The sequence below is a fragment of the Haemaphysalis longicornis genome, unplaced genomic scaffold (genome assembly GCF_048455015.1).
Source record: "Haemaphysalis longicornis isolate Haplotype H1 unplaced genomic scaffold, Haemaphysalis longicornis Haplotype H1 scaffold_8, whole genome shotgun sequence".
Lineage (NCBI taxonomy): Eukaryota > Metazoa > Arthropoda > Arachnida > Ixodida > Ixodidae > Haemaphysalis > Haemaphysalis longicornis.
This window is the reverse complement of record NW_027526445.1, coordinates 159,023,546-159,167,724: the sequence shown is the minus strand read 5'-3', so window position 1 is coordinate 159,167,724 and position 144,179 is coordinate 159,023,546. Positions and strand designations below refer to the sequence as shown.

At 48.8% G+C, this 144,179-nt stretch overlaps 1 protein-coding gene across 1 annotated transcript; it reads right to left on the bottom strand.

Annotated features, from left to right (window-relative positions):
• Nucleotides 1-42,248: 42,248 nt before the first annotated feature.
• Nucleotides 42,249-101,653, bottom strand: LOC144149854 (uncharacterized). The gene is made up of 6 exons (XM_077681565.1): nt 101,330-101,653; nt 98,230-98,431; nt 74,202-74,355; nt 67,440-67,561; nt 66,109-66,235; nt 42,249-42,419 (listed from the first exon to the last, which is right to left on the bottom strand). Coding segments are annotated over exons 1-6 (756 nt in total). The 5' UTR covers nt 101,331-101,653; the 3' UTR covers nt 42,249-42,269.
• Nucleotides 101,654-144,179: the final 42,526 nt, after the last annotated feature.

The following is a 144,179-nucleotide window of genomic DNA, read 5'->3' as shown; positions in this document are numbered from 1 at the left end:
ACGGTGTTACAATGGCGATGTCTATGGCAACGAAACGTAATATTTGTTCGAAACTTTTCTTTGTTTAACCCTTAACTTTCGGTCTTCTTGGCAGTGTCAAGGACTGAAGATGAAGACCAGTAAGTCCACCTTCTACATTTGCCGTGTTTACGTATGGAATAGACAACTGGAAATGTTCCAGCAGCGGAGATGTTTAGGCCGATACAAATCAGTTCATCGCACCGAAAAGCCGCAAAGCCTGAAGAGAGAAATGCGATTATGGAGCTCCAGGAATCGTACCCGGAATATTTACGGTGTGAAACAGGTAACCTAACCACTGGGCCACCCCAACGGCCCGAAATGTACGGGGTTAGTGGCAACAGGGACAAATAACATGTGCAGTAAATTAAAAAAGAGAAAAAAAAACAGTTCCCATGGTCGGAATCAAACCTGGGTCCCTCGCGTTTTGAAACCGGCGTCTATTTGATTTATCTATCATCGCGCATTATGGGCGCAGAGTGTTTCCTTTGGGTTCGTAGCGCGGGCGCGGGTCTTAGCGCGTGTTAACACGGTCCATTTAAGGAGCGATGTGAAAACCTGCAGACGAAAAGATTCAAGGCTGCCAGTTATGGAGAATTTTCAGCGGCAAGTTCAGACATAAATGTGAGGTGCTGACATATGCAGCGGAAACTCGGCGCATTACTAAACAACTTGAAGGAAACTTAGGTCGGCTCAACGGGTCATGGAACAAATAATGATCGTAGTAACACATAGAGATAAGAAACCAGCTTGCTGGATCAGACAACAAACTACAGTAGAAGATACTATAGTTCAAATAAAGAAAAACAAATGCATTTGCGCTGGCTACGTAATTAGGCGAAAGCACAATTGTTGATCTACCAGGGTGACCGAGGGGGCGCCTTCAGACGGGTTTAGAAGAATAGATACGCCAACTACTCGCCAACTACTCGGTGAGGGGAATAACTAAGGAAATTTCGATGCCAGCAATAGACCTTTCCGGAAAGTGGAGCGCGCCCCCAACCGGCGGCCGCAAAGCAGCCTGGGAACTGTGAGCGCCGCCGCCGCCGCTGCCGCGCGGCCCGCTCTACACTGTAGCTCCTCCGTTCCAAACCATGCCGTGTGCGACCGCGCCTGTGGACGCAGAACGTGTTGACGGTGCCGCTCGGGCGTTTAACATTATGTGATGTATGTAGAATATCTGCTATCCTGGACACCTGTTTTGATGACTGGATTCTTTTTCACACTTCCGAATTCGTACCATAGCCCGCATTTGTTCAAGAAACTGCTGCATTTTGGGGGATTTCAGTGGGTATACCCCTCCGATTTATGCTATGCCATGTCTGTACCTCTTTAATGTACTGTGCCTAAGAGGTGGCAAGTCTGATCGTACAATACTAAGTTCCTTTTTTGTTTTGTGTAAAAACAGAAATAGAAATGTTTATTTCAGTCGCAAAAAAAAGGCGAGGCAGCCAGTATGATACCATTACAATAAAATACACGTAGACTTCTATTCCGTTAGCAACAAATAACCAATACAGTCTAAAAAGTAAAACTGTTCAGAGGGCACTAATACAAAACATGCATAGCTGCACTTTGATTACTTATCGGGTGAGAAGTGGTTGATGTGTGAAGTTGTTCAGGTAGCACCAAATTTTCCATATCTCGTTTAGCTTGTCAGCCATCCCTTTTGAGAAAACATACCGACGTTCTTCCCTTCTCGAATAACTCTCTCAACGTTTATTTTCAGGTTGGCGATCTGCCTTGTGCGTTTGTCCTCCGCTACTGTCAGTTGACGCCGACCATTTAACATGGGGGGGGGGTCTATTAAATTTAACGCCAAGTTCACGGAGGTCATCTTCAATCAAGAATCCTCGGTCAGCTATAATACTGTCTCCTTCCGGAAGAAGCTTGTACAAGCCACTTTGTTTATATAGCCATCTCCTTGCCCGACAGACTGCACAGCGCCAGGTTTTGCACAACGAAATTTAAACCCATTTGGCGTGATGCGAATGATCCCCTTGGCGGAGTTGTGTCCTTTGTAAAAGCTGTTCGCCTCACTCTGAGTGTTGTAGTCAGAGGGAATATGGGTGAATATTTCTGTACAATCTAAGTACCACTTTGGTAGAACTACCCCAAGTTCTGAAGCTTTCTGGCATAAACGTGTCAGCAGTTCTGCGTGCTGGCCAAATGAGTACTCGGAAGAGCATTTAGTGCAGAAACTTTATCCAGGATACACACATTGCACTTATTGTCCGGACGCTAACAACGAATCGATACGCAAGGTCCTGCTCAAAGAGGCCAACCCACCCGGCAAAGAAAGACAGTTGTTCCTGCATTGAAGGTGCTGGTGGCCTGCCTCCGCATGATTTATCCGCATGATTTCTCTACGTTGCCTGCGGGAGCAAAAGTATTGCTTTATAGTCCTGTCCCGCCCTTGGTAACGAAACTAATAACAAAACAAGCGTTGCTTACTCTGAGGTGGCAGGGGTATCTCGAAAGTGCTGCATATCGCTAGCTCGTTTTGGATGCCTGGAAGCGGGGCGAATGCTTTTAAAAAGGCGACGTTTCGTTCGCTTCGCGGCAGCTACGAAACAAAACAAATAAGACATGCGCTACAAAAAGCATATTTCGCGTTACAATCCTAAGCTTCCCTGTCTTTACCGGAGGACACCTCTCGGAGAAGACCCGGATGGAAAAATAGTCGGCATACGGTCCTTACATCCATTGCGTCCGCTCGTGTTGAAATGGGCTCCACATATCCTGTGATGCTCGGACGGCTCCCACAAAGCGAATCGGGCATGAAAACCTTGGCGATTTATCCGGGGTGCCCATTCCTTTTTAAGTTTCATGTCCTTCGAAAACTTGTGGAATGAAACATGCCGGTCTCGTTGCGTATTGTTGTCACAACCGGGCACACAGCACGTTTGTCCGCCTCCTAGCTTCCTTGGCGCCATATAGTCAGTATCGCGTAAACTACAAACGCTAAAGCAGGTCGTGAACGAATGCAGACTTACACACGCGGAAATGTATCACAAATTACGTGGACACACAATATGGGCTTCTCCGCTTTTTTTTTTTCATTCGGTTCCCCGTTGGCTGTCGGAAGCAAGAGCCGGTCATTTGTTTTTTTGTTTTCTCTGGGAGCTCAACTGTCGCATCTGGCGGTGCAGGTTGTTTTTTATTTGCTTCTGTCGATTAATCTGTTGTTGCCCCGCGGGCGGCCCGAACCTCCAAGACGCTTTTCAACTGGCAGCAGCTCGCTCCAGGCGGGAAGCTAGCAGACCATAAAAAGGATTGACTCGTGCTGTACGGGCAGTTTCAGAGAGATGCGGAATTTTTTTCTAATTTTGGGTTCTTTGGTTTCAAGATGCTTCAACTGATGCACATTATAACTTTGCAAGCACAAAATTTCACTTTATTAAAACTTTAGTCCTTCGACGTGCCAGCTCCACCCGCCGCGCGCGGGCGACCCCGTCGCCGCTCGCCCCACCGCGCGCGCACGCAGTTCCCATGACGCTTTGCGGGGGCCCGCCAGGGGAAGGAGCGGCGCCGCAGTTTCTGGAAAGGTCTATTGACTCGAGCGGTGCGGGACAGGATCGGTTGGGGGTAGATAGGAGAGGCCTTCGTCCTGCAGTGGACCTAGTCATAGAGTTTCATACTAATATATACTAGAGGGAAATCTGGCGCTGCATTCGCTGGCCGCCGTGGGCGGCGCCACTGCAGCTAGCGACGTTCCTCGCCTCCTTGGCTTGGTTAGCCACATGGCTTCTTTTTCGTCTTGAAGCCAAAAGGGGTAACATTGCTTTTTGTTCATCTTTCATGAAGCTTCTAAATAATCCCTGACAAATAAATCTTTCTGGAGCTTTATTTTTATAATAACAGAACAAATTCTATTAATTTTCTGCAGTAATATTGTTGCATTTTTGCAGCCAAAGCCAACTTTTCAGCCTGTTCGTGAGCCATGCCAAGGACAAGTGGAGCGTGCCTTCCCGGTACATGACGGCACGCTCGCTGAAGCGCGGCTTCCCTAGACAGTAGCGCCAGATTTCCCTCTAGTATATATTAGTATGAAACTCTATGGACCTAGTGGCCTGCTGCTGATGGTGATGATGATGTACCAGCCGGGTCTCCGACAAAAGCAGAGGGGCTGCTAGCGCTGCTGTTTCGCCAGCCTTGCTCCGCTGGTGAAAATTGCGCCAATTTGCACCAGTGCAAGAGCGGTTAGTTAAACGTGTGGAAATATCTCACCCCTTGAGTTAATAAATGCGGCGACGTTAGACATCATCGTTAAAACAGCGTATCTCCGGAGTACAGCCAGCGGTATTTTCATATTACTGGCACCTCTTCTCAGTGACGCGCCAAAGCCTTTCAATATACTGCTATTGGTTGCTTGATTGATCAAATTTATAATTTATCGAATATTTTGATACACTGGGTATACTCCATGCAGAAGCGTGGGAATTTTACATGTCATTATACATGTACCAAAAATAAATTTTAAACATTATTACAAATACTCCGTATACATAATGTTAAAGAATGTTTCCTCCAGTAGTCGCGCACTCTGCGTTGCTTTTCCGCTCCCGCACCGGGACCTGTCTCGGGCGGAGGCGGTGAAGCTCAGGCAATTACAGACAGAGACTGTTCTGACGCCGGCGCTCGCGCGGCACGTGTGTCCGGACCTCTACGAGAGTGCTCGGTGCAGTGTGTGTGAACGCGAAACTGCGACCCTGACCCATATCATGTGGGGCTGTGACTGTGCAGTGCGCGACGGTGGGGGGGATGGACAGGACCCACAGGACCCGTACCCACCGGACGTGCGCGAATGCGTGGGCTCTACGGAGCCCCAACAACAGAGGAGGGCCATCCAGCGGCTCGAGGCGGCTCTGGCTCTGCAAAGGCGAAAGGGGGCCCCGCGCCCGCCCGTCCCTCCCGGCACTCCGTCCTCCCATGCGGGAGGTGGGGGTCAGGGGCCGACGGTGGCGGCCGGGAGCGCTCCGAGTAGCTCGAGCGGAGGCCGAGACCAACCGCCTCGGGGTCTAAGCCCGACGCCCTAGGACTTTTGCGACTTAGGGTGATTAGATAGAGGGGACGCGACCGAGCCCTGCGTGGCCGGGAATCGTGTCCTTTGCACGCCGGATGCTTGAATAAAGTTCCATCTCTCTATCTCTCTCTTGGTAGCTTAGCACGTGTATGTATGTATACATATATATATATATATGTATGTGTCTGTGTGTGTGTGTGTATGTATGTATGTATGTATGTATGTATGTATGTATGTATGTATGTATGTATGTATGTATGTATGTATGTATGTATGTGTGCATGTATGTATGTGGTATGTATGTGGGCATATATGCATGTATGCATGTATATACGTATGTATGCATGCATGTATCTATGTATGCATGTACGTATGCGCGCATGCATGTATGTATGTATGTATATGTAGGTATTTTTCAACGGGCCGAAGCTGCACCTGGCGTGTGAGGCGCGGCGTAGTGGAGGGCTGTGCATTAAGTCTGACCACCTGGAGATATTGAACGTATACGTGCGGCGAAATCTCTGCACGCAGAAGTTTTCGCTTTTCGCCTCTATCTGAAAAGCAGCCACTGGGTGCGGGACCGATCCCGCATTCCTGTGCTTAGAACCGCAACGCCTTAGCCACTGCGCCACCACCGCGTGTACTTATATAAGTGCGCCTTTATGTAAGAGACTAAACTTTGTACAGGGTAGCTGCCTCAGTCCAGTGACAGTGTTACAAAACGCAGACTATCCTTCGTCGGAGTAACCGCGCCATCTCGTCCCCGGTGTATGAAGAGATAGGCTCCGAGAGAGGGAAACTGAGTGGGGTAAAGGTGGGGTTCACAAGAAGAAAGCGGAGTGTGAGAGCAGCATCTGCTAAAGAAAACGAAAATAACGGTAGAGAAACGGGGACTTCCCCTCATTTCTGTAGGAATTGCGGCATCATTGCATAATTAAATATCTCGCCTAAAAAGCCGCACACCGGCAAAGTGTCACTCTTGGTAAGTGTGAACCGGAGGGATTCCTAAGTGTCTAAGCTTTTTTCTGCCAGGCCTCAAAGGCGCGGTTTTGATCCCGGTGGCCGTATTTCTGAAGCATACGGTAACCGAAGTCTTCCATGAATGAAGACTTCAAAGCCTGCAATGTCCTTCAAATTATAGAGTGCACCTCATCGCACAGGCGTAGCTTAGGAGCATCATACACGCTAATATTTTTACCCGTCTGTTTTCACGTAAAGAAGCGTGCATCTCGTTATAAGTTATTCCGAGCAAAGGTGAGACAAATCCTTTAGTTCATCTTTGCTTCCTTAAGCTGCCAAAAAAGCGAAAACTAAAATGTTTTGTTTCACTGTGGGCATGCTTCCTTTGTCACGTTCCGCATAAGCGAATATCACTGCCAAGGCCGGGAGCACCGCCGCGGCTGGCGCAATCGTGAGTTTCTTAGGACGAACAAGTTCATGTGTTTTAACACGACAGTGTTTTATGCCGGGGTACACCAACATTACCGACGTCATATCTGTCACAAAACTGACATCACCAGAAAAAGTTCTACTGGAGCGCCGGCGCTAGGATTCGAGCCCATGACCACCCTGGCCGCAACGGGAGGTGTACAATGCTCGACCAACTGAGCAATGAAGCTATGCCCGGAGAGCTGTACGAACGCGCCCTATGTCCTTCTCTCTAACATTTTCATTCAGATGGTGCTGCCGTCTAGGAGAGGTGAAGCGGTGTAGTACGCCCTGACGCGAATGAGCGCCCATTGTTGGCCCCTCGATACGGCAGTGTATTGGCTTCGGGGACATACCGTGGCGCCACCTACGAGTGACGTCACTTGTAGGACGCCGAATCGTGTTGTCGTCTGCTACAGCAGATTTCCCGTGCGTATGCGGAAGCGTGTTTTTTTTCTTTTTTCTTGTGGCCACCGTCTCACCCGCTCGTTGTGGATTTGATGCAAATTACCAAAAAAGTTGTCTGTAAACCAAATAATTCGGGCAACAATCAGCGACTCGCTTGTTGCCGGAGATACCGCCGCGTTTAGGTAGTTGCTACCATCGCGACCCACTGCTCTTACATACGCAGCCAGCTAACGCTAAGTACGATGCAGCTGATTCCGAGAAAAGTACGCTGTTAATTCGCTATTAAATACTTGTGACGGGATATATGCGGGCAAGGAAACACCTTGTAATAGCGACGGAAACGCGTCGCTCACTTATGATCTCACCGCGCGAACTGCTCGTATTGCCTGGTGAATGAATGACTACGTGAGAACGGTGATCAGATTGCTTCGCCGCACATGCTTAAAAGTATTGTTATGGTCTGCAGTTTGGCTTAATCAGTGCATATTTCCCTTACGATGTGTTAATAGCCATGCCCGGATTTGATTAACGATCACTGCCGTAGCCTGTACCCTGCACGGATGATGTTTACTTTTGGCGACAACTTGTCCGCAATGTATGAACGCTATGAACGCGAGTTTTTAACGCCTTCGAGCGGGTTTGTACAAGGCTATATTTAGTTTTCATTAGGTGCTCGGCGTGGTCATTTATAATCGCAGCGCGTTTTGTATGTTTACAGTGAGCCGGCCTTTCTTAAGCATCAATTTCGAAACTCACGACTGCTCACAGAAGGCGAGGCTGCGTACGAGGCGAAACATGTCGTTAATGATTTCGGGTAATGGGACATTTAAAATAGGAGAACCGAGCGTTGGGAGCCCCCAAGGAGCTAGAGGAACCCAAATGCAACACGCGCGTGCGCGACGGGAGGGCCTTCTCCAACAGCTCGCCGCCGGCTTCGGATACACGTAATCGGATGTTGGGAACTTTCGGCTTGGTGTCGTAGCATATATTTCGTCGTCGTTAGAGTTGCGAGTGACAGTCTCTAACAGAACGTTTCACCGCGCTGGAAACTCTGTAAGCGTGGTGATTTCCGTTGAAGCGATCGACGATCAAGATACCTGCACGGCCTCGGCCGATTCTTGCGCGCAAGCATAGCCATTCTTCGACCGCTCGCCGCAACGTGCGTGAACGGGCCGCCGCCACGGAGCCGGCGCTGCCGGGACCGACCTACGCGGCCAGTCGGCGTAAATCGCGGCAGATATTTGAGCATTGCTTTGAAAACTACAGCTGATTACACTAACTATCAGAATTTTTCATCACGCTAACATCCACTTTCACCAATCTGGGACTTGTTTTCCACGACGTGTGTGATTTTAAAAAGCGGCGACAAGTTGTTGCTGCCGCGACCTGCGTCGGTTCGAGCCGCACCGTCGGCCGTGCGGGCAGGCACGGCGGGTGCGTGTGCTTCTGCGAGCAGTTAACGCTTCACGATTTCCTGCTTTATACATTTTTTGCAAACAAGGGAAATCTACAAACTTTACTCGGCGATCGTCGTAGTCCACATTGTTGATCGGGGAAACAAGCCGCTGCTAACGCTTCGGTCGCATACGTAATACACCACCACGCTCATGGTGTTTGCGGATAATCTACCACAGTTGATACGGTTATGAAGTCCCCATGAGGCTGCACTTCAAACGAAGGAAATTAACACGAAAATACTTGTAGAACGCGCTTCCTAAGCGAAATGTCACGCGCTGCAAGCCAACTATACGCAGCAACATAGGAACGGTGATCCTACAAGTGACGTCAAAACGATCGCAGCGCCGGCCTCTCCAGTGGTGGGCCTCGCGGCCAATAGCATCGGGTGCTGTTGTGTTTATCCGCCCGCCGCCTCTACATGTGGAACGCCTCTAAGCTTGTGAAACGCCGCCGCCGCGTTCCGGCCGGACGTCGCTCGCCAAGCACACCCACAAGACTGCTGCCGACCCGCAAATCATGCTCCTTTCGCTGTAGCGAACCGTGACTTCACCAAACGATTCGCTGACAACCCGTTCGGTTTCGTTCGCACGGCTTGCGAGCACCTGGGGTTTCAGTCGGATTTACGCGATGCTCCTGCGCATGTAATCTAGTGTCTAATGTTGATGCGTGTAGCGGTGTCACACCGGCGTAATATACATAGTGATGTGCAAGTTCATATCGATGCACAATAAACATTTGAATGCTCCTGTGAAGGCACCTTTCACTTTCGTGTTTTACCGATTTCAAAGCAACAAGGATCAACCACGTTCTTTTACCTTGTACAAATAACGATACTGGATATGGTGAAAAAAGTGGTGGTTGATGGTACGCACTTTCTCCATTTACAAGAAACTGTTTCCCATGACTTTGCATGCCAAGGTTTCATTCGCTTCTATGAAAACAGCGGTAAAATAGATTGAACGTGCAAAAATGGGGGACGGGGCAGCGCCGTCCGGTTGCCTAGCTCTCATGCTTTTTTTTTTTTCAGGTGTTTTGTATGTTTCAGCAATGCTTTCCTTTCAACTATCCTCTTTTGGTGACTAGACCAACTCGTAGTTATGATGCTAGGGCCACTCACCCTGAAGTAGATCACCTACTCCAAGATTTCATAACTTTTATTCCTACAAAACATCCTTTCGGGTGAACTAAACCGGTTTTTTTAGGAGCACGTCAGTCAACGTCTAAATTGCATTACGTTTATTCTGACAAAGCGTCGTTTCGATTAAACCAAACTTGCACTTTGGCTTTGGGGTCGATTTAACCCACAGATAGTTTTTTTCACACTTGGTTGACAATTTAATAGCGCCAGTCTGAATTACCAGTTAGTTTCACCAGACAGTTTGACAACATATTTATTCGACTCCCGAAACTTGCAGGCCATGGAACCCCAGATCGGCTGCTGGGACCATCGCTCTGACCGTGCTACTCCTCCTCGCCGTCGCTTTCACGGTCTTCACCATCATCACTGCCATCCAAGCAAGTAAGTGAGCGCCATTGACTGTTTTGTCAAACGACATGCTGCTAATCGCAGAATACGTGGAATCACCGGGTGGAACATAATTTATTTGTTGGTTGCCATTGAAAGGGCGACGCTTGCCCTCTTGATGTTCCCTCTTAGAATTTGCACTAGCCTGGACTCGTCTGTCGCTCATTAAACAGCTCAGTATTAGATTCGATGGAGCATTCTTAGTTAAAATTGATGATCGACCTGAACTACCGCAGCCCGCATCGGTTCGTGTAAATGTTGCAGTATCTCCGGTCTCACCGACAATTAAACAGCATGCAATGGACGACGGCCGTAAACAAAAAGGGGTGCTGTGTGAGACAGATTTTAGGGAGATTTCGAACGGTTTACTCTATGGTGCAAAATCTGCGTCAAAACTGGCTTACGAATTCAGACGATTCTCACCCATCATCGTCATCATGAATATCAGCCTAGTCACGCCCACTACAGGACGAAGGCCTCTCGCATGACCTCCAACTGCTCCTGTCCCTCTCTGCTCTGGTCCACAGTTTACCCTCGAGTTTTCTCATTTCATCCCATCAACGGATTATTGGCCTTCCCCTTCTTCTCTTGGTATCCACTCTGTTACCCATTGTGCACCGGTTGTCGGTTCGCTTCACTACATGTCCAGACCAAGTTCATTTCGTTTTCTTTATTTCAACTATATCTTCCACTGGTTTCTTCTCCAATTCAGGTAGCTCGCTTCCTGTCTCCGGGTGTTACTCCTCACATTATTCGTTCCGTGGCCCGTTGAACAGACCCAACTTTTCTTGCTGGTTGTTCAGTAAGGCGCAAAGTTTCATCTCTATCCATCATAACCCGCAGTATGCACTGGTTGAAAGTGTTTTTGGAGTGACAAAGGCAGGTTACTTTTCATTATTTGGAAGCGCTTGCCGAGTGCTCCCCACCCCATACCTATCCTGCACCTCATTTCTATTTCATTGTTTGGGTCATTTCTCATTACTTTAGGTTTATTGATATTTATTTTCAGTCCCACGGCCATGGGTTCTGATTGTAGTTTCTCAAGCATTGTTTGCACGTGTTCTGCAGTCTCACTCAGCAATACTATGTCGTCCGCAAACCTCAGATGGCTGAAGTATTCTCCGTTTATCCTTAGTCCTATTTTTTTCGCAATAAAGCTTTTAAATACCCCTCCAGGCATGCTCTGAATAGTTTTGACGAGATGGTGTCTCCCTGCCTTACTCTTTCTCGGATCCGGAATTCATCGCTTTGCTTGTGGAGGGTTATCCTGCCCATGCATCCTTTATATATGTCGTCTTGAAGTCTTATGTAGGTCTCCTCTATTCCCTGTCTTTTAGTGTTTCTAGCACGGCTGCGATGAGTACGGAATCAAACGCTTTCTCATAGTCTATAAATGCCATATGTGCATGGGTTTAGCGCATTCTGCGGATTTTTCTATCACTTGATTGACAACATGAATGTGACCCATAGTTCAGTGCCCTTTCTTGAACCCAGCCTGCTCTCTGGGTTGTTGGGAATCCAGGCGGTCACCTATGCGGCTAACTATAAATTTGGTAAAAAAGCTTGTACACAACAGAGAGAAAGGCTGATGGGTCTGCAACTCCTGAGGTCCTTAATTGGGATCTTCCTTCTTCAGAAAGAGAATATTGTTGGCGTTTTCGCAAACTATGGGCACTTTTTGCACCTTTAAGCATTCTAAAGTAGTACAGCGAGTTTTTCCAGAACAATACGTAATCCCTTCTTCAAACTATCCATGGTTATATCGTCGTCTCCTGCAGTTTTTTTCTCTTTTCCTGAACTTGAGAGCCTTTCTTAACTCCTATTTAGTTACAAGTGGCCCATCGCAAGTTAAGCTTGTACCCTGAGCAGTATCTTCTTGTATAATGTCGCTGGCATATAGCCTGGTGTAGCATCTTTCTGCTACCTTTACTGTATCGTCCATGTTCTGTGTAATGTTATCCTGCTCATGTGTGAGTGCGCACATTTTGTCTTTGTCGATGGCTAACTTTCTCTTAGTTGCTTTCAAGCTTCCCCCTATTTACCGCGTTTCCTCGATTAATGCCATGTTATATGCCGGAATGTTGTTTGTTTGACACCTGTTGATCAGTTTCGACAGCTCGGCTAGTTCAATCTGATCTGCCGTACTTGGCACTTTCAGGTTCGTACATTTGGCAATAAGTTACTTCGTTTCTTTAGTTGGTTTTCCAGTTTGTTCCCTAAACGATGCTTCTCCCACAGCTGCTGCTGATTCAGTGATTCCCGATGTTCGGCTCCGATTTAGCCTGTCTACACTGACTCGTTGTGTTCGTCTAGAAGCGCGCATTTGTTTTGAAGAGTTCGTTTAAACTCCCGCGATCTGGCTCTGACTGACTCCATGCAGGGTTTCTTAGTTTTAACGACATTCCTCCTTTCTATTTTGAGATTCCGCCTTAGCTTGCATCCAAGCATGCTATGATCGCAGCTCATAATCTTGTTAGCACCTCTACGTCTCGCTTAATACCTGGGTTGTCACTTAAAATCAAGTCAATTTCGTTTTTTGCTGTACCATCGGGACTTTTCCATGTCCACTTCTTATTCTTTTGTTGGTAAAAGAATGTGTTCATCAACCTCAGGTTATTTCTCTCCTCAAATCCGACCAGTATATCTCCTCGACTGTTGCTACACTCTATTCCGAAGTTTCCCACTGACCTTTCTCCTATTTGCGTCCTACCGACCTTTGCGTTAAAGTCTCCCATCACAATCATGGACTGCGTTGTTGCGTTCTTCATTGCTGATTCGATGTCCTCGTAGAAGCTATCTACAGCTGCTTTATCATAGCCGGTTGTTGGCGCATAGGCCTGTGCTATCTTTAGCGTGTATCGCTTGTTTAGCTTCATCTCGACAGCCGCGACTGTCTGGCTAATCTTAAAAACTCCTTCTGCTGAAAAAAATAGCAGGAAAACGTTTCCTGGTATTTCTCTGTGTATTAAAAACCCCACCCCGTGTTCTATCTTTCCTTGGGGTTCACTGTAGCACAGAATATGTCCGGTAGTGAGCTCCATGAAGCCTTCTCTTGCCGTTTTAACTTCGCTTAAGCCTATGGCGTTTTAACTTCGCTTAAGCCTTAAGCCTTAAGCCTATGGGAGCGGCGATGGCGTAGAGGTAGAACACCCGCCTCGCGTGCAGAAGGACCGTGGTTCGAATCCCACCAGATCAAAAAAAATTCCCACCGGATCAAAAAAAAAATCCGCGTATTGATGGAATTGCACAAAGGGGCTTGGGGTGCGGCCTGACCCCGGCGACCATTGCCGGTAATGCACTCCCTCACCAGAGCAGGATTGACCACCCTGGTGTAGTAACGGCCACAACCTCCAATGAATACGCCAATTAACCCACGGCCCTCAGTCCCCAGCAGCTGCGAAGCAACTGACCACGGCGGCGGTCAGACCTGTGACGCAGCAGAGGGTGCTAAGAATCCCTGGATCCGGACAGGCCGCCAATGGAATCTGAACCTGGCAACGTTTAACGCGCGAACCTTATCTAGCGAAGCAAGTCTCGAGGTGTTGTTCGAGGAATTAGAGGGCATTAAATGGGATGTAATAGGGCTTAGCGAGGTTAGGAGGGCAGGCGAAGCCTTTACGGTGCTGAAAAATGGACACGTCCTATGTTACCGTGGTCTAGAGGACAGAAGAGAACTGGGAGTTGGATCTCTAGTCAATAAAAGCATAGCTGGCAACATAGACGAATACTATAGCATTAACGAAATGGCAGCAGGTCTTGTAATTAGGCTCAATAAGAGGTACAAGCTCAAGGTGGTGCAGGGCTACGCGCCCACATCGAGCCACTACGACAAAGTTGAGAAACGCTTCTATGAAGATGTGGAATCGGCAATGGCTAAAGTAAAAACACAGTATACCGTAGTTATGGGGGTCTTCAATGCTAAAGTAGGCAAGAATCAGGCTGGAGACAAGGCAGTTGGGAACTATGGTCTGGGCTGTAGAAATAGCAGGGGGGACCTACTAGTTGAGTTTGCAGAACGGAATAACCTACGCATAATGAATACCTTCTTCTGTAAACGGGAGAGTCGGAAGTGGACCTGGAGGAGCCCGAATGAGGAGCACAAAAATGAAATAGACTTCATATTATGCGATAACCCTGGCGTCGTGCAGGATATGGAAGTTCTCGGAAGGGTAAGGTGTAGTGACCACCGTATGGTAAGATCTCGAATTAGGCTAGATTTGAGGAGGGACCGCAACAAGCTAGTACGAAAGAAGCCGATAAATGAGCTAACAGTAAGACGTAAAGTAGAAGAATTCAGGATCGCGCTGCAGAACCGATATTTCGCCCTTAAAGGAGCCATGAAGACAAAATACAAGTTAGGTTTATTAGAAAGACTGCTTAGTCCCGATAACAATGATACCAATATCATTGTAATCTTCGAACAAATAACGGAGATATTAAGGAAAACGTGTGAAGCAGTCGCGACCCCCTAGCCAATTTCCCGCAACATTTCTATGACGTCACGGAACCTTGTTTGTGCGATTGGCGGCCGCCTAACTGACCTGTCGCGAGGACGCATGACTGGACGTCTGTAATGGGGCCTCCAGTTTCATTTGACCGCATCACTTGAATGCTGACGTGCAGTTAACGCACTGAAAATTATATTTTATTGTTGGCCCGTATGACGTCATTCTTGCTCATAACACGTCACTGTGGCGCATAATTTGAAAGTATTTAAATACTTCTTGCTTTTTTTTCGTTAAAAAAACATCTTTTGTGGCTCTAATGGAACTTAGTGAGATACTGAATCCTAGTTCTTTCAAATTAAACGAAGTTGTATTTTCTCTTCATGGCTCCTTTAACGAGGAAGCCGACCTTACGACACAGGAAGCCAGCGACAACCTTACACGCATTATCACGGAGTGTGCAGTAGAAGTCGGGGGCACTATGGCTAGACAGGATACTGGTAAACTTTCACAGGAGACGAAAGATCTAATCAGGAAACGGCAAACCATGACAATCTCTACCGCAGCTGACAGAATAGAACTAGCCGAGCTCTCGAAGTTAATCAATAAGCGTAAGACAGCTGACATACGGAAGTATAATATGGAGAGGATCGAATACGCTGTAAAGAACGGAGGTAGCCTGAAAGCAGTGAAGAGACGTCTTGGCGTGGGGAAAAATCAGATGTATGCACTTAAGGATAAGCAAGGCAATGTCATCACAAATAGGGATAAAATAGTCACAGTGGCCGAGGAGTTCTATAGGGATCTGTACAGTAGCCGGGACATACAGGATAACGCCGAACGAGACAGTAGTTCAGAGGAGATAGACATCCCACCAGTAATGACCGAAGAAGTAAGGAAGGCTTTGAAAGAAATGAAAGGGGACAAAGCCCCTGGTGAGGATCAGATAACAGCAGACCTCTTGAAGGATGGTGGAGAAATTGTACTTGAAAAACTGGCAAACCTCTATACGCAATGCCTAATGACCGCAATGGTACCGGAATCTTGGAAGAACGCGAACATCATCCTAATCCATAAGAAAGGCGACATGAAGGACTTGAAAAATTACAGGCCGATCAGCTTACTGTCAGTCGTCTAGAAGGTATTTACCAAGGTAATCGCTAACCGAATTTCTGCAACCTTAGATTTTAGTCAACCTAAAGGACAAGCAGGGTTCCGAAAAGGTTATTCAACAATGGACCATAGTCACACGATTAATCAGGTAATAGAGAAGTGAGCTGAGTATACTGAACCCCTATATATAGCCTTCATAGATTATGAGAAAGCATTTGACTCGGTCGAAACCCTAGCGGTCATTCAGGCATTACGGAACCAGGGGGTAGGTGAGCATTATGTAAGAATACTAGAGGATATCTGCAATGGGTCTACAGCTACCATCATCCTCCATAGGGAGAGCGGTAAAATACCTATAAGGAAGGGTGTCAGACAAGGAGACACAATCTCTCCAATGTTATTCACAGCATGTTTACAAGAAGTATTCAGAACGTTGGATTGGGAACAGGTGGGAGTAAGGGTTAATGGAGAATACCTCAGTAACCTCAGATTTGCTGATGACGTTGCCTTGCTAAGTAACTCGGGGGACGAATTGCAAAGCTTGCTTTCCGCACTGGGCGAACAGAGTAGAACCGTGGGCCTGAAAATTAATATGCAGAAAACTAAAGTAATGATCAATAACCTCGGGACAGCACAGCAATTTGAGATAGGTGGCGAGGCAGTGGACGTGGTAAGCGAATATATCTACTTAGGCCAAGTTGTGACCCCAGATCCCAACCATGAGGCAGAGATAATTAGAAGGATCAGAATGGGGTGGGGTGCATATGGCAGACATTCTCAGATAATGAATAGCAGCCTACCATTGTCGCTGAAGAAGAAAGTGTATGACAGCTGCATCTTACCGGTACTCACCTACGGGGCAGAAACTTGGAGGCTCACTAAGAGGGTTCAACTTAAATTGAGAACGACTCAGCGGGCAATGGAGCGGAAAATGACAGGTAACATTAAGGGACAAGAAGAGAGCGGAGTGGGTCAGGGAGCAAACTGGTGTTAAAGACATATTAGTAGAACTTAAGAAGAAAAAATGGACGTGGGCAGGGCATGTGATGCGAAGGCAAGATAACGGCTGGTCATTAAGGGTAACAGAGTGGATCCCTAGAGAAGGCAAGCGTTGCAGGGGGGGCAGAAAGTTAGATGGGCAGATGAGATCAAGAAGTTTGCGGGGATAAATTGGTCACAGTTGGCACAGGACCGAGGTAATTGGAGAATAATGCGAGAGGCCTTTGCCCTTCAGTGGGCGTAGATAGGCTGGTGATGATGATGATGATGAAGAAGCCTATAATACCGTATTTAATGTCCGAGAGCTCCTATAGTACTACAGATAAGCTGCCCTCGCTAGACATAGTGCGTGCGTTGAACGTTGCCAGAGTCAAGTTTCAATGGCGGCCTGTCCGAACCCACAGATTCTTAGCACCCTCTGCTGAATAGTTCTTCTGACCGCCGCCGTGGACAGGTGCTGTACAGCTGCTGGGGACTGACGGTTGAGAGTTGTTGGTTGGTCATTGCCGGTGGCGGCCATCTACTACACCAGGGTGGCCAGGTAATTCTCTCGTGAGGGAGCGCTGTTTGTGTCCCTAAGAGCCTTCCTGGCACGGTTGAAATTTATTAGTGTAGTTTCTTAGGTATCTGGCGTGATGGTTGCTTCCAGAGAAGGCAGCACTCGATTCCTGCATGGGTAAGGCACAGAGCCAGACAAAAAATGGAGATACAGCGAGAAAGGGTTCCCGTGGAGGACGTTTCCCCCACGCCTGCATTGATATTGAGCCAGCGTTTCTTGTTTTGCTATGTTACGCCTGGTTATGAGGGAATAAGCTGGGGCGCTAGCCTACTGATGATAGATCCGCTGATGGCTAGCTGTTGAAAAAGAAACCCAGTGCTGTGCTCAAGTGAATAGCTACGACAAATGGCAAGCGTGAAGCTCAGCCGGCCAAAATGGCCGCTGAAGGCATATTAGCTTCCTTCCCCGCTATTTAAACACTATTCCTTGGCGAACAACTAGCTGTTTATCCAAACACCAGTGGCCTCTTGGCAGTGCTGCACGAAGATTAGGCAACCCTGTGCTCTGATAAGATTGTAAGCCCAGGGGCCGCAACAGGGGTTAAAAAACTCCATTTCCGCAATTTTCTACGTAAAATCCGATTACTATACCTCGGTAGCCTTGCCAGAAAGGTCACAACAACAGGTTGTACGTATTTGTGCAGCCAGTAGGTGTCGAGTTATTCAAATTCTTTTGACGTTAGCTGGGTCCCCCCGAACCCCGTCAGTTATCTTCGCGGTGTTCTTTTCCCCGGGGCTTCTCCTCCAAGCCGCAGCAGCGCTGAGGATCTGACCCCGGGTATCCTCAACCGACAGACTCAGCCTCCGATACAAAACTGTAGATTTATTTACAGCCCGGCGGGCGACTAAAAAACAGTACTCGCGCGGAGCCCAAAGACGGCGGGCCGAGCTCTCCTGCGCCCGGACCGCGTCTCCCCATGTCGTCTCCTTGTCATCATCTTCCCTCCACCCTGACGCTGGGGGCTCGGAAAGAGGGAAAAGCGAGTCCTTCGTGGGGGTCCAACCCCATGTGGTGGCCATTAGCGCATCCGGTGCCAGCAGGTGCGACCTTCCTCGGAATGCGCGACGTTTCAAGGCGCCGCGCGACACGTTGCGTTTCATTACCGCACCAGTTGGTGTGCCGAAATGCCCGACACCTCCACCGCCACTGTGAAACATAACTTTCGGAATGTTTCACACACAACACACGCACATCACACACCCTTTCCACACGTGTACCGTCACTCTTTCACTTGACGACACACAACCAGCGTGGCCAGTACCCCGTATGACCCTGGCTGTAGGTCACCATGACAAAATAGCACAATCCTCATCTGCTCATTCAGAACGAGCGGCCTTTAGAAGGCGGTACGCACCGGCCGTCGGCGTCCGAAAACACCCCTGCCGTGCGCCGCACTCCCTCACACAACAGTATCAGGGGCCCCTCTCCTCCTCGCTTTCTCGCTCGAGTAGGGACCGCTGCCGGCTCGTCAGCATGCGTTGCAGCCACGCTGCACTCAGGTATAGCTGACTGACGCAACAGTATCGGGGACCCCTCTCCTCTTCGCTTTCTCGCTCGAGAAGGGACCGCTGCTGGCTCGTCAGCATGCGTTGCAGCCAAGCTGCACTCAGGTGAAGCTGCCTGACGCTTTCGCCTCTTTCTGGGCGAACTCTCGGGATCGGCCGCTTCGGCGCTCGGAGCGCCGTGCTGCCCAACGCGCCGTTGGTCAGCGTAAGCAGCAGAGGGCTGCCTAGCGGTCACATTACCGCTGACACTGACTGTCTGTTCAGCTACGCCTGCAGTCCTACCTGCAACTGCTTGGGGTTGCATTACATAAGCAGCCGTACACTGATTTACGCTTTCCTCTTTCAATTCGTTGGAGGTCCCCATGGCGATCACATTTTCGCGCCATGACATTTGGGGATCTCCAGAAATACAAGACGCAATGTGCGTGACACCAACTGCGTCCTCGCGCGATTCCCATGCTGCTTCATTCTGCAAAGCAACTGACCGCTCGCCCACGCTCTCGGAATATTCTCCGTCTCTGAACGCGGCGACAACGGGCTCACGCTCAACTGAAGCCAGCCTCAGCCCCTTCGGTACTGCCGCTTTAAGAACTCCATAGTTCTTCCGCTGCTCCCCCGAGAGTCCAGCTAAGCACCCTCTAGCCCTCACGCTCAAGTAGGGAATAATTACCCCTGCTCGCCATTTTGGCGGAACACAGTAGGAGTCTAGCATGGCCTCGGCATCAGCGAACCAATCAAGCACAAGCGCTTCCTGGGAGGGCATAGCTACGAGCACCCCTTCCAGCATGCTCATGCAATCTCCCATCCATCTCGCTGCACCCTCGTGCTTGCTGCCCGATCGGTGAGGCGGTGGCATTGTTAGCGCTTCTCAAACGCTACTCCTTAGGCGTTCCGCTGCTAACTCCGCCTCAGCGACCTTTAATTTCGCCTGCAGTAGGGCCATCTCGTCAGCGAAAGACATGGCTGACCTAATTCTGACGCTCGCTGCCTCGTCAGCCCTCACAGTCAGCTCCATCTCACCATACCTAGCTAACCGCCCCCCCCCCCCCCCATTATCGCAGGGCTACTCATGCAGCACCCCCTACATGTCATGGTGAGCCACGCACCCAGGATCAAGTGAGGCACTGACCTACATAGTTCCGTGCTTGTACAGATGCCGCACTGGTGCAGATGGGGTATCAATTTAGGCGCGGCTCCGTCAGCCTAGGTGTCCGCCAAACAATGGCCAGCTGACTTCTAGCCTGCCGACAGCTCGCTGCTCCTGCCGCTCCACGCTCAATGGACTGCTGATGCCTCCACTGACCGCTGGTCAAGCTGCTTCTCCGCCGCTCAGCAGACCGCAGAGATTGCCTCAGTCTCCGTTAAGCACCGATCGAGCCGCTTCTCCGCCAGGCTGGCGAGCTCGCTGCTCCCGCCGATCTCGTTCAGCAGACCACGATTTCTCCGCGTGCTCCGTCCGTCGAGGGGCCCGTCTCGCCCGCCGGCTGGCTGAGTCGTCGCTGTTGAAGATCCTGTCGACTGCGCCAGTTATCTTTGTGATGTTCTTTTCCCCGGGGATTCTCCTCCAAGCCGCAGCAGCGCTGAGGATCTGACCCCGGGTATCCTCAACCGACAGACTCAGCCTCCGATACAAAACTGTACTCGCGCGGAGCCCGAAGACGGCGGGCCGAGCTCTCCTGCGCCCGGACCGCGTCTCCCCATGTCGTCTCCTTGCCATCATCTTCCCTCCACCCTGACGCTGGGGGCTCGGAAAGAGGGAAAAGCGAGTCCTTCGTGGGGGTCCAACCCCATGTGGTGGCCATTAGCGCATCCGGTGCCAGCAGGCGCGACCTTCCTCGGAATGCGCGACGTTTCAAGGCGCCGCGCGACACGTTGCGTTTCATTACCGCACCAGTTGGTGTGCCGAAATGCCCGACACCGTCCGAGCTCCTAGCTCAGTATGGGCACGGCGGTTGCGATATAGCGCTGAACTTATTTGAAGTTTGTCAACTTCGTATCTTAGTGTTCGCTGCTGGTTTGTGTTTTTTATCTTTCCGAACAATCTTTAACCCCTGTCTGGCTAATAAATTTTTTTATTACAAAAATAACCCCGCCGGCTGGGCCGGTTACAGTTGTGGTACAGTTGCGCCGCCGGAAATGCTCTGCATTTGATCGTGCCCCTCGCGAGGGTGATGTTTAGTTTGCTGATGTAATTCATGCCGTAAGACTAACAAATGAAAGCGTAGAAAGAGACTCAAACATAGTGTAGCATAAAAATACCCGGTCAAGGTAATTCGCGTCAAAATACAATGAAACGGATGGGAAGAGAGATACGAAAATGCGATGTTGCGGCAAAGAAGTTGTTTCTTCTTTCCCTCTTTATAAAATAATTACCGACTTATCAACCGGATAACCGATGAAAAGTGTGGTAGTTTGAGCCAGTCTCCGCAGTGCAAGCAAACAAAACCGGAAGCTTAACAAATTCACTTCAGTGGCCCTTTAAGCAAGAGCTCTTCGCAAGAGATCTTCGGAAAAGGAACCAGCTTGGCCACTTAGGGCGAGGATGACACCAGTAGGTCGTAGTAGGGCTTCAGTCATTGAACATGGATTTCTTCACGCCCCGGCAGCGAATATCAAAGGAGGGGGTGGCTGGTTCCCAAATGATAACTTTGTAAGAGCCGTGATATTTAAACTTTTTTATTACAAAAATAACACCGCCGGCTGGGCCGGTTACGGTTGTGGTTGCTGCAGTTTGTTTATATCGCGTTTAGGTGAGCGCTGTTATTATCCGGCCTTTCCTTGTTTATAAGAGTCTGTCCGGTGTAGCCGAAGCGTTTTTTTAACCTGTTTCAATTGTTTAAATGTCCCACCGAGTTGATTACTTTCTTATTCTGCTATTTTCCCCGGTGACTATCCCGATTATGGCTACGGCGACTGTGGTTTAAACAAAGTTAAAAACGTGGCGCAAACTAGACGGGACAAGAGAGACAAGAAACACAGATACAGGCGCCAACTTCCAACTGTTTATTCACCAGAAACCACACGTATTTATATACGATATATCAACAACATGAATAACAAAACCATGTATAATCAAAATGACAAATGTAAAAGGGGCCAAAAACACGCAAGATCAAGTGCCGAGAAAGCATACATGATAACTGCAAACGTGCGCAGGAGTGCAAAAAACAGGTCGTGCGCACATAGTCCAAGCACAAACCCAGCAGCAAAGAGGGGAGAGCAGCGTTACGTGCCAATCTACACGTTGTCTTTTAGGAAAGACACCTCTTTATCACTTAACGCCAGTGATGGCGTGCTGACGCACTTTTCACCAGCTCTTTTTATAAATACCGCCTCGATGATCTCCCTTTCGGTCTTGTTTTTTGCTCGCCTTAAAAAGGTCGTCTCATTCAGTAATGGCTCACACCCACAGCGCTTGCAATGGTCTGCTAGGCGCCCACCCATGTTGCTGCTGACGGCCAACCGGTGCTCTCTCGCACGTTCATTAAAGCAACGTCCCGTTTGTCCAATGTATACCCTTTCGCACTTCAAGGGGATACTGTAGACGACGTTTTTTACACACTGGGTGTAGCGTGTGTCGTGCTTCTTCGAGCATGTTTCCGGTGGCTTCTTAGTCATCATGGGGCAAACCTTGGCCAGCTTGCACGGGGCGGAACACACAATTCGCACATTATACCTTGCGGCAACCTTTTTTACATTGTGCGAGAGCCGGTGAATGTAGGGTATAACGTGCGTTCTCATTTTTTCTTTCTGCTCCTGCAGTTTTTTCCCGTGCTTTAGCTTCTGCAGGGTGCTTTCACAGACACTTGTAATGACCGTGGGAGGATATCGAGCGGCTTCCAAGCGGCTAATCTGATTGCGAAAACCTGCAAACAGATTGTGCTCGCAAGATTTCGTTAAGGCCGAATTAATGCATGTGGTAGCTATTCCCCTCTTTATCAGTTTGGAATGAGCGCTGTCATACGGAAGAAGGCTTTTCTTAGTTCTAGGGTTGTACATCCAGCAGGTGTGGTCTTTTGCGAAACTAAGCTTAAGGTCCAAAAATTGAATGGAATTCGCTTGCGGTAACTCCCAGGTGTAGTCTAGTCCGCCTGATTCCGACAGAAAGGTATTAGTCACTTCAGCCACAGCAGAGTCAAGGTTAGAATGAGTTAAATTTAAAAGCACCAGGTAATCGTCTACGTATCTAAAAATTCTAACGACGTCAGAGTTGGTGAATTTTGCGTTAATGCGCTTGTCAATGAAAGCAAGATATATGTCACATAGAACGGGTCCTACAGAAGAACCAATACAAATGCCATCTTTTTGGACATAAAAAGAATCATTAAAAGAAATGATGGTGGATTTCAGGTAAACATCTAAAAGCTCTAAAAACTGTTCTGTACTTATGCCAGCGTTATTCTGGAAGTCAAGTTCACCCGACTCTTCTATGGTATGACGGACAGCCTTGAACAAGCCTTGTTGGGGCACTGAATAAAATAGATCTCGCACATCAATCGAAAACCCAGTAGTAGCAGATGCCAGATCGCCTTCCACTAGAGCTTGCACCAGTTCAGTCGAGCTTCGCACCAAGAAAGGGTCGTGCAGAGCAAGCTTGCTGAGGCTTCGCTGAAGATAAGTACTGACTTCGTTTAGCCAGGACCCTCTTTCAGAAACAATCACCCTAAGCGGGCACCCTGTCTTATGCGTCTTCCCTGTAAAGAATGCTTCAAGGCTACACTTCTTTGACTTGGTAACGGCCTTTCTGAGATGTTCCAAATTTCCGTTTTTTAGTAAACGTAGCACCACAGCCTTCTGCTTCTTAGGTAAGACGACGGAGGGTTTGAAGTTTTTCTGTATGGCCTCGTGGGCCTTCGCATCAAACATTCCTTGCGGCATTACAACAAAGCCCCCTTCTTTGTCAGCTTCAACAATGGCTAGCCCTTCTTTTTGCAAGCATGTTACAATCTTCCTAAAAGGAGGTCTTTTCTGTGGTTTGTCACTTACAGTGCGTATGAGACAGTCGACTCCGTCACCAATGGCTCGTTCCCGGTCTTGCTCACTCACACGGCTGGCTACATCTCGGACCATGGCTACAAGTTGTGTCCTTCTTGATGCAGGTTGGAAGCTGAACTTCGGGCCGTTTTCCAAAATCTGCTGAACATCACTCGGAACGGATGCACCTCCGATGAAGGTTACAGATGACGTTCGGGCGGCCGCGCTGCGTCTTGGTGGCAGCCCGACACGAGTACGTTGCCACAGGAACTCTGTGCTCTGCGCTGCCAACAGTTGAAATTCCCGCAGGCTTCCTCTGTTACCGTCACGTTCAACTAAGACCCGCAACCAGTCATTGTAGAGACGAACCTGGTGCCATAACTCAGACTTCAGGACCCGGCAAATCCTTCGTGTTTCTTGTCTCTCTTGTCCCGTCTAGTTTGCGCCACGTTTTTAACTTTGTTTGAACTATGTACCAACTAGCTCAGCAACAAGTTTTGTTAAGTCGTATTTCTTCTACACTGAGCTCTTTTCTATGTCGACAGACCACGCAAAGTCAAATTACTACTTGTGTTAACCTTATAGCTGTTTCCAATTGCCGGTCGAGGCTACTCACTTACTGTATCAAACGGAAGGTGGTCCCCCTGGAAGTTCAACTGCTCTTCGGGGTACAAGAACCATCATGGGGCCATGCACGAAGGATTTGCCGGGTCCTGAAGTCTGAGTTATGGCACCAGGTTCGTCTCTACAATGACTGGTTGCGGGTCTTAGTTGAACGTGACGGTAACAGAGGAAGCCTGCGGGAATTTCAACTGTTGGCAGCGCAGAGCACAGAGTTCCTGTGGCAACGTACTCGTGTCGGGCTGCCACCAAGACGCAGCGCGGCCGCCCGAACGTCATCTGTAACCTTCATCGGAGGTGCATCCGTTCCGAGTGATGTTCAGCAGATTTTGGAACACGGCCCGAAGTTCAGCTTCCAACCTGCATCAAGAAGGACACAACTTGTAGCCATGGTCCGAGATGTAGCCAGCCGTGTGAGTGAGCAAGACCGGGAACGAGCCATTGGTGACGGAGTCGACTGTCTCATACGCACTGTAAGTGACAAACCACAGAAAAGACCTCCTTTTAGGAAGATTGTAACATGCTTGCAAAAAGAAGGGCTAGCCATTGTTGAAGCTGATAAAGAAGGGGGCTTTGTTGTAATGCCGCAAGGAATGTTTGATGCGAAGGCCCACGAGGCCATACAGAAAAACTTCAAACCCTCCGTCGTCTTACCTAAGAAGCAGAAGGCTGTGGTGCTACGTTTACTAAAAAACGGAAATTTGGAACATCTCAGAAAGGCCGTTACCAAGTCAAAGAAGTGTAGCCTTGAAGCATTCTTTACAGGGAAGACGCATAAGACAGGGTGCCCGCTTAGGGTGATTGTTTCTGAAAGAGGGTCCTGGCTAAACGAAGTCAGTACTTATCTTCAGCGAAGCCTCAGCAAGCTTGCTCTGCACGACCCTTTCTTGGTGCGAAGCTCGACTGAACTGGTGCAAGCTCTAGTGGAAGGCGATCTGGCATCTGCTACTACTGGGTTTTCGATTGATGTGCGAGATCTATTTTATTCAGTGCCCCAACAAGGCTTGTTCAAGGCTGTCCGTCATACCATAGAAGAGTCGGGTGAAATTGACTTCCAGAATAACGCTGGCATAAGTACAGAACAGTTTTTAGAGCTTTTAGATGTTTACCTGAAATCCACCATCATTTCTTTTAATGATTCTTTTTATGTCCAAAAAGATGGCATTTGTATTGGTTCTTCTGTAGCACCCGTTCTATGTGACATATATCTTGCTTTCATTGACAAGCGCATTAACGCAAAATTCACCAACTCTGACGTCGTTAGAATTTTTAGATACGTAGACGATTACCTGGTGCTTTTAAATTTAACTCATTCTAACCTTGACTCTGCTGTGGCTGAAGTGACTAATACCTTTCTGTCGGAATCAGGCGGACTAGACTACACCTGGGAGTTACCGCAAGCGAATTCCATTCAATTTTTGGACCTTAAGCTTAGTTTCGCAAAAGACCACACGTGCTGGATGTACAACCCTAGAACTAAGAAAAGCCTTCTTCCGTATGACAGCGCTCATTCCAAACTGATAAAGAGGGGAATAGCTACCACATGTATTAATTCGGCCTTAACGAAATCTTGCGAGCACAATCTGTTTGCAGGTTTTCGCAATCAGATTAGCCGCTTGGAAGCCGCTCGATATCCTCCCACGGTCATTACAAGTGTCTGTGAAAGCACCCTGCAGAAGCTAAAGCACGGGAAAAAACTGCAGGAGCAGAAAGAAAAAATGAGAACGCACGTTATACCCTACATTCACCGGCTCTCGCACAATGTAAAAAAGGTTGCCGCAAGGTATAATGTGCGAATTGTGTGTTCCGCCCCGTGCAAGCTGGCCAAGGTTTGCCCCATGATGACTAAGAAGCCACCGGAAACATGCTCGAAGAAGCACGACACACGCTACACCCAGTGTGTAAAAAACGTCGTCTACAGTATCCCCTTGAAGTGCGAAAGGGTATACATTGGACAAACGGGACGTTGCTTTAATGAACGTGTGAGAGAGCACCGGTTGGCCGTCAGCAGCAACATGGGTGGGCGCCTAGCAGACCATTGCAAGCGCTGTGGGTGTGAGCCATTACTGAATGAGACGACCTTTTTAAGGCGAGCAAAAAACAAGACCGAAAGGGAGATCATCGAGGCGGTATTTATAAAAAGAGCTGGTGAAAAGTGCGTCAGCACGCCATCACTGGCGTTAAGTGATAGAGGTGTCTTTCCTAAAAGACAACGTGTAGATTGGCACGTAACGCTGCTCTCCCCTCTTTGCTGCTGGGTTTGTGCTTGGACTATGTGCGCACGACCTGTTTTTTGCACTCCTGCGCACGTTTGCAGTTATCATGTATGCTTTCTCGGCACTTGATCTTGCGTGTTTTTGGCCCCTTTTACATTTGTCATTTTGATTATACATGGTTTTGTTATTCATGTTGTTGATATATCGTATATAAATACGTGTGGTTTCTGGTGAATAAACAGTTGGAAGTTGGCGCCTGTATCTGTGTTTCTTGTCTCTCTTGTCCCGTCTAGTTTGCGCCACGTTTTTAACTTTGTTTGAACTATGTACCAACTAGCTCAGCAACAAGTTTTGTTATGACTGTGATTTGTTTACATTTTGGCTATTGGCTGTAACTTTACCAAAAATGCGCCTAGTGAGCTGGTTTGAACTTGTCAAACTATCGGAATAGCAATGCGATAATGCGAGTATGGCTTTTAAAGGGTCACCTTACTGCACTTTAAGAGCTTTTTACTGTACAGAGCCCTTTACTGCGCCCTAAAGTAATTTGACACGGTACGCGCTCTGCACAACCAACAAAATGCCGCCCATGCTTCGTGCCGGAGTTACTTTGCTTGTCGTCTCTCTGCCCTTATCATTGTTCTGCTGTCTTCTTGTATGATTTACCAACACACCAACTGTTACACATTTACCTGTTTCAATCCAATCTCGACTGTTAAGCCAATCCCACCGAGCATACCATGACCCTCTCTTTATTCGTGCTTTGCTGTCGCTATCCCCAATACAGAGCAATTCAGCTGCTCAAAGCGATGCGCCATTTTTGCCTATGGAACTGTGCAGAAGATGTGTCCGACACCGGTGGTAACTATGGCGGGTCGTACGGCGGGTCAATTCATGGACCACCTGGCGGACAACGTGGCACCGCGGGAGCTTCGAGAGAGCCTGCAACGAGGGTCGCACACAAACCAGCTCGGGCAACCTAAGACTCGGCTTGCCTTCTTTTTGTAGTGTCATTCAAACTACGTTACTCAAATAAACAGTCAACAATGAAATAAGTAGCGACGCCTCTCGACGATTTCTCATCATTTGTCAGGGAGTGAGGGTAGTGGGTTGAGTTTATATTGTTAGCGACTGAATGATCGGCCTAGAAGGGGATAGAAGGGGATTCATTGTAGACCTTTGGTGATCGAAGTGCTTAGTTGGTCGTATCGAGAAAGGTGTAGGAATGTCCGTCTGTCTCAAGGGTATCTACTGCTGTGTCTAGCATGGTGATTCACCCCTACGCTTCCTGGAAATACGTTGTCAGTATTGTTATTGCCTACGCTCTTCGCTTACGCTCTAATGACAAAACCTCTGATGCATAGGCACAGCCGCTCGGTAGGGGCACCTGCAAATTGGCAGCTCCATTAGGCAAGCAGTTCTACAAATTTTCTTCGGTTCCCAGAAAGGACCTCATGACGGTTGGCTTTTGCTTTGATGATATTTTCACGTGTAAGGATATTTTTACGTTCGTGTACTCAGCCCTGGAGATAAGTTTCACTCTGCAGCATGGTTAGCAGAAAACATCGCTCTATGGTACCTCTGCCGCACAAGGTTTTTTTTACGCGCTTCGTTGGAGCATTTCCGGGCATTATTTTGCCTCCAGTGCTGTTACTATCATACGTACAGCTAGTGCAACCCAGGGCAATATTCAGACAAATGCCACACACAAATGCAAGGACAGAGCAGACCTAATGCTGTGGGCTTGCCCGCAGGCGACTATACCCGCACCCCGAATCCCTCGGGCGGAGCAATAGGAGACTGTTGCTCAGCTCCGACGCAGCGGATCAGGTCTGGGCCCTCCGGCTGGCCCAGGGCGCTGCTATAGCCTCCGCGCTCTTGGCCGATGCTTGAGGTCACCAGTTTCTCCCAATAGTCTCTCTCTCCCTCTCTCTCTCTCTCTCTCTCTCTCTCTCTCCTACCTATCTATCTTCGCGATAAAAGCAGTATGGATTTTGAGGTCACCAGCTACTACCCACAAAGTCTCTATCTATCTATCTATCTATCTATCTATCTATCTATCTATCTATCTATCTATCTATCTATCTATCTATCTATCTATCTATCTATCTATCTATCTATCTGTCTGTCTATATATCTATCTATCCATCTATCTATCTATCTATCTATCTATCTATCTATCTATCTATCTATCTATCTATCTATCTACAGTCAAACGCCGCTACAACGAACGCTTCTACTACGAAATGGCCTGTACAACGAAGCATGCCATATGGCCTGGCCAGATTCCGGTGTTTCCTATGTATTGTGAACGCCACTACAGCGAATACCACCACAGCGAATTTGCCTGTTTAACGAAGAAAATCATGCGTTCCCAATCGCTGAATTGTTGTTTGATAATGAATACGGCTAGCCGCACACGTGGTGACATGCAGCAGCGAACCGAATCCGAGCAACCGGGCTGTGTCTCCGCGGCCCGCTGCTGCCGCCGATGGCACTCGCTAATGGAAACGGCCAGACCAAGGTCTCCCCGGGCTATCTTTTAAAGAACTACAAAAATAAAAAAAGGGCGATAATGCCGCTGCACTGCTGCTCAGGGATGTAGCCAGCGGGAGGAGGGAGTTCGACCCACCCCCTTTCCGCCTCCTTCCGAAATATTTTCCAGGCAGCGCGCGTAAGCGAGGGCTCCTGTTTCGTCCCAAAAACCACCTCCCCGGGGAGCCCACATGTTTCCTTTAACGATGCCAGAGAGGGGACGGTTCGCCTAATTGCGCCTTTGGCCCTAGGGGCGAAGAACACAATCACTGGGGGGGCGCAAACGCCTGCACAGAATGGTGGCGTGGCCCGACCGCGGTAACTCGCTCTTTTTAAGGCGTTGGCCTGGAGCTAAACCAGCTGTGTACCTTGGGCCTTTCTTGTGTCGACAGACGCCGAATAGACAAACTAGGAGCGCGGAAGACATCGACAAACAATTTCCGTGTCGCCTCTTAACTTCCAGGTTGGGTGGCCTTCCTTCCGCTCCCTTCACTGTTTTCTTGCCGGCGGAAAAGCAGTCTGGACCGAGTTTCGTCGTCGCAGCAGGGTCTACAGTGTAATAAATGAAATGAGAAATGCATAAAACAGGCACGGTACGTCGGCGTGGTCCCAAGTCCTGACTGGCTGTTCTGCTGTTCCCGGAGCACTTGCACTTTTTTAGCGAGAAGAAAGAAGGAAAAGGGCGATCGGTGTGCAAATTTGGGATGAAACGTGTACGTATTTGAGTTTTTTTAGAATGACGGGGCGGTTGCGAGAAGGAAGGGACAAAGGGCAATAACGATTTGGAGGAGAGTTTTCGTGCTAGTCTTGGGGAGGCGGCAGCAGAAAAACGGCGTAAGAACACTCAGCTAAGTGTGCGCATGCGCGCACTGCCTGACTGCGGAGAGAAGCGAGTCTGTTCCTGATCTGGTCTGTAGCGTGGTTGTTCGATTGCGCCGTGTTCGTGTTGCAACGTCTTGGAATCGCGATGAGTGCAGGTGAAGGTGCAGGGACTAAAAAGCGACGACAATTCAGCCTCGATGAGACGATGAAGATCATCAGTGCCGTGCAGAGCGGCCGGAAAGAAAAGGACGTAGCCGAGGAGTACGGTATCAGCGCATCGACCTTGTCCACGTTCCTTAAGGACAAAGAAAAGATACAGGAGGAAGTGGTACAACATAAAATGGACCCGTCAAGGAAGCGGGTCCGTGCAGCCACATTTCAGGATGTTGACGTCGCCGTCTACACGTGGTTTGCCGATGTACGTGCCAGGAAGATTCCTGTCAGCGGGCCGTTGCTGTGTCAGAAGGCCAAACAGTTTGCCTTCGCCCTCGGCGTGGATGAAGCGGACTTCAAAGCGATGAGCAGCTGGCTGAGAAGCTTTAAACAACGACATGGCAATGTTTTCAAGACTTTGGCTGGCGAAGAGACCGACGCACCGCACGATCTCGCCGACAATTGGTGTGAGTCCGAACTGCTGAGAGTGCTGCACGAGTACAGGCCGGAAGACACATTTAATGCCGACGAAACTGCTCTTTTTTATGAGTTGCTACGTCAGAAGACACTGTGCGAGAAAACTGATCGCTGCAAAGGGGGAAAAAAGTCCAAGCAACGTCTGACTGTGCTGCTCTGCTGCAATGCAACAGGCACTGAAAAGCTGAAGCCGCTAGTGATTGGAAGGTCGGCAAATCCACGATGCTTTAAGGGCGTGCGTAGCCTTCGAGCAGATTATGTTGTAAACAAAAAGGCCTGGATGACGGCGGACTTTTTCCAAACCTGGCTTTTGCAACTGAAGAAAACAATGCGCCTTCAGAATCGCAAGATTGCTCTTCTCATCGACAACTGCGCCGCACACAACAAGATACCGGTGCTAAATCACGTGGAAGTAATTTTTCTGCTGCCGAATTGCACGTCGGTGCTGCAGCCATTGGACCAAGGGATCATACGGTCCGTTAACGCCCGCTACCGCACGATGATGCTGCAGAGAATTCTGCTCAACCTCCAACACAACATTGAAGGGCCAACTAGGATCAACGTCCGCCAGGCCATTGAAATGGTTACCGCCGCATGGTGGAAGGTGCCCGCCGACGTTGTGCGCAATTGCTGGCGCAGTGCTGGCTTCACTGAAGCTGACGACACAGCCGATAGATGTGCCGACGATCGTGAGTCACCCATTTCGGCCACGGAGCTGCAGGAGTCCATAAACACGTACAGTGCGTGTTGTGACGCCGTATTGGTTGTGACGGCCGACAATTACGTCTTGGTGGACGACCAGGTCCTAATTTGCTCTGACCTTACAACTGACGACATCGTGGAGGCCATGATCGAGAAAAGGGACGCCACAAATGACCAGGCGAGTAGCGATGAAGAGATTGCAGAGGAGCCAAGCGTTATGACTACCCTCGAAGCGATAGCGGCATTTCACGCGCTACAGATATATATCTCGTCACTCCCTGACCTCGCGCCGCAGCATGCCGTGAACCTCGATAGCATCAGGTCGGTGGTGGTTGCGCATTTAGTACGTCATACTACTGTGCAGAAGAAAATTGTTGACTTTTTTTCGCCTATTGGAGTTTAAATCTGATGTAAATAAACATAAACGTTCGCGGCTAATTCTAATTATTTGCTTACTTTATTCCACTAACTACGGTAAAATGCATTCGCATTATTCAGTTATTGCAAACTACAACAGCCTGCCCGATGAAATTGAAGCTCTATCATCTTTATCGTCATTTAAAAGGCTTCTTAAAAACTTTCTTCTAGAGTGCTGAATGGTACATAACAGTCATAGTGAAATGTTTGTGTATTTTTGAGTATTATTCGTTGCACTTTTGCGTATTGGTTTCTCTCGCTAAATGTATGTTTGTAGTACTGCACTGGGTTTTTAATAATTTGTGTTACATTTCACTTTAATTCCTTCTTTTCCTTTTTGCTTCACCGTGTTTTCTCATACTGAGTGAATGTAATTATGCCTGCTTTTGTTTCTTGTGGCATAGAGTGTTTAGAAATTTCACCTAGATGCGCGGTTTAGTGTTTTCTATCTCGTGAAAATTTCTTAGTGTTCTTTTGAATATGACTATAGTTTTACAGGTATAATATTGCGTTTCCTGTAATTCTGTTTGTCCTTTTTTTCTCCCCCTTCGAGTCCGCTCTAAATATACTACTTATTTTGTATTGCTATATTGTCAATATTTTTTTATAATTTATATTACTACTCTGCAATGCATATAGCTCTATAATATGCCACTGTATAATATAATTCTAACGGCTTTCACTGTGTTTTATTCTTCTATGTAATATTAAACCGAGGGTCCTGGTGCAGTCTCGACTATGGGACCCCCGTCTGTATAATTTTGCTTTGTAACATTCATCTTCTTGTAAGATTGAATAAACTTCTGCTTCTTCTATATGCTTACCTGCTTTATAGAGTGTCAATTTAGTGTGCGACGCATATAGCGAAGTGACGTGTATAACGAACAATTACCACGGTCCCGCACGCTTCGTTATAGAAGCGTTTGACTGTAGATATCCATCTATACATCCATCCATCCATCCACCCACCCACCCACCCCTCCATCCATATCTATCTACGACGTGGTAAACGCAGCTTGGATTTTGGACTTTGACTCGGGTTTCACGTGCGAAGTGCTCAGGCGTTGACGCCGGACAAGCCAACAGCGACGCCTGTTTCGTTTCGGGGCGGCGAAAGCTGCGTCCACTCAAAAACCCAAAAACCCAAAAGCCCCAACTCGGTCGGTAAGCCTTTTGTACCCGTGGGTGCTGTTCGCTTTGGCATGAGCCGGCTGAGGGCGCGGAACAAAAGGGCGGTCCGGAGATCTGGCGCCGCTTTTCACACGACGGAGAAATCCTGTCTTTCTGGCCCGCGGGGACCGCTCACGTGACTGATTTTAGGTTCCGCCCCTTGGTGAAGAATGTCATGCGAGAGAGCCAACTTTTACTTCTCAATTATTCCCAAATTTTTAACACTCAAAAACATTGAGCACTTTGAGTGATGAAAGTGCACTGCAAATCGAATACCAAACAATATTCGCAATGTTTTTGACATTTCAGAACCTTCCACGACTCTATTTTATTTTCCTGTGTTTTGTGGGCAGATGAACAATATCTGTAACACACAGCTAAGACTTCTAACATCTTTACTGATGCCAGCCTGGACCACCACCGAATGGGCCTCGCGTGGCATTGTCCAGCACGACCCGAATTTGATGGTTACATTACGAAGCATATATTTATCCGTCTCCCACTAAAGCCGAACTGCGTAGCATTCTCCATTCCCTGGACCATCTTGCCTACAACGTCTCTGCTCCACTACCTGCCCGCATTCGTATTCTCACTGACTCCAAAAATGCTATTGACGAGTTCAACCAGGCTTTCTCTGACCATCCTGCTGTCCACCAGATTCAAGCTATGGTCAACATACTCGCTCAGAATGGCACTAAAACTCGCCTGGCATGGATACCGGGACACATGATGCAGGGACATGGCAACCAGACCGCGCACTCTGCGGCTAGGGAGAGCCTTCTCGTAACCCCTCCGCTGGATGACCAATCGCCTGCTGCTGTCTCGCCCACCTCCTTTCGCCTGCAGCTGGACCACGCTCGCCACGTGCGCCGATGCCGCCTAGCATCAAGCACTCCGCTTGGCTACCTATGCGGCGTCCCTTCCCTACCACGCCCAGCCGAAATGTTCATTAATAAGACTCTTGCGAACGCTGCTGTCACTCCTCACATAATATACAAATGGATTCACCCTGGGACGTCACTACCCTCACGTTGTCCGCACTGTTCAGCGACTTCTATCGCGGACCTGAACCATTTAATCTGGCACTGCACTGCATTCTCAGACCATCGATATATTATCGAAAATGCACTTCCAAATGGTTCTTCACCAGCTAATCCCCCATACCATGACCCCCAATTCCTTGCCGCGCTAGGCACTTTTTCCCTTGAGAGCGGTCTGGCTCGAGTAGTGTGAGCCGGGGCCTACAACCCATTTGGTCCCTCAAACTGGACAATTAGATACTCTACGGCCCTTGAAGATTCAAGTAGTGTTAATCCTGCCTCCCTGCTATTCTCATTCCCCCCCTCTGGCCAACCGGCCATCCCATCCCAATAAAGGACTTTACTACTACTACTACTAAAAAAAGGAAGTGCAGAAGAAGAAGGTTTGGCCAGTGTAGGTATCACCTACCCAGCAGGGCGACAGAAATGTTCTTCCAAGGCCCCTAAAACCTAGTGCCGCTTTTTTTTATCCGGCCACCATTGAATTTCATGAGGAGTTAGAAGTGTTTATTGGCCGACTTTGTCGACAGCTGTGTGGCATAAACTGTGCTCACACAGCTTTTTTTTATTTATTGCGACAGTATGCCCGTTGGCATAAATACTGCGTCACAGGTATAGATTAACCCCCGTTTCGCGAAGAAACTCAAGCAGGGAGCGATGATGGGGTCCCCAAATCCACCGATGAAGGTCAGGTGGTCTGCCAGGATGGAGGCCTGTGCCTCGGAGGTGTATAGTTCTCGCCGCTTCCAATGAAGGGCAAGTCCACAGCAAATGTTCAGTATCCGCCTCTTCGGCAGGAGCCGTGCAAAAGGGGCAGTTCTGTGCGAACGGGGCATGGTAACTTGGTGGCCACTCCCGGGTAACGGCGGGAGAGAGGGCTACACCAACACGAAGTCTTCGCAGCAAGACCTCCTCCCAGCGAGCGAGTCTGCTAGGGAGGTCCGTTCTACACGGTGGAATAAGAGCTCGTGTGGCGCGACGAAGATCTTTCCATGGGAAAAACTGTTCTGGGGTGTCTAGTGGCAGTAAAGAAATTAACCATCGTTAACATGCTTTCCCGAGAGCCCTAGCACATATTATGATAGTAGCAATCATATAGAGTCGGCGCAATTGAGTCCAAAGCTTCTCAACAAGCATGTGGTTCGATAATAAATGGATAATTAGGTGAGGGAAGAAATTTGGTTAGAGGAAACATGTTTTAAGTTCACTGATGTGCAACAACAAGGTTATGCACAATGGTATATTCTGTTTTTCTTGGTCTCCGGCCTAATGTTAAAAGCAATGTGGCATTCATATGGTGCATGCACTGCAAAAAATGTCATTCTATTTAGGACTGCTGCAACCGGCAGAGAGTAGTAACAGTGGCATTGAGAGGACTAGCCTATTCTAGGGTAAGTACTGCCAAAATGCTTACGTTGTTGATACTAGACAGAACTCACAAGGAGTCCTAGCCTTCGGCGTTAGGAATGAGAGCAGCAAGTTTTCATTACAGGCCCTGGTGCTTTGCAAGGTATGAGGCTACCTGTGTGAGACTACCTTGCGTGGAATAGGACATTCTAGGCAGCGTCACACAACCAATCGAGAGTGCTGCATGCACGCCTGACATCCATACAGATGAAGCTGGACACTGTCAACGAGATTGAGCCCCTCATTTCCGAGGATGACTTGGATACTGGAGTACACTGACCACATCATGCAATGCTTGGCACGGCTGCAGCATTAGATGTATGGTGACCGAGAGCAACTCTCCAGTTCAAACAGCAGCAATTCAAGTAATTGAACAAACAAACTGTGACGAACCTCAAAGGATGGCGTCACAACAGATGAATGTAAAATTACCATGAATTGAGCTGGGGAAAATCTGCGCACAACGGTAGGAGTGGCAGCCCTTCAGGTAGCGGTGCAGTGCACAAAAACAGTCGTGCTGCAAATTTCTGCCATCGAAAGAGATGTGGCTGATATGCTGACCACGTTCTGGACACTGGAATCAACTGGAGTGAATGAAATCGAGGAAACAAGCAGTCCCCATCCCAACCTTGAATTTTTCGAGACCATCAAACAAATTGATGGGCATTATAAGGAGGCGTTTCCTTGGAAGCCAATGTCGCTACACCACTTGATAAGGCACTTTCTAAACTCCCAATAGTTGTGTCAGGACTACCGACGCTGTGATCAGAAACTACGACCAGCTATGGATAGCAAAACTTATGGACAGTACGAGTGAAACCGATGCCGTTTACTACATGCTGCACCAGGCTGTTGCACGATACTCTCACAACATTCGGGTGGTTTTTGACGCCTCATCGCACAGTAACTCACCAAAATATTTCAATAACTTTGAATTGGGACTGAACCTGACCTCCGATTTAGTCAGTCTAAAGGGCGTATGCAATAGGCTTTCGAATACGTGGCGGTGCTATTTGCGCAGCTGCACCGATGCCATCTGCACGGTTGCATTTTCCCGCATGGGCCGCGGCGTTCCTGATGCGAAACGTGGTTCGCAGTGTGGTGTTAGCAAAAACGTTTATGTGGACAGTGTTTTTTTCCCCGACTGATTTGTGGGTTTGCGAACTCCTTGTTACAAGTAGTAGTCAGCATTGTTTTCGCGTCGAAATTCCGGACTGCGCTGTGCACGCTTGCTAAAACCGCAGATCCGAAGCAGGCCGCATGACAAAAGCAAGAGTGTCATTTTTATTTTGCTGCTTCGAAGCAAAGGATAGAGCAGCGCTTGACGACAGACCGACTTCACGCGACGAATTTACTAAGAAGTTGTCGATAATTTGACTAATCAGTACTGAATCTGTTGCACCCGTTTCATTTCAAGTGGAAACGACGGGCCTTGAAGCTTTCACCTTACACTTTGTCACATGCTTAAAACATTGCGCAGTGGTCTCTGCACCGCTATCCGCACCTGTCTAACAACCGTTGGACAGGCGCCTGTTAAGCAGTCCGCTTTGCACTATCTCGGTGTGATCTCCATGCATTGATTTTCATATTTTGGGGTTGCTTCAAAAAACCGTGTCTCGAGCTAGGAACATTTCTCCGCCCAAGACTGCGATGATATTTGATGTGGTGGCGACGGCGTGCGGGATGAGGCACTGGCTTTACCGAGCCACCCAGGCACGCTGCGCGCTTCTTGGGGAGTACGAGAGACGGTGAGGTGCTCTGGCAACTGTGTTCTGGTGTGTTGAACGTGACTGTCCTCTACCTAAGCTCCCAATGAAGGTGAGCAATTACGCAGAGGTTCTAGGTGGAAGCGATCGCTAGATATAGAAGTAAAATTAGGTGCAGCCACGTCGACAAAGATTCCACTAATAATTTTCAAGTGCTTTTTTTTCGGTGTACACCAGGTTGAAATTATAAGCAAAACAAGATTATGGAACATGCTTTGAATACTTCCAAAACAGCGCCGAGACAAGCGATAAACAATTGTGCTCTAGTTTGTCACTCCATAAGTCATCTCAGCGCTGTTTTTTAAGTATTCAAATTGTATAGCCAACGTCAAGCTTTAGTGCATAATCACAGAATGCGCTTGGTTATTAAAGAGCAGTCAAAGACGACAAAAGAGTTGGATGCCCACAGTTACCTGACAAAAAGTTGCATGTCATGTACACACGTATTCACCTCAAAGCATTCGAAGTAGACAAGGCTGCGGCTGGATGCCCAGTTGGGTTAGCCTCATCGATAAAGCACGTCGGCTACCTTAACACATCGTTTTACAAGCATGTGCAAGGTATGAGGTGAAAGCTTTGACGCCCGTCGTCTCCACCTGAAACAAAATGGGTGCACCTGATTTGGTACTGATTAGACCCATCATCGATAGCTTCTTTGCGAATTCGTTGCATGAAGTCAGACCGTCTTCTGCTGTGAGCTATCGCTTCAAAACAGAAAAAATGCGACACGCTTGCTTTTGTTGTGCGGCCTGCTTCGGGTCTGCGGTTGTGGAAGAGTGAACAGCACAGTATGAAATTTCGAAACAAAAACAATGCTGACTATTCCTTGTGACAAGGCCTTCACAAACCCATGAATCACGCAGAAAAAAACACTGCCCACACGAACGTTCTTACCAACACCATGCCGCAAACCACGTTTAGCGTCGGGAAGCATGCTGCGGCAGAATGAAACCGTGGATATGGTGTCGGTGCCGCCGCGTAGGTAGCATCGCCGCACGGTCAAAATCCCAGTGCATACACCCTACTTCTGATCTTCCGAAGACACCGAGTGGCGCTGGGGTCAGATATCAAACAAGCATTTTTAAAGGTTGGCATAAAACCGGTGGACAGAGATGCATTGCGTTTCCTGTGGTTTCAAGCAATACCAAATCGGGTGTACCACTTTCACCAGTTTTGACTTGCTGCATGACCCACATCCCTTTCGGAATGATGGCTAACCCATTTCTACTTTCCGAAACGCTTCAACACCACTTAAAGAGCAGTACCCTCAAACTGTGAGACGTACACGGATGACGTGCTCACAGGAGCTGGAAGCGAGAAAGCTGCAGTGAAGCTCTACAACAATGCAACTGAAATATTTGAAGCAGTAAAATGCTATGCCAGGGATTTCAACACGACTCCCGGGCTATCATGCTTCTCGGTTATTTTTCGGGTGTGCTGAAGGTTTTGCAACTTTCGTGAAACCCGTGTGCTCGCCATTTAACATTCTCTCCATATAAATTGTATTCATGGCATAGAAGCATTCACAAATTGGCCCATGCTACAAACAATGGTGTGGATATGTGACCTACTAGGGCGCAACGTCAAAACATTGGAGAATTGGTGATGCATGTTGAACCCTAGCGCAAACGACAGGACATAGCAGCACTTCGTGCGTCCTATTGCTATCGTCTTGCGTCTTGTGGTTTGCACTGAGGTTCAACATGAAGCACCTGGGGGGGGGGGGGGCTTTCTCCCTTCATTGTCCATGCCAAGCTCCTGTTCCACAAACTGTGGCGTAAAAACGTCAACTTGAACACGCTACCTAACATCATCATGGCGGCCTGGAAGGTGTAGCTAGACGGACTCCCTATCTCCCTGAGGTTAAAGTACCCCGGTACTACAGGTCGCAAACAAATGGAGGGAGGACGGACTGCTTTCACGTTTCTGCCGATACCCGTCCAATGGCATATGAGGCAGTTGCCTACCTCACCCCGGAGGGTGAAAACGGTACAAGATCGACAACTCTGGTTAGCAAACAAAGGGTGGCACCAGGCAAGGAAATTATACTGGCGAGACTGGAACTGATGGCATGCCTGCTTGCTGGTCGGTTGTGTGGCTATATTTTAGAAACCCTCAAGCAACAGCCTTCAAACATCTACCTACGGACAGATTCAACAACAGCACTCTATTGGATTCATTAAAATGCTGGCCGCTGGAAGCAGTTCGCGTGCAACTGAGTCACTAAAATTTAACACCTCGCGGACAAGTTCGTATGTAGACATTATCCGGGGAAAGAAAATCCAGCACGTGAGATCCCAGCCACGCAGCTGGCCAAAAAAATTCCCCGCATTTCCCCGAGGGGAAGAATGTGAAAGTGCGAATGCACGAGTTGAATTTGCGCGGTTCGGTAATGTTCGCGAAAGAGAGATCACACACACACAACTACAAAGAAAGAAAGATGCATTTATTCACAGACACCTATTTGTGTTGTCGTTGTACTTGATTGCTAGAGCGGATCTCAGCTTTGAAATTACGTGTCAGTACTCCTTTAAGCAGGTGCATTAGCCCTTCTCACGCCCGATTCTTGGCCAATCCCCCACGTGGGTATGTGCCATGTCAGCGGCCAGGCAGCGCGCGCCCATCTCCCCCCGTTGCCAAGGAAGACGAGGAGATTCCTGGCCAATCCCCCACGTGGGTTTGTGCCATGTCAGCGGCCAGGCTGCGCGCGCCTATCTCCACGTGCGCGGACATCGCCGGTGGACGCAGGTTCAGGGTCGCTTAAGAAGTGCATTGCACTTAAAATGTACTTTAGCGGAGCAGAGCACTGCGGATTTGTCCCGCATGCATATTGGGAACAAGTGGTTCCGAAAGCGATATACAATGAAATCGAAGTAGGGGAAAGGAAGAAAAGATCATTGCCAGCGGCGACATCGCCAACTGCTGAATCGGGCGTGATCGAGAGTCACAGTTCGGGTTTTTCAGTTAATCGCTAGAACCAAACAACAAAGCAGCAAATTGCGACCCCTCATATCCGACGAGCTTAATGAAGCTGGACAATACTGGATACGTTGGGAGCAAAGAGGTATTCCCAAAAGAAGCCGCATGTGCTGCCCACGGAACACGAATTACCACTGATGAATATAATTGACAATGCTGGCATTTTAAGAGTTCAGGGAAGACCACAACCTAGCCAACTTTGGTGTGGCTAAAAGCAAACAACAACAACAAAAGCGTAAATGGGCATTTGAAAAGGTTTATGATAGAAACCATTTTGTGAACATGGTGTGTAAACACTACTCACAGGAATATCTCATGACTGCATGATTACATTAACAATAACCATGTGCTTCATTAGTAAATGTACTTTATTGAATAATGGTGCATGGAAGCTTTACCTAGTGCCTATACGCGGCATGCGTAAACATGCAACAGCTGCAAGTGAAATGACCACAAAAACTAGTCCCAAACGGAAACAGCATCTCGCATGAAGCACACGTCACGTAACCTGGCAGTGCTGAACGCGAAAAAAACAGCCTGGACACACACTGCAGTTGCTGCTCAAAGCACAGTTGCCACCACATCACACGACCACTAAATAGGCGAACTAGCAGAGCACTCACGTCGCTAGTTTGGGAACGCTGCAGTCCACCACCGGCACCAAATTACCGGCGGCACCCACATTTTAAAACGCAGAAAAACCGCCACACATCACTACAAACAGCGCAGATAACACAGGGAAAATGATGTAAAAGGTGCACCTCTCGGGTGCGATGCGCTTCTTGCAGTATCGGAGATTACATTCAACTCCGGGAGAACTGCGACATACATTATGGTGTATTTTGGTGCACACGGCTGATTGCGAGAACCGAACTTCGATACATCAAACGTAGATAACAGCACGGCGTACACAATTGATATAAAAACGTGCACTGTACACAAGCGCTGACCGGCTCTGCGCGTTGATTTCACTCACAGTGACCGTATTTTGAACGTTATCGATGATCCAAGCGCGGAGAGACAGACCTTGACAGCTCGGAGCACGCGAGAGCCGGGCCACGATGAATTATCGGTCGGACTTATCGGTCGTGTCGCGCTAGCGATGACAACGACGAGTGTATCTCTACACACTTGATAGAAAACGAAAACACGGCGCACCACACTGCAGACGCTGGTACTGGTGCCTTTTCTGCCTCGGCTCCACACAAAGCGCGAACATTTGAAATAGACAAACGATAAATGCGTGTCGCAGTACCGACTCACAACCGGCATGGTTTGTCGTAAATTCTGCAAGAGCTTGTGATTTTGATATCACAATCAAGTTGTGCGACGCATACCGTCGCCGCAGGCCGCCGCCGCCATGTTGCCGAAGGCCGATGGGCGGAGCCAACTCGAGTCGGATGGCCGAGCCAGCTGAGCCGGACGGCTGAGCCGGATGAATTCGCTCGCCGAGCGAATTCGGCCTCGGCGTCCAACTTGGCCCGACAGGGCCTCTCCGACAGGGCACGACAGGCCCAGTCGGACCATGTCGGGCTCAGTCGGACTAAGAAGAAAGCAACCCTTATTAGGCGCCGTAGCAGAAGGGGAGTCCCAGAGGAAGCGCGGGAAAGACTGGGCGCAGCAGACGCGTTGAAGAATCCAAATCACAAGGTCGACCAAGACTCACCTCCGTCGTAAAGTCTAATACACAAGAAGACCTTAGGCTTGTTTCAAAGACAGCTACGACCGGTCGACGTCTCCTACAGCGCACGACCGAACGACGACCCAATGGACCGGCAATGGACCGGCAATGGACCGGCAATGGACCTCCGCTGGAATTGTGTGGCACCGACGGGAGCTCGGTGCGCGGGGGTGAGCAGGGGCATTTTATTCCTATTAAACGGTTGTCTATGCCATGTCTCGTATTCCCTTCTCGCTCTCCAACCCAAAGGAGGACCCGTTAATGTGGCTTGCCCACTAGCAAGACCATCCGCTTCGCGGCACCGGCAGTTTTTAAGGCGGCAGCGCAGTTTTTGCAGAGCAAAAAACAGCATTCTTCTTACATCCCTGTAATAGATCGCGGGCTTCCGTTACACTACTCACCGGACGGATAACGTTGCTGCGATTCAGGAACACAGGTTATGATAGCTTGAAAAGGCGTCTGCAATATCAAACGAAGGGATGGCCCTGCCCAATTTTGTCGCCCTAATCGGACGTCGCAATCTATCCGCTTTGAATGCACGCACTGACACCTTAGCATAGCGAAGATTTCCCAGCCGGAGTGGATGAAAGAATGCGTCAATCTAAAAATCCAGGAAATGTTTTCATACCAGGAGTCCCCACTCGAGGAAGTCTTCCTGCGTTCCTTTGACTTGAAGCCTCTTCCAGTGCATAACACTGCACAATGTTTTTATTTAAAAAAATAAAAACATCGTTTGAGTTGATTTATTCTCTTTCTACTTCGAGCCTTCCTATGACAGCGTGAGAAGTTATGAAAAGGCCGGTGAGAGCGGCTGCCTTCCCAAAATCAGGGGGTCTCCTCGGTGAAGATTAGCTTGACTTTGGATATTCTGTCGAAGTTTTCCGTTGCCTTGCACTGATCTCTCCTGTTGTCCAGGTGAGCGTTGAGGAACAGCCACGCGAACCGTCTGGGCTTCCACTTCAGCACGTGATCAGCCTGCATGCACAGTGCGGCTACAGTTAGTTACCCATGTGCGTAATTTCAGTCGTGCTCAGTCGCTTTTGGGAAGCACCGAAACACTGTCCCTGAATGATGCAAGTGGTAGCTGGTTGCTTTTCAACTGCCGCCGCAAAGATGTTTGACAATAGGCTTTTATCAAACCATGGGCAGCGCATCTGCTTGCTTCGCCACAAGCGCAGTCAAAAGGGGATAGCATTTTGGCCGCCCCTTCCACGTAACACATCCTCCCCTTTCCCAATGTACTACTCCTCCGCTTCCTCGCATCTGATCGCCCTTCACATTGTCCCTATCTTCTTCCGCCTTTATTATCCCTGCTTCAACTATACCTTCCACGCCATCCCTTTACTTCCATTCTGACCTCCTCCTCCTACATTTTCCCTTCCCTCCCTCGCTCCCTCCACAATGCCTCTTTTCCTAAGCCATCTCTGCGTCTTAACTTTCTCCCTCAATAATATCCTACTCCTCTCCTAGCCTCTCTGGTCTCTACCTCTATTCCTCCTCGCGTCTTTCGAAGCAACCTCGTTGTGATGGCACAGAAAATCGGTAGTGCAAAAAGATTTGAAGCTGGGATTAGCATGAGCGTTAGCCGGTGATCGCACGCCAGGAAAGGGAGACACCAGCGCCAAACTAGGGTAGCCTCCGTTTTGCTGCACGTGATTAAGACTCATCGTGAGATGTGAGGGTACCAAGGGGGGACGGACAGGAGTCTCGAGGCCATGGCGAGAGAGTAGAATGAGCTTCGAAGGGTACTGTTAAGCGTGAAGCGCATGGCACGTTTTCTGTTCGCGAAAACGCGCCGCGTACGACCCAGGCGCGCTGACGTTGCCGTGCTTAGCGCGGCGCTGCAGGCGGCGGCAGTATGGCGACGTCACCGGCCACGGGTTGCTCCAGCGACTGCTTCTAACCACGCTTCAAGATGCCACTCAAAGCACAAACGAATCATCCGCTCCGCTAGGGAAAGCGCCCGTCAAATATTCGCCACCTTGGTAAGCTTAAATATCTGCAGTAGAGCCAGCCCGATTTTTAAAGGAGCCATGAAGAGAAAACAAAAGTTTGTTTTATTCGAAAGATTAGGTGTTTCATAGTACCCCAAGCGCTTTCCCGTAAGCAAATGATGCTTTATTCACTGAGAAATGAGGCAATTTAAGTTAAAATTTTAAATCTCCCGCTAAAATTGCACATTTGGTGACGTGAACAATGGCGTCATACGAGCCGGTCCATGAAACAGATACTTAGTATGTCGACTCCATATAGCACCCACACGAGGGCAACTCATGCCAAAACCGAGACGGCGGCCATTTTAAAAATACTATTAAAACCTAGTGCACCCGCAGCCCTAGTCATGGAATCGCCTGATCCGGAGAACAAAACTCTCGCCGAGGAGCTAGGGCTTCCATTTAACAACCTCACGCCACTTGAACGCTCAATGCTTCTAAGTGCTCGAGCGGCAGGAGTTGTTGGACACGCGGTGGACGGGAAAGCGACCATTCCGCGATAGCCACAACAGACGAACGCCCTGCCGTCGGCACCACTGCCTCGTCAGCCCCGTCGCGACGGACGAATACAGACTGGTACGTATGTCCCGTATTTTTATTACGGTTAATAATAGTTCAATTTCAGTAGCAGTATCGCTTATGCTAGTTGGCCGGTGTCGTGTATGGAAAGCCGTTCGCGCGAGCTCTCTGCTCCGACCAGAAAGATACGAGCGTCAATGCGCGCTTTGTACGGCATTTTTTCCCCCAAGGTCAGAGCGCTTACGGCGATTTGACGAAGTCGGCGACGAGCGCCAGCATGTCCCAGGAGTGAGCTAACGTAAGCGTCCCTGCCGTAATCACTTCGTCGGAAATGAAGCGAGCACACTCGTACTTCCTTTAGCTCCCTTTCTTCTCCGTTCGCAAAGTTCACAAAACGTAGCCACTTGCTTCGCCGCGGTTCGTCGTTTGGCAGCACATGAAAGGAGATCTCTTCACCGGCGGGGATATCGCACTCCCTCGACGATTTGCCCGTACTACATGGGCATTTCAAAACGTAGCAACGAAATTTCATTGTAAAGTACTCGAACAAACTGAAGTTTTCGGTGGTTGTAAACTAACAACGAGCTCCTAACAATAGCAGCAAGCCAACACCATTCCGAAACTGCGACGACTGTCACTATCTCGTCGCTGCTTGTTGTTCCTTACTCCCCTCGTTTCTATTTTTACCTTTGCTGGTTGGCGATATGAGGGCAAACCTCCTGTGAAGGGATTACGATACCAAGCAAGGTCGCGGCTGTGCGTGCTGGGACGGTTCGTTGGCCCCGAAGAGCCTCGAACCCGAATATTCGTCTGCGCGACGGTGGCGACGGCGAGATGTCGAGTTCGGCTGGCGGTAGTTTCGTACGCATTGGCGCACACGCTTGCGTGTTTATTCGGAACTTAAACCGTTTACTCCACCGTTCTTAGTGTCATAAAAGGAATGTGCAGTATGTTTAACGGGCATATAGCTCGCTATGCAAACTGTAAGCCCTGCCTAACATGCGTTTGCTTTTGCCGGGCTCCGCCAATCGCAGAGCATTCTCGAGTGACATCATAGGTTCTGTTGCGGAAAATGAGCTGGTGGGTCGCATGGTCATTTCCTTTTTTCCTAATTATGTAGCTTATTTGAGCGAAGTTTGCGTTATAAGTGGTGTCGTTATGGTTCTAACGAGGCAACCTTTCGAATGAACCAAACTTGTGTTTTCTCTTCATGGCTCCTTTAAAGTCCCGAGAACTTTCAAACTGCCGCCACGGAGAGCACGCCTCCCCATTGGCGCAAGTCGACGGTCAGAGGCTCCTTTCTGACCGTCGACGCTGGCGTGAAAAAATCGCGCGCGCAATGTCGGCACGCACGAATCGCGTGCGAGAACGCTCCGTGCTGTTCACGTGTTACAGCAACGGCTGTGTTTGCGTTAAGCATCTCCACAAACGAACTCTCTGTCTCTAAGTCGTTATTCAACGTTTCTGGTAACCATGGCGCCGGCCTGGCTTGTGTCTTATTACCTCTTAGAATTATTACCTCTTATTACCTCTTATTACCTCTTAGAATAAAGAATGCTTAAGCATTCTTTACAGAATTCCTGAAAAATCGTGAAATGCCTCGTGAAGACACCAAAAACGCGCGATTAGTTGCCTCAAATATGGGTGCACCAGCCCGAGTCCTTCAGCACAGACACATTTCCGACACGATGGAAAAAGTTTAGATTTGGAGAGGGTGCATGGAAGTTCAAAATTAAACAGAAAAATCATCTATCCCTCGATCTAATGATTACGATGGTTGAATGCAAAGCTTTCTTCACGCGAAATCGAATGGGAAATGGTCAAAGTCAAAGACGCTGCGATCAAAAGACAAACTGCGTGATGGTCAAATTCGAAGCTCAGTTAGTCAAAGTTCAAATCAAGAAGACAACCAAGGTAACACACACGAGAAAGCGTTGCTATAAAAAAACATCATCGTCGTTAGGCGGAGGAGTGCAAGATTTTTCAGGGGTAGGTGGCAGCTTGACCGCAGCATTCTGTTGTGAAACTGAGTACAGGTTTCGGGCGCCCTCCTGTCTCGCGTCCTTCATCCACTCAGGAATTGGTTTTTGAAAAACCATTAACCAACTAGCCAGCAACCATTGCAATTCTTGCAAAGCAATGCTCCTCCATGACAAGCGATAACGTTCTACTATCATGCAGTATTTATTCTTTAACGATTCCCGATAACTGTTGTAGGAGCATTTCTGTGAACTTAAACACGTTTCAGCCGTAGCTAATGAAGTTACGGAAGCGTCGACCATCACAATTTATGTTTTGAGGTAAATCTTAGAAGACACCCGGCAACTTTGCCTTTCGCTTGTGCACGACGCCGTTTCATCGTCAGCTGCAAAGGCCAGCGCCGCAGCATTCCTGGATCGTTTGCACACACCGGCTTTGTGGGAGCATTTAGCTGCAATATACTCCTCGATACGCGAACTGCATGCAGGCATGAAAAAATCGCATAAAGGAACGGACTTTCACTTCCAGCTCGGCTTCCAGCCTGGCGCATTGAGCGTCGTCTGTTATTTGCAAATACTGAGTATGGGCGTAAATCACGCACATGGCATCCCTCGAAAAGGTCACATCCACGTTCAAGATTTACCGACCTGAAAAAAGCCCTCCTGGTTATGTACGCTTTGCAACCCGCACCGCAGAAAAAAGACAGAAAGCCATGAACAACAACGCTGCGCTGACCGCCACCGGCATTCCACTGACGAGCGGTTCGCCACGGGCGGCGCTGTTCGCTGAAGCGACGGTGGTGCCATACAACGGCCGCCCGGTCCCTATAGACCGTCAACAGCGAGCAGTTGGGGTGAAATTCAACAGGTGATGCTACCACCGCATTTGCAACAACTGGTCGTTAGCACCAGGCGGTTTCGGTTTTCGCCGTGGTCTGCCTTTGGTGCTCTGTGTTGTGTGCAGTTATAAAATGTAGAAGCCATGGCGGGCAACTCGCCCTATTCAGATTTACCCGACTGCGATGGGGACCTCGACATGTGGGATGAATTTCCATAGAAATCTCACTGGCCGCAACTTCATAAAAACTGTCCGTGTGTGTGTTTTCCCACAATTCGCTGCTTTCCGCATGGGCACTGTAAGGTCCACTTATGAGTTAGCGGCCAGGTGCCCGGGCTGCGCGTGAGAACGCGCCGCTCTGTCTGGCGACGTAGCACTGCCGACACTGCGCTGCAGCCACCGCTAATTCGTCGCGGCGTGCGCGGGAGACGGATTGTCTGGCCCTTCGCATTCCTCAAGGATAATCCCCCATTGAGAGGGCAGACGGCGGCGCCGGATTCCAGGAACGCCTGCCGGACCCGCTGGGATTACCGGCGTCTCCATTGTTGTCGCGCCCTGGTCAGCATGACGCACTGTCGCCGTCTTTCGTTTTCGCCCCGCGGGGTCGCTCGAACTTGCCCGTCTACGAGCGTGCCGTTGACCCGAAGGTGGCGGCGCCTCAATGAATATTCCGTGGCGTGCTGAGTGACAGCTGTCTACATGTATTTGGGCACGCCCATACGCGTGTACGAACGCTACGGGGGCGTTCCCGAGAGAGTGTGATCTCGAGGTTATATAAGACCCAACTTGGCCGTTGGAAATCGTTCTCGTCTGAGCGCTGAGCTGGCAGTTCCCGGCGAGACAAGGAGTCTCGACCGTTAACGCTAGGTTGGGATTTAGGAGCCCCCTAGTCGAAGTTAAGATCGCGTCGGAGGTTCAGGGTGCAGCGCCGCACCGGGCAACTAGACGGATCTTGCGGCGAGACAGAGTCTCGGCCGTCGTTTCTCGAGCGGTTTATGTACGCTCCGAGAATAGGAAGAGTTAGACGAAGTTGAGGAGCTCGAGTGATTTGTGCGCACTCGGAGCTAGCTTCTAGCTGAAGTTTGAAGTTTTTCTTTTCATTTCTCATGTACCCAGTTTTCATACTGTAAATAGCTGTACATAAACTCCCGTTTTACTTAATCGACTTCAACGCCTCGAGTTCGTCAATTAGACCGCCATCTCCAAGAACTCCAACACCATCACCCAGCCAGCCTCCTGCCAAATCAACCGGAGCCCGGGCGATTGGGTTCCTGATCGACACCGGACTTCGGGGAAACAATCTTCACTGGCGCAGTCGACAGGATTTGGCAGAAGAGAACACCAGGCCACAGCCAAGGGCAGCAAGCGGACGCAAGCCCATCTTCATCGGCACCAGCCGAGCCCCGCGCGGAGTGTTGCGGCAGAGCCAAGCCAGCGCACGGGGCCAACGACGCGGCAGCCGACCACCGGAGGTGCGGGTGAGTGGGATTTCTTGCGCTTCGTTGTGGCGGTGTAGGCTGAGTCTTGGGTTGCATGGTAGTCACGCGGAGCATGCTGGCGAACATGGCGGCAGGAGGGGTGGTCCAAGCGGAGTCCGAAACAATGATTATTAGGCGAATGGAGTTGGAGTTTCAAGAGCGAGAGGAGAAAAGAGCGCGTGAATTCGAAGAACGCGAGAGAAAAGCAGCGCGAGAATTTAAAGAGCGCATGCAAAAGCTGAAGCTCGAATCTGAAGAGCGGTTGCGAAGGTATGAGTTGGAGCTGGAGCGGAGAAGGCAGACGCCCGTGCGCTCGGACACCCGCGAGCAGAAACAATGGGGCACAGACCCAGCTAGTTGTATAGCAACAGCGAAGTTGAACTGTTCCGGCCAGTGTTTGGAGGTTGTACATTGCGATGACAAAGCAAGCAGCCGTGACTCCCTACACGAGCCTAGCATTTCCGCCGATGTCGAAAGCGCGGAGATGGACATTGGGATGAGGAGCGACGAGGTAGGCGCGGCCGGTGATACCGTAGAGCGGTGTAATGAAGTGATGCTCGAACAGGACGAGCAGCCTCGCAGGCAAAGTTTGAGAATAGAGCTGCAGCGCATGAGACAGAACCCTTCGAACAGGCCCAGTTACGCGCTGACAGCAAAGTTGAATGGGGGCAGCCTGTTTTTCAATTCGAAGCCGCGCGAGGACGAGATAAGCGGCCGTGGCTGCGCACGGGAAGCGAGCGGCTCAGCCGTGAACAGCTGCATGGAAAGGGAGGCGAGCACGCGGAGTGTTCAAGCGAGCGCGTCCGGTATAGGAGCAGAGTCAAGGGGTAGCCCCGTTGTCGCGGGTGTAGAGCCGCCAGCTGCTTTTGCACCGGATGCTGCGCTAATGCATGCTGAACTTGCTGGCACGGGCAGTACCCAAATTCTAATCGGTGGACCGGAGGAGGCTGGAGTCGCGCAGGAAAGTCTTGGGGCCCGCCGCGCTCCCAATTACGCTCGAAAGTTGCACGAGAAAGCGAACTCCGTGTCGGGCGTTCAGGAGCCCGCCCAGAAGAGAAAGGAGATAGAAGACGAGAAAGCATGTGACGAGACGGAGCGAAAAAGAGACGGAGTTAACGATACGGAGGTGTCGCGTGAGTTTGGTAGTCTTGATAGTGAGAGTGTAACCGAGGAGGTTGATGGAGAACACCAAAACGCATGCGGGGAGACTGCGAAAGCAAGAATGAGAGCTCCCGAGGAGGTTGTGAAGGAGAGGGAAAAACCGTGTGAGGAGGCAGCTACAGTTGAAAGCGAGGAACGAGACGCAATCGGCGATCTCGCGAAACCGGTGGCTGAGATAGAGCTTCGTAGCTTTAGTGTTGGTTGCGGCCATTACCGAGATTCAGTCGGGAGCCGCGCTGGATGGGTTGACGCACTAAGTTCTGCGACCTGGCAGTGTGTCACAGGCCCTAGTTCTGAGTTGGGCCAGGATGAGTGCGTGCTGAAACAGCCGAAAAACGGTCTTTGTCAGGCCGCTGCTCAGAATGCACCTAGCGTGCACGAGCGGTTCTTGGTAGTGACAGGCGCTTGTGAGGTTGTGGTTGTGGGGCAGTCAGCGCGCAAGGGAAAGAATGATCCCGAGAAGGTCGTCGCGTTCGCGGGCCGCCATTACGCTCCAGCATCAACCCTGCGCTCACACGGCCAGCGCGCAGCGTTGCCTTACGTTGGGGCATTGGAGAGGCATGGCCACTTGGCCTATGGGACAGGAAGAGAAGCCGCATTTTGTGATACCACTCCGTCTTCCCCGAAGTTGTGTTCGCCTCATGGGGCTAAATTGTCGAGACTTGCGTTGACATTGCAACGCTACGCGGTCTGGATCATCTGCAGAGGGGGCGGGAAGTACGCGAATGCACTCCCCTGCTTTCAGATTGTTGCTTGGGGAGGCTAGTATTGAATTGCCTCCGAGCCTTAACACCGCCACGACGGACGTGAACGTTCCCGTTCACCCGTCCTTTTTCGTTGGTGGTGTGTGTGTGTGTGTGTGCCGCGGTTGTGCGCGACGAGATGCCTTGAGTGCTCGATCCGTGCACCGAATTGATCGATCCGCGCACCGAACTGAACTTTCTGTGCACCGCAAGTGAGCGAAAGCACAGCTGGACATTCTTGAAGGAACGTTATCATGCTACGCCGTCACGGAGAACATTTGCGCGCGTGCGCATAGTGGCAATGCAAACTTTATTAACGTTTTATTTTTGTTGACTGCAAAGTTGCCCGCGTTCTTTACCAGTTCTTATTCCTTTTGTTCTTGTTGTCGAGTGCCGGAATGATTGTGCGCGTTTGCGGTTATAGCGCGCATCAGTGTTATAGCTTGAGTTGTCCCGTTGTTGGTGGCGTTTACGCGCTCCGGAGACACGACCCAATTTCTTTTTACCCGCACTTAGTGTTTTTAGCAATTTTTTGGTGTGTTTCCGGTTTTCTAGAGTATTCCGTCCCTGTTGAACGGCTAGTGAATAGGTTGTGTCTGTAGTTTAGGCTAGAGGGAGTTGGATCAGCTGGAGAAATAGAAGGGGGCTCATTTGTGGTTATACCTAGCTCCTTCCACGTGTTTTTTGTTTGTTTGTTTGTTTGTTTGTTTATCCCGCTGTTATTGCGGAAGGAGAGTTGAAACGAGTGGCCCTTTTAAATTCTTTTCGGATTGACTGAACCAAGAGGCCCAGTAACCCTCTTAAAGGGGGGAGTTGTAAGGTCCACTTATGAGTTAGCGGCCAGGTGCCCGGGCTGCGCGTGAGAACGCGCCGCTCTGTCTGGCGACGTAGCACTGCCGACACTGCGCTGCAGCCACCGCTAATTCGTCGCGGCGTGCGCGGGAGACGGATTGTCTGGCCCTTCGCATTCCTCAAGGATAATCCCCCATTGAGAGGGCAGACGGCGGCGCCGGATTCCAGGAACGCCTGCCGGACCCGCTGGGATTACCGGCGTCTCCATTGTTGTCGCGCCCTGGTCAGCATGACGCACTGTCGCCGTCTTTCGTTTTCGCCCCGCGGGGTCGCTCGAACTTGCCCGTCTACGAGCGTGCCGTTGACCCGAAGGTGGCGGCGCCTCAATGAATATTCCGTGGCGTGCTGAGTGACAGCTGTCTACATGTATTTGGGCACGCCCATACGCGTGTACGAACGCTACGGGGGCGTTCCCGAGAGAGTGTGATCTCGAGGTTATATAAGACCCAACTTGGCCGTTGGAAATCGTTCTCGTCTGAGCGCTGAGCTGGCAGTTCCCGGCGAGACAAGGAGTCTCGACCGTTAACGCTAGGTTGGGATTTAGGAGCCCCCTAGTCGAAGTTAAGATCGCGTCGGAGGTTCAGGGTGCAGCGCCGCACCGGGCAACTAGACGGATCTTGCGGCGAGACAGAGTCTCGGCCGTCGTTTCTCGAGCGGTTTATGTACGCTCCGAGAATAGGAAGAGTTAGACGAAGTTGAGGAGCTCGAGTGATTTGTGCGCACTCGGAGCTAGCTTCTAGCTGAAGTTTGAAGTTTTTCTTTTCATTTCTCATGTACCCAGTTTTCATACTGTAAATAGCTGTACATAAACTCCCGTTTTACTTAATCGACTTCAACGCCTCGAGTTCGTCAATTAGACCGCCATCTCCAAGAACTCCAACACCATCACCCAGCCAGCCTCCTGCCAAATCAACCGGAGCCCGGGCGATTGGGTTCCTGATCGACACCGGACTTCGGGGAAACAATCTTCACTGGCACCGTGCCAAATTCGACGACTTTCATCCTGGTGTGAACACGCCTCTTGCGACACAGGCACAAGCCAGGCAAGCTCCAAAGGTGGAGGCAAAGCACCCCGCATATCACCGTCTCCGGTGGAGCGGAGGGCGTTCAGCCACAGCGTGTGCCCCAAGCACTGATCTTTACCATTTAAGCCATGCTGGCAGGCTCATCTGTCGTGCGTTACAGCCGACAACATCGCACTAGTTCGGTATGCCAATTCCTGAGATATCGAGAATGCCCAGCTAACGATAACGTCGGATGCCGAGCATATTTCAGATCCGAAACCGAAACTGTTTTAAATTCTACTATTGAACATTGTCCAATCACAGTAGCACTTCATATGGGCGCCACGTCTTTAGTTGGTGCGGCCGCTCAGACTGGGCGTCGTATATTTTCTTCTTTCAGGCTTTATAAAATAAATATTGCTTTATCCACCGGATAAGCGAGTAATAGTGTTTTTCACTGTGCCAGTATACACAATGCGAGCAAAAACACATTCTCAAATTAACTTCAGTGTCTCTGTAGAGTGCAAGAAACGCCTTTCATCACACCGCCGACGTCTCCGGAGTGCTGAAGTTGGGCACTGCCGCTAACCCATCCTGCCTACTCGTGACGAGCGCAGAAACATGGCTTCAGTAAGCATCGCATGTGTTTCCTCGCACTGCAGGCCTGTACATGCACGTTGGCGGAGCCATGGAGCTCACTCGTAGCGGAAGCTGCCTTGCGCCGGAGGCTGCCTGCCGCTTCAGTGTTGTTTCGGACACGTAATAATCTGTGCGTGAACGAATTTGTACGTGCTTATTATAATTAGTAAAAGTGGGCCAACCAGAGGCTCAAAGCCATTTCATTTACATCAGGGGTTGGCCACATTACAAGGTGGAGGCCCGAGTTGCATGAAGCCGACACGGCCAGGGCTAGACGGAATTGGGCCGCGCTTCAAGTGTTGCTTTTTAACAGCGCAGCGGTTGTTGCCGGTCGTAATGTGTGCAGTGTAAAGTTACTCCCGCTGTTTATAGCATGCGTGAGCACGCTCCTCACGAGAAGCACCCGGCGTCGTCCAGGCTTGCGCGTGGCGCCCGCAACAACACCAAGAAAACAGTAAAAGAGCGTCCGTGCCTCTAGCGGGGAGCACAAGAGCGCTCGCGCTACAGACGCATAGTTCGCGAAGCCTTTTACCGCAGGTTCTAGCGCGTGCTGACGCGGTCCACTTAGGGAAAAATGTGAAATCCGGCGGACGACGATATCGACGACGACGATATCGATAACGAGGAAGACGATGATATCGATTCATATCACGATGATTACGATAGCACAGTACAAAGCGATGACGGAACATGTAAATAAACAACCTGAAACCGCATTCAATGCGTGGTGGTGTGTGCTTCAGTGCTTACATAGAAAGAAATCATCTCGCTTCACTACGGGTCAAGCCTTCATAGTGCAAGCTTCGTCAACTTTTTTGGACCGGTGCAAAAAAGGAAGTGAAGATATGTTATCTGGTTAAGTTCAAATATGAGAGGCAATGCCAACTGGAAGCGATCTCGCTTTGTTCCTGTCTAACCCTATTTGAGGTTAGAAGTGTCATTGTCAGCCTTCAGTTAGCAAGTGGTTGCTCTGGCGTCGCCCCGGGAGTCGCATAATACTTTCCCGAGGGTCTGAGGTTGCTGTCCCCTGATATAAATAGTTTCTGTGTATTTAGAAACGGAGTAGAATGGCTCATGAAGGCGTTCATCTTCTGCATTCGGCATTTGGCGCTCTCTCACAGGGAGTTATCTCCGCTCCATCTCTGGTGTGGCTACTGCCCGGCATTCTTGGCAGAGGCGCATTATACGAAAACAAAGTTAATCAGTCTTGGCGGGAAATGCATGTCCGCCCAGAAGTAAACGGAGCACGAGAGCAGTACCCGATTTGCATGGCGGCGCCGCCTAGAAACGCCGACGGGGAGCAACTGGTGGCATTCACGGGATGAGTACGTACTGGTAATTCTTAATCGTCGCTCTGCGGAATGCCCGACTGCGTCTGTTTTCAAGGGGCAGCGTCTGGCTGTAGAATGGCGTTAGTTATATTGCCGCTCGCTACATTCAGCCGGCGATGAAATCGACCGCTTCGGAGTTCGAAGAAGCTGCGCGCTTGAAAACACACCTTGTTACACGCAATACCACGCAGCCATCGGTGTCCTGCCCACCGGAGGAGGAATCGTATTATGTACGAGTGTGACAAACTGGGCAAGTTAGGGTATGTTAATGGCCAAAACTGTGTAGAAAAGACGAGAAGACAGGGATAGGATAAACAGCGCCGTGTTTGTGTTTATCATATCCCTGTATTCGTCTTTTCTGCAGTTTTCACCATAAATTGTATTATCTACTCGCCTTCGCAATACAGTACAAATAAACCGACAACAATGTGGGTTCGGAATATAGCCAGCAGAAACTAAGAATATGCTTTGTTTTTCAAGGAATCCTCGATGCTTCAGAGATCTTTTATTCGGGGTTGCCTCGTTTGCTCCTAAGTAATGGCTCTCAGTATTTACCTCAAGAGTGTTTCCAAAAACGCGTGTGCCCGCAAAAACTTCGCATAATAGGCAGTCAATACTATGCAGCACGCTACCAGGACATCGACGCCTGCGCTCAATTCCGCGGAACAAGGTGCGATTTCAAGGACGTGGGTTCTTCGAACTCAAAAGCAGCGTATTCTGTCTCCAATCCTTGCGGCAAGCGGCAATGTAACCAGCACCATTCCACAGCTAAGCGCTGCCCGTTGAAAACTACCACGCGCCGTCAGACCCGCCAGGAGGGCGACCATTAAACACTATCAGATGTAACCAGCACCATTCCACAGCTAAGCGCTGCCCGTTGAAAACTACCACGCGCCGTCAGACCCGCCAGGAGGGCGACCATTAAACACTATCAGATGTAACCAGCACCATTCCACAGCTAAGCGCTGCCCGTTGAAAACTACCACGCGCCGTCAGACCCGCCAGGAGGGCGACCATTAAACACTATCAGATGCAACCAGCACCATTCCACAGCTAAGCGCTGCCCGTTGAAAACTACCACACGCCGTCAGACCCGCCAGGAGGGCGACCATTAAACACTATCAGATAGTGTGGCGAAGGCTGTGCGCCCGCCTACCGTGACTACCGCTCTTCTTCCCGTCGACGTTTCGGGGCGACGCCACGATGCTATTCGGCCTAGAGTCTAGGGGTGCCGAGTTGCGCCAGAGGCAGCGGCGAGGAGTGGCCAGGAGCGCCGTGAACAAAACCTGGCGCACGAAAGTCGGCTGCTGATCAGCCGAGCGGCCGCCGCTGCCGCCGCTTCCACAACCGCCGATGCTCAGTAGAGCAAACTGACTGAATACGCGGTCTTGTGCGCAACACTGAAAACATGTTTTCCTGTCGAACTGTAACCCGCGGCAGGTGGCAATCAGACACGCAGATCTTGCGCTACGCGATATACAGGGACTCTAATCCGGTCACCGCTCGCGTGCTCCGTTTCCTTCTGCGCGGACATGTACAGGCTTAACTTCATGCTTTTTCGCTGGAACAACGCCTCTGCAACATTAGGGGAGGTAACACTTTGCATGGCCTAATGTCCAAGAGGGGTCGTTGTCATTTTGGCGTCGTCACTTGTACTCCGGAGTCCGAGATTCATCTCCCGCGCCTGGAGAACGTGTTGATGGGAGTTCCCAATGTTTGCAAACTCGCCCGAATAAATGCCACGGAAGCTGACCACACTGGTCACCGCCGTATCACAGTATTGGATTCGTCCCGGCGTCACTGAACTGCCCTCGTGAGGTTTATATTCCTTTGCTTGTATTTCTATTCCTTTATGGGGCACATTGTTCGATAATCGCGCCCTTGAAGAAAAGCTTCAAGAAAAAAGTGATACTCTGGCGCTTGGCCATGACTGTGGCAAGACCATGGCCATCGCGACGTGCTTCCTTGCCTATACAGCGACTGTGAACCGACCCCTCCAACTACACTTCATATTGATGCCAGTGCGTCGGTATTATTGCAGTGCTTGCATTACGAAATCCCGTTTTCGCTGCCAAGGTCATTGCGCATAATATTAGTACGCTAACCAAATTGTTATGCGGTTGAAAATAAGGGTGTCTGCACCATAATATACATAAAGAAATTATTTCTTCCTATTGTACAGTAGCTAGTTATGCTTTCTCCCCTTACCACCAAGCATAGCATCGGCAGTGCTTTCTCGAAACATGTAACTTCCTCCGTCTTTGGCCACTTCAATTTCAAGAACATCACGCCCGTGTTCTGCACAGCTCCAGCCGAAATCATGCCGAAGCTTACACTCCGTCTCACACCCCGCAGCCTTCAATAGAATCGTTACCTGAGAGGACTCTAGCCAACTGCATATCTTTATCGCTAACGCACTGCCAAGCAACCCAAGGACAAAAATGATTGCTGTAGTTGCCAAATCTATCTGCTGCGTATTCTGCCCGAAGGACTCGAGCGCTGTGCCAGCAATCTTCCCCCTTTTGCTTTGTAACACTATGCTATTACTGCACGGACATTCCCGCATCGTCCAAATCTTACTCCCTTAGCTGTTGTACTTAACACAAACTCATGGCTCCGGCTGTGATATTACTGGTGCGGAATATAAAAACTGTCAGCATCGCAGTTCATCACCTGCACGTACTGACACATGCAGCCACTGCCTTGAACAGCGAAACCATCCTATTACGTGGATAATCGTTTTGCTCTTAATTTATGTTGCGAAGGTCAAAGTCGCAGCAACCAATCGAGAAATTGAAATTTAAGCATGCCACAAGAACGCCGAAGCTTAAGAAAAGCCGAGAAAAATTGAATTTTTTTGTTACTTGGGGATTAATTCATGCAACGTTGATCTTCAGAATATAAGTTGCGATCAAAGCCACTAGGTCACTTTCACTGGCTGTTCATTTGCAGTTCCCTCATATTGGGTGACGTTCTCAAGATGGAACAGCCCAGCAGACGATTGTCCCAGCTGAACGCACCTTCTGGCCATGCCTTTACCCTTAACCTGTTTGCACATTGGCTCCGTCATATGGCGCTGATGCACAGAAAAGTCCCCGCTCACCCTAGTCGGTTAAATATTTGGGAGCCTGTACATGTCCGATGCCATTGTCTCGCATCGGGTGTCATTCCGTAAATCCGGTTTCTCTGCAAAGCTCTTGGCCAAATTCCACGACCTTTTCACGAGCATCGGCCGGCATAGTGCGCGCCGTACGCACGAGTGCTATGTCTGCGTGTTCGTTCGTAAATTCCATTGCTTATCCCAACACTCTTACTGCTATAAAAAGAATTGCACTAATTTAGGCGCCTATAACTCGTTCTGTAAGCTTGCAGTCCCGGTTTAACCTGTTTAATTTTCATTGAATTTTGTCGGCCTGAGCCAATCGCAACAAACTTCCCATTCATGATGTACCTGACACTTCTAGTTCTCACTTGTTTTGAGAACTGTACTGCGTTTGTTACTTGCAGTACACTTGTGTTTGTACTAGCGTACTATTTTTTCACTTGTTTTGTAACTAATACACTTGTTTTGTAATTTCTCTCGTCATGCTTGACTTGCTGCTCTGAGTAAGGTTGTCGGGGCCCTTCAGGCGCTTGAATAGCTTTTTTCCGGTCTTTCTGCAGCGTGATTCAGGAAGAATTTAAATTCAAATCACTTCAGTTCAATTCAATAATACCTCATAGTTTCAGTGCGGAAAAGTAACTAGGATGTCGCATACTCTTTTTCAGTTTCCCTCGCTCTACATGTTTCCGTTAAAAGAGGTGTCAGTGTTATTTTAATGAGGTAATATTTCGAGTGAACGAAACTTGGATTTCGCCTTCACGGCCCCTTCGTCCCCGTTAAGAGCATAGATTCTTACCACTAACGTATTGTTTGACCACCGCATTCTCGAATAATTATGACGTTGTGCGCCACAACCTACTTGCACTTTCCGTACCATGATTACTCCAAAACAGCACTACTCCCATGGCTACAGAGCGGACCGGTGCTGTTACGGTGCATTAACAAGGAAGAGGTAAGCCTTGCAATCACGACGTTTATATTATTCACGAACACTTGTCTGCAACATTGGCGTATTTCAAGGTCGGGAAGAAACGTTGAAGGCGTGAACTCGCGATACACAAAAGGAGTGGGGGAGATTGACCAAATCTCGGCAATTCCTTGGCTAAGCACAGGCATCCTTTTGACAACTCATAATTGTGCAGCTCTACTGTGACTTGGGTTAACTAAGGTTTCCCGCTAATTTTTGCAGCAGGTAACGCTTAGAACGATAGACCCCCGAATGAAGTGTGATTGTACCCGATTTATTATCATGGTCTTTAAATAGGAATAATCGCTTTATCATGCGGATACACGGTATGAAATTTAAATATAATGTACCCACTGGAAATGTGGGTTGCATGTGCCACTAGGTCAGCATTACTCCACTGGCTTTCGGAGAACGCGATTTTGCTTAAAATCATGCACACAGTATTCTGGAACATTCTTGAAAAAGGGATCTTTTAGCCCGGCCCACGCTTTGAGAATATGTGTTCGTCGATGACGCACAAGGTCATGAGTTCCAATTTTGGGCCTGTGGTATTTCTTCCGGTGGAAGAACAACACCAATCCGTGTAAAAGATACGAAGGTGGCTTAACTTATTCCTTAGATTTCTACTACATTTCTACTAGATTTCTACTACAACGATATTGCAACTTGACCTCCTCCTTCGATCTTCTGGTGATCTGTAGATTTTGAAATTGATCCAAACTCCTACCTTGTGAACTGGGAGAAATGTGAAAGGCTTGCTAGAAAATACATTCGCGTTTGACAAGCCTACAGCGTTGATGTTTTACCTGGTTTCTCAAGCCCGCGGCCACTGAACCAACTTTTCATCCCCCCCCCCCAAGTCTATAGCGAACATGCTCTTACGATCAAGAACGTATGTCGATGTACCAACCTTTTCGGTGATCGTTACAAAGGATTCCATGAGGTAAACGTGCTGCTTATCTTCCCCTCCGGTACTTCTAATGAACCCCACAATGAATTCGTATTTTCTATCGACACCAGATGTCTCCCATGTATCCGAGTCACAAACCTATAAAGGTTAACAAAAACGTTATGGTTAATTTCTATACCTCGGAAGTGAAAATTTCTGATTTTTCAATACTTCGTAATACTGAAGCACTTCGCAGTACTGAAACACTTCGTAATACGCAGGCAATTCATACAAACGCAAAATGCACCCACATCCGAAGCCGTTTCATAGGAAGGTAAACGAACAGAGATCACTCTCCAAAGTTGGGTCAAGAGTTCAGTTGCTTCGCAAGTAAAATTCCACGAGGGGTTCGGAGGAGGGATGGAACGGGAGGAATAATTTTCTCGGCAATGGCCTTGAATCCCACCAGTAAGCTTGCACATCATTGTATACCCATGTAATGTACCTGCAATTTCCTTGTAATCCCCATCCAACAGATCCAGACGTTAGACGCTGCGGCGCCTTTCTCCCTGCACTCGTGCCCCCTCCGCGTCCCGAGACGCGCGTCCGAGTGCATTGAAGAGCACGGCTTACGGCTTATCAAAAGTAATTGCCAGCACCAGGCGTAAAAGTGGCCGCGAATCGCCGTGATTCTATGTAAACGCCGTCCAAAGCCGGTATTCTTCGGCAGCCACTGCCACGCAACTGCCTGCCCTCTATCCCCGCCCAACTCTTCTGCTGCTCTCCTCCGCTCTCAGTCCTCCCATGATAAAACACAGAAGCAGTTGTTGCTGAACTGAATTAAATTTTCCCACGCTAGCACTGCCGGCGTGCCATTTGTTAGGACTTTTCTTCACTCTTTGGCTTGTCACTCGCGCCACGGGCTGGATGTTCGAGCGCGAGCCCTGTCTCTATTTTGTGGTTTGAACATTGTTTTTGACGCGCTTTTCGGTTTGATGCACGCGAAATTACCGCTCTGTTCTTCTAATAAGGTTCTCTCAATTTATCTACATCCGAAAAATTACGCCCACGTGTATTTTTAACCAAAAGAACAGTGCTAGAAGTAGTTGTCAAGATGTCATGTTCGGCTGCGAATATGTCTGAGGTTTTCTTTTTTGCTGAGCAACGCTGACAAGTATTAACTACGCTACCCGATACAGTAGTTTGAAAACGCTTTGCCTATTGAATTTCGTTCAAGGATTCATTTAACGCTTGACCGGCGGGATGCAGCCCATACATGTTGGTTTAATTATTAAGCCCAAGAAACGCCATCGTATTTAAAAAGCACGAGGTACCTCGACACCCCGTTCAACCCGTTTGCTGAGTTTGTACTAGCGGCCCAGTTAATGAGCCCATGGAAGAAGATTTCAGGCCTGGTGACTACTTGCCTTTAGGCAAAGTGAGACAATAATGAGCACATGACGGCTCCTTTGTGTTTGGCGGTGTCCTATTGACCTTTTGACGGCCGAATACGGGCAGGTCATTTAAGCCCAGCAGTATAAACAGGTACAAGCTAATTGGGGCCTGATGGGGGAATAAAGGGGGATTTCCCTCTTTCCTGTATTCCTGGGTGAAGGCACGCTGGATATTAATGCAGGAAAACCCAAACCTCAAGGTCTATTGCCGTCTGCTAAACCAACAGGCGGCGTTGGCTAACCGTATAGCGCTGGATTGGCTTGACTTGGTTAATACATGGTTTTCGTTTATACAGCCGTTAATTGGGAGCGATGCGAGTCGATCGAAGGCATGGTGGACGGGGTTTGCAAGAGGCCCCTAATGTTCTTACCCCGATGCCATCGCACCACCCAATCACTGACGCTTCAGGATTCCTGTGAATGTTTGGTCGTGTGAACGAGACCCGATGGCTGCAAAGGTTTCGGATGGAAGCCGTGGGGGCAAAATATAGTAAACACGCTTTCTAACCGCATGTCGACGGATTTATAATCTCTTTAATATATTGACCAGGAAAGTCGGTCGTTGAACTCCGTTTTATTGGATCCACAAATGAATGACATGCGACCAAGTCATGATTGACAATGATATATCCAATGCTAAATGCCCGCTCTCCTAATGATCAGCAATGAAAGGCTAATGGTTTTATGGTACACCATTTGTTTCTTGTGTAGAGCGACCCTACCGTTTCCCTCTTTATCCAGATGGTTCCACAGCGTTCCCGTTCTCTCCTGGGACCCTGTATGCACTGACATAAAGGATGTAACAACCTCGCCTACCGCCATACCTTGCGCCAACATCTTCCATGAGCAAAGATGCAATCCTTAATAAAATGAAGACAGGATAACCCTCCACTTATGTTGTGGTATCATTGTCACGGTTGCCTTCTTTGTTCTCGTCTTCACCGCAGTGAACAAAAGTACGCCCTTCGGCCTCTATGGAGGGGCACAGTAAATCAGTACGGCGTGCACTGACACCTCTTGTAGGAAGAGGAAAGCTACGTAAGGGCGGCGAGCATCAGCGGTGAGGCAACGCAGGTACCACGCCATTAGGTTGGAACAGCACCAAGTTCCGTTTGCGACATTTCAGCAGGACTTTCAGGACAGACATTTCTTGATTGATAATAGGGTTTAACGCGCCGACACAACGCAGGCTATGGGCGCAGGGTAGTGGAGGGCTCCGGATTAATTTTGACCACCTGGGGATCTTTAACGCGCGCCGAAATCTCGTACACACGGGCGTTTTTTTTTATTTTCGACCCCATCAGAAAAGTGGCCGCCGCGGCCTGGAAGTGAACCCGGCAGACATTTTTTTTTTCATTTGTGCGGTGCACTACAGACTGTGCACGGTTTCAGAAGGAATTGATTTTGATTGTCAGCGGTTGAAATGTTCTCAAGACATGAACGTGCAATGGAAACGTCACTGCATTTATTTTCTGATAAAGCTGACGTGACAACATTGAACGCCTGTGGGACATGCAAGAATTCCTTACTGTGCGGTGCTGGGCCGCGGCTCTGTAAGACAAAGGGACAGCATATCCCTCCGCCACCTACACGGACTATACAGCTCCACTAAACATTCACACCCGGAGGTTGGAATTGCTCGGACTTGTACAGCGCAGCCGCATCTGCAGACGATAACATAGCCAATAAAACCAAGACAGCTTGCCCGGGTAATCTGACACCGTACAAATGGTTCGACCACGTGAAGGCTAATGAAATATCAGGACAGCCTCGCAAGGTAATCCTGTACCGTATGAATTGTTCGCTTCTTTTTTTGCTAATACGCTCTCTGCAGGAGGGATCACAAAAGAGAGCATTACCCAGTCGTTGGTCTGTCTCGTGGGAGCCCCATCGAAGGTTGATCGAGGCCGCAAACACAGCTGATCCTCGGTCTCCTTATTTTCTGCTAGCTCCCCTCTGCCTCCCCCCTCTTCCTGTTTATTTGTAATGTCCTCCCGAGCACAACGCGAACTAAATTCTGAAGGCTAAGAACCGGCATTAATAAAATGGCTGTTAACAGGGAGTGTGAGTTCTTGTTCTGATTATTAGCGTAGAACAAGCGTTGCCGCGGGCATTGCCGTCGCGTGAGGGTGGCAGCTTGCAACGTGCAAGAAAGACGTAGACCCAGCTAATACTCAGGACTGCTCACGCTGCGTTAAAACTTGTCCACATCCACAGGCGGCGTCTTCAAGCTTCCTCCTCCTATTTCCCAGTTAAATGCCTATAAATGCAGGACTTGCATTGCAGGACTTCCATTGCACAGTTTTCAGGCTCCTCTAGGCAATATGTTTTTACAGGCCACGTCGATGCTCACCGACATCATACCTAACTAATAGCGATCCCACGAGCCCCTGCGCCGAGGAGGACTACTACAATTCAATTGAAGCTGACATGAACGGCTTACTCTAAAGTTACTGCACTGCCTTTTTGCATTCGCTTCTGCGTCTTTAAGGGCGAAATTAATTACACCAGTTTAAACAATGGTATATGACACATAGTATGCGTGGATGCCATGAAACCGCCCCGAGAAGCGGCCGCGAGCGAGTTGGGAATAGTTACCGGGCCCTTGCAAGCGTATTCAGTAGTAATGTGTATCATGCATACTTATGCGCGTCTGAACAAGAGGTGAGTTTGGACACTGTCCGTTTGCGAAAGAGGACCGTGATGTGACAAGTATACATACCGAGGATGGCTTGACGATGCTGAAACCGTCGCATGTCTTGAACACGAGTTTGCTCTTATCTGAGGTTATCACGGACTCCAGGGTGTAAAGAAACGCCCCCATCTCCAAAGAAGCTCCCACTATTTTCAGATTTTTTTTGTAGGTCGAATTTTCACTGAGAAGGTACTTGTACTGATCCTGCGTGATAAAGATAACAGCAGCCCATATCAATAAAGAAATTAAACCCAGTTCCACCAGGTGTGGAACCTGCTGAAAGAGCGGAGGTGTGGTTGTTATTGTTTTCGCTCGAACGTCAACGGGCGCCGGTCCGACAACAGCAGCGCTGTCGCTGCCCGAATTATCTCGTTCGAGAGAAAGAATCGGCAGCTAAACGTAAGAGGTGGGAGGCTGCCTCCCCTTTTCCTGCCCTAGTGGTAGGGCGAGGAACCCGCCTGTGCGAGGCCGACGGTGGGAGGGGCTTACCGGCGGCGAGACCACTGCGCACTCTCTATCGGCGTGTCTGGGACCTGCTTCTACCCATGCGGGATGCATAACCTACGGCGCATTTGCAAAAAGGATAGACCTGCAACAGCCCCGCAGTTAATATATTCGGGCGATAATTCTGGCAGGCAGAGACGTGGAGTTCGCAATCGCTATCGTAATCGACACATATCTCCGGTGATTAACCATCAAAAATATTGTAGCACCACAATAGCGGAAGTCATTAAAATCCCGTGCTATCAAATTCCTGGTGTCGTCTAATGGCAAATTCTCACCAAACTTCGGCAATGCAGTGAACTTGTGGTTACAAAATTTAGTTTGCTTATTTGATCGGAAGGTTCACACTAAAATAATTGAGTAAAAGTCTACGGCCTCTGTACTTTCTAATACTTTGAATAGTGAAGTCGGTGTACTTGTCCACAAACAGTCAAAACATGTTTCCACAGTTGATTGTCCAATTTAAGTACAGATGCTGCTTTATGGTGTACCGTTCTCTAACGACATGGGGTGATGCTTGTTCCGAATTCAACTGAAGCGATAAAACTCAAATGTAGCCTCAAACTGAATCGATGAGCTGCCTATAGTTCACCAACACTTATCAGTCGAAGACGAAGCCGTAGCCGAAGTGACACGAGTGGTTTGCTGCAACCAATAGACTGTTGGCACTCAAAACAATCGAACATTTACGGTACCACGTCACGTCCAGTGGAGCTCACTGAAAGCCATGAAATCTGAAATTACTTTGGTGAGATGGCTGTTGAATCACAGAAAGAAAGGCGAAAAGGTGGACGCTACCTTCCTTCCTGTATACACGCCGGCCTCACGTATTTACGGCGCTTTTCAGTCGTTTCTATGTCTTGTAATTTTCGTGTTTGGTTAGTTGCGTTGCTATTACTTCATTCCCCATAATAGCACCCGCTATAATTGGCAGCAAATGTTTTATTACCAGCTCCAATGTAGTATGCAATTTAAAATTATTAAACATTAGCTGGGGGGTATTGTTTGCAAGGGGCTAATCATCACGCTCCTGAGTAGAGATGGGCGCGTTTACGCGGTTAGATACTCTCCTAACAGGTTGCAACCAGCCCTAAACTTCCTTAACGCTCTTTCCCGTTAATATTTAGTGGCCCTGACAGGCATTTGCATGAACTTGTTCCCTCCACTCGCCGACCACAGTCAACAAGGCAACCTTGCGTTTTGAACAGAACTAAGTGGGCAATAGCTTGCTGAGAATCGCCACTTTTTCATCGATGCCCTTTAGCGCGCGCTACAAGGCGAGTAAACGTTCGGCGCTCACAGCGTCCCCTGTCCGTTGCAGGGGCCTATTACGGCTGAGAATCTGAGATGATTTAGAGGGCACATTGCGCTGTATGACTGCAAGTTCACCACATTTTATTGTAACAGCCACACCATAAAAAGGTGACTAAGCGTCGCCCGTTACAAAATCCTCACCACACGCTGAAAGACGGTGTGGCTAGATATACATTTCTCAGTCGCATCGCGACTGCAGGTGACGTCACATGCCAAGAACTTCTGCGTATATGATTACATGCATGCAGTGGCGTATGCAGGATTTTCTTCAGTCTAGCTGCCCCCTATCCAAATTGGGGCAGAGAAAAAATTTTGAAAAGTACACAAACAATTAAAATATAAACAAACGCATAAATAAGGAATCAATTTAAAATTACAAATATCTTTAGGAGCCCGGACAGAATTCTACAAGACCGCCCTGTTTTGTTTTTGTCTGTGTCTTTTAAGAGGTATTGAGAAATCCCCTATCATGGTGGTAAGTGCCTTCATCTACACGAACTAAGAGAGAAGCCCGAAGGTTTCATGAAGGCTGAAGAGGTGAGACCACTAACCCCGGTGATTGATTCTTCAGACAAGGGTGAATGCAAGATGAGAAAACAAAAGAAGTTTTAATCAGCAATCCCTATTCGATGAAACGCGTTGTCCGATACACTGCCCACCCAAAGTCCACAGTCTTAAAATTTCAGAACCACTTGCGTACGCCAGTTCCAGCCTGTGCATAACCTCCCCGAATGCACACTCCGTCTAAGTGAAACCTACTTTTTAGGCGCGGAGCTATTGAAGCTCGATGTGCATCTGTTCCTGGGAGCGCTGAAAACTCGGCGCAGCGAAGGGGAGAGGGGCATTATGCTCGGACAAGGAGTGCGAGGGGATGTGGAAAGGACACAAGGAGCCGACGAGCAGCCTTGGGGAGTGCGCGTTGGGGAGATAAAAAAAGATATTTTTATCTTTAGAGATAATGATATTTTAAAGATATCTGCGTAACTAAAGATATGCGTGTTAAAGATCTGGTTGGAAAGCGCGCATCGGGAATCGGTCTAAGCTCCCACGTGCAGGTGTTCTACTCGAGAGAGACGGCGTGCGCTCGGCAGACCCAGAAAATCCTAGTTTAAGCTAGCGAAGACCACCAGATCTGCTCAGACTTGGCATCTCAATGGCGAAGGCGGCCGACTTTTTTTCGATAAGACCGACAGCACTTACCAAATACGGGTATCCGGGGTAAAGTGGCTGTTTATACAAAAATCCCGGCGGAAGAACTTCGCATCTGGAGTGTTCCTTCAAGTTACCGAATGAAGTGATGGCGATGACAATGTCCGCCACGTTATTGCTGCAACAGAAAACAGACGCTTGCCTTTCGTGCCCCGTGGTGCTCTTTGTGTCAGCAGATTAACCGTGTAAAATATTTAATTGAGAAAACATGACCTTTGTCATGTATATGAAAGGCCAACAGCTTTTCTCATTTTCCCAAGTTAACGCGGTAGTTATTTGTTCAAACCACGGATAAGCTTGTTGCCTCCTCGTAAGTCTGAGTTCGAGGTATATTTAGCAACAATTTTCAACGATAAACTACTGAAGGTACCATAGCAAGCTATGTTATCAGCGATGACTTCTATATCCACTTTGACAAAACTACTAATGCGCAGCTGTCTGACCCCCCTCTCCAGATCCACCCGCGTAACGCCCTGCAATTGCACCAAAATATATAATTAGAAGAGTCAACAAATTTAATCGTTACAATAGAGTAAATGGAGATAATTGGTAGAACGTTATTTCAAAATAGCATGAAATGTGAAAACAGAAGAAATAATTTTAAAAATAAACTGACGAAATCAAATTTAAGTATGTTACACATCGCCAGGGAAACGAAGAAAAAATAAAAAAAGCCGCGAAAGAGTCAGGAAAACAAAAAATTGAAACTAAAAAATCGTGTAAGGGGAACAACCATTTAGCCCCTCCATTTTTAAAGTATTCATAATTTGCTGAATTTAAAACAGCGCAAATTCAGGTCAGAATGCAACAAAATTCAGAAAAAGCACATCTAAAACAAACAAAAATGAACGAATGTAACAAAGAGAGCCCATATTATACACCGGCCTCACACAACACAGAGAAACAAAGCCACGGAAAGAATACCAAATTACGAATAAAACACTTGCAAAAACAGACTAACCCTCTAAGTTCCTTGTATTTGCAGAAAAGTGCATAAGGTGCAATCATAAGGCACTCACTCGTTTTAATAGCGTATATGGGATATTTGGTAGAACAAACTGAAACAACCCGATGAAAAGTTATCCGAAACAAAGGCAAAACATTCCTCGAGGTTTACTTAAGTGTGCTTGCGTGCGTTGACGGCGAGCCTGGCATTTCTCCTCCTGTGCAGCTACAACCTCATTGCCAGTTTTTCTTCGCGTTTGTTTGTCTTTGGGCCAAATTATTAGGCCCAGCAGTTCCCGCACGGTCAGAATCTCCTCCTCTGAGGGCGCAGCCTTGCACAAGCAAATATTACGCAGCAGATGAAGCACCAGACTTACTCGACAGCTTCTGTGAACCTTTTTCTGTACGTCGTCAACCACCTCGCATCACTCTCCGGGTACACACCAAGGCCCAAGGCTGTTTGCTGACCCTTGCGCTTCCAGTGGTGTTTTTTAATTTCCTGCAAGGCATTCCAGCATGTCAAAATGGCAGAAACGGCCCACGAAAAGCATCGTTCCATTCCTATATGTGTGCACATTTTGCCCCCGCGGCGTCTCAAGGGCTGAGCGTCCCGCTAAAGAAAAATTTGGCGCGTATCTAGTTGCTTGGCTGCACAGTTCGCAGAAAGTAGGAGTATTCTGCCATCGTCAGGTATCTCTCCTATCTTAGCCCCCCACCTGTCCCGCCGTTCCCCTCCTGCCCCGCTCCACCCACAATAAACTCAAAGGAAGTTTGCCTCATTCGAACCAAATTTCCCGCGTTCGCACCGCTAGCGCACCATCTGTAGGGCTTGGGTGCCCTCCCTAGTTCAGTGATTTTTTTGCTGCAAACAGTTTTTAACACGTATTCTAACTTACTATGACAAAAAATCAAGCCAATGTTTATTTTTAAAGCAACACTGGCTCTAGCAGTATTGTATTTGCGTTTTCCCCCAATGTGCCTAACGCTTTCGTTCCGCTGAACAATGTTTACAGGCATTAAAAGGGCCCTGAAACAGCTTGTGCCGATACATGGGTGTCCAAATTTTAAGGAAAATCAATGTCCTTCCTCGTAATCACCTCCCTAAAGAATTTTGTTAAAGCGATGAGTAGTAGTGGAGTTATTGCAAATCAAAACATGGCATTTTCGCCCGCGCCGCGATTCTCTCTTGTTTCGTCCACCTTCTCGCAATAGGCGTGCGTGACTAGCCATGACGCCTCGCTTCTCGGTGACATCTACAAGAACATCACGCTGCGGGCGTCATCTGGTACTGGAATGTTCTGCGCCGCAGCATCGCTCTGGCACGGATCGTCTGACTTTCTGCGTGCTGTTTGGATCGTCTTTGTTTTTTTTATCATTTCGCTCATGAATCTTGCCCTCCGCTCACGGCTGTCAAAGCTTATGGAAAGAATGGCACGGGACTTTTACGCTTCCACATCACGCCGAAAGATCACGCGAAAAGAGAACGGCCCTGTCACCACGCCTTCGCGGCGACGACATGTCTTGGTACAAATCGGAGACTAAAATATGTGAGGGAATAACTAAAGACGCCTCAAAATTTGTTACAGTGTCATGTGTATGCGTTCCGAAGCGATGTCGGGTTATATACGGCTTAATTAGTCACTCGTTCACTCCAATGTCGAGCTTGCTCGTATTGTGGTGACGCCATGCACGAGGATATACTGGCAGTTCTAGTATCCCATTCCGTTGTTCCTATCGGTTCTTAACATTTACAAGCGTAACAAAATGCATCCGAAGGGTTGCACGGTACAGCACAGGAACTTTTTTTTAGAGTGCGTCATGCATCCATTTCCCCCTCCCTTCCCCCTTACTTTCCGGGAAACTTTCCGGGAAAAGGCTCTTCGTTCATATTTTACGAGCTCAATGCTGAGTGTTTCGATATGTGCAGGTTTGGTTGCCGGCTGCGGCCCTACACTCCCCCCTCCCCCCGCAAGCCTACCTTGTTTCTTCTTTACGCGGCTGGGAGGAAACTGCGTTTACTCTGTGTAAAGACATACCAATTTTGCAAAATACACAGTGTTTCGACCCATCAAAGTACAATACGATTTTTTATATATACAAAGCACGAGTGTAAAACTGAACAAATGTTGCCCCTCACTAAACCAGAGTCCTTCAATGCTTTCAAGGACTGTGCTTAAAGGAGCCATGAAGAGAAAACACAAGTTTGGTTCATTCGAAAGATTGCCTCGTTAGAACCATAACGACACCAGGACTGTGCTTAAAGGAGCCATGAAGAGAAAACACAAGTTTGGTTCATTCGAAAGATTGCCTCGTTAGAACCATAACGACACCACTTATAACGCAAACTTCGCTCAAATAAGCTACATAATTAGGAAAAAAGGAAATGACCATGCGACCCACCAGCTCATTTTCCGCAACAGAACCTGTGATGTCACTTGAGAATGCTCTGCGATTGGCGGAGGCCGGCAAAAGCAAACGCATGTTAGGCAGGGCTTACCGTTTGCATAGCGAGCTAAATGCCCATGAAACTTACTGCACATTCTTTTATGACAAAGAACGGTGGAGTAAACGGTTGAAGGTCTGAACGAACACGCAAGCGTGTGCGCCAATGCGTACGAAACTAGCGCCGGCCGAGCTCGACATCTCGCCGTGGCGCAGACGAATTTTCGGGTTCGAGGCTCTTCGGGGCCAACGAACCGCTCCAGCACGCACAGCCGCGACCTTGCTTCGTATCGTAATCCCTTCACAGGAGGTTGGTCGTCATATCGCCAACCAGCAAAGGTAAAAATAGAAACGAGGGGAGTAAGGAACAGCAAGAAGCGACGAGATAGTGCCAGTCGTCGCGTAAGTTTCGAATGGTGTTGGCTTGCTGCTGTCGTTACGAGCTCGTTTCCAGTTTACAACCACTGAAAACTTCAGTTTGTTCGAGTACTTTACAATGAAATTTCGTTGCTGCGTTTTGAAATGCCCATGTAGTACGGGCAAATCGTCGAGGGAGTGCGACATCCCCGCCGGTGAGGAGATCTCCTTTCATGTGCTGCCCAACGACGAACCTAGGCGAAGCAAGTGGCTACGTTTTGTGAACTTTGCAAACGGAGGAGAATGAGAGCTAAAGGAAGTACGAGTGTGCTCGCTTCATTTCCGAGGAAGTGATTACGGCAGGGACCCTTACGTTAGCTCACTCCTGGGACATGCTGGCGCTCGTCGCGGACTTCGTCAAATCGCTCTGACCTTGGGGAAAAAAAATGCCGTAAACACCGCGCATTGACGCTCGTATCTTTCTGGTCGAAGCAGAGAGCTCGCGCGAACGGCTTTCCATACACGACACCGGCCAACTGGCATAAGTGATACTGCTACTGAAATTGAACTATTATTAACCGTAATCAAAATACGGCACATACGTACCAGTCTATATTCGTCCGTCGCGACGGGGCTGACGAGGCAGCGGTGCCGACGGCTGGGCGTTCGTCTGTTGTGGCTATCGCGGAATGGTCGCTTTCCCGTCCACCGCGTATCCCACAACTCTTGCCGCTCGTGCACTTAGAAGCATTGAGCGTTTTAGTGGTGTGAGGTTGTTAAATGCAAGCCCGAGCTCCTCGGCGAGAGTTTTGTTCTCCAGATCAGGCGATTCCATGACTAGGGCTGCGGGTGCACTAGGTTTTACTAGTATTTTAAAATGGCCGCCGTCTCGATCGACTCCCGCGTGTGGGTGCTATATGGAGTCGGCATACTAAGTATCTGTTTCATGGACCGGCTCTATGACGCCATTGTACACGTCACGGAATGTTCAATTTTAGCGGGAGATTTAAAATTTTGGCTTAAATTGCCTTATTTCTCAGTGAATAAAGCATCATTTGCTTCCGGGAAAGCGCTTGGGGTACTATGAAACACCTAATATTTCGAATAAAACAAACTTTTGTTTTCTCTTCATGGCTCCTTTAAACGAAGGATTGACGGCTGATATGGTAGTTCCACAGCTCAACCAAAAAGTTCTGTTTTGGATTCGCGACTACGATTCGCAAACCATGTCGCTTAGTAGGCAGAAAAAAAGCAACACCCTGCCGGGATTTGAACCCACGGCTGACTGAGCGGGCACGAGGCTTTAGTCCACTGCACAATGACAAAACAATAAATTGCGTTGAAATAACCTGTCAGTGAGACCTACCCATTGTGTCACATCAATTTTTGATACCTTATTGACTAGATTCCTGGCTGGTTAAATGAATATTTCTTGAATAATGGTTGCGCAGAACGGTTCCATAAAGCCCCCATGGCTGATTTCCTGCAACAGCACTGTTTCGGTTTAGACTGCGAGTTCGCCCTGCGGGAATAGTGCTCGAGTGCTTTTGGTTTACGCTCTACGCTAAAACATTTGGTCGATATTGATTCGTTATTACCTAATAAACTTTCCGTAGCTCCTCTTTTCTCTTAACGGGGCTTATATTTTCTACAAGAGTTGCTGACCGCACACGAATATGCAGTTTGCAACTCCGGGAAGCGAATTGTCGCCAAAGCGAACGGCCGGAGTGTCGTAAGCTGAAATCTCGATCGCATGCGTTGAGCTGTGTGAACTCCATGCACCTTACTATGTTTATCACACTCTAGGGACTAACACAGCCGCATTCATTACGGCACGAATGTTGTCGGGGCGAAGTTTTCGCTTCTCGATCCCTTCCCGACGACCGTTCGGCCGGTCCACATTGCCGGCGTCTTCGGTCAGCGCGCCGGTCACACCACGCGGACTTTCAATCGGCCGACGTGTTCGTGTCGCCATCGGCGTCATGTGACAAGGCGGTCTGCCAACTGGGAAGTTGGCGTCATGTCATCGCGTGTCGGCCTAGCCAACGCGCCTTAACGAGGAGCGTGGTATACTAGAGCAAAAAAGATAAATATGGACGAACACGATAGCGTTAAACGTGCCGCAGAAAGCGCTAATTAACCAAAGGCGCCGCCGCGACCCGTTGACGCAGAGCAGACAATGCTTCTTTCCGCCGGAAGGGAAAGAAAAATCCGTCCATTTCCAAGGTTTCTGCTTCGTACCGCACATGGGAGAATCGATGACGTAGATGCGGGAAGATGGCGGGCACCAAAAACACGCAGGAAATGGTGCTAACGCGGCAACAAACTTTGCAACGAAAATTTGATTTTTCCGCTGCACGTAAAAATGTTATACTCGGCACAGATGACGTTGGTTCTCTGCATTTGTACGAGTAACATATGCTAGCAAAAATCAGTTGGATAAATGAATCCATGAAAGATTTATCTGAGAATCTTTAGGAACACCAATTTTTTTTCCTAGTGATGTCGTATCGCTGTCTTCAAGTGATGCATTTGCTTCAGCCGTGTGATTTGCATTTTCGCATTTGGGTTTTCATTTCCTTTTAGTGCTTTCCTTCTTGCGCCCCCAGAACCATGTTTTGCTTCGCACATGTACGATTATGTCTTGCTTATTTTCTTTGTTCTCGTTGTTGTTGCGCATACATTAACGGTTCTTGCTCTTGATTTTTGTCAGCGATTTGTTCTGAACTGTAATTGTTCTTTTCATGTGTTCAGTAATAACTGCTTTCTTTGTCTATGATATATATGTACTGCTTCCCCCCCCCCCCACCACTGTAATGCAAAACTGGCGCTGTGGGTACCATTATAAATAAATAAAAAAATAAATGCGGAATCACCTCGATAGTGTTGGTTAGGGCGAAAACCAAAAGTTCCCCGCATTTCCACGAGGGGAAGAATGTGAAAGTGCGAATGCAGGAGTTGAATTTGCGCGGTTCGGTAATGCTCGCGAAAGAGAGATCACACACACACACACAACTACAAAGAAAGAAAGATGCATTTATTCACAGACACCTATTTGTGTTGTCGTTGTACTTGATTGCTAGAGCGGACCTCAGCTTTGAAATTTCGTGTCAGTACTCCTTTAAGCGGGTGCATTAGCCCTTCTCACGCCCGATTTCTGGCCAATCCCCCACGTGGGTATGTGCCATGCACAGACACCTATTTGTGTTGTCGTTGTACTTGATTGCTAGAGCGGATCTCAGCTTTGAAATTTCGTGTCAGTACTCCTTTAAGCGGGTGCATTAGCCCTTCTCACGCCCGATTCCTGGCCAATCCCCCACGTGGGTATGTGCCATGTCAGCGGCCAGGCAGCGCGCGCCCATCTCCCCCCGTTGCCAAGGAATACGAGGAGATTCCTGGCCAATCCCCCACGTGGGTATGTGCCATCTCCCCCCGTTGCCAAGGAAGACGAGGAGCGCGCGCACCCGCAGCTGTTGCTATGTGGACGGACGGCGGTCAACGGAATTCAGGGTCGCTTATAAAGTGCATTCGCACTTAAAAACTACTTTTTAGATATTTTAAGGGCTACATATATCAGCAAAAAGCGCTTGATAATGTCAACGGGTGAAGGACGTAATCTCGAATTTAAGAAAACACAATTGCCCCTTTCCCTCAGTTAGGGGTGCAATTTCATAAAGTCCCCTCTCAGTGAGCCTCTACGCCATGTCTCGCAAAGGTACCCTCGAAATTTCAAGTCGTAGCAGTTTTCGCTAGGCGTTGAGTCAGTCAGTCGGGTACACACACACACATATATATATATATATATATATATATATATATATATATATATATATATATATATATATATATAGAGAGAGAGAGAGAGAGAGAGAGAGAGAGAGAGAGAGAGATAGAGAGAGAGAGAGAGGGGGAGATAGAGAGAGAGAGAGAGAGAGAGAGAGAGAGAGAGAGAGAGAGAGAGAGAGAGAGAGAGATTTTGCGATGACACGCGCCCTACATTCAGACGCTTCACAGACACGCGGCGTGAATGTTTAAGTACAGGCATGCACGACGCTCGGGCGTAAAACACCAACTCGTAGTTGTGCCAAAGACGCGCCATTTTTGCGGCTTTGCAAAATTGCTTTTTTTTATGGTTGTTCCGCCTTGCAATCCCATGAATAAAAGCCTACAATCGCCCAGAACAACCTTACAAGAGCAATTTCCAACTGTACATCTTCATGGAAGGCTCTGTACGACCGAACATCATGGAGTTAATTTTTAGGTACGCAGATGCACTTTGTAGCACGGGCTTCCCCAATAAAAACCACGCCCTTGAATACAGTAGGGACCCCGTCACTTACCGTCAGGATTCCCTTCGCCTTTTCGATTCCAACAGCCAAGCCCTGTCCTTGTGCGAAGACGTTGAGAACTCCATAGTGGATGACGTTGTCTATTGCCATATCTTTCAAGGTCGTAATGACTCCTGGCAGTGATATGCTTTCCCTACGCGTTGAGCTGGAATCAGGCAGATTAGCTGGATGAAAGTAACCGGAGGACAAAACTAATGGTGAGAGTCACCTGCAGTCGGACCCCATCGCTGACGACATTTACGGTGCTCGCCCTAGTAGTAACTACTGCAGCTTTGAAAGGGCCTAAAGTCCGCCGAATCTGGAGTCTAATCTCACACCTTGGTGTGGACGATACATTAGTCACCTTTCGTCTGCACCTACCAAGATGCAACGCTGTGTGGAAGGCAGTTCAGTTTTTAAGGGCTATGGTCACCATCCGAACAAAAGATGAAAGAATTCTGAAAGAAGCGCACACAGCCAAAATCTCCCTTGGGCCACTAGATTTGTAAATACACCACATGCTTGTCGAGATTACTGAGCGAAAAAAAGACATGACACATTTGAGGCAAAACATCAAAGTACAACTGGTATCCTTTAATTAAAAGTATGTGTTGCACTATATTGGATAGCAAAAGAAAATACGCGTTGAAAACAACATATCCACCCAAACATACAAAAAGGGCTCGCGAGAGATTTGGACATTGCGGCAATGTTCTCGTTTAACAGCAACAGACCGTTTCAGAAGATAGCGCGAGCAGTGGAACGCGGTAAAATTGAATTGACCTGAGAAATCCCCCTCAGTATGTTCTTTTTTTCCTCTTTTTTATTAGGTGGCTCAAAACTGAAGGTGAGAGAATGAGAGGCGGCCGGGGCAAATAAACAAAGGCCTCTACATGGTACAGGCGCCAGAAAACTGTAGTCTTTCGAGACATAGCCAACGATGTGAGCAGACAAGTGGCATTTTTTATACTCCCGTTTATACTCCTGCCCTTGTATCCGTTGTGCAGTGACTAACCTCCCGCTGAACAAGCTATGCTCATCTGCCATAACGTAGGTAACCATCGATAGGGCGCTGTCGCAAACAGCACTCGAACGTTACGTTTGTATTGGTTTTGGGCAACACTAGCAACCGATTACAACAAATGCGGTGTATGTTAGCAAATAAAGACATCTTAGAGTGCCTGAAAGTTCTAGCCACTGCGGGAAGCAAGCTTATTCGATGCAGTCGGGGTGGATACCGCAATTCAACATTTTAAATCGACCATAATACATTGGTGGCTTCTAGCCTCGTCGTTTCTTTCTGCAAAATACTGATGCAAAATTCGCAGGCTTGAGTTTTAAAAAATTGGCTCCAATCCACGCTGTGAAGGTGGTTGGAAGGCAAAGCTGTAAACGACCCCCACAACAATTCCCCATGCGACGTCACTTGAATACACACACGTGGCTGTAGAAAGAGTGAAACCAGAGATTCATCTAGCCATTACATGGGATTCGCGGGGGCGCCACTCCGAATGCAGCAGCGTCCGCCACGGCATGGCTCGAGCGGCGGACGCCGCCGCTGTAGCCCGGCCGTGTGTCGGAAGAAAGAAAACGGAGAGGAGCGTGTTTTGAAGGGTCGGGGCTACGCCACCGAGCGACACAAGCACAGACACCGAAACAATCCGGCATGTGAGCTTAGTGATTCCCATTTATAGAGATTTAAACTGAATAGTTTCGTAAGTTTGAGAATTGCAAGAAAGTTGACGGAACTTTTACAATCGCTATTTATCAGAACCAGTTGCTGCATTCGGTTATTGGAATACTTGTTAAAACACAACCGAATCGGTATTCAGCAATTTACAAAACGCAGCCCCATTCGTGACAAGCAGTGCACAGAAGATTGGCGTTTCTCCAGCGGCCAGATGTCTGTAAGGGGTCTCTACATTGTTTTCCCGCCCTGCAAAACAATCCGTAACGTATCTTTGCCATACGACTACTTAATCCCGATGGGTCCGTGTTACCCATGAGGAACAAGCTAATCAATTCGTGCGAATTTAGCCCGCAATGGACGCGAAGCTGCGCCAAAACAAGCCTAACACCGTCGTTAAAGCAGACGACAAAGCCGACGGAAGGGTACCGCCAACGCGTCCGCCGGGGTGAGCACGGAGAACGCTGGGTGATAGCCCCCTATCGCCACGCCATCTACACTGTGCTGCCTGAGTGAAAAGCGCCCTTCGCCTCCCCAGACGCGTTGGGAGTTTCTTGTCCCGCACGCCATGAAAGCACCGTTGGCTGGTAGAGGTAGAAATCTTTGCTTTAAATGTAAAGCAAAATTGTTTTATGGTCGAAGCACCTTACGGCCGAGGCTTGTCCGGCGTCCGGAATCCGTGCTCACGGCACAGCACCGTGTAAATCGACACATCTGTGAGCAAAATGTTCATAAAAGATTAACAAGAACAAAATAAAAGGTGCGCAAAAGGTTAGAGAGAGAGAAAGAGAGAGAGAGACGCGCAGCGCCGTGTAAATCGGAACATCTGTGAACAAAAGCTTCACGAAAGGTTAAAAAAAGAGAGAGAAAGCTGGAGAGAGAGTGCTCCTGGAGAGCCGTGCAGCGCATGCGCGAGAAGCATTGGATTCTATCGGATTGGATTGAAATAAATTGGATTGAAATGATTTGGATTGGTTTAAATTGAATTGTATTGATTGGATTGGATGGGAAGTCGTTATAGCAGCAGTAAGCACTCTCACTGATGCTTTACGGTAAGAACGATCTCCAGTGGTCCGCCCACTCGTCATGATTCACTTCGTGAAGATGCGTAATTTTGTTTTTTCAGTTCGATGCGCAGGTCTGCCGCTGCTTCGCGCAGAGGCTGGCGCAGCCGGCAGTTCACGCACGCGCCGACTTCGCTACAGTGAACATCGCCCCGTCGTTGCAACCGGACCGGCGGCTCCTGCATGCATGCCAGACGGGTGGCATTCCCGCGCGTGTTGAAACTCGAAATGGCGCATGGACGCGCCACTCTGGTCTCCTATGCGAGCTGTAGAGAAGAACCCTAGTTTTGTCCGGTTTGCTCCCCACTGGCGGGCTCCTTCTAACTTTTGCAGCGCCTGTGCCGAAGTTTTCGTTTCGGTGTGTTTTTACAGGGGCGGACAATTTATGTGCGACACAGTAAGGACGATTTTTCGCACAATGGGGCACAGAATTGTGTCAAATTAGAAAGCTGCAAAGGTGGTCGCGCGTTAAAATTGTACCAAGATGTGCGATTCACATCGTTAATTTCTGTCGGGCCGCAGAGGACGCCTGTTTTGATCACGGAATGCGGAAGAGCCCGTTCAGCGGGCGCACCCGTGCAGTCGTTTCCGAATGTCTGAGGTGCTGAAACCGAAAGCCAATGCTAATGCACGAAATTGTTGCCCGGTCCACTGCCACAACAGTACCAACAAGGCGAAAACAAAAATTGCGGGGATGCTCACTTTCGGACAAGGTGAAGACGAAAGCCTAATTGAATCTTTCGTTCGTCTGTCGTAGGAATTTTCGCTATTTCTGCGGTCGCGCCCGTCACCGCTTGACTAGCCGCTACGACAGAACCCTCCGAACATACATCGTTTCGCTTGGCTTCGCCAGGAGCCTCCTGTAGATAATCTGTTCGCTTGAGTTCGCCAGGAATTTCCTGTTGATTTGACGTTGCCCCTTCTGTTTAAACTTTGCAGCGGACCCATTACTTCTTGACCAGCCCATGTACAGCACAATCTGAAGTTACTGCCGCTCGCAAGCCATCGCCTATAGAGCATTCCTGTCGCCCCTTTCGGTTCCTTTACCTCTATTGCAGCTGCGGCAGCGGACTACACTGCTTTAGCGCTGCTGTCTGGCTTCTCTGGTGCGTGAAGGGTCGCCCTTTCTTACAACCTTCCCCCCATCCTCCTCCCGCTTCGAGAGAGAGAGAGAGAGAGAGAGAGAGATAATTTTTAATTTGAGGAAGTGTCTCAAGGAGAATCGAAGTCCGAATGGTGGTGGCAGGTAACGGGCTGAAGGCCCGCCCCGTCCTGGACGTCTTCTCCTTGGCTTCGAGGTTTCCCGTTCCAGGCGCGCGATCCAAGGCTCACGCATCCCGGATCACGCGACTTGCACTTTTTAAATGCGGAGCATTTCTTAGGCTCGCGATGTCACTCGTCGATGTTGTCGGCGCCGTCCACACGCTCACTGCGCATGCGCGTCGCGTCGAGGCGCAGGTGCGTGTCTCTCCCCCGTACCCTCCTCGCTCTCAACAACAGGTGCGGCGGTGCGGGAGGAGCGCGTGTACCCCGTGCGCTCCGCCGCTCTGAACAACAGCTGCGGCGGTGCGGGGGGAGCGCGTCTGTGCGCGCATGCGTCGTAGCTACCCGTGCGCTGCATCGCGCTCAACAGTAACGGTGGCAGGGCGTGTACACGTGATAACGGCGTGGTGGGTGCGTGGAAAGTTCGCGCGCTTGTGTACGGAAGTGTGCGCATGCGCGTCTCTCCCCCGTACTCCTCTCCCTCGAACGCGCGCGGGCGGTGTGTATATAAGCGGCGGAGCGCGCGTTCGGAATTCAGTCAAGGGCGTCTTTGCTTGGCTTTCGCTTGACCTGACGCTTTGCTCGACGGCACCACGCAATAAAGACAGACTTTAACTTTACACTCCTTGCCTTCGCTTCTCCTTCATTCAATAAATAAGAATATAAAGACGAAATAACAATTAAGCATTCCCAAATCATACCCAATTACGCAACATTCACGCGATACCCCACCACTCTGCGACGCATTTGCGGGCGGGCGGGTTTTTTTGACAGCAGAGCCATTTAAGCTTTTAGTTCCGTCATCGAGCCTCACCAGAACATTAAACCAGAGCGCTCGTGAGCATGCGTCTCGTGAGAAGCGCCCGGCCTCGTCCAGGCTTGCGTGGGGGCTTGCGCCACGTGAGGAGCTCGAAAAATCATAACAAGAAAAAATCGGCCGCGTATCTGCTCACTTCGTTGCAAATGTCGACGAAACACAGTCGTCTGGCTGGCGCCCCTGCCAAGTAAATGCCTTCCTTCTCTTCCCCGCTCACCTCTCATGTTGTTCCGCTCCTGTCTCGATCCTCCCAAGAAAAACACGCTAGCGGTTTGTTAAAGTCCAGTTAAATCTACCGCGTTCCACTGCTCCGCGCCGGGTGCCTCGATGCGAGCGCTGCCATACGGCAGAGACGCGCGTGAATCGAGGCACCCTACTGCACGTGCGCTCCAAGCGGAACGTGAGAACTATGTAGTGGAACCCTTCGTTACTGTTTCTGTTTGATTTCTTGAAACGCCTCTAGGCAAACAGCGGGTGACCGCTTTTGTATTTTTCTGAATGATTTTTTTATTAAATCAACCATCCGTGTATTTTTAATAAGGGGACACTGCGAATATCACGTATTGATGTATCGCCTCAGATATGTGTAATATTTTGCTTTGGGTCAACAATGTTGAGAAGTTGATAAGTATGAACATTGCCACTGGCTTAGGCATTTCTATTTGGTTGTGGGTATAGAAACCTGTTGTTCAGCATCTGCTTTAACTTTGGCCGTGCAGCTGAATGACGGTGCCCGCAGTGCGGGCACACTGCAATATTGGAACATGCTATGTTTCATTGTCTTGTAGATGTAACGTTTTCGTGTGTGTCAAGCAGGTTTTCGTTCGGTATTAAGCAGGTTCTACAATGAGCACACGTTCAAATGACGTGTTGAATTTCCTGATGTGTGCTCGTGCTTTTGTATTGTTGCGAAATCGTGGTACCGCGTGTCTTCGCGCCCGACCGCAACCAGAGATGTTTCCACTGCCGTGGCGTGTACGGTCGATCCCTCTGAGTCACTTATAAAATGAGTTGGAAGCGTTAAGCGAAGCAGCCTTTCTATTATGCTGGTTCACGCACTTCATGGTGATCTGGAACAATGTCCTGAGCATAATTGTTCTACCGTATTTAGTTCCAGCTTGTTTCTGAACTCTTTTTGTGAACACCTGTGAACTTCATGTGGAGTGATTTTGCAGTAGCGTGTTTCACCACCACAGACATTTGCAAAGTGTTCACTACCCGGAGCACTGGGAAACTAATTGGGTTTGTTGTGCTTTTGTGCAAGTGCTGTTACCACTAGCCGCTGCGTGCTGATATGTGGTCTTGTATTAAATTCTCTGTTCACAAAGGCAGACCAAAATTCCTCTTTCAAGTAGCCCAAAAGACACTAACTTTAAAAAATGCGCGCCAATCCACCCTGTGAAGGTGGCTGGAAAGCAAAGCTGTACACGACACGCACAACGATTACCCATGCGACGTCACTTGAATTCACACACGTGGCTCTGCAATGCGTGAACCAGAGACAAGTGAAATGCACTTAACCATACCCTTTATTACTTCAAAGAGACATTCTTTGCTAAAGTTTAATGAATGCATGATTCATGAACGGTGGTCGGTTGAGTTCTATTGGTGAAGCACGTGAGTAGAAGCTTTTTTTAAAATGAAAGGAAACTCAAACCCGATGTTAGAAGATCTCATTTCTCTTCCATCTCTGCCGCCGCCACACCCGCTACAAGTGCCGCGGGTGGGGCGCATGTGTGAAACGCGAGAGGTCGCGTGATGCTGCCACGTTGCATTCGCTAAGAACGCAAGAGCTAGCCCGGAAGATGTGCTCGGTGAGTGCACCGTGTGTCTCCCCCTTCTGCGCGTGGGCTCGTAGCGCAATCGGTAAGAAAACGGGCTCTCACTCCGTTTCTCTATTCGTTCCAGGTTCGATTCCTGGCGCTGCCAGTACCTTTTCTCTGTTCGTGGGAGTTTTCTGTTGACCCTAACGATCACGACAGAACTCTTGGGCGGTGGAGGTAAAAAGCTTCGTAAAGAGTTAAAAACGCTAACCGAGCGCACGTAAGCTTGTGCCTTTAGAGGCGTGGCGAGCGCCGGCCAGCTAAACCTTCAAGAACACTGTCTAGTGTCCGTGTCGTGATTTCTCGCATGGTTTTCTCCTCGCCTGTTCACGTGCGTTCGCGCCTCAAGTGGGGAGCACAGACGCCAAGTTCGCGAAGCCAGTTGCCGCGGGTTGTAGCGCGTGCTAACGCAACCCCCCTTGGGAGAGATGTGAAAGTCTGCTGACCAAATGACCCGGGCCTGCCAGTCACGGAGGACGTCCAGTGGCAAGTCTGGAAGTCCATGGGAGGTGCAACAGCCGGGTCTCTAACACAGGTATAGGGGCTTCCAGCTCTCCTGTTACTCCAGCTTTGCACCTCCAGTGCAAGCTGTGCCATTTTCCACCGCCTCACAACGTGCGCGCTCTAAACCGATCTAAACCTTTCGTTTTGAAAAGCCTCAGTTAAACCGAAAAGAAATACAACAACCGTGGAACACTCCGGTCCGAACGGTCAAGATATCTGTCACATTTTAGGTGCGGAACCCTTTAGGGGCGCGGCTTGTCGTAGCTCGTGCGGCGTCACGCAACTAAGCAGACCACGACATCACAGCGTCACGCACGTAGACAGAGGCTGCGGAAAAGAAACCTGGGTACCTCGCGATACGAAGCCGATGTCTTCGGGCAAGGCCGTTTCCACGGACACTACAATTGATGGACCGCAAATAAATGCACGATGAAATAGAAATACGAAATTCAGAATTAACGAAATAATTATCCCAAATTAATATAACTCAATCTAGTTTCACTTTATAGGTTTTTGTTTCATAAAGTAACCGGAACTTGGAAAATACTATCTTTCTTTTATCTCCGCTGCTCAGCGAATCCACGCTATTCATTAGTCCATTTAGGGTCATGGACGGCGGCGAACACAATCGGTCCAACTGCTGGGTTCTCCGTGTGAGCGGCAGCATGGGATCATGTGGCTATTGGATTGTATCACCGCTTTCGTGCGTGTTTTTAAAGCAAAGCTTTACTACTTTCGTCCAGCGATTTCATGAAGGATGCTCAAATGACTTTTTGACTGGAGACACACCCCCGGCGACACAACCCTCGAAGCACATCGCGTGATTCGCCGGGCCCACTGTTCGCGCCTGCCCGCCACCGCCACTACGGCCGAGGCAGCCAACCTATAGAGTTTCATACACTAGAGGGAAATCTGGCGCCACTGTCTAGGGGAGCCCGCGCTTCAACGAGCGTTCCGTCATGTACCGGGCAGGCACGTTACACTAGTTCTTGGCATGGCTCATGAACAGGCTGAAAAGTTGGCACTGGCTGCGAGAAACCGACACTATTACTATAGAACGTTCACCAAATTGCTTTGTTATTATAAAATTTAACCTCCAAAAGGAATAATTTGTCAGTGAATATGAAGAAGCTTCATGGACGATGAACAAGAAAAAATGTTACCCTTTTTGGTTGATTTCGTCTTCGAGACAAAAAAAAGCCATATGGCTAGCTAAGCCACGCAGGCGAGGAACGTCGCTAGCGGCAATGGCGCCACCCACGGCGGCCCGCGACTGCAGCGACAGATTTCCCTCTAGCACATATTAGTATGAAACTCTATGCAGCCAACCACCCCCGCAGCCTCCCATCCATGAGGCGCTGGGTTGTTTCGGGCGACGTTACCCGTTTCTCGCCCGGCGAAAAGGAACGGTGTGTTCGCCTTGAATGAACGCCACGTTCGCCCGGCCTCCTCCTGTGAGCGTTGCACGGAACCGAACGGCTTTGAGACGTGGTCGGCAATACAGCTAAATCAAAGGCAAGCCAAGCAAAAGCAAGACTCAACCAGACTGAGCCAAGCTTTTGCTTTGCATATCCAAGGTTAGCTAAGCTAAGCGGTAGCCATTTTTTTTAAAGACAAGAGACTTTCCTTGGCTACTTAAACCTAGAAATATTGGTCCGCCTGTTCGTATGTCTGTCTGTGGCTCGATTAAGCCACCCGCCGAAAGTGAAACAAAATCTTTGCAATAGTCACAGCCAAATCTAAACGTCGAAGTCCAGTGTCAATGTTTATACTTGTCAACATTGCTGAACAAGAACAAGACACCACGCCAATATAAGGCAGCAAATCAACGCGTCATTAATATTGGCAGTGTTTCTTTATTAAAGAATTTATGGATGCTCGGTTTTTTATTCATAGATGCTTGACAAATTAAATACTACGTCAACTGCCGAAAACCGTCGCCTGCTGTTGCCCGCGCTACGGTAACAGCATCAAACGGAAACAGCAAGGAAAGGTTCCTCAAGATAGGTTCCACGTTCTGCTTGGAACGCACGTGGAGTGGGGCAACGTGGTTCTATAAACGCTGAATTAGGCCGCCTCGATTCACGCGCGTCTGCGCCGTACGGCAGCGCTGACATCGAGGCACCCGACCTGGAGCAGTGGAACACGGTAAACTTAAATTGACTTGACCAAACCTTTAGCGTGTTTACCTTCGGAGAAGCGCTAAAGGAACAGCATGAGAGGTGAGCGGGAAAGCGAAGGGAGGCATTTACTTGGCAAATGTCGACAAAGACTATCGTCTTTTGTCGACATTTGCAACAAAAGGAGCAGATAAGCGTGCCAATTTGTTTGATTAGATTACGTGCTACAATGCAATGTAAACGAGAAAATGCCAGGGTTCTGTGGTTGTAACTGCAGCAACAGAAGACAGTCTGGAAAGGCACTTTTTACAGCAAAGATGTACACCTCTACCCTCAATGGTTTCTTCGCCGTGGGCAAGAACGTTAAGGCGCCGAGGCCTAAAAAACCGAGTTCCGCGTTAGGCGAACCAGGCAAACAGCATATAGCCCGGAATCCGTTTAAAGGGACCATGCAACGCTTCTTCTTTAACTTTTTTTGAAATTTTAAACGCTTGCAGAACGTTGTCACCCAACACACCCAGTACTTAGATTAGGTGGTCGCAAAGTACCTGACAAAAATTGCTGCTCTATGCACATCCGATAACTTGGAAACTCGCTCAAAATATTTTTCTATCTTTCCCGGTCTTGACCTTCTTCGACCGTTCGAAGTACGTCACTAAGGCCAAGTAGCGGCTGTTGGCTGGGTTTCCTTCAGTTGCAGCGGCAATGAACGCTTTTCGATAGCAACTTTAAAAATAAACCCACAAAAACAAGGCATAAACGGAAGGTGTATCTGGTGCGACGAGCAAATCACGCAGTGCCACTCCGTGCTGGGGATAACTGTAGCTTCTGCAGTGCTTCCAGACGTGAAGTGAAGAGTGAAAGCGTTTATCGGAAGTGTTGCAGGGTCCCTTTAAGTAAACCACAGAACAAGCAGTGGTCGAAACCACATTATGAACGTTAAGGCGCCTGTGAACACTGGGCCCCACCCCCCCCCCACCCCCATGTGTTCCTTGTAAAGACTGTTTGCAGATTATGAAGGCTAGGTAGGACTAGTGTCACTAAATAGAGCAGTTCTTTCCCAAGACGTTGAGCGCATGCGTCGGGCTTCGGAACGGTGTCAGTCGCGCGCAGCCGCAGAGCAGGGAGGAGAATTTAATAAACCTAGAAGAGTTGACCGACTACCAAAATGGCGGTGCCCATGAATTGTCAGAGTAAAATGTCACGTGACGCGAACAGACCAATGATCACGGCGGCGGCGCGGAAGAATATAGGAGAAAAGAGTGCCGATACTCTGCACCCTTAGCTAGTGACACACGCCAAGCGCAAGCGACAAGCCTGCCGAGACGACAAGAAACGTTTCATACCCTCCTCCATCACCAATTGTAGTGGTTTACAACAGCCTTGCTAAACATCCACCTTCGTAGGCGGAGTGGCGACCAATTTTTTCTATTCCAATCGGGTAGGCAAATTTGAGGCGATGAGCGATGTGGATACACAGGACGGGACAAATTTCCCCCCGCAGGCGATAGCAGACTGCCCAAAGTCTTCAGAATTGTCTGTTTTCGTATTCGCGCCACGCTTTCCCGAGATCATTGTTCCTGGGGGCGGTTGAAGCGTACAAAGGCACAAACGTTACGTGTTTACTTGTTTGCCGGAGTCGGTTAAGCAGCTTACGCCATTTTGTTGTTGTTGTTTTTTTTCGAGGCACAGGGAAGAATCTCGCGCCCATTTAGGCTGATTTAAAGGCTTCATTTTTGCCCTTTTTTTATTATTATTATTCTGGACCTCCCAACACCTGCCACTCAGCCCAAACGCATGACGTCGCGATGAGTTCACTTCTTCGATGGGGAGCTTTTAAATGTCCCTACACTAAACCTAAGCGGCGGCATGAAGAAAGGGGCTGTGCATTTCAATGTCGACAAGCATATGGGGACCCTGCAACACTCTTCGTGCAGTGCAAGTAAACCTGCGCGACGTTTAGATTAGACTTCCAGGAACACCCGAGCCAAATATTACACGTGCACGTGAAGCGGTAAGCGCACAAATCGCCGTGAAAGACGCGAAAAAACCAACCGCTCTCTCTTCAATTCTCCTCATTATGCACCACTGGCATGGCCTCTGCGACATCCATGCGACATCAATCGGGCCATGGCTGTCCTGGCTGTCGGGAGCCCTGTAGCGGCCACTTCGTCATCAACAGCAAGCGCCCACCATCATCATCATCGACCGCTGCCTCCATCGTCAGCAGCGCGTGGTCTCGACACACGGCGAGCCACGCGACACAGAACATCATGGCCTCCGCGCTGCTATGGTCCCTAGAAATATGTGCTAGTCTGCCGTCCGCCAGCCGCGAAGGGGGCTCCTCCGTGATGCATGCAGCGGCGGCGCTGCAGTCAATCGGAGCGCGGTGGCCGGCCGGCGCGGACGGCGCTCTGCCGTGCCGCTGCTGCCTTCGTATTTCTGCCCTATTTCTGGGCGGGTTCAGCCCATTTTAACTGCCCCTTTTCGAACCCTATCCGTTTCTGTCGACAAACCAGATTAGCCAAATAAGTTGGTTCTTACCAGTACGAAGAGTTTTAACCGAAACGTAAAGTGACAGGAGTACGTTTTCGCGTATTAGATCGAGTTTTCTAAAAACCACGGAATCGTGTCGCTACGCTATTTCGATTTCGACGCATACTCGGGGGCTTCGGGAACACTGCCGGCACGGCATCGTTTTCCAGCTTGGAAACATCATGCGGGACTTCAGCTACATTACCAAGCAAACAACCGTTCTTTGTGAATATCCCCGCCGTTGTTAACTGATGGATTAGTCAGCGCCTGAAAATGTGTGTGTGGTGTGTCGGCGCTCCGCTTTTTTGTATGGCTCTTTGGAACCGTCTTTCTTTGCAAGTTTCCCAAGATGTTGTCCCCTGTACGTGTATGTAAATAAAGCAGCTCGAACCGGTGCCTTCTGACCTTTCGCATCGTTGATGTGAAGGCCCTTAAGCGCACGTCTTCGCGGCCCCCTCAGTTACGTCCAGTCAACTGGGAATCTGTTAAATGTAAATGCCGAATAAAAAAACAAGACGTGTGCACATGCATACGAAGTTTTATCACCTTCAGTCATCAGATACAGTGATTTCTCCATAACTCGAACTCGGATATCTCGAAATACCGGTTAAGTCGAAACCTTTTTTTGCCGTGCATATACCTGCCATAGGCGCATTTTCCACCCTTTGTCTCGAAACGTCTATTCGGGGATCACGGATATCTCGAAATGTTGACAAAGAGGACGCAATGCAACATCCGCTGCAGGCAGCTGGTAAGCTCTCTGTTAAAGCTTAGCTCCCATTACCGGCCGAACACTGTCGCGAACGGCAAACTTGCGCGGGGTACGCACTGTGCGCGGCCGATGTCCCGTTAGCGGAGTGCTGTCCGACGCCTACATTGTTGATATAGCTGGGGAAGACGGTTTTGATCATGTGGACGACGACGGGTCTCAAGAAGTGCCAAAAACGGCAGGAACAAGAAAAACATTACCTTTGCCTGCTTCACAGCAAGGCGGCCAACAGTTGATGCGGCATTGAGAAGCTCGAAAACACTTTTTTTTTTTGACCAGATGTGAAGGCGAAACAGGCGTGCATCACGCAGTTCTTTTTCCGCAATACCTAAAAAAATTGTTTTTTTTCTGCAAATTATTTTGCCTGTATTCCGGAAGCGTCCCTGTGCAGAGGTCGGCAAACTCACTCATGAGTCCACTCACTCAGACTCATTTGGACTCAAACTCACGCGTGAGTTTGAGCTTGAGTGAGCGCGAGGCTAGTGTGGCATGGTGAGTTTGAGCTTGAGTGAATTTGAGCCGAGTGATCACGACTGAGTTTGAGTCCGATTGAGTTTGAGTCCATTTTGAGTTCTGAGTACATTTTGAGTTTGAGTCCATTTTGAGTTCTGAGTACATTTTGAGTTTGAGTCCATTTTGAGTTCTGAGTACATTTTGAGTTTGAGTCCATTTTGAGTTCTGAGTACATTTTGAGTTTGAGTCCATTTTGAGTTCTGAGTACAATTTGAGTTTGAGTCCATTTTGAGTTCTGAGTACATTTTGAGTTTGAGTCCATTTTGAGTTCTGAGTACACTTTGAGTTTGAGTCCATTTTGAGTTCTGAGTACATTTTGAGTTTGAGTCCATTTTGAGTTTGAGTTCATTTTGAGTTCTGAGTACAATTTGAGTTTGAGCTCATTTTGAGTTCTTAGTAAATTTTGAGTTTGAGTCCATTTTGAGTTTGAGTCCATTTTGAGTTCTGAGTACATTTTGAGTTTGAGTCCATTTTGAGTTCTGAGTACATTTTGAGTTTGAGCACATTTTGAGTTTGATTACATATTGAGTTTTGAGTACATTTTCAGTTTTGAGTAAATAGGAGTTTTAAGTCCATTTGGAGTTTGAGTACATATGAGTAGCCTAGCAGGCAGCTATGGTTGGCTGTTAAGTTTCATGCGTCACTGTGGGCTCGGAATTCAAGTTACCTGCGGGTATGGCACCAATCGCGATCTGCATGATCAGTTGGGAGGGAGGGGTGTGTGATTTTTTTTAGTTTCTTGTTGAATTTTCATGGCCATAAGCACTTGCTGTATACCTAATTTTCGCGGCTTGGCGTGTGAGTGATAATTGTTTGGTGAGGTCATAAAAAAGGGTTGTCTTAACTTTTCCTCCTGACAGATCCACTTAGAGCGTGGGAAAGGGTGGTGGGAAAGCACACGGCGGCGCTGGCGTGCTGGTTGTTCGCCTGCTACTGTTAACGGGTTGATATACTAGGGGTCACAAAGGAAGAGGTGAGAGCCGGGGGAAAATGGGGGCGGGGGCTGTCCTTTCTACTGTTTCAAATGAATTAGCTGAATTGACTGGGCAGCGCCCCTTAAGACAGAATAATGACCACATTAGATTGGGTGAAAAGTGAAACTGATGAGGCTAAGGCGTGTAAGGTATCAAATGAAAGGTCCGGATTAACGGAATCACGCGGGGTAAATAAAAAAAATGCTTCCTGATTGTAGTCATCAGGCAGTCATAATGAGTCATAGATTGGGTTAAAATTCAAAATGACGCTGCGAGGACATGTGGGGAATCAAATTCAAGGTCTCGATGTGGGGAATCATTCGGGACGAACATGAGATATGGATATATCATGACGTAGTCATGGTAAATCAAAGATTCGGTTAAAATTCAGGTTCATGACGCTAGGGCGTATCAAATTAAAGGTATCGATGAGGGTAATCACGTGCTTCCTGATTATTATCATGACATAGTCAAAATGGGTCATAAATTAGGTTAAAATTCACAATGATGCCACTGGGTGTCCGGGGTATCAAATTGAACGTTCCGATAAGGAAAATCACGTGGGACAAAAATGTGGTAGGGCTATATCATGAGATAGTCATGGTTAGTCATTGATTGGTTTAACGTTCAAATTGATTCCTCGAGGATGTGATGGGTATCAAATCAATGGTCTTGATGAGCCGAATCACGTGGGAGAAATACAAAAATGCTTCCTGGTTATAACCATTAGATTGTCATGGCGAGTCTTATATTGGGGTAAAATTCGAAGTGACCCCGCTAGGGAGTGTAGGGTATCAAATTTACGGTCTTGAAGAGGGGAATCACGTGGTACAAATAAAAAAGGGCTTCGTAGTTCGAATCATGAGATGGTCATTATGAGTCATAGATGGGGTTAAATTTAAGGTGAGGCCGCTGAAGCATGTGGGGCGTCAAATTGAAGGTTCCAGTTAGGGGAATCATGTCGGACACCTAAATGATGCGTCCTGGTTGCAGTCATGAGTCATGGTTAGTTTGACTGGTATGAATTCCATATGACCCTGCTAGGGTGTGTGGGGTATCAAATTAAAGGTCTCGTCGAGGGGGTCACGTGGGACAAATATGAAAATGCTTTCTGGTTATAATTATGAGGATATTGCAAAAGGTATACAGCAAAAGGTACACACTCTCACTCACACTCACACTCACACTCACACTCACACTCACACTCACACTCACACTCACACTCACACTCACACTCACACACTCACACACTCACACACACACTCACACACTCTCACTCTCACTCACACTCACACTCTCACTCTCACTCACACTCACACTCACACTCACACTCACACTCACACTCACACTCACACTCACACTCACACTCACACTCTCACTCTCACTCTCACTCTCACTCACACTCACACTCACACTCACACTCACACTCACACTCACACTCACACTCACACTCACACTCACACTCACACTCACACTCACACTCACACTCACACTCACACTCACACTCACACTCACACTCACACTCACACTCTCACTCTCACTCCCCCACTCACACTCACACTCACACTCACACTCACACTCACACTCTCACTCTCACTCTCACTCTCACTCTCACACTCACACTCACACTCACACTCACACTCACACTCACACTCTCACTCTCACTCTCACTCTCACTCTCACTCTCACTCTCACTCTCACTCTCACTCTCACTCTCACTCTCACTCTCACTCTCACTCTCACTCTCACTCTCACTCTCACTCTCACTCTCACTCTCACTCTCACTCACACTCTCACTCTCACTCTCACTCTCACTCTCACTCTCACTCACACTCACACTCACACTCACACTCACACTCACACTCTCACTCTCACTCTCACTCAGTCACACTCACACTCTCACTCTCACTCACACTCTCACTCACACTCACACTCACACTCTCACTCTCACTCTCTGACTGTCTCAATCTCTGTGAGGCCATGTGAGTTCTGAATTCATTTTGAGTTCTCAGCCCATTTTGAGTTCTGAGTTCATTTTGAGTTTTGAGTACATTTTGAGTTTTGAGTCCATTTTGAGTTTGAGTGCATTTTGAGTTTTGAGTACATTTTGAGTTTTGAGTACATTTTGAGTTTGAGTACATTTGAGTTTTGAGTCCATTTTGAGTTTTGAGTTCATTTTGAGTGAGTACATTTTGAGTTTTGAGTCCATTTTGAGTTTGAGTTCACTTTGAGTTTGAGTACATTTTGAGTTTTGAGTCCATTATGAGTTTTGAGTTCATTTTGAGTTTGAGTACATTTTGAGTTTTGAGTCCATTTTGAGTTTGAGTACACTTTGAGTTTGAGTACATTTTGAGTTTTGAGTACATTTTGAGTTTTGAGTCCAAATTGAGTTTGAGTACATTTTGAGTTTGAGTACATTTTGAGTTTTGATTACATTTTGAGTTTGAGTACATTTTGAGTTCTGAGTACATTTTGAGTTTTGAGTCCGAGTGAGTTCTGAGTTTTGAGCTGAATGTGAGTTTGAGTTTGAGTGAGCGCAGATGTGCTGCTCAGCATTGAGTCTGAGTTTGAGTGAGTGGTGATTCGAAAAAAAAAATTGTGAGTGAGTTTGAGTGAGCCGCGCCAACTTTGCCGAGGTATGTCCCTGTGCATTGGAGCGTTTGTTACCAGCACTAGCTCTTATTCCAGTGATCTGGCCATACATTTTTCTCATTTCGCTTAACCCAACACTCCGCTTACCTCGAAATTTTCAAAAAGTTTGGGTACTACCAAACCTCTTTTGCGTGCCTGTAATATTCACCCGTTTTGCCTGGAAAGCAAAACGGGTGAATATTTGTGTTATGGCCAATCATTATAACCGCGGCTGTTTGAAACCAAGGAGTAAAAATATTAAGGTTTATTTATACTGTCATGACCATATATACCTTGCTTTATCCCCCCCTCCCCCCGCACTCTGCCCAAAGTATATAGGAACAAGTTTTTGCTGGCACAACATTTTACTCAAGCTTTCGCTTTTCTTTTTGTCAGCCTACCAGCCGTCTGCGTGCTTGTCACCGTCAATGACGTTCGGAAATGACCCGGTAGTTTCGATGTGGAACAAACGCAGCTTCTGGTGCCGCAGGGAGCTCTTTTTGAACGGGATCTCACTGTCTCAACATTAATGGTTGAACGCGAAGCTTTCTTGTGAGCGATTCCTTGTCGTCTGAGTTTTGAATTTGACTCACTGAGCTATCACTTTGGCTCGCACGAATTTTGGACTTATGATCGGGCCGGATTTGACATCGACCCTTTGCCGTTTCATTTCACTCGAAGAAAGCTTCGTGTTCAACCATCGTTGCGGAGTGGAGGAGTGGATAATTTTTCTGACTGCACTCCTCTCCAAATCCAAACTGCTTTGACCATGTTGGAAATGCGCATTGAGATAGACGTCGGCTTCAAAACGCGATGGAGCCAGCTTCGATTCTGACCACGGAAAGCGTTTTTTTTTTTTTTTTTCCTCTCACTTTACTTACGAACAGCACCGTCGTCAGAGACTGTTGGCTTTCCTGCAGTCCTTTTTCGAGGCGGCATAGGCCATCAGTGAGACATAGAAAGCTTCACTTTAATAATGGTTCAAGCGGTGGTAGTGAAACGGCTACGATAGTTGGTGCGGTTTCATCCTTCGGTCTCACTCGCGAAATTCAGCGGCCGCAAAGAGGCTCCAATTCGCGAAAAACTCGGGGCGTGAAACTAAAATGCCTTATAGTGCTATCGTACCTTCAATTGTGAGCTGATGTACCTCGTACCATTCGATTTCACCGCTCTAAGTGGCCGACAAACCCCGATGCGCGCTCGCGCTCCGCGGCAGTAGCGGCGCGGCGCAGGCCGGCCGGCCGCTCTCACTCCGGCCGCTCGGGCGCTCCGATTGCTCGCAGCGCCCTCTACGCAGCGCTTTGCGTGCATCAGCGGCGCGGACACGCCTTCCCATAGAGAAAGCGCGCGGACGGCAGACTAGCACAATTTCTAGGGACCATAGCGCTGCTGACTATGGAGCATGGAGGAAAGAATACTCAGGAGAGGCCCCTAGCACCCCAATGCATTGCAAAAAGTGTGGAGGAAGTCACGTGGTTTTTCTTGAGCCCATGGACAATGTTGCTTACTTGTTTACAGCTGCGGCGGCAAAATTTGGGCGAATAGAACGGACAAATTTTTAAGGCGCTTGGTATGTGGCTGCTTCGATACGCTTGCAAACCAGCGCAGTCGCTACGACAAACGTTTTTAGATTAGACCAGTTTGAAAACTCTGCCGTCGGAGGCGTCTGCGTTCGCCATCGCGCGAGCCTGTTGCTATGACGACGACAAACACTACTTTGCCAGGCTTAAGAGCTGAAAAATCGTCCTTCTATCTCAAAAACGAAGGCCGTTTTTCGATTGAAACTTTGGGTGAGGGTTAGAATGTGCAAATTGAAGGGGAAATCAACAGATTAGAAGGTGACATCGCACCGAGGAATTAGCGACGAAGCTGTTTTAGCTTCGAAGCGGGAGGGCAGGGCGACGCCATGTTAGTCAAATCAAACCGGAGACAGCAAAGGATGATGGGATAGAGTGCTGGGCTCCGTGGGCTCAAGTCATGGCGGGACTCGGCTTCACAAATGTGACGTCAGGGCCTCTCCTAACCTTTTCTTTCCTCCATGCTATGGAGGCAGCGGTCGATGATGATGATAGTGGGCGCTTGCTGTTGATGACGAAGTGGCCGCTACAATTTAAATCTAATATGAGTAAGTTGAAAGATAAAGCGATGCACGGTGAAAGACCGTGCATACGTTTCGTACGCGGATTAGAAAAGCAAGAGCCCCCTCCCTCCACCCCCTCCCCCCCCGCTTCGCCCCCACATAATTATTTCGTTGCGGGGTGGGCGGATAGTCGAGGTTATATAGCTTGGATTGATGTCACTTAGGCTGCCTATGATGGAGGAGGAGGAGGAGGAGAGACTTCACTTCTCCCATCTGCTGCGATTGTGGTCACTCCGGACCAGTGAGGGCTGTCCTCAGTTCAGGACTCTCTGGCTGTTGCCGGACTTCTGTGTACGGAAAGGGTTGGGGTGGAGGCAGATGTGGGGTGTTCGGGAGAGCCCACGCTTTGTGGTATAGTGTTCCTAATGTGGGGTGCTATGTGGTATAGTGTTCCTAATGTGGGGTAGGCGCTGCACTGAGGTGAGTACTGCGTGGGGAATATTTTGTGCCAGAGCGTATCGAGGGAGAAGGTGTTATTTTGGAGCTGGCGAAGTATGACTCCTTCCTCTCTTTTTAACATTGTAGTTGATTTTCAATTTAAATTATTACGTTTTCTCCGCTTATATATTTGTGCGAGCACCCAGTTCCCGCAAAAATCCGGAACGGCATTCAGTGTACCGCACCGCTGGAGTTTTGGCGACATGCAGCGCCCCTAGTGGCCGACGCCTCTGGGTAGTACAAAAGCAGACGACTCTCGCCGCCCTCCGTGCGTTTTCAATTACCAGACAGAATGAAACTTGGTTCTAGTAAGTTTAACCGCTTTGTGGCACATTTAAATGACTGCATACTGTATGAACTAGCCCTTACAGTAGTTGTAGAGGCTAAACAAAATAATATCCACTCAAACAAGCCGATTTATCGGCTTTCTTTTCAGCGAGCTGTCGCGGTCGTCGCGGCGTGGGACAGTATCGCCAGGTCGGGTGGTCTAACTTCCTGACGACGATTACTGTTCTTTCTTGTTGCGTGCGGTCGAGAACAGAGAGTTCACGAGTAGCATAAACACGGAACGCTGCTCATCCTATAGGGACCGGGCAGCTGGACGGGTGGCGCCACCACTCGGCGCACCCCTCGTCAGTGGAATGAGCCGGTGCATTGGACTACACAGCCTCCCGTTGTTTTTGTCGTATTTGCTTCGGTGCTTTGTATGTTTTGGTTACGTTGTGAGCAGACATGTGAGATTAAACAAAGTCTAAACAGATGTGTTGGGTTCTTAGATGCAGTAATGACTACGTAAACTTGTCGGACGCGTCTAAAGTTGGGTATCGGCTGCAATGGCATGAGCGCTTTTAAATGCAGAGCATTTCTTAGCCTCGCCTCTTCCTGCGTCGGACGGCGTCCACAGCTCCGCGTCCGCAGCAGGTGCGCCTCTCCTCCTTCCCTCCTCTCTCTCAACAGCAGCTGGTGCGCGCATGCGTCGTAGTCAGCCCGTTCGCTCCGTCGCGGTCTCGGCGTAACAGGTGCGTGATAGCAGCGCGGTGGGGCGTGGAAGGGCGCGCGCTGCTTGCGCATGCGCGCTCTGCGCGCGCTGCAAATATAACGCGGCTAGCGGTCGCTCGTGCTTCAGTCACTGCGTTGCTCCTTCCTTCCTTGGTTAACGCTCGCTCCACCCTAACGCGACTTTACTCTCCTCTCTCTACCCCAAACCAACACCAACGCAACTACGACCCAACTACCCACCCTAACGCGACTTTACGCGGCGTTAACGGCCCCCAATGCTCTGCATTTACTTGTGTTCCCCTCACGGGAAGGCGCGGGAATTTTTTGCAGCGATCTGCGCTTGGCTCCACCCGTTCTGAGTACGAATAAAACTACTATTATTAGTATTATTTTCTTCTCAAATGCACTCACGGCTACGCAAACTTATTGGATGCTTGTAAGGTTGGGGAAGGGCTACATTGACCCGAGCGCTTTTGCAGCGCCTGCGCCTGGCCCGCGCGATCTAAGTAGGAATCAAACTATTAGCAATATTAGAATTTATTTCTACCACTTCAAATTATCTTCACTGGTTTCAATGACTACGGTTTCCACGCCAGCCTTAGCGCTGGGATACCTCGATACGTGTGCTTTAAATAGAAAAGCACCTGCATACGAGACGGATTACCGTGTAGCCGTAGAAATGTTGCGATAGTTTACAGTTTCTGTAGCCGTGAGCTTTGTACCTTCGGTTTTGGTGAGCGACACTGTGACAGCATGGGAGCCTGAAAGCCGAAGTAGAAAATCCACGTTTCTGCTGGTCATTTTATCAAGAGCCAAAGTTATTCACCAACGCAACAGCCCAAGCTAAAAACCATCCCTCCTCCCCTTCCCGTTTTACCCCCTGCGTAGAATAAAGGCTGGCACCGATAGTTAAAAAATGTAGCAGTGTTAACGTCAGCCGGTGTTTTTTAATGTTTAAGTATTCTTTACAGAGTACCTAAAAATCGTGTAATGCCTGGTGAAGACACCAAAAACGCGCGATTAGTTGCCTCAAATATGGGTGCATGAGCCCGAGTCCTCCACCACAGACACATTTCCGACACACTGGAAAAAGTTTAGATTTGGAGAGGGGGCATGGAAGTTCAAAATTAAACAGCAAACTCATCTAATGATTATGATGGTTGAACACAAAGCTTTCTTCGTTCGAAATCGAATGGGAAATGGTCAAAGTCAAAGACGCTGCGACCAAAAGACCAAACTGTGTGCTGGTCAAATTCGACGCTTAACTAGTCAAAGTTTAAATCCAGAAGGCAACCAAGGAAACCCATACGATAGAGCTTTGCGATAAACCATCATCGTCGTTAGACGAAACCGACCGCAGCATTCAGTTGTGAAGCTGAGTACAGGTTTCGGGCACCCTCCTGTCTTGCGTCCTTCAGTCACGCAGGAATTGGTTTTTGAAAAACCATTTGCCAGCTAGCCAGAAACCATTGCAATTCTTGTAAAGCAATGCTTCTCCACGACAAGCAATAACATTCTACTATCACGCGTACTATCATGCGGTATTTATTCTATCAAGAAGGACTCCCGATGGCTGTAGTAAGAGCATTTCTGTGAAATTAAACGCGTTTCAGCCGTAGGTGATGAAGATACGGAAACGTCATCCGTAACAATTTCTGTTTTGAGGTAAATCTTCGAAGACACCCTCCAACTTTGTCTTTCGCTTGTGCACGACGTCGGCGCCCTTTCGTTATCAACTTCCAAAGGCCTTCGCCGCAGCATTCCTAGATCGGTTGCACACACCGGCTTTGTGGGAGAATTTAGCGGGAATATACTCCTCGATTCGCAAAACTGCATGCAGGCATGAAAAAATTGCATGACACAACGAACTTTCACTTCCAGTTTGATTTCCAGCTTGGCGCATTGAGCGTCGTCTGCTATTCGTAAATACTGAGTATGGGCGCAAATAACACACATGGCATACCTTGTAAACGTCACATCCACACTCAAGATTTACCGATCTGAAAAAGGCACGTGGGGTTACGTTCGCTTTGCAAGCCGCACCGCAGAAAAACGACAGAAAGCCATGCACAACTACGCTGCGACCGCCACCGGCATTCCACTGACGAGCGGTTCGCCACGGGCGGCGCTGTTCGCTGAAACGACGGTGGTGCCATGCAACGGCCGCCCGGTCCCTATAGCCTGAGGTAACTGCAAAAGGTTGCTTCAGCGGGAGCATGCAAGCGAACCCAAGAATTGCGCAGCCCACTCAGCTGACACTGCTGGCCTGGCACCGCCATGAAAAATAATGGAAATTTTGTTTTGTATTTTCGCAAACTAAATTATCCTTTTCCAACGTTTTACGCTGCACGATTTACAAACGGGAGGGTACATGTATACTAGCCAGTAGGTGAGGCATTGCGTCAAATAAACAAATTAAGCCCTATTGAAGGACGCAAAATAATCGCCAAATCGCACGCCCACTGCCTACTCATATGTCTACTCTCTTGACTACTTGCGGTATAAACGCCAGGCTGATACTGTAACTAGGCAAGAGAGGGCGCCACGGCCCCTCTTGGCAGGCTCCGCACTTCCCCACAGCTTTCACGTTAGTGAAGCTGCTTTAATTTTTTTTCCAGCGAAGCTGTATGTAACTACCGTCCGGCGGTGGTCGATGTTCGCTTTTTTAGGCCTCGCATCCACAGTAAAAAAAATTCTCTATTTTCTCGCGAATGCCCTTCCACTACAAATTTAATGCAGAAATCTCGGAAAAATCACACTGAAATTGGCCACTAAGGCGGCTTTATCATTACGACGAGTTTCATTTACTTGTCATAGTTCGTATTGAAGCGCTATACTTTAAGATCTCGCGAAATCTCGTTTAACCGAAACAATCCCGAAATTATCCCGAAACTATCCCGAAACAAGACCACCCTAACGTTACACTAAGTTCCATATAATTTTTAGTTATGGAATTTCCGATGAAGTTGTAAATATTGTGGAATTTCCGTATGCTGTCAATTCATGCGCTTCTAGTGGAAGGAAACGGACACTCCCATATTAGTCTACTGCAATAAAACTCTTGTCCTTCCAAGCGTCAATCATTTGATTGACAAGCAAGTATGCTCAATCGCAAATCCCGAACACGCGTGCTTTTTTTCGCGGATAGCTGCGCCAATTGAGGTAAAACACAACACATCCTCGCTGCTCATCCTTCTTCACAGTGTGGGTGGCCTGATGGGTTTTTGTTTCGTTCGTGTACCACCCGTTTAGCTTGTCGGACTTTTTAAAATGTGAACTAGAAAGTGCTGAACTAGAAATGCGAACTAGAAAGTTGCAATTATAGTTTTGGGCCCACGTGCGTGTCAGTGTGCGTGTGCGTGCGCGTGTGTGTACGTGCTTGTGCGCACACACACAAAACGTGCACACACACACAAATTTCTTCCGAAAGAGGATACTTGATTTCCCGCGCCTGAGCAAAGGGCCGCCTTACGGCAGCTTCGCCTGCACTGCTGCCTCTCCTTTTCCTCTAGGGCCAAGGAAAATGTCGTCGCTCACAATACCGCACAAACAGCTTTGATGCATGTAAAAACGTTTCACTCGCGAAATTAATGATTTCGTATTCCTACGTCTAAGCAGTCTTTAATGCCTGTGAGGAGTTTTTAACAGCCGAAATGCGCGGAAATCTGTTTGGGTATATTGAGATTGCAAACGTAATCATGGAGGTAGAGGTCAGTATTTGGAGAATTCTAAATGATTGCATAAATGAAAGTGAGCAACTCACAAGTAGTCGAAGGCCAGACCACCCTTCGTCTTTCGGTATCTCTTCATTGTGGCGTGAAACGCCTTCAAGCCGGTGTCCGCACTTGTGCTGCGCAGATCTTGTCCCGCGATGAAAACGCTGCTGTAATACAGTTGGTCGCAGAGGCCGTCGAATGGGTAGGTATGTCCGGAGGTGGCACCTATTCCGACTGTGCAAATGAACACTGAAAATCGAGGAGGAGAAGATAGACCTGCCGTCCACATGCTCCATGGTAATTCAGGCTAATGCACTGAGTAAGCCTCATCCGGTGCAATTGTCTCTTTCGCAGTGGCACATGGGGGAGCGAACGCGCAAATAAACATTAAACCCAATTCTTACAGCCAATATTTCCAATTTATGCTTCAAAAGGTGAAAAAAAAAGAAACACGGGCAAAATGCTTAGGTTTAAAACAGGACGCCACTCACAACTAAAATTTAATGTCGCAGAAACAGATATAAGTCTGGGCACATGTCACTGTCTATAAATCTCACGGTCTCAGAAATAGCGTATTTGGGTAAAAACATCCAACGCAATATCTGGTACTAGAGTGTGAAATACGCCGACACAGTAAATACGATTCTTGCCGATAAATTAAATTTTAGTTTTGAGTGGCGCCTGTATGTTTATACCGCAGCCGTTCATTCGTGTCTTTCGTGCCTTTTTATTTTAATACCAACTCGAACATCTTTCCGTTTCCATGCAAATATTTACAATGTGCAGCATTAGTTGCACGCGCCCTCGCCGTGATTTGTTTACATTTAAGGGAATTCGCATGAAAATGGCCAAGTGTTTTTCGTCGTATTACCTACTGAGCCCATGCACCGTGGATCAGACAAAGTTAGTCCGCTGTGTTTCTTTACAAAATTATATTTTCCTTCGAATGTATTCGCACTCTGTTCTTGTAGACATTAATTCGTTCCTTAATTCGTACGCAGAGAGTTTAGTTAAGCGGCAGCATTGCTTCTTAATCCGCAGCTTCCCTAGTGTGCGTCTCGAAGTCCCTAGATCACGTAGTATAACTTTCATAGGCAGACTTCCTTTGTAAATAGCGGCTAATCGTAGCTGATACAGCGCGTTCACGTGCAGACAAGAACAATTTTGGCTGTCTCCACGCTATTTCGACCGTTTCTTTGGGCGTTACGTAAAGAAGCCATGCAGACAAAATAAAATTTTTGTTCATGGAAAAACCACTTTGTCCCGATAACAATGATTGCCATTTTATCGCAAACTTCAAACGAAAGATTGAGATATTAAGGAAAACGCACTCAGCAGTGGCTAGCTACTACGCAGCCGCATCCCGGAAATGTTTCTATGACGTCACAGAATCTTTAATGCGCGACTGGTGGCCGCCCACTAGACTGCCGACCAAAAGACCCGTTAACACACGATTAACCAAATTTTGAATGCTGGCCCTCATTGCGTAACGCTGTCCTTATGACGCTTCATTGCGTAACGCCTGTCCTTATGACGCTTCTTTATCGCTATAGTTGGTCTTTCGGTATTTCTCGATATTTTTGCGAGGTAATAACGTCCTTCGTGTCCGGAATGGGGTTGATTGAGTTGCCTAATAATTCGTTCAAACTGGGCGCAGTCGTATTTTGTCTTCGCGCGCGGCCCTTTAATTGCTCCCTTCAAGCTCTTTTTTTTTGACCGGTTTCTGGCAACCGAACCAAACTCGCGCTGTAAGAAGCTGTGCTGAAGCCGAATTTGCAGTCATCGCGGGGAGCTCAAGTTCTCATTCGGGGTGCTTCTCACTCAGGCGGCGGTAACGGGACATTGCGGTCCTTTGTACGCTGCTGTGCCTAGCGGTTTTGCTCCCAAGTAAAAGGCCTCACTGTTGCCGTAGCTGACCTTGTTACCATGTTAGCGTACCGTTATCGTTGTACCGTGACGCCATTGCACATGCGAACGTATTCCTTCTGTCGGTCGCGACAGTTTTACACCGTGGTCGCGACGGGAAATGGTTTAGCACACCATTCCCGGTATCTCTATTCTGGCGTACCGGCCACCGAAATGCAAGTAGCGACATCTAAATAATAAGTGTAAACGCAAACGGCAGAAACTCTGTTCCACAGAACTGTTCATTAGACACTGACAATAAAATATTTTCTTTTTCAGTACTTGCCGACATTTCCCATCGCGCTTTCAAAAGGAAACGATTTCGATGTTACCATCTAGTGGCCACACGTTTAACGCCAAATATCGTAAACCAGTAATGACGCCTTCAGTAATTGTCTCGGCATGAAATGAGTAAATTGCATGTTGTAAAGAAAACACAACTGCCTCCATTACCTCGCCTCGCACAATGCTTCAGGCTGGACGAAGCTTTGAACGAGTAGGGGCGGCTATTTTGCTTGGAATCGGTGAAAATCATGGTTTTCTTTTAAATCCTGTGCATCGCTTATCGAGAAGAACGTAAGAAAGAACTTCTATCACTTTTATCGGCTGAACCAAGCATCAAGCGCCGAGCGCACTGCATTGGCTGTAATCAAGACCAAAGTTCGGTGGCGGCGGTAAAACCTGCGCAGTAAGCTACCGTTCACGGTAACAACTCGCGCATGCGCAGTGGCATCACGGTGCAGTGGAAGCGGTACGGTAAACCCGGTAAGCTGGAGATATTTATAATTATAGAGTTTTAGCTCACCCTGTTACCAGGCCGCAATGGGCGGTCCTACCGTGTTTCCGTGAAGCGACCGGGACGCATTGGTTCGTGTGAGCCTTACGATGCGTGTTTTAGTAGCGTCAGCTCCGTAAGAAGGCTGATGTGTTGCCTGCTTTCGCGTGGCGCAATGTGTTGACCAAGGTGCACAGAAATTTTGTCCTGTGAACCGTTAGCAGCCGGACCGCCCAAGAAACCTCGTTTTTGAGTTTTTTCGTGACCGGACTGTGGGCACACTGTCCATGAAACAGGCCTCTGAGAAGGCCGATTCATGGTGAAACAGAGGCCGACGCTGTTTCTTTCGCGAACTTCAACTCGTTATTAGCTGCCGCTCGGGTACTTTCTAGGCGCCTCAGGTACCTGTAAAGAAAGTTCTCTGCTGCTTAATATTTACCTGTACTGGACATGGAACAAATGCTTACTCGTTATTTTCGGTATTGGGGTCGTGGTTGTCGTTGTCGTGGTTGTCGTGGTTGTCGTGGTTGTCGTCGTTGTCGTGGTTGTCGTTGTCGTGGTGGTCGTGGTTTTCGTGGTTGTCGTCGTGGTCGTGGTGGCCGGGGCTATCACGCTGTCCGGGCCTTTCGTGGTGGCCGGGGTTTTCGTACCTTTTTCTTGTTCATGCGGGGATGGTGAACTTGCAGGATGCGAGTCCCCTGTTTCTTGTTCATGCGGGGATGGTGAACTTGCAGGATGCGAGTCCCCTGGTTCTTGTTCATGCGGGGATGGTGAACTTGCAGGATGCGAGTCCGTAACTGCAAAAGGCATAGCGCATCACCCGACGTGAGAAAGGCGTGTTGCGGCTCTCGCATTGCTCGCACTCTGTAAGATTAAAGGTGGCGATGGTATTTATCTACCGTAAGATTCCTATTGCTCGTCCATCGCAAAATGCACCGAAGGATGCCGTCTCCTGTTAGTTTAAGCAGAAACTGTCATAACGTGGGTGAACGTTGTAAGGTATCGACGCAAAAAGCGTTTTTATTTAATCACGTGACACAAAAGAGAGGTTGGGGCCAGACATACGCGGTGTCTACTCCTTCTCGCGTTAATTTTTTTAAGCTCTTGTAAAGTCAACTATGTTATAATGAGCCTTAAAAGGGGTAGCGAACAACCAGTTTAACACGGAACACTAAAGAAAATTTGCTCCTTTGACAAAGCAATTGTACAGCCGGTAAAACGCTTGTCTATAACAGCGATTTCAACTTCAACCAGCTACATCCGAAAACTGCCGAAACATACTCGTTCCAAACATGTCGGAGGCAAAAGCGAAGGGCTAAGACTTCAGAATTCCACAGTAGTTTTATTCGAATTCCGCTCCGGCGGGGAAGGATAGGGTTGAGAGTACGAACGCTGTGTTATAGACGAGCCTTTTACCGGCTGTACCTAATTGTGAACTGTGAGTGTAACGAACGGAACATGGGAGTTTCACATAAAACTTGAATTCACAGCGCAAACAAGGAACGAGGACGATAGGGAGAGCACGACACACAGGCGATGACTAACTGAAGTTTATTGCTGTGACGTCTGGTATAAATACAGCAGAAATCAAGGCAACAAATAAATCGACACAACAAAAAATTTAACAAATCCGCCACGACATTACTACCACCATGTGCTTACACCCGCTCTAGACGGTGATTTCTTTTGCTGATAGCGCAACAGAAGGGACGCTTAGTGATGTCTTGGCGGATTTGTTATATTTTATTTTCAGGTGTTATGTGTCGATCTATTTGTTGCCTTTATTTCTGTTGTATTAATACCAGACGTCACCGCAATAAACTTCAGTTGCTAGTCAGCGCCTGTGTGTCGTGCTCTCCCTATCGTCCTCTTTTCTTGTTTGCGCTGTGAATTCAAGATTATAAAACACCAACTCGCCCAAGCATCAACTTTACCATTCATATAAAAGCCACGAGAGGGAACATAGTTATAAAATCCGCTTTCGTTGATGTATAATGTACGATACGCACTGACAATGTAGGAAGTTTGAACATTCCAAGGTAATTTTACGGAGTTCCTTCGCACAGCAGCTTGACAGTACGGTGGCGCGATCTTGTGGCCCCAAGTGGAAACCAATGGCTGGAGAGCCGCCGAGAGCGATGGTGCTGGTGCTAATTGAAACACAACGTTTGGCGACGTCCCATACCAACTGCAGGGCTTTCAATTGCAGAAATGAGAATATGAACTGTGTGCAACAAGCACTGTTTCAAGACCAGCGGGCGTGCTCGATTAACTGACTAGATAAGGTAAAGTAAAAGGTTGTTTAGTACACCTGCCTCGAAACATCTGGTGCCCATAGCTCGGGTACAGATTGGCTTTGATTTAGTTTTTTATACATGTTGCGAAGGGAGCTCAATGGCCACCATCTAAGTGCCGAATATCTTAATTGCGCACTTTGTGATCTCTGAGTCGCATCTGCACCCCAAGCGCGAAGCATTTTCCTACCGTTTTCAGCTAGAGAGCTGATGGCACGAGCTCGCGCTATCACATGCGAGGATCTCTTTTGTGTCTGTTGGCCAACAGTCTCTCCGTTTCTCCGCGTTTGAGCATCGTTCACCCTTCTGATATGAATGAAACTTTATGACGCCAAATGGCCTTTTCAAATTGCCCGCTTGTAATGTGCGTTTTTTTTTTACGTGCCTTTTTTTACCAGTCGAGGATTCCTATCTTCCTCAGCACCCACCAGATTCTTCACCCGGGAGCGTCATACATACATCAGCATGTGCGCACACACGGGGGTGGGCGGCAGTCAACAATAAATGAGGAGGTACGGGAGATATTGTGGAGATTAAAGAATAGGTTTCTTTTTTGGATGGCTTAGCAAATCTGTCCCCGCAATCACGTGCAGTAGTGGACGGCGCCATAGGACCTCGCAGCGTTCCTCTCCAAAGCTTGGGAGTGGGCTAGTTGGTGTTTTAACCTCTGGAAGTGCAGAGGTGCGCTGCCTGACACGAAAACGTAGAACAGGGTGAATAACACAAAAAAACGACAAGGTGAGGCGCAAACTATCAACTTTTTATTATCATGTGAAGGGTAGCGGCTATATGTGATGGACACGAAAAACACACGAAAAAATAACAATAAAACACAACACGCGACATTATATCTATTCCTCGCTTAGGAAACCTATTTCCTCGCTTAGGAAACCTGCGCATAAAACTATGTTTATGCCCAGCAAGGCGGGATCACGATTGGTTCATGCATAGCTCCGGTGTTAGCAGACATTTGGCAAAAGGGGATGTGAATCTTCTCGAGGACTTGGCACCACTTGGTGTAACAAGGTGTTTCCGCTGCGTTGACGACTTTTTAGTATGCATGCCTTCACGAACAAACCTCGACAGTGCCATCCCTAAAATTATGGAGCAGTTCAGCCGGTTGCATGTGTGGCTACATTTTACACACGAAAAGCCAGAAAACCAGTGCCTGCAATTTTTTGGCCTGTTTCTAAAAGAAGAAGAATTTCACACATGTTGGGCCTACCGCACGAGAGGGGAGAAGGACCTGCTGCCTTATCCCTCTTCCCAAACCAAACTGATAAAGCGTGGAATTGCAACTTCCTGCATCACGCAGGCAGTCGCGAAATCGTGCTCGCACACCGTAATGGACAGCCTAGACCGGCAATGCGCAAGGCCGAAAAAGGGTGGTTACCCTACCCATGTCCTTGTACGTGTTGCAGAGAAAGTGCTGAAGAATGTGAAAAACGCGAAAAGCCCAGAGAAGAACAAGGAAAGACCTAAGATTCGACCAGTTGTCATGAACTATATTCATGGGGTTTCGCACCGGCTAAAAATTCCCCGCATTTCCCCGAGGGGAAGAATGTGAAAGTGCGAATGCACGAGTTGAATTTGCGCGGTTCGGTAATGTTCGCGAAAGAGAGATCACACACACACACAACTACAAAGAAAGAAAGATGCATTTATTCACAGACACCTATTTGTGTTGTCGTTGTACTTGATTGCTAGAGCGGATCTCAGCTTTGAAATTTCGTGTCAGTACTCCTTTAAGCGGGTGCATTAGCCCTTCTCACGCCCGATTCCTGGCCAATCCCCCACGTGGGTATGTGCTATGTCAGCGGCCAGGCAGCGCGCGCCCATCTCCCCCCGTTGCCAAGGAAGACGAGGAGATTCCTGGCCAATCCCCCACGTGGGTATGTTATGCGGACATCGCCGGTGGACGCAGGTTCAGGGTCGCTTAAGAAGTGCATTCGCACTTAAAAAAGTGGGCGCCAAACATAATACCCCGGTGGTATTTTCTGCCCCGTTGAAACTAAAGGGACTGTGCAAGGCTGCAAATCAGACGACAAAAAAAAAGGTTTCGAATGTGGCACACGGCACAGGCGCCACTTCGTCAACTGCGCAGAGGGTATTGTATACAAGATCCTCCTCTCCTGTGGTAGGTCTTACGTGGGGCAATCAGGCCGCTGTCTCAACGACAGATTGCGGGAACATCAGAATGCTTGCGCGCAACTGGCGGTAAATAGAAATTTGGCCGCGCATGTTAAGAGTTGCGATAAGAGTTGTTCGCCCGATTTTGAGGGGACAACCATCTTGTTCCGCTCCAAAGACAAGATTACCCGCGAGATCTACGAAGCACATGCAATGTTGTCAGGAGTGGAGGGAGATTGCGTTAGCGCCCCTTCATTCCGGCTTTCGAGGCGTGAAATAGATTTCCTAAGCGAGGAATAGATATCATGTCACGTGTTGCGTTTTATTGTTATTTTTTCGTGGGGTTTTTTAATGTCCGTCATATATAACCGCCCCCCTCCACATGATAATAAACAGTTGATAGTTTGCGCCTCACCTTGTCTGTTTTTGTGTTATTCACCCTGTTCTACGTTTTCGTGTCAGGCAGCGCACCTCTGCACTTCAAGATGTTACTCTCCAGCTTGGCTTGGCTAACCGCGTGGCTTGTTTTCACTCTTGAAGCCAACACCAGCCAAACAGGGTAACATTCTTTAAAGTGAGGCTGTATATATCCGATCCCCCCAGTTCTCGCTCCCGTATGAACGAAAACTCGTCGCGTGGCAAGAGAACTCGAGGAGTTGTGTTCAGCGTACGACAAATTTCGTGATAAAAGAAAAACTCATTGGCCCTGCATGTTTCGATGTCTTGAATTGCACAAAAAAAATACCGTACCAGCAATGTATTTGTGCTTAGAGGTTAAACCGGCTTCATTGATATCGGTGTAAGCTTGGTGGTTTTAAGCTATATTTCCCACATTGCGTGTTGCGCAGTGAAGCATGACCACTTATGGAGGGATTACGGTTAAAGGCCAACGTTATATTATACTCCGGTCTTGTCCTGTATGCTGCTAACAACGCCCGGCGCCTACTCCCTGCCTCATCAGTAATTTTATGCGTGCATTTGCAGGAGGGGGTCGTCGTGCACCCGCAGGCAGGCTTCACGCGCTCGTCGTTGAAATACCCCTCCTGCTGTGGGTCAGAGTGGACGCCTCACGGCCTGATGCGGCCTGACTGCTATCCTACGTTGTCAAGCGATTTTGATTGGAAGGTTACCAGACACTTCGATGCCTACATTTCGGGAGAAAGCAGACAATCGACAGACCTATGTTTGTCTGGTAGAGTGGAAGTGCGGTCCTTTTTAAGGTTCATTCAGTTAGTTATCCAGAGAGTATGATCATTCGCAAATACATAAACAAACGTGTTTTGTTTCCTGCACTCCTTGCACTGCGCCCACTTTCGGTAGTCATCCTTCTTCACAGAGTAGGAGGGCGCAGATTCTTTAACATCGGAGCTATTCCAAGGCTGGCCCTGAATCTTGTCGCGCTCTGTATGGAGTACGTTTCTCCGCCGTGCTAGAACCGGTTCCCAGTACAGAAAAAACTCACAAACATACTACGAGAGATGGAGCCTTCATATTTTGATATTAGAGTGCGTATATAGCCGCTTAAAAATGTCTTTCCAGCAACGTATTTGTGTTTGGAGGTAAAGCTGAGCTCCAGGGAGCGGTCCTTGTAAGCTGGATTTCCCGCACTCGTTGCGCAAAGCAAAACAACGCATCTACGGAGGAAGTATCATTTCAAGAACTGGCTATAACTTTTGTGTTAACAATAATATCGGTAAACAAATCGTATCACAATAAGCCACTAAGGTGACTCTACCATCACGTGACTTTTATTTACTTGTAATTATTCATATGATAGTGAAGTTGTAAACGTAACACAAATACTTTCTGCTGTGAATACGTGGTAACCTCCGGAGGGAGTAAAAAACGGTAGTAGCCGCTGTTTTACCGGAACTACACAAAAACATATTATATGGCATTCAGCCAAGACTACTCTGACACACTAGACACAAGGAAAACGCCGAAGCTCAACGGTGTTTTCGTAATCGCAACCAACATCTCCGCTGGTTCAGCAGACTTCGCGTCGGTTGAACTTGGTTTAGTTGCTTTTTGTTGTTCGTAATCCATGAAGCTTTTAAATAATCCCTGACAATATTTTTAACGGTACACTTTTCTATTCAAATAACTACTTTCAACATTCTTTCAGAAAATTGTCTATTTTTTCCTTTTTTTTGCAATTGCAGGCAGCTTTTGAGCTTGTTGGTTCGCCAAACTCGTAGAAACATCCCATCGATGGTGCGCTCGCGCTCCATCGGTGCGCTCGCCAAAGCCCGGCTCGCCTTAGAGTCCCTGTGTACAGCTACCCTAGGGGAGCAGAGTTGCGCGTCCATCCGCCATCTTGAGTTCCAGGTCGTGCGGGAATGCCACCCGTCCCGCATGTAGGAGCTGAGGCCTGGCCGCCGCGCAAGCGGCAGCGGCGAGGAGGAGTGGCAAAGAGCGGCGCCGGAAAAAACCGTTGCACGATACAGTCAAACCCGATTATAACGAACCCGGATAGAGCGAATTATGATTACATCGAACAGAAACAAATCAGTTACGAAAATACACGCGAAACATTCCTTATAACGAATTTCACGTCGAACCTAGGATTGCCGCCGAAACGCATGGTCTCACAGCGGTAACTGAGATGGTGATTGGTGTGTCGGCTTTGTGGCGCAGTGGTTAGAGCACCATGTACATTGCGTTCCGCCCGCAGGGTCGAGGGGAAGATGGTGATTGGCCGCCGTTGAGACGTTGAACCTCACAAGGAGCGACGTGACGCCGGACACTTTCCGTAACTGAAGCAGAATGGAAATGTGGGCTAGTTGAAAGTGGCTCATGACTGCAACTCCGCACGACAAAACGGGACCGTAGAATTCCTTCGGGGATTTCCCTAGTGTCGTCGACGACCAGGTTGCGTGGCGCAGACACCGATGTCATGGCAGCTGCTGTTGAAAGCACCAAAGAGGCAGTGGATGTCGCGGGGGAAAACCGTCCGCCGCTTATTGACGCGCTTTCGGCAGTGGATATGCTCCGCCATTATTGCTTCGATATTGAAGGACAGGGACTGGAATGCTGTGCTACTTGACGCCGCCAAAACGAAGGTGAACACAAGAATCACCTCTTTTCTGCGAAGTAGGCAGTTGAGGCGGAAAGTAGTCTTATTAATACAATATATTATTTTGTGTATGGTAACGACATACTCAATTGTGTTGGTTTCCGCATGCGGGGATAAAGAGAGAGAGGGGGGGGGGGGGCTGTCCCGCGTATTGCGAACTCGTAACAAAAAACTCGTTATCGGCGGGTTTCATAAAATCGAACTATTGGATATATCAAACTAATCGCGGCGCAGTTCGCTATAACCGGGTTTGAGTGTAGTCGGCTGCTTATCAGCTGAGCGGCCGCCGCTGCCGCCGCTTCCGCAACCGCCGATTCTCAGTTGAGCAGAACTGACTGAATACGGGGTCTTGTGCACAGCACTGAAAGCGGGCTTTCCTGTCGAACTGGAACCCGTGGCATGTGGCGATCAGCCGCGCAACTCTTCTGTTACGCGATATACAGGAACTCTAGCTCACCTAGACGCACAACGCCAGATTTCCCTCTGGTGTGAAAATCTATGAAGCCTATTTTTCTGTCCAAACTAACAGCGACGCCAGCCACGTTTTCGCAAAATGTACAAAATCTTGTTTTTATTTAAATGCTTAGTGCCATTTAGAATTTTCTGGCCTGCCATTGCTTTATTCTTTAATTGATTCTCATAATAATAGAGTGGCCTTTTACAAAATTACGGTTTTCATTTGTTGACGTGTCGGCTACGATATTTTCGTCTGCGGTAGTCGCCGCAGCGCCGTTCCAATTCTTGTTGCTGTGGTCGTCTTATGAGACCGCTCCGCAGCTGTCTAATTGTAACGCACCCTGAGTGCTTCCAGCTGTCCCGACGTAACTGGCGTGTTGATAGCGGGCAATTAAGTCGAAGTTCGTTGTTCTCTAATGATTTGCGGAATACGTCCACATTTTTCGTCGTATTGTGGGGCACTGCGCTTGTTAAAGTCATACGCCATAGTTTGTGAACGAGGACCGTGACAGGGCTGTTCGCGCCGTGTTTACACTACACCTGTTTCGGTGTCATGATTTTCTTTGAGAAGGAGGTGCGACACTTTTCTTGGCCTATTGCTCGGACGTCATATCGCCAACCAGTGAGAGCTCGTTTTGAAAGGAATGTCGCGTTTTGTTTGGTATGACCATTGAACGTACGGAAGGCAAGGCTACCTGTCATACATTACATCGGGCAGGCCCGTTCAACGAAACATTTATCCGTCCGCACGTCACGGTATCACTATTCTGATGGCCATCGATTATTACCAGATTAAGCGGCGGATGACACATAGCCCTTACAAGGTTGTGCATAGAGATTCAGAATAGAACATTCATGATTACAATGACCCGTTGTCATGATATACCTCGTACCTACGAGAAAGAAGCCTTACGTTTTTCGAGTTTCGCTAGTTCGAATTTCGTTCGTTTCGAGCTTCTTTTGGAAATCTGTGCGCCTATGCTTAAGCGACTTTTTGTTGTGTTTAAAATGGAGTTTTGCGCCACCTCCCATCACCCTCCCCCCATCCTCCCCGTAAACTTTGACCGACGTTCATTCAATGATCAACTACAGCCCGCAAAGAGTAGGGCAGAAGAAAGGCACCCAGGACGAACGCTGTCGTCGTCGCAGGGTTCGGCCTGTGTGCCTTTCTTTTGTCACGTGCGTCTTCCAGTATGTGATATATGCTGATGACACCAGCTTATTTCTTTCGGGTATTGATGCTAACCCTTCAGTACTTAAGGCTGATCGTCTGCTGTATAAATTACATGAATGGTCCCTGAAAAATGCGCTGAATATTAACTCACTGAAAACCAAAGCAATATTTTTTAGGGCTTAAGACGTAAAGTACAACATCGTTGATCACCTCAGACTTAGGAATGATGTAATTGAAATAGTTCACGTTGTTAAAATCTTAGGAGTACGGTTCAACGATATCATGCTCTAGGACAGCCATTTTGAGAAAATTCAAACAAGCCTTGCGGGTGTCGTACGTATTCTTCGTAAGGTGCAATGAATGGTGCCATCAAAAACTAAACTTGTGATTTACCATGCACTATTTCAGTCACATCTCAACTACTGTCATTTATTTTGGGGGACCAGAACCGCCAAAAATATGCACAAACTTTTTTGTATTACAGAAACAGGCCTTACGGGCAATTGCTCGTGCTCCACCCTTATCTTCCAGTGCCTTGTTTTCTAAATACCGCGTTATGAGCGTAAATCACCTTTAAGACTTTCGCCTTCTTCAACTATTCAAAGCTCCAATGCAAAACAATGTTACTTATCGGTCTGACAGCGCTAGCTTACACGAGAACTTAATTTCACGCACACCATGAACACTGGCACATAAAACCTGCTCGCACAAATAACGGTTTCAAGATTCCATAGTACACTTTGCCTCTAGCGCTAAGCAAATGTGATTTCTACGATGTATCCTTTCGCTCTACGGTACCCTCCGGAATATGTTTTTATGTTTTTACAATACTAATGAAGTCCTGATTTGATGTATTTGTCTTGAACAACAATTTTATTGCATTGCATTTTCGTTCTTTTTGTTGTTTGCTTGCTTCTTGTTTGCTTGCGTTTTTTTTTTCTTTTTTTTTTTTGTCCTGCCTCGTTCCTGCTGATTGTGTTGTGGGGGTTGGGAGCTCCGTCAAGCCGCGAGTACAGCGGCTTTTTTTCCAGCCTCCTCAGCTATTGTACTTGACTGGAATAAAGACTTCAACTTCAACTCCCTTCTGTTTTTCCCCGCGCTGTGGGTGACCATGGATTGCCAACTCGCCCCATCCTGCACTCTGCGACATCTCTACCCATATAGGGGGCTCGGCGTACGATGCCGCGAAGTGAACTAAGCAGGTCGATGATGCTGATCGCAATGGAAAATATTCACTCCGTATCTGCTTGCCGCGTGCCTGGAGGAAGAGGATATTCTTCTGACAGTCGTGCCCCGAAAGTATCCCCCCCCCCCCCCCTTTTCCTTCCTCACCCTCCTCACTCACAGTGAAGGTTTGTGCCACTCCATCTTCCCCTGTTCGCGCTTCCCGCGCGCAATCTGCTATGACAACGCGCCTCTTTTGGTTTGTTCTGTCACGCCTGGAGCAGCCCTTCCCGACCTCCGCGAGCCCCGCGAAAACCCCTATGCGGTATCGCCGCTAGGAAGCCACTGAGAAATGGCGTGAGTGCGACGTACACCGGCGGTGCCTTTATCGCGAGGAGCCGATACGCATCACCCGTCCCCACATCTTTAAAGGGACACTCAAGGCTGAATGACATGTTTGAACTGAAAGATCACACGTTTCGTGCCTCTCCCGGCTTTTGTTCGACGAGCAACGATGCGTTATTTGCTGAGAATTAAGTAAATAAAGCTGGAATTTCTCCCTCCCATTTCCCTCATTTTTTCGGGACGTGGCCATTGCGCCACAAAGCACTCCTGAGCGAGGCGCCGGTGAGGAGTAGGCGCTTTCACACTGACAGCGGTAGCTTCTACGTTTGCAAGCCTGGACGACGCCGACAACGCTTCTCTGGCCGAGGTGGCTGACCTGGAGTGGTATTTGTCCCCGACGGAACGAGATATGATTTTTGACACGTCAGTGATGCTCATGGCAGCAACACCGCATCAACCGCTGCCCTGCAGGCCACACACCTGCGAGGTCACGCGTGAAACGGGTACGGCGCGCGAGCCTTTTCGATGCCGCTCAAGCGAGCCCCCGCGCTGGCGCCTCCCCAGCGTGGTGAACCGTGCGTCAGTGAAGTTCGATCACTGCGACCGTGCTCTCCGTTTGAGCAGTCGATCTCGATAAGCCGACAGTCGTTTTGTACGCTCCTTGAATAAACTGCCGGCCACGTATTACGGCCTCCGAACATTACAGTAGTCCTGCCCGGCTCTCCCGGGCCTAAACGTAGAGCTATGCGGCGTTTAGAGATTATCAACAGCGGCTTGCGGTGGACGGATGACCACAAGGTAATTGCCCCTTCACCTTTCACAGTCGAAAAGGTTCTAATCGGGCGCGAGCCCGCATTACCGATACTAACATCGGCGCGCGGAGAACGGAAGATTAGAAACTCAAGCGGGTCGCTTAGACATCTTGCTCCTTTTGCCGCTTTCGGTTCGGGTTATTGCTTGCTGAAACATGGGCGTTCGCCGTCGTTGATTATTGGATGCCAATGGCGCACCAATGCAGAGTACGTCTTTTCAACAACGAAACTGAAAACAATGGCGGCCGACTCTGAAGCGTGAGGGAAACAGGCTGTACCGCAATGTGTAAGATCTGCAGTCTCTTTTCTTAAATAAGATTAGCTAACGTAATGTTTCCATTTACATTTCACGCCCTCAACCACATAAGAAGTCTTTAAGGCACATTCCCACTGGCGATTCGCCTCGTCGCGCGTCGTTCCGCGACGTCGCAAAGCGATGAGCCGGCCGTCGCTTTTCGTCGCTTGGCGACGGCGGAGCAGATCGCTCTCGCTCGTCGCGCGACGGCCCCGCAAAACCGGATAGAGTGGCCGCCATGGAGGAAAGAATACTTAAGTGAAACGTGCTGTTGGGCTAGTTGGTGCATTATGAATTACGAAAATTGCGCTAAATGGACAAACAGAGGAAGGAAGACACACAATGCGCATTGTCTGTCTTCCTTCCTCTGTTTGTCCATTTAGCGCAATTTTCGTAATTCATAAGGAAGGAATACCTTTTCCTTCCTCCATGGTGGCCGCTGAGTAGGCCGACGTAGCCGGAAACGAAGCGGTTGTTTACATCCGCCGCTGGGCTCGCTCGGCCCACTATCGCTGGACCCGTCGGGTCGGGCCGGCAAGCAACTTCCCGTGCGCTTCGGTTTTTTGGTCAGTGGCTTCAACGTACGCGTCCACTAATCAACGAACAGCGTGGAACTCAGTGTGGAGAAGCGTGTATGGTTTGTAAAAGCAAGTATTCATCGTATATAGCTAGGTGGATAGCGAGACGGTAGGTTGACTTGCAGCCTGTTCGTACTTCTATCGGCGACTGGCAAACACGCGTAGAGTTCGGAGGCGTCAGAACTTTGCGCCTGTGAAAAGAAGCGAAATTTGTGGGCCGTGATGCGAGTGTTGTGGCGTGAAAACAAGCGTGTGCATTTCTTCGTGCAATAATACGTTGAAAAGAGGCTTCTTGAGTTTGTTATTTTCTGCTCCTCCTGCAACCCGCAATGCTTTCGGCATTGTTCCAGGTTAGTAGCGTGTGTTTTAGTTTGATTTCTACCTGCTTTTGTCGCGCTCGTGTAATATAATTTTCTTTGACTGCGAATGGTTGACGCACCAAGGAAGTCGTACAAATTCGGGTAGCGGCTGCGCTGAACGCAGTCGCATCATCGCTCATCGCAAGTGCGAACTCTGCCTCATGGCCACATCGAGCGACGCGCGACGGGGCAAATCGCCAGTGGGAATGAGCCTTTATGCTACGAAAAAACAGCGCTCCAACAGACGGGACAACAGAAAGGAAGGTGCGCAACACAATTCTAAGCCAGGAAAACTGTTTATGTCGGGAGAACTGTTCATGCTTCTCCAACGACCTCTCCCCGCTCGAAACCTATGTGACGTCACAAACCGTAGTGTGTAAAAGCGTAGGAGGCGTCGTCGCCTGTTTCACGTTTCTGGTTTTATTGCGTTACTGCTGGTAGGAACAATGGTGTATTTATATTATCGGCACCGTAATCTATCGATACAGGACAACTTGGTTTTACCCTTGAGTAATAGGGACCCTGCAACACTTTTTGCAACTTTTTTTGAAATCTTAAATGCTTGCCGAACGTAGTCACCCAACACACCCAGCACTTAGATAAGGGGGTCACAAAGTACCTCAGCCAAAAATTACTGCTCTATGCCCATCAGATAACTTGGAAACTCGCCCAAAAGGTTTTTCTCTCTTTCGCAGTCTAGACGTTCTTCGATGGCCCGAATTACGTCACTAAGGCCATGCTGCGGCCGTTGGCCGGTTTTCCTTCAGTTGCAGCAATGAACGCTTTTCGATAGCCACTTTAAAAATACAGCCACAAAAACAAAGCAGTAACGGAAGGCGTTATCTGGTGCGACGAGCAAAATCACGCAGTGCCACTCCGTGCTGGCGATAACTATAGCTTTCACAGTGCTTCCAGACGCGAAGGAAAGAGGGAAAGCGTTTATCGAAAGTGTTGCAGGGTCACTTTAAGGGCTTACGCGACGGCGAACTCAAGAAATACTTATCAACTATACTTGCCAACTGTCCCTGCTATAATCAATCAAAGTCATACGTACTTTGCTGATCGGAAAAAAAGCATTGACACCACTGCCCCCCGCATATGCACATTGTGCCACTCCGTGTGTGAAGCTAATCTTATTCTGCCCTGGTACTCTTTTCATCTGCATCGACACAACTGTAGTGTTTTTGTTTTTTTTACATTCTGACGTTCGAGCGGTGCATAAGGACATACTACTATAGACGCCCTCAACACCTAGTCGCATTGCGCAAGTTTGGCGTTGCTAGCAACCTGGCGAGCATGATTTGATGGGTGTCCACATCCTTTCCTATCCCCCTCTTCCCACGCCAGCGACCTCCGCTCCTCCCCCTCCAGATAATAAAATCTATGAATCAATCAATCAATCAATCTCACTTTTCGTCAGCGTCCCGTCTGGTGGTTCCGTCCGTGGTGCTCCGGTCCACGGTTGCGGTGGAGCACCGGTGGAGTCACCATCACTGGTGGAGTCACCATCACCGGTGGAGTAACCATCACCGGTGGAGTAACCATCACCGGTGGAGTAACCATCACCGGTGGAGTCACGATGACCACTGGAGTCACCATCATGATGGGTAGTACTAGTGGCTACTGTAGGCGGCGTTGACAGTTCCAGAGAGCTACTAGGGGGTGGTGAGCCTCCGCCACTCGATCCTGATCCATATCCTGATCCTGATCCTGAGCCTGAGCCGCCGGGCCCCAAGTCAGCATCCTCATCTGCGTAGCATCAGAAGTTCGGGTTCAGGTCGAGTTTACATCCGTAAAGCCCCAAAATTACACCTTCACTTCCTTTGTAGCGCAAAAATATCCCTATGGGAAGTAATAGGAATGAATGACAGTTTTGGCAGGAATACTCGCGATCGTAAAAGCCCCGTAAACTTACCCTGATCGCTGACAAGCCACCGCGCTTCACCGGCGCTCAGTGCCTGACATGTCTCGGCTGTGATACGGTGCCAGGCTGCTGTATGAAACACGTGACAGGCGGTAGTTCTGCGCGTATGCAGGGATTATGATGGTGGGGAAATTTGGGAACTTATTTTTTGTCCTCGAAATTTGCCAATTTAGAGCCCCCTCACTCGTAATACTACTCGATGCTGATGAACTGAAAGTGCTTGGAAGCCACCTTTGGGTATTCGGCTCGGGAAGTTCCCTGGAATCGCTACTTGTTTCAGCGCAAGTGCTCCAATGAGGGATGATTGAATAAAGTGGCGTCACATTCAGCCCTGGGCGTCCCATTCAGCCCAGGTATAGAGCCCGCCAACAAACGATGACATGCTTGCGTTGCCACGGGCAGCCACTCAAAGGCAGGGAGTATCGTCGTGACGGTGAGCAAAGATGCGCTATTTACGAGGCTGTAACCACTATCAAAATGTCACTCAGCTCGCTTCATGATATACGAGGGAATTAGCTTAAATACGCAATTGCCTCGGCAAATGTTCATTACCATTTTGAATTTAATATTATTCTAATTTAATTTAATATCATATTTTAATTTAATTTTAGTTTTAATATTTATGCTTCTTTCACGAAACCCTTCCGCCGCAGAAACAGTGGCGATAATGGTCCAAGGTCGCGTTGGTTGCCTAAATGTTTACGAGATTTCGGCGCACGTTAAACATCTCCAGGTGGTCAAAATTAATCCGGAGCCCTTTACTACGGCCCTCCTCATCGCCGACGTTGCGTCGGTGCGTTAAACCCTACAATCAATGAATTGTTGCTTAAATTGGTCGTAAAGACAAAATAAAACTTTGTTCAGTTAGGAAGAACTACCCTTATGTAACTCACCCAGCTCCTACTTTTTCAACCGAGAAACTCGCGAGCTTTCTTGAAGACATTTGAAATTTCGCGCTGCCGTGGTGTATTATAACAATGCGTGACGTCAGATATGAATCAGCTATAAAAACAGTTGCCGGCGTGTTAAGTGCACGTTACCATTATGCCATGCGATCAAACTGAACTACAATCCAGATTACAGCCGTCACATTATATTAGATGCGTAGCATCTCATGCTCGGGGCTGTGTCCCGCCCTCCCTCGTTGTCATTGTCCGCCGTCCGCACTCCACTGCGCATGCGCGCCTCTTCAGCCCCGTCAGCGTTTGGGCGGACGTCAGCGCAGTCCACTATAAACAGAAATAGTTTGGCGCCACCCGGTTTCGATCCCACGACTCTCTGGCCGCAACGGGAGGTACAGTGCGCGTCAGGCTTGTCTAGGGCAAGCGAGCGCGCGATCTCCGAGCATGCTGGCGACATCTGCTGATAGTGGCTGGGTTGGAGATAGCTTGCTATTGCGCGTGCGTGGATCTCGGACAGGCTCGGGTCGGTCGTCTTATAGCATGGGCCTCTCAAACTTAGAGACGCCACGCCCCACAAGGGGCGCTTTTATTCTGAAGTGCCAACCGTAGGCGGTGACACGGGGTAAGCGCGTAATTTGACGCCATGCATTATCAGTGCAGCCGTCACTTAATCGCAAAAAAGTTTTGACGGGAAGCGCTGCAGTGCGTCCTTGTTGCGTGCTTTTCGTTTGCTAAACGTGAGATTCAGAAGATTAGCGGAGGTCGTTTTCTAGCATTGCGTAACCACCTGATGGGTTATTGCACCGCGTCGAACGACGCGTCTATCTGGCCTGTCAACGCTCCCGGCTGCCACTGTGAAAGACAATCGCCCCTCCAGGGTGGTGGCGTCTGCCAATTCGAGCGGCACATGCGAAACGAAGACCGTCCTGACCCTGTCCGAGATCGGCGCACGCGCAATGGCAAGCTATCTCTAACCCAGTGGCTATCAGCAGATGTCGCCCGCACGCTCCCAAGCAGCGCGCTCGCTTGCCCTAGACAAGCCTGACGCGCACTGTACGTGGCGCTCTTCCCACTGCGCTACAAACCGAGACGGGAGCATGTGCTACGAACGCGCCTTATGTCCTTCACTCATTCAAACTACGTCAAGAAGCTACTGATACAACGAAGGCACGCGAAGCTGAACGTCAACGAAAACGACGAACTGAAAACTAATGGGAACTTCAGTCGACCCCATGGCTGCTTCGCATACTACTCAGGGTTCCCTTACGGGAAGATGGTGCATTTTTTTTTACTTTGCGGTGACTTAGGTTAGCGGCAGCCAGTCGCATAAACAAGGTTCTGTGACGTCACAAGGGAAACGCCGCAATGTGGCGGGGGAGTAGCCACTACGTCACGTGTCTTCTTTAATATATCTTGCATCTTTGTGCAGCTCGTGATAAAGCTTTTATAATTTTTTATCGAGAGAAAGCAGTCTTTTTGTGGAACTAAACTTGTATTTTGTATTTCGCCTTAATGGCCCTTTGATATGATTAGCCCCATTTACACTAGCTTGACAGCAAATGTCGTCGAAGGACGACCGTATTCTGCCGCCCCTGCCGCGTGACCCCCCCCCCCCCTCTCCCCTCCACGCTATTATCCTTTCCTCTGGACTCTCTCGTGAAGAGTGCAATGAAGGTTTGCTCAATTCATTTCCATTTTTCGTTGGGATCTTGTGTGTGTGTGTTTATTTTTTTTTCATGCAGCTTAAGCTTTCTTGTTTTAGTGTTTACTTTATCTGAGCCGTCTCTGAGACCGCTTTTAACGAGCATTTTCTCGATAGTCTTTCTTAGGCTACTTGAACGGAAAAATTTTGGTCTGTCTGTCTGTATGCCTGTCTGTCACTCGATTCAGCCAGCCGGACAAAGTGAAACAGATGCTGCGCAATAGTCTTATATACTACCCATAGCCAAATCTAAACGTCTAAGTCCGGTGGCAACGTTCATACCTGTCAACATTGTTGAACAAGAACAAGACCTTACGCAAATATGAGGCAGAAAATCAATACGCAAGGGATATTTTCACTGTTCCTTCATTGAAAAATTTATGGATGCTTGGTTTCTGCTATACCAATGAAATAGTACAACAGCTGCAGAAAGCCGTCGCCTGCTGTTTCCCGCACTCCTGGTGGCATTTAAGAAATCAAACGGCAACAGTAACAAAAGGTTCTACTAGATTGATTCCGCGTTCATTTGGAACGCTCGTGGAGTAGGGCAACATGGATCTATAAACTTTGCAATAGGGTGACTCGATTCACGCGCGTCTCCGCTGTATGGCAGCGCTAGCATCGAGGCATCCGACTTGGAGCAGTGGAACGCGGTAAATTTAAATTGACTTGTGCAAACCTCTAGCATGTTATCTTGGAATGGACGAGACGGGAGAGGAATAGCATGAGCGGTGAGTGGGAAAGAGAAGGGAGGCATTTACTTTGCAGGGGCGCCAGTCGACTATCATCATTCGTCGACATTTGCAAGGAAAAGAGCAGATACGGGGCCATTTCTTCATTCGCTTTCGTGAAAACCAATTGAGCCTCTATACCAAATAAGCAGAACGCGGGAACTGTCGCTCGTACCTGGATCTGTAGAACCAAAGATAAGAAAGCCCAATGTGGCGCCCACGGCGAAGATCAGGACGCAGGTCACCACGGCACAGACGATTCCACAACCGTCTCCAGCGTCCGCCCTGCGAGGTGTGAAGGGTTTAAGCGGACAGGCTCCAAAGAAGCCTGTTACAGGCAGGAGGTGCGATCGGACACAGTTAACGGAGAATAAAAGCGAAATACGAGTGCGTTTCATTTATACCAATTACAATTACGCTGATGTCATACCAATGGTACCAATTTTATCCCAAACTTCAAACAGATAGGCGACATATCAGAGAGAACATTATCGGCAGTGTCGATTCCACAGCGACTTTCTGGCGATTCCTCCATGACATCAGAGAATCAGGTCCGTGCTACTGTCGGCAGCCTACGTAAGCCGCCGCCAAGACTGGCCTATAGGTTGTATTCATTGGTGTGACACGCATGCGGGCAACTATGTGTGCGCCGTCACTGGTTACGTCGGGCTCCGCGGGATGCCGGTACTAGTCCGTGCTAAGCACGTGACGTGTGTTGGACGTTCCAAACTCTGCCCCACCAAACGCGAAGTAATGCCTCGACTCCGATGTGAGTGCGATTAATAACATCTCTGTTGACACCACCGTTGAGAATCGGGTTGAAACGAAGCAGACGACGCAGACCGGTGTTTTTTCTTGTTTTTTTTTTCCCTGCGGCTTTCGGGCGTAGTGGCACAAGCCGCGCCATGTCCATGGCGCTTCGGCCATTTCCGTGGCCATCTCCAGTGTTGCCATGCGAAGAAATTGACAGCTAAACTTTTTAGTAAATGCCATGTATTGTACTAGGGTTTCTAGGTCCGTTAAATGCATGACCTGAATGCAAACACGCAGTTTTTATTGGCGGCCCATGTTACGTCACTTCTTACGTTACTGTAGACCGAATTTTAAATGTTATGTTTAATTCCTGCTTTTTTCGGTTAAAAACGTCTTTCCGGCACTGCAAAACAGTGCCTGCACTGCAAAACAGCGCTATGTGTCACGCTAGGAAAATGGACGAGGACAAGGATTGAGCTGAGATGTCAAAGCGCTGATTGTGCGCATCATTGCAATCTCAGCCGTCCTGCCCGGCTAGTCTGGCTGCGTTTCCGTCAATACTGCAAACTGCCATTCAGTGTTGGCGATACATTCGTACGTCCCGCTTGCTCACCCAGCATGAGTACTTTACGTTCATGCCTTGTGCAGTGCACGGTCCTCGAACATCTCTAACATTTGGTGCACACGCACACACGGGAATGCACGCGTGCATGCGTGCATGCAGGAAGAACCCAACCTCACGCTGGCGTCAATCCGCACAAAACTGATCTGCCCGTAAGCAGCTACCATGAGGCTAGGCTGCGTATCGTGGTTTAAAGGGGCCATGAAGACAAGAGGCAACTTTGCTCAATTTGAAAAAAAACAGCCTTTGAGAGAAATAGAAGAAAATACCCCACTCAGCTCACAGAGAAACTTTCTTAATCACAAAGAACGCAATAGGCCTTAAAAACGTTCACGTGTCGCGCCGCAGTGACGTATAATGGACGGGACTGACGTATTATGGGCAAGCACTAAATACATTTTTATCAGTGTTTTAATCGTACATTTCCATTCACCTATTGCGGTCAATCGGAAGTCGAGGCCGCGCTAAAATCGTCCAGTCACGTTTCTTATTGGCGGTGGCTCAGATCGGAAGCCACCAATTACAAAAACAGGATTCTGTGACGTCACACAAAAGCCTCCAGATAGTGGCCGCCGGGAGTCGCCCCTACGTCACACCCTTTCTTCAATATCTAAATTACTTTTTCCATGTTAACAATAATATTGTCTCTATGTCGTTGTTACTGGGACAAAGAGGTTTTCTTTATCCATGAAACTTGTACTTCGTCTTCAAGGCCATTTAAAGAGCGAGGAATAAAATAATGTTAGTCCCCAGCTCTGTTCAGCGGCGATAACAGATGCACGTGCGGCCGCTTGAAGATAGTGAGAGCAATCTCCAATGCCAAAGTTGGACTTACTCGGTCGTTTCAACAAGCCCTGAAAAAAAAAAAAAAAAGATAGAGAATGAAACTACAACTGACTTAAGCAAACGCTCCCATGTAGGATTTGCTGACTAAAGCTTTATTGCAAATTCAGGCCGTATACGTGCCTGTGAAAATCTAAAGCGTTAGGTCGATGGTGAGGTACCCATGGCCGATGCACTCCAAATATACGACGGGCCTTAGACGGCGGTATTGACGTGAAAATTCCATGCCGTATTCTTTTCATTAATCACTGGCTTCACTTACAAACGGAGAGCTAATTTTTGGTACTCTTCACAGACGTGTCCCTTCGGTTTTATAACAACAAAACAGCTCAATTTGAGTCGAAAAGGCTTCAGTCGTGCTTTATATTTTGGGAGTGGCTCCCGAGAAGCCTCCTCCTCTCCGGTTTAGTTTCGTACGAAAATGTGCCAGTTCATTTCCTCGTAATATCGGCAGTCATATTGTCAGCAGACGTGAGGTTTGAAACAGTGCCCCAAATTATTTTGATATGAAAAAGACCTTCGTTGACATGTATTCACTGTGTTGCAATTGTAGATCATGATGTAGGTGTACACATTATTAGCTTAACTAACTTTCCCAGGAAATTAATCCATTGTTGTCTGCATGCTTTGGTAACGAATAGGTTACGTACCGAGCATGCAGGACGTAGAGCATGAGAAAACGCGATGATACGTCCGTAACTATCGTAAACACTGTCGTCCGTTTTCCTGAACATAGGCGAAGGCCTTCAAATGAATTATTTCGGGACGGAACTCCTAAAACGTGCTACCGGAAACTATAGCTCCAAATCACGCGGCGGGCAATGGCATGCTTTAGGATGCCAGACAATGCTCTACTTTCAAGGAGAGACACAGCTCCACCCTGCTCATTGGCTGTAACGTCCTGCCATCCGCACACAAACTCTCTCCCCATTGGCACGCAATGGGGCTGGTGTTAAATGCACACACTAGCGATGCACTTGTACATAACGGACACGCCGAAGTAATGAGCGCACCCATAAACTTAGGAACTTCAATCAAGCAAAATTATTCGATTGTAATCCGTCTTAAGCCACACATACGATTTTTTTTACAAATAGATCCATTGCTTTTTGATTGAGCTATCGAGGAATTGTGATTGATCGATCGGTCAATTGACTGATTGATTGATTGATCTATCGACCGAATGATCGATTGACCGATCCATTCATTTATTTATTGATAAATCGTTGATGTATTGATAAATCGTTGATTGATTGATTGATTGATTGATTGATTGATTGATTGATTGATTGATTGATTGATTGATTGATTGATTGATTGATTGATTGATTGATTGATTGATTGATTGATTGATTGATTGGTTCTTATTATACTCGGGTACAACTTAAGAACGGAAACGGAAGTTGCCGCTGTGCCTCATCACCGCAGCGAGATGTTACTCCGCGCGGCGCAAGTAGTGCGTTACTGGGAGTATTTTGAACATAGCACGAGCCGCTTCCGTGACATTTTGGACTTAATATGCTTATCTTTAATATGCATATGACTTAATATGCTACTGCAGCGACGACAAACTAATATAGGAAACGGCAGACGGTACTACGCATGAATATATCAGTCTCCTTTCAAAACGGGCGCGCCCGATGACACCCGGGTCTGTCGCCTAGGCGCAGTGGTACCGTGCATGAGCTATTGCCGTTCTCAAATTGTTCCTGAGTATAGTATATTACTGCACCCTTGAAGGCTGCTTCTCATAAATATATGTTGGGATTTACGGATACCACTTTTGTTTCTGGCATCTGTTTAAATCCGTAATTTCGTAGTAGGGAGGACACAATAAGGTCGCGTACTTACCCGTTTGTCCGCCGCCTGCCAACAGCACCGCAAAAACAACCTTTAGATAACAATGCATCTGTTTCACCAAAGTTCGGCTTGATCATCGCGTTTCAAGGGGCCTTTTCACACATCCGCTCACATATACATCTTTTTATGAGCAGTAGCAGACACACGTCCATAGAAATGTTAACGAATTCTGCTTGGCCGGATAAGGTTGGTAATTTACTTTCCATAAATCTAAAGCCTCGGTGCTTTTTAGTCGTATTCTGACAATTTCTTTTACCGCGCGGAAACCTCCACAAGTGCACTCCAAAAGGCATGCAGGTTCGATGCACAAAGCCCACACGCTGCATATGTGCGTCATATTTTTCAGGAGAGGGAAAATCGGCTAACCAATATAAGTTGTAATTCCTTCTCGTTTTTTAAAACTTAACCCTTTCGGCCCTGGTGGTGTCAGTTGATGCCACCACCTAAAAGTTCATCTAGCGCATACAGAAAGAAACCAAAACTGCTAGTTTGATGCCTATTGCGATAGATATCACTTGTTTCATTTTAGTGGAACTTGACGCTACAAAGAAGAAGCTCCGTTGAAGACGAAATTACCACATTGAGGCTGAAAAAAATGGCGGTCTGAGTTTTCTTCCCAAGGTTGTATATCAATAAATACGTGGACTACGAAGCTCCTTTTTTTTTTTTTTTGTCTGCAGGTTCATGTAGTCACAATGTTTGGGAAAATATGCAAAAGGAATGTCTCTGCACAACACAAAACTTTTAATTGCAAGATGTACCAATTAATTGCCTCCCTAATTAAATTGTCAATATTTACACTTCCAGCTCTATTTTTTTTGTTTGTGGGCTTATGGGAACCTAAACTTTAGGAAAACACACAGAAATGATTGTTTTCCTTGAAATAAAAAAAAAATCAAAGCTAAAAGGGTTCAACAGCGTCATCAGTGTCACTGGCCAAACCGGTTAACGGCACAGATTTCAAAACGAACAGCGCAGAGACATGGCAAGGGGAAAAAGTTAACTCCAGGACGAGAGCTCATTCTCACATTTTTTTTCTCTGCGCATAACCATCTGGGCTCTAGGCTACAAAAACATGTACACTCGCACGGCAAGCCAAATTTACTGCCGAATAAAACTAAAATCGCGATGGTCCAGTGTCCGTACTCTCGCAGCAGCAGGACGTACGACTATCGGGCGCAACTGCTATTGCTTTCCCCGGCATCGCAAAAAAAACGTCCCACAAGCGCGGTTCTGCAGTGCGACAAGAATGAGCAACTTTCCGTAACGTGCCCCAGCTGCGCAGGCGAAAGCAGCACAGTACTCAAGCCCAGTTCCACCCAGTGTGAGACCTACTGAAACATCGGAGCTGTGGCTGTCTTGCGTCTTCTCGAACGTCAACGGGCACTCCGCCGAGAACGGCAGCGCCCTCGCCGCACATACTCTATGGTTCGTGCTAACGGCACTAAATAAGTTACGCTTAAAAGTCCAACCACATGCACTCGTAAAACCGACATACTCGCGCAACGACGTAAACCGGCGTAAGCGCGTAAGGAACCGGCGTAGTCCGGCATACGCGGAATGCATTGCTACGCGCTTGTTACGCCCAAGTCCAGACCCCGCCAGACATCGACGCAAACTTTCGGGCGCACGATGTTGACGTGTAGACCTGTGGCGGTGATGTTATCTTCCAAAACAAGACAGAAAATTCATAAATAAGCTAACTTTACTATTAATTATGCGATAAAACGAAGTAATTTGCAAAATACGGGGAGCAAACAACCGCACAAACCAAGCGAAGCAACGGGCAACTATGGGAGCAAGGCAGTTTACGCCGAATGTAGCAGAGGGTTTTGTGCCTGGCAAGTATGCATACTAATACTCAACGTTTTTTTAACGTCCCAAGAACTGTTTTAGCTGATTCTGTAATAAATATACGTGCTTTTGTAAGAATGGGCATTATTTGTTTTATTTGAGTTAAAATGTAGTTGAACTGGTCGCCACAAAGCTGAGTCCGGGGTAGTCGAGCCACACTGCGCGGTGCATTGGTTTACGCGCGCGTTGCGGCGATATGTGGTTACTCGCCCTCTCCGACGTCGTCGGTCGGCGTAAAGGCAGCGGCGTATGTCGCCGCAGGCGCACATCGTTGCGCGAGTACGCCGGTTTCACAGGTGCATGTGGTTAGGCCTTAAGAGTACCGCCACTTCGTGCACCCGGAAGCGTCTCGGGAACATTTTGTTTCTGGCTTGCAGTGTTGCCATCTCTCCCAACCAAACCGCCGCCGGTTGTGACGGACAGTGTGTGACCGACCGCTTTAGCATCCGCGCAGCAGAGAGAGAGAAGAGAGGCGCCCAGAAACAAAATGGCTGCGCCCATATGTAAACAAATATCACGTGGTGTCGACCGCCCAATGAAAATCCTGGCGGCACATAACAATGAGAGAAAAGAGTGCCGATACTTTAAAAGCCTTTATTCAGTGACGCTAGTTCGCGCAGAGGAATCGGCCACTAAACGTCAGCAGTGGGAGGCTACCTCCCCTCTCCCCCCCTAGGACGAGGGAGAGGAACACACGCTGCGAGGTCACTGCGCCATCTATCGCTGGGTCTGGGAACTGGTTTCTGAGAAACCGCCGGTGGTGAGACCACTGCGGCTTCTGTCGGTGAGTCTGGGAACCTACTCTTACCTCTATGTGACGCGCGACCTGTGGCAGACTTACAAAAAAGCTCGACCTACGGCAGCTCCGCGGTTAAAAATAAGATGGCGGACGCGACCATCCCGCCTCCGGGCTCCGAAGTACCCGCCGGTAGCCGGCACAACCGCGTAAGCAAGGCACAAGAACAACAAAGTGCTCCATTAATGCCCCTGTACCGATGCAAGGTTGGTCCTCATCTACTCCAACTCAAAGAAATGGAATGTAACCGGGCGCACTACACCTCGCAAGAGTGTCGTTTCTGTAGTACAGTGCAATAGGTGCAGTTCTCAGGCGTACCCAGGTAGGCCCACCTCAAGACAACGACCCCAGCTGCCCGGCTCATCAGCGCAATCCACGCGTGCTCGACTGCAAGCGCGTCTTCCTAAACGAAGAGCCTCCACAAGCTCCGAGAGAGACGTAATCTCTGGCACCGCCAGGCTATCAGGACCTTTCGAAATCGGGGTGGAAGGGTTGCTCGGTTCCAAAAGCTTGCATTTTTTCCAGCTTTGTCGGTTGCACACGGTGTTCCGCATTTCTGTTAGACCTGGCTGTTCATCCGCAGCAGGCGGTGTACCCGATTCTGGAGCTGCTACTTCGGGGCAATATTCTCGAAAAGGAATTGTCTCATGGACGCTTCACGCGTTCTCTTCTCCCTCTGTGTGGATGGGAACTTCCTTGCGGCTTAAAGGGGCCATGCAGACAAAATAATTTTGTTTGTGCGAACGATTTCGTGTTTTATAGTTCCCCCAGTGCTTGTCCGGAAGCATCCGATTCTTTATACTCTGAGACATTAATCAATTAAAGTTAAAAATTTTATTCTCCCGCCAAATCGTTTTGTCGGGACTTCTGCAACGATGTCAGAAGCACAGGTCTTCAACCGAAACCTAGTGCGTCACTAGACTCCGCAGCCCACTGCGGAACATTGTTTACCATCAGTCCTCCTAGATGGCGTGACCATAGTGCGCCGGGCCGTTTTCTGTATTTGCTTGGTTTTGACCATATTTACGCCTGGTTGTTTTCTCAGTTGTAGTTCAGCGCTTGTCCTGTCTTCTCTTCCTTGTGTGTCGTCGTGTTTGTGCGCTGTTAACCCTTTATGATGCTACACCAACTAGCCCACCAAGCCATCCTCGTGTTTTCTTACGGTAGAAAATAATCATTTCGGGAAACAAGGTGTTCGCTCGAAAAGTATGGTCACGTACGACACCGTCGCTTAAGCCAATGGGCCCCGTCGCTTACGCCAATCGGACAGTGTCGTCTGAGAAACCCCAAAGCGTCGCATTGCTGTGCAGCTAAAACAAGCATAGTAAGCGAAGTATCAACAGCAGTACGCATTGGTACTTCTATGTTTACGTGTACTTTCGTGACTTCCACTGTTTACCCCACCATTTAAGAGCAAATGTAAGCTCGAATAGCTCGTTCGGCAAGCTTATAAGCACTACTTAATTTCCGTTTGCTTTTGCCGGCCTCAGCCAATCGCAGAGCTGGCAATTAGACAGCATAGGTTCTGTTGCGGAAAATGTGAAGTGGATAGCATGGCCATTCCATTTCTTCCTAATTATGCAGCTTATTTGAGCGAAGTTTACGTTAAAAGTGGGGTCGGTAGAATTCTAACGAGGCAATCTTCAGAAGGAACCAAACTTGTGTTTTGTCTGCACGGCCCCTGTGAGCAGCCTCGAGGAGGTCGCCCTCCGGAGAATTCACCAGGATGTTGCCATGACGCCTTCTGTTCGAGCATCGTGGATTTCTACCCTGAAGGGACTTATTCGACCGACCCTATTTCCATGTTCCCGTTGCGGAAGCTACATCGGACCACCTGCTACAGGGACATTTCAAAGACTCGAACTAGTGCGAACCCGGCACATGGTGGCCACACGACATCGAGCAAGGACATCCTCCAGATATCTTCGGTAGTCGCATGGTTGTCTATGCAAGAAACTGTTGGACTTTCTTCCCTAGACTGGCCTGTGCAGTATTCAGTAGTCTGTGAACGCGCCTGCGCCACTGGATGTCTTTTCTCTACTTATTTTCTTTTCCTTTCCACTTATATGTCAGCTTGAATAGGTAAATTTTCCTCCGTTTGGTACCTTGCGCCAAAATGGCGCAAGAAATTCTTCATTAATAGTCATAGTTTTCCAGATAATGGTACTCAGACTTGTGTGCTTACACCCGTTCGGTTACAACTTCATCAATGTAGCTGACAAGCACTTTACGGGTATTTCTATTTTGCTCGAACAACATTTTCTATTCTGCTCGGATGCGGCAAAACCACGACATCCACAGCATCCTCTAGCAATTTTATTCAAATTTTGTTACTTCGACTTGCTCTCCCCTTGCAGTTGCTGCCTCAAGCCAAGACGACACACCGAACCTGTTTCCTGGCGGGTTTTCTGAAAAAGATTTGTTATCTTTCAAATGACAATCACCTAGCAACAGAATACCCGCGCGCACAGGCCCTTGCTTAATAAAAGACTGACTTTCGCGAAATATTTTTTTCCTGCGATAGACACGGGCTTTCCTGGAAACGCGATAGCAGTTATTTCCTCTGGGTGCATATTTTTTAGTCCATTATTTGTTACACGACACCTTCTGCCCATTCACCACTGCCTCAGCCACAACTGACATGATAGGAGTGGGAGAAGACCATGGATGTTAACCTCGTATCTGCTTTGTTCCTTTATCAGTAGCGCCTCCATTTTGTGGAAAACCCTTCAAGCAGACTTGAAAAGTTCTATGAATGAGCTGACAATTGCCGCACATATACGGCGCGTACCACTGGTCCTTATCATAATCATCGTCTTCATGTTTTAATTCCGATTGCAAACTTCGTGGGGTAATTTCTCCACTTGCATCACCACCTTCTTTCACTGCCCGGACATGGCTGCCCCCCTTCGAAAAATTTTGTGGTTTACAAAGAATGCGCTCGTTTTGTTCTCCCCTTTTATCTTCAAAGCTTGTTTCTCGAGAGGATGTGCGGAGATTGTATGCATAATCATCGTCTTCATGTTATAATTCCGATTGCAAACTTCGTGGAGTAATTTCTCCACTTGCATCACCACCATCTTTCCCTGCCCGGACATGGCTGCCCCCCTTCGAAAAATTTTGTGGTTTACAAAGAATGCGCTCGTTTTGTTCTCCCCTTTTATCTTCAAAGCTTGTTTCTCGAGAGGATGTGCGGAGATTGTATGCTTACCTGTGCTGTATCCACCTGAGAGCAAGAATCACACTCTTAGAAGACAGGTTATTCGTTCGCGTAAAGGAAAACCTGTACGTGGATCCGGCAATATTACGCCCCCAACGAACACACTTGAAAGTTCTGTGGGGCTGACAGAGGAGTCATACCACTTTCGGAGCGCTAATGGTGAGAGTAAAATGTCTTTTTCGGTAGTCTTTATTTGAAAGACATTGATTGCAATGCTCAAACGTCTAAACCACTGAGCGATAGTATAAAAGTCCTAGATAAATTGTGCGATTGTACGAGATTTGTAAAAGCTTTAGAAGGGGCCATCTCGGAGCTGGCAAATGGTAATGTGGGCGGCCACTATGTTTGACAGAAAGACCAACAGCAGATTAACAGAATGTCCTACTAGGCTTTTGCCTTCCCATACTCACATAGCTCTAAGCATTCCCTGTAATCTTTTCTTGAAGCCCTATAGCAGCCACTCTTAAATGTATTTTGTGATTTCTAGGAAATACAACCATTTTTTCCACCTCTTTGGGTTCGAAGATTTATTCTCGAGAAGATGTGTAGAAAAGATCTTACTTGTTGCCGCGCTGTAGTCCTGACCTGGTAGATAAACGCAAGTAAATACAGTTAGATGACAGGGCACTCGTTTTGCAACAGGTAAAGCTTTATGTGGATAAGGTAGTATGCGCATTTAACGAACGCACTTACGAACGCCGTGGGGCTTACTATGAAGTTGTGGCCCCTTTTTGAATGGCTTTTTAGGAGTCTTTAATCGATCTACATTGAATGCAACGAATGTATGGGTAAATCACTGAACCATGGTATGAAAAAATCCGTAAAAATAGATGCGGGATTCCCGGATCGCGGAGTTTTGCTACGTTAACACCAGTATTTATGCTAGAGAAGCGAGCGGCACAGAAGTGACCACTTACTAATACTTCTGTTTGCAAGAAATATTTTCGTAAACAGTTCACCATTGCTAAATGCGCACACAATGCAAGGAAGGAACTAGAAGTTTGTTTTATTTAATACAGCCTCAAGGAAATCACACCGGGCGAGATAACACGTAGCAAGCATAAAAAAATTAGCAGTGGCTTAGCTCTCCTATGCCAGGATATACGTAGCGTGAGTTAAGGGGTCAGCTAGTTATTCTTGGCTTTCCTGGTTGTCTAGGATTAGGTTGGTTATCATGCTTACTGCTGCTTCGGTGCACACACACGCGGTATACGATTATGGGACACATGCGCATTTATCAAGCGGCTCCGGCGCATCGTCACCAATCGCCCAAGCTGGTTCCACAGGCGCACGCCGGTGTTGCTGCGATGCGACGCACGAGACATCGGTTCCACACCCGGCATCCCCTCGCGCGATCAAGTGGACCGGGCCGTCACGCGCCGCGCTTGTGCAGTACGGTGTTGCTGCGACGCACGAGCAATCGGTTCCACCCCCGGCCACCCCTCGCATGATCATCAAGTGGACTGGGCCACCACGTGCCGCGCTTGCGCAGCACGGCTCTCCAGGTACACGCGAAACTGCTCAACCTCCACGACATCCACGACTGCGTGGCTCCAGAGCTCCAGGGAGTTGCTGCTTAAGCGAGAATTCGACGGGGTTTCTGAGTACCACACAGTTTACAGAGCGGCGGCCTGGGAGCAGCCTTCTTGGACTGACGTCACTCGCCTCTGCCGGCATTGAACGCCGTTCTCGCCGTGGCCTTCCATATGGAACCGGGGCGGGTCGGCGACCGCCGGGGCGGCTTAATCGGCAAATCGTGCAATTATTTGCTAGTGCACGGGCACTCATCGGAAGGATAGATATGGTGTCCCAAGCTTCCGATGCTACTTAGCCCCGCAAAATGACCCATAAGCTTTTTAAAGTGTTGCCCTGATTGGCGCCTATTGTCAATGCTGTGTCAGAGCTGTTTCATCGTTTATATCTGTTTGGCGGCATTCTTTCCTGTTTCTTCGTACCCAGCAACCACGTTGTGATGAAATATCGCACAGCAGTTAAGTGTGCGGCAGACTAAACGTCGACGACGAGGAAGTTGATTAAAAAGATGCGACGACAGACCATGGACAATCGCCTTCAGGGGATATGTGCCCCAAGTGAACCGGCAGAAGAGACTGCAGAATAACCCGATAGTTTAAGGCGACGGGAGAAGAAGTAAAGAACTTTATTTGTTGTGACTAAGCAGGAGTGGATTCGAAGGATCCATGGTTTGGAAGGCTGCCTTAAATGAAGCGGTAGCCGTGGTCTCACGAGGCCCTCGTGAGGGCGGTCGGAGACCCAGCCAGGCTACAGTAGTGAGAGCCCCTTCCACTAGCACGTCGTCGACCGCGCATTAAACCACCGGCTTCGACTGTGCGGCGTTGTGTACCTGATGTCAACTACCAAGAGGGCGCCGATAACTAAGGTTCTTCAACGCCTCAGCATCAACTGCGTCAGACCACGTGAGACGTTCAATCTACCACGTGTGTTTTCTAGACTAGCCGTGAACTGCTGCTAGTTTTTTCCGCCATCGCAGAACATTGTGTCTTTAGGATCGACTTTAGTATCCCATTTTATTTGTAACTGTAACGTACGTCTCGTTAATCGCCTCGTGCGCATGTCTCATTTCCGGACGCGAATTCCAAGGACTATAGCCGCCAATACTATCACACACATATATCAGTAGTCGGCAACCTGCGGCCTACGGGAAAGTATTATGGGGCCCCCCTCAAGACGTCAGAATTAACCCCCCTCCTTTGGTCACTTCCAGTCTGAAGGCTGACAAGGTTATTTTAACCGAAAATGAGTTTAGAAAGGAACAAAGCAAGACCACTTCCAGTTGGAATTGCCGCCCACATCTTAACACTAACCCAGATAACGTCTTCACTTCCTTTTTTTTTTTTTTTTTTTTTGCGCCGGTCCGGAAAGGCCTCGTCCAGGGCGCTGCCCTGAAGACAGCCTATACCCACTTTCGAAGAGCTATCAAGTGAGTAGGCAAAGCACGTATGACGTCGCGTCCCACTCCGTCTCGTCATCGTCATCATCATACGTCATCCTTCCGACTGCAAGCTTCGTAAGGGTAATGGCCCCCCCTCTTGCACCGGCCTAGATGGCTGCCACTCTTCAAGGCATTGTGCGGTGTCTAAAGAATGCGGTCGCTCGGTTGCCGCCCTTTTGAGTTCAAACTTCTTTATGCAGAGGATGCGTGGAGATTGTATTCTTACCTGATTGCGCGCCGTAATCGTATCCTGTTGATAAAAGCGCAAACATACGCTGTTAGATGACAAGGTGCTCATTTGACCTATGGTAAAGTGAATAAGACAGTATGTTGGATCTAACGCATCCATTTACACATAGGGAGGGGCTAATTAGGTTATTGAACTTTTGGGGAGCTGTGATCGAGAGTAAAATGGCTTCTTGGTAGTTACCCGAGTGGTACTAACGTGAATCATTTGGTCATACTATTACCGCACTTCACAGACGGTGGATTATTCGAGTGCTTGCAAATCCATAGCGGTATTCATATCAGAGAAGTGAAGTGACCGACCACTACTCCTTCTCTTCTCAAGTGATAAGAATATACATAGATATTTTGTATCAACAGTTCGCCATACCTTCAAGACGAAAAGAAGGCCATAAGGACTAGAACTTTTATCATTTCTGTTTGCGGAAAAAAAATCTATTAGCTTAAATAACCCTAAGAGTTTTGCAGGACAAACGAGATATTAAAGAGCCGAGCACCGACAAAATAATTCCAGGCAAGATGACACAAAACAACGGCAGACATCTACGCTAGCTTAAGATGCCCGTAAGCGTAAGAGCGCGAGAGATTAGTATGGCATTGCTGGGTTTGAACGAGAATTCAACCGTTTCGGCCTTGCAAAGTGTACATAGGTTAAGGTTAGCGATATTTCCGGCTCAAAGCTGGCTGAGTGAAACGTATAGGGCTTTGGTTCCATGTGTTTTTGTTCAGCAACAAAAAAAGTTCCCCGCATTTCCCCGAGGGGAAGAATGTGAAAGTGCGAATGCAGGAGTTGAATTTGCGCGGTTCGGTAATGTTCGCGAAAGAGAGATCACACACACACACACACACAACTACGAAGAAAAAAAGATGCATTTATTCACAGACACCTATTTGTGTTGTCGTTGTACTTGATTGCTAGAGCGGATCTCAGCTTTGAAATTTCGTGTCAGTACTTCTTTAAGCGGGTGCATTAGCCCTTCTCACGCCCGATTCCTGGCCAATCCCCCACGTGGGTATGTGCCATGCACAGACACCTATTTGTGTTGTCGTTGTACTTGATTGCTAGAGCGGATCTCAGTTTTGAAATTTCGTGTCAGTACTCCTTTAAGCGGGTGCATTAGCCCTTCTCACGCCCGATTCCTGGCCAATCTCCCACGTGGGTATGTGCCATGTCAACGGCCAGGCAGCGCGGGCCCATCTCCCCCCGTTGCCAAGGAAGACGAGGAGATTCCTGGCCAATCTCCCACGTGGGTATGTGCCATGTCAGCGGCCAGGCAGCGCGCGCCCATCTCCCCCCGTTGCCAAGGAAGACGAGGAGATTCCTGGCCAATCCCCCACGTGGGTATGTGCCATGTCAGCGGCCAGGCAGCGCGCGCCCATCTCCCCCCGTTGCCAAGGAAGACGAGGAGCGCGCGCACCCGCTGCTGTTGCTATGCGGACGGCGGCGGAATGCGGACGCCGGCGGACGCTTCAGGCTCGCTTAAGAAGTGCATTCGCACTTAAAACTCCCGAGGCCCCAGGTGTCTGCAGCGCCAGGCGTTGATAAACGAACCTAGCGGTGTGTCTCCCCTAATGTTCCCAACGATCGATTATTTCGACGGTGCCCAAGAAGTTGTTGAACACACCGGCATGTTCACTTTCCTCACGGAAGGAGCTCGGGACGTGGGCTCGAGCACGGCGCACGCCCCGAACACTGATGCTACTTAACAGGATGAAGTGGTCCGAGCCTGGGACAGACATACTCCACTTTTCTGCACATTTTTCCTCCACGTGTACAAAAACGCCTTGCGGGAAGGCCAGCCTTAGCGTGAATGTTTAGCAGAAAACGGCTGTAACTGCGTGCGTCTGTGCAGAAACGCCTTGAGGAAAAATAAACTTTATGGCGAATGCTCAGACGAAAATGGACCTAACTGCATGAGTCTTCCTTTACAATGACCGCCGTCGACTCTCACCAGAAATACATTCTGCTCATGCTTTTTACCTAAATTAAGTCTCCCCTCTACTTCAAGCTTCACTGGACATCCACCTGACAGTGGGGAATATTTTTCATCAAGGAGGTGCGCGCAAATTGTATTCTTACCATCACTCTGGTAGTAATCTCCGCCTGTGGATCAAATCATAAACGTGTACTGTTAGGTGAAATGATATGCACGTTTTCTACCGGGTGAAGCGGTATGCGAGAAAGGTAGTAGTATTGCGTCCCTAACCCGTGCATTTGCGAATGCCGTACGGCTGATTAAGAAGTTAAGATAACTATTAAGACAGTTAGGACGGGAGTAAAATGTTTGAGGTATTCCTTAATACAAAGACATTCATTTCAGGGAACGTATATGGATGAAGCAGTGACCAATGGGGCAAAAACCTCGTCAATGCAGCTACGCGACACACGCCCGCTAGATCCGCGACTTATCCTCTGTCAATAACAGCATTCATGCCAGGGAAGTGGACAACTAGAAGTAACCAGTTACTTATTCGTCTGCCTTGCTATTTTTTAACACAAAAGTGTTATTCCGGGATTCACGAAGATTTCCCTTACGTCATATCCCTCACGGAAGTGACGCTAGTACAACGAAGAAAGCGGGCTGTAAAGGGTGCACCCCTGCACACAGGGTCTCCTTGCAGAGAAGCGACCTTTAGTACTAAAGAGTACGTTACACTTAGGGTTGTTCGTTTTCGGGTTTTATATTTTAACACGACAGTGTTTTATGCCGGTGTACACCAATATTTCGCTGATGTCATATCGGTCACGGAAATGAGGCCAGTACACCATTGCCGAAGCGGTCCGCCAGCAGGACGTCGCTCGCCAAGAACACCCACAACATAGTCGCCGACCCGCAAAACGTGCTCAGCTGCAGATTTCGCTTTCCTGTTTTACCGTTTCCTATAACAGGGGGATCAACCACAGCTTTTCTGTACTATAAACAGTACGCCCTCGCTGGCGGACCAAGCAACGATCAGAAGAGGAGTAAAAGATGGGTTTTTTTTCAGTTACCTAAAACTAATCAGCTACAAATGATGTTTTAGAGCCAAAACGAGTATTACGAAACAGAAGTATCAAAATAATCATACCAGGCCAGCTAAAAACATGGTATGGATAAGGCAACGTTCTTCCTATGTCTACAAAAGTTGAGGGAATTCACGCCTACGCTGCTTAAAACGAAAGCGGAGAACGTGCATGAACGAGGCGCTGCTGAGCTTGCGCGATAATGCGATAGTTTGTCTGTCTATATGTATATTCTGTGAGCTTCGTACAGACACAACTTTCGATTGTGTTTAACTTTTGGTCGAGCGGCTGTATCCGGGGACGGACCGACAGACAGACAGACAGACAGACAGACAGACATCGCAAAATTTTCGCATTTGATTCTCGCTATAAATACTATCGCTTTTAATATATGCGTTTTCAGATCCGATGGAACAGCGACTTCTTTGGAAAGGTGAGATGGCAGAACGTTTTTTGGGGCTTACCGTACGCGCCTGCCATGTTGGTGGGCCTGGGTCGTAGTGCGCTTTCTCACCTGCAAAAGAGGACATGAGATAAGCACCCCCGCTTCGAAAAACCTTCCATCGCCAACATCCACGGCTAAAACCAAAACAAACAGCGAAGTTGCTTTGGTATAGGGGAGTGGAAACTGAGCAGGCGGTCCACATTCATTCATTCATTCATTCATTCATTCATTGATCCTTCCACAAAATAAATCAATGAGCGTCGCAGCAAGAACTCTTAGTGGGCGCAGTTACTTTTGACCCCCGGTCTTCAAGGTCAGAAACTTACCGATTTCCCCAATTGCAAAAAAATCCACGCATCTCCACGAAGAGAATCATGACGAGTGGGCGAAGCACTGGGGATCGTTCTTACAGTAAATCACCCGTGAGAGTGCTTACTGCTGCTAAAGCGATTTCCAATACAATCCAATCCAATTCAATTTAACCCAATCCAATTTATTTCAAAATAATCCAATTCAATCCAAATTCAATCCAATGCTGCTCGCGCTTGCGTAGTACGGCTCTCCAGGAGCATTCTCTCTCTCTCTCTCTCTCTCTCTCTCTCTCTCTCTCTCTCTCTCTCTCTCTCTCCTTTTACATTGTTCTTGCTAACCTTTCGGGAACCTTTTGTTCACAGATGTTTCGATTTACACGCTGCTGTGCCGTGAGCACGGACGCCGGACCATCGCCGGACGCCGGACAAGTGTCGGCCTTAAGGTGCTTCACCCCAAACAAAGAAAAGAGCCGAAACATCGTACTTTGGAATTCTCCTGATCTGAAAGGCGTTCAGTTTTCCCCATACTGCGTTCTCGTACTGTTCTTTTTTTCTCGGTTCGACGCCGTTTTAACCCAGATAAAGGATTTTTCTTTGTCGTTTTTTTTATTAATCCCCCGAGGTAGCTGGATTGAATTGTCATTATCGGTTGTCTAGTGCATCTTCAGGTTTTCGTTTTTAATATTTATCTTGGTTTTTTTCTTTTATTTCGTTTGCTTCAGAACAGTTTTATTTTCTATTTGAGTATTTTGGTGTTGCCTGCGCATGTGCGTGCGTGCGTGCGAGTGCAGCGTTTCCGGCCTACAGTAAAGGGCAGAACTGGGGCTGTGGCGCGACGCCACTCATTCCAGGCCATTTGGTCGGTCGGTCGGTCGGTCGGTCGGTCGGTCGGTCGGTCGGTCGGTCGGTCGGTCGGTCGGTCGGTCGGTCGGTCGGTCGGTCGGTCGGTCGGTCGGTCGGTCGGTCGGTCGGTCGGTCGGTCGGTCGGTCGGTCGGTCGGTCGGTCGGTCGGTCGGTCGGTCGGTCGGTCGGTCGGTCGGTCGGTCGGTCGGTCGGTCGGTCGGTCGGTCGGTCGGTCGGTCGGTCGGTCGGTCGGTCGGTCGGTCGGTCGGTCGGTCGGTCGGTCGGTCGGTCGGTCGGTCGGTCGGTCGGTCGGTCGGTCGGTCGGTCGGTCGGTCGGTCGGTCGGTCGGTCGGTCGGTCGGTCGGTCGGTCGGTCGGTCGGTCGGTCGGTCGGTCGGTCGGTCGGTCGGTCGGTCGGTCGGTCGGTCGGTCGGTCGGTCGGTCGGTCGGTCGGTCGGTCGGTCGGTCGGTCGGTCGGTCGGTCGGTCGGTCGGTCGGTCGGTCGGTCGGTCGGTCGGTCGGTCGGTCGGTCGGTCGGTCGGTCGGTCGGTCGGTCGGTCGGTCGGTCGGTCGGTCGGTCGGTCGGTCGGTCGGTCGGTCGGTCGGTCGGTCGGTCGGTCGGTCGGTCGGTCGGTCGGTCGGTCGGTCGGTCGGTCGGTCGGTCGGTCGGTCGGTCGGTCGGTCGGTCGGTCGGTCGGTCGGTCGGTCGGTCGGTCGGTCGGTCGGTCGGTCGGTTGATTGATTGATTGATTGATTGATTGATTGATTGTAGGGTTTAACGCACCAACGCGACGCAGGCGATAAGGCGCTCCGTAGTGGAGGGCTCCGGATTAATTTTGACCACCTGGGGATCTTTAACGTGCGCCAAAATCTCGTGCACACGGGCGTTTCTTCCTTTCTCCATCAGAAAAGTAGCCGCCGCGGCCGGGAATCGAACCGGCGTCCTCGTGCCACATTACAAGCCAAGCGAAGCACATAAATATTGCCGCGAACCATGTACGGGTTTGTTTATTTATTGTTTTTAATGCCCGGCCGCGCCCGGCTCTGTTATCTGTGTCCCATGCGAAGCGCGTGTTCCATTCTTTATTTTTATGCCGCATGGGCTATCTCATTCAGATAAGCAGAGTGTTTCGCCCTAACGCGGCTAGCCCAGAATAATCATCTGTGATCTACAATGTTCTGGATGTGAATCGACGGTTCCAGAAACTCTCGCGCAGAAAGATAAAAGCCCGCACAGCAGACGCCGCGGCATTCGATTCTGCGACACTCGCCGACGCACGTACGTCACGTTGTTGACCGCTGCTTCGCCGCCTCTGTATTCTTTTCAGTTGTTAGGGGAGCACAAGTTCGCTCCAATAAACTTGTTTCTTTTCCAAACAACTGCGTCGTACTTGGCTTCGTGACATCTGGTGAGGGTGCTGGGTACTCACCCTTTATGCTCCCTACGACATATGGAAGCCGCCAAGCCAGTCCAACCACAGAAAGCCGCCGACTGCAAGGATTGCTACCCGAGTTAGGTCTTATGCCAGAAGGGCCCAAGAGAAGAAACGCTGCAACCAACACCATGGTGCAAGAAACAACGTCGCCAATCGTCCTGCAGCAGCCCCGGGAACCGCCATCGTTCCGGGGAGCCCCCGCTGAAGACCCCGAGGAATGGTTGGAGAAGCTGGAGCGCGTGCGGACCTTCAACAGGTGGGACGATGAAGAAACCTTGCGGCATGTTTTCTTTTACTTGGAGGATGCAGCTCGAACTTGGTTCGAGAACCACGAGAGCTCCTTGACCGACTGGACGCAATTCAAAAGCGAGTTCCTTGGGACCTTCACGACCGTGGTGAGAAAAGAACGAGCTGCGTTTTTACTGGAAACTCGAACGCAACACCTGAACGAAGGAGTCGTAATCTTCGTTGAGAAAATGAAGCGACTATTTCGTCGCGCGGACCCGGATATGACGGAAGAAAAGAAACTGGGGTTTCTGATGCGAGGAGTAAAGCAAGAACTTTTTGCTTGCCTTGTCCGCAACCCCCCCAAATCGGTGGCCGAATTCGCATCCGAGGCGGCCGCCATGGAGAAGACGTTGGAAATGCGCACGAGGCAGTACGACCGTCCCATCAATGCGCCAGTTGCGGACACGATCGATGCCGGGGCTCTTAGCTGTGACACACTACGTGATACAATCCGCGCTATCGTCAGGGAAGAACTGCGGAAACTCTTCCCAACAACGCCGCAACCCCAAGTCACCTCTATGAGCGACGTGATTCGGGAAGAAATTCAACTCGCTTTGGGAACTTTACGCTTCCCGAAGTGCCACGTGAGCCTCAAGCTACGACCTACTCCGCGGCTGTTCGACGACCCCGCCCTGCTCCAACCCGTCTTCAAGAAGTCCCGCCGTACCGCCGTCCACTGTCGCCCGCCCGACCACCCTGCACGCCAAAACCAGGCGCCGAGGAAGACGGACGTATGGCGAACCGCCGATAATCGTCCGCTGTGCTACCACTGCGGAGAGGCCGATCACACCTACCGGCGCTGCCCGTACAGGAGACTCGGACTGCGTGGTTTCTCCGTCGACGCGCCTCGCCCTCTCCCTGGCCAACGACCACGTGAAATTGACGAGTATCTATCTGAAACCAGCCGTGGCCCAGCGCATTTCAACCGTTCGCCATCGCCCTACCCATACCAATCGCCAAACCGCCGTAGCAACGCTGACTTCGCCCGTGGAAGGTCCCCCAGCCCACGCGGGGGAAACTAAAAGCAGCAACTTCTGGAGGTGAAGTTGCTCTACGGCGAAAAACCGGAAACCCTCCAACGACGCAACAACGCTCTGAAGACAGTGATTCACGACATGCCCTCATCCCGACGACCCGACCTAACCCTGACGAGACTCCCGAACACGACGACAGCTATACGCCGCGACGCTTACCCGACCTGACCGAGACGTCCGCTGAGAAGACCTCGACAACGACGACGCACAGTGCCCGACCGTCAACACGCGCAAGCCGAGATGCGACGCCCCGACGCACCCGAAACTCGAGGAAGGCGGCATCCGACGTCAAGGTGTCCATCGACGGTTTTGATGTAGTCGCCCTCGTAGACACGGGAGCCGACTACTCCGTAATGAGCGGACCATTTGCGTCTAAGCTGAAGAAAGCGCTCATACGCACAGCAGGAGGCCACCTCGTGATGCCAAGTGGAACGTGCACATCGCGCGTCACCATAGACGGCACGACGTACCCTGCGGTGTTCGTCGTTTTGCCCAACTGCTCCCGCGACGTAATTCTTGGAATGGACTTTTTGACGGACAACGGCGCAATAATCGATCTGCAGACGAAGTCGATAACTTTTTCCTCCGACCACTCCATGACACCGGAATCGAACCCCCAACACCGTGCAGCTGTAAGGATCGCCGATGATCACGTCACCCTGCCACCCCGCGCAAGCTTGATGATCACCGTCTACTGTGAAGGTGCTGCTCTCGATGTCGACGCTATCGTGGAGAGTGACCAAAGGTTGCTTCTTGACCGCGGTGTGTCTGTCGCAAGAGGCATTGCCCGGTTTAAGCAGCGCAAATCCCACGTTTTGGTCACCAATTTCACCGAGGAGTACCAGCATTTAAACAAGGGCGCTGCAATTGCGTTCGTCGAAGAAACGCAACAAGCAAGTGACGTGATAGCAGTCGCCGACTTTGAACGCGCACCCGACGATACCTTCAAGCTTCGGCACCCATTCGACGTGAATCCGGCGCTACCGCAAGAAGAAAGGAACAAGTTAGTATTGGCTTTGCTGCGTCGCTACAGCGAGTGTTTTTCGTCGAACTCAAAGTTACGTCAAACACCTCTGGCGAAGCACCGGATAATAACCGAGGATGGAGCCCGACCTACCCGACAGTCACCGTACCGCGTCTCTTCACACGAGCGCGAAGCCATCCGGACTCAAGTCGACGACATGCTCAATGACGACATTATACAGCCATCGAAAAGTCCGTGGGCTGCGCCGGTCGTACTCGTGAAGAAAAAAGGCGGCACACTGAGGTTCTGCGTTGACTACCGGCGATTGAACAAGATCACCAAAAAGGACGTGTACCCCCTGCCACGAATCGACGACGCCCTCGACCACCTCTGCCATGCGAGGTACTTCTCATCGATGGATCTGAAGACAGGCTACTGGCAAATTGAAGTGGACGAGTGAGATCGAGAGAAGACTGCATTCATAACCCCGGACGGCCTATACGAGTTCAAGGTGATGCCGTTTGGGCTATGCACGGCCCCGACAACGTTCCAAAGAGTCATGGACACTGTGCTAGCTGGCCTGAAGTGGCACACCTGCCTCGTATACCTCGACGACGTTGTGGTATTCTCCCGGACTTTCGACGAACACCTCGCAAGGTTTCAGTCGGTACTCGAGGCCATCCGTACGTCGAGGTTAACGCTGTAGCCTGAATAGTGCCGCTTCGCGTACGAGGAACTGAAGTTTTGGGGCCATGTCGTCAACGCCGCGGGAGTCCTGCCTGACCCGGCGAAAACTTCAGCCATAGCGAACTTCCCAAGGCCGAAAGATAAGAAGGGCGTGCACAGATTTCTTGGACTGTGCGCATACTACCGGCGCTTCGTCGCAAACTTCGCACACATTGCAGAGCCGCTCACGCGCTTGACGAAAGGTAGCACCCCTTTCAGCTGGGAATACGACCAAGAAAAGGCATTCTGCGAGCTGCAAAAACACCTGCAGAGCCCGCCCGTGCTCGCTCATTTCGACGAAAATGCCGAAACGGAAATACACACGGACGCCAGTGATATAGGCTTGGGTGCCGTCCTTGTCCAAAAACAAAGCGGGTGCGAAAACGTAATCGCCTATGCCAGCCGTGGTCTGTCGGAGGAGAAAAACTACTCTGCCTCCGAAAAAGAGTGCCTGGCTATTATATGGGCCATTTCAAAATTTCGCCCATACGTGTATGGCAGACCGTTCAAGGTTGTAACAGACCACCATGCGCTGTGTTGGCTCGCCAATTTGAAGGACCCCTCTGACCGTCTTGGGCGGTGGAGTTTGCGCCTGCAAGAGTTCGACGTTACAATCGTCTACAAATCCGGCAGGAAACACTCCGACGCCGACTGCCTGTCCCGCGCCCCTGTCGACCCACCACCACAAGACTCCGATGAAGACAGCGCATTCTTCGGGGTTGTTACGGAGAGCGACCTAGCCGCCCAGCAGCGTGCCGACCCGGACTTGCGCGTAATGATCGACTACCTTGAAGGACGAAACGTCGCCGTGCCTAGAGCGTTCAAGCGGAACTTACCAGCATTCAGCCTCAAAAACTCCGTCCTCGTGAAGAAGAATTTCAGCCCCGGAACAAGAACGAATTATATACTTGTCACCCCCGCAGACCTTCGTGACGAAATTTTGGAAGCGTCCCACGACGACCCGTCTTCCGGACATCTCGGCACAGCTCGCACTATTGCAAAAATTAAGGCGAAGTACTTCTGGCCCCGCCTTACATCCGACGTCACCCACTACGTTCGGAGTTGCCGTGACTGCCAGCGACGAAAAACGCCGCCGACAAGACCCGCCGGACTTCTGCAACCGATCACCGTCCCGTCGAGGCCCTTTCAACAGATTGGAATGGACCTTCTAGGCCCGTTCCCGACGTCACGATCGGAGAACAAGTGGATTGTCGTAGCGACAGACTACATGACGCGCTACGCAGAGACCGCCGCTCTTCCGCGGGGGACTGCACAAGAAGACGCCAAGTTCTTTATAAACCAAGTTGTGCTGCGACATGGAGCTCCTGAAGTCCTAATCACGGACCAAGGAACGGCCTTTACCGCGGAGCTGACGCAAGGAATCTTACGCCACAGCAACACGGATCACCGAAGAACGACGGCGTACCACCCCCAAACCAACGGACTAACGGAACGTCTGAACAAGACGATTGCGGATATGCTGTCCATGTACGTCGACGTTGAACATAAGACTTGGGACGACGTTCTCCCGCATGTCACGTTTGCGTACAATACAGCGACGCAGGAAACTACGCAGATGACACCGTTCGAGTTTGTCTACGGAAGACGGCCGACTACGATGCTCGGCGCCATGCTTCCGCATGTAGAAGACGACGACCTCAACGCCGACGTCCAAGGATACCTTCAACGTGCGGAGGAGGCCCGCCAGCTCGCTCGAGTTCGTATAACGGACCAGCAGCTGGTGGATGCCGGCCGCTACAACCTCCGACGCCGAGACGCCGAGTACCAACCAGGGGATCGTGTGTGGGTTTGGACTCCCATTCGACGACGCGGACTCAGTGAGAAGCTCCTGCGACGGTATTTCGGACCCTACCAGATTCTACGACGTGTTGGCCAATTAACCTACGAAGTGATCCCCAGTGGTGATTCCGGCACATCACGACTACGCACGCGACCCGAAGTCGTCCACGTGGTTCGCCTCAAACCGTACTTCGCAAGATGACGAACTTTTGTTGTTGTTTTGTTGTGGCTGTTTGTTCGGACTGTCGTTTTATTTTAGCATCGGGTCGATGCACTCTTAGAGGGGGGTAATGCCACGAACCATGTACGGGTTTGTTTATTTATTGTTTTTAATGCCCGGCCGCGCCCGGCTCTGTTATCTCTGTCCCATGCGAAGCGCGTGTTCCATTCTTTATTTTTATGCCGCATGGGCTATCTCATTCAGATAAGCAGAGTGTTTCGCCCTAACGACGATAGCCCAGAATAATCTTCTGTGATCAATGTTCTGGATGTGAAACGACGGTTCCAGAAACTCTCGCGCTGAAAGATAAAAGCCCGCACAGCAGACGCCGCAGCATTCGATTCTGCGACACTCGCCGACGCACGTACGTCACGTTGTTGACTGCTGCTTCGCCGCCTCTGTATTCTTTTCAGTTGTTAGGGGAGCACAAGTTCGCTCCAATAAACTTGTTTTTTTTTTCAAACAACTGCGTCGTACTTGGCTTCGTGACAATATGTATGCATTAGCGGAAGAACGGTACGTGTTCAAAATTATTCGCTGCCTCCATTTCAGGGCGCCATGAAGTTGAACTACGAGATCAGTTCACTCGAGCAGTTGCTACGTTGAAATAACACTCGCACCACATTCAACAAAATGAGGAAAAGAGGCAGCTTTTCCGATGGAGGCGAAGAGCGGAAACGGTCGTGTGTACGAGATTTCGGTGCACGTTAAAGATCCCCAGGTGGTCAAACTTAATCCTGAGCCCTCCACTACGGCGCGCCTCATCGCCTGCGTTGCGTCGGCGCGTTAAACCCTACAATCAATCAATCAAGGAAAAGGGACAGGTGCCTCGCCAGGCATACCTTCCCGGTCTAAAATAATGCGGGGACTGGCTGAGGCGTGCAAAATCAAACCCGAACACGAATTATAAGCTTGCATATTGGCGCCTGAAATTTAGTGCATATTCTTTTTTATATCAGTAAGAATGGTGGGGCAAGCACTGCACGTTTGGAAGGAAGATGTCAATCAGCAGCTGCACCACATGCGAAAATACGGCCAGCCCGCGCTGGAAAACTCCGTCGCCACGGAAACCTTTTTCGGGCATGGAATTGCCCCGTTATTGTACAAGCAGAGAGCGGTAGACCTTGCTTTCAAGAAACA

What these genes read in the sequence shown, in the direction of transcription:
- LOC144149854 (XM_077681565.1), bottom strand. An exon ending in GGTCTGGCCTTCGACTACTT is followed by an intron (nt 74,356 to 98,229) that starts GTGAGTTGCTCA and finishes GCCTGATTCCAG; the next exon opens with CTCAACGCGTAGGGAAAGCA. An exon ending in ACCCCGGATACCCGTATTTG is followed by an intron (nt 42,420 to 66,108) that starts GTAAGTGCTGTC and finishes CTGTGCATGCAG; the next exon opens with GCTGATCACGTGCTGAAGTG.